The sequence below is a fragment of the Rhamphochromis sp. 'chilingali' genome, assembly GCF_963969265.1.
Source record: "Rhamphochromis sp. 'chilingali' genome assembly, chromosome: 7".
Taxonomy (NCBI): Eukaryota; Metazoa; Chordata; class Actinopteri; order Cichliformes; family Cichlidae; genus Rhamphochromis; species Rhamphochromis sp. 'chilingali'.
The window spans coordinates 9857037-10001215 of record NC_137934.1 but is presented as its reverse complement, the minus strand read 5'-3'; the positions used below and the strand labels follow the sequence as shown (position 1 = coordinate 10001215).

Sequence of the window (144179 nt, the reverse complement as noted above, 5' to 3'; positions counted from 1 at the left end):
GTCTCATTCCACTGCCAGCGTCAGCGCGGTGACGGGTCCGCCCAACCTTCCCTTCTCCCTGAAATCGATGTGTGAGACCCCTGCCAGTCATGCTGGAGTGTGCCTGCGAGAGACTTGGAGTGGATTTGGTCGGTGAAGCACAGCCCTTTACTCAGGGGAGCGGGCAGGTGGAACAGCGTGGTGAAGCCAGCTGTCTCCCCACTGATTACAGCAGCCAACACGCGGAGTTGGAGAACTCGTGGATTCGAGGTGGATCAGACTGGAAAGCAGCTCAAGCTCCACTTTATTTGATTAGCGGTTTATTGATGGTCTACAGATAAAGAAACTATCAGTTACAACAATCTGGGACTTTTAGAGGTTTTCTTGTATTCGAACGTGTTCCTGCTAATTCATATTTCACACACAAGTAATGTTTGCAAATGTCTGCTCCCACAAAAGTATGCTATTTCGCAGTTTTCCCAAGGTAGAGATTAGAGAAAATTAAGTACTTAACTAAACCAAATGGACAACTCAGCCCCTGTGCAAACGACAAATGAAGCCACAGGAATCATAAAACTAACACACAGTCATAACCCTCGTCAGGGTGAAAAACTGCAGCCCAGATATCGTTTGCCTAAAACACAAAAGTGCTTTTCTCTTGTTCTCTTGTTCTCTTGAATCTCCTAAAAGGATGATTTCCTATAGCTCCTCCTTGCCAGCTGCATGAATAGGCAATGTGCGGCTACACCGAATTCTTTTATTTGACAGCAGTTATAAGTTTGGCCCCAGTATTGAGTTGGGAGGTAGACTTTATTAATTTCATGGATTTGGAAATGAGCCGCAGTGATAAGGCTATCACTCTCTTATCTGGGGATGGTGGGGGCGTAATTAAGCTGATAGCCGGCGATGATGAGGAAGTAGTGTGAAAAAAAAGCAGCCTTGGGGATATGAGGGCGGAATCTTCAGGGCTCGTTTACCAGAGGGATGATTAGATTGGCATTTAATTGCCACCTTTTCTATTTTTAGGGCGAGAAGCGCCTCCATTTCCCCCCCTTTTCTTTGTGGTCAAGGTCAGATTAAAGAATGTTCGATTGTCAGATACGCTGAGGTTAAGTCAAAGTGTTATGTGGCAGGTTAGACTGAGGAGGGTGAATGTGCCCAGCTCCCCTGCCTGCATGGATATATATGGGAGATTGGGGTCAGGAGTAGGTGGACTGCAGTGTAATAGCACAAGACAGAGCGTTTGCTTGAAATGGCTAAGTTTCATTTCTTGAACTTTACCAAGAGCCTGAAACTCTGGTAATTGTTTTGCAGCCACAATCCAGGCTTACCAATCAGTTTTTATTGATTCCTCATGTCACTGTCTCGCTGCGACAAAAAATCCCAACTCCAAACCTGGACATCTCGTGGATCTTCTGAATCCTATTTCATGGCCAATAAGTGTCAGAAGACTATTCCTTAGGCAGGCGACTGGGATTTAAAAACACAAAACCCAAATGAAATGCACTTAATATTAGTTGGAATCAGAGCTTGAAGAATGAATATGTAAAACTGCTGGCTAATCATAAGGGTAATCGTCAGAGAGACAGACGAAGAGCCCAGAGGCTAGCAAAAGTGGTTGCAATGGATGGATCTGATGCCAAGTCTGAAATCACAACTGGAAGCTGGGGGTCTTCACTAGACTGGTGATCTGCCAGGCAGACACTTGGTTAAATTAGACAACACATGCTTGAGCTCAAAAGAGCAGTCAAATGTTGGTATTTGCATTTCTGCTAATTCCATATTTCCAGCTGTTTTTCAACTGGATTGATCCATGAAAAGAACTTAAATGTCTATCTCGTGGTAGATCACTGTAACTCTGAATTAATTTTGCCTGTCCAAGACATTATGAAGACGGTTCTGATGGTAGGTGGGCATACAGCATGTCAGGCTTTCATGTAGATGGCTTGAGTTTGGTCTTGCTACATTTACACTCTTTTATTAACTGTATATGCATCGTTTTCAAGTCATTCATTTGAGTAACGTACACATAACCACAATCAATAACATAAAGTAAGAATTTTAGAGTCGTTGGATGAATTATTATAATTTTTTCCCCAGGATTTATTCCTAACAGAAAAGAAATGTCTTACAGTAAGCTTGAGTTTCACTGTTTTTGTGGTAAGCTTTCTATTATTTTTCCTTCCCACTGCAATTGAGGACTATTTTCAGCTGTGGATTGACACAGACTCTGGAGCAGAAGTACTGAAAGCAGCAGGATGTTGTGCGAACTAAGTAAACTGAAATTACAGTGCCCTTGCTCCTTATAATAAAGGAACATGTCATCCAGTGCAATGATGCGACTTATGGTTGGAGTTTTAAGAGTTTATTTTTAATAGGATAATAACTGAGCTCTACGGTATGGAAGATTAGGCTCTCTCTGACTACGCTTAATTAGCGGGATAAATTTATTGTTGGTCTTTCCATGGGATTTGTTGACAATAAGAAAAAAACCCAGACATTTTAAATGTCGTGAACCAACATTGCTGGAGCATGATTTGTGCTTTGGTTGTGATGCAGCTCTGCAAGAGGACAAAACAAACTCCTTCAGGTAATTTCTCCAGGAATGTCCTGGGAGTAAACTTTGATAGGGTGACTTTAAATAACCTGTCCACTAGGATATGATTGCACAATGTGAAGCAAAGCTAAAAACTAATGAAGACCTTTGTGTAAGACAGATGTAAGACTATTTCTTTGGTGCCCCGTGACACCCATGATACCTTCCAGTGTAAACATCCCAGCCTGCTGAAAGGGGCCGCATATCGGCAGAGCCTGCCTGTAAACCCATAATCCCCGCTCCTCCGACAGACGCGGGAGAATAGAGTGTTATCACCCTGGTTGACACACTCCTGTGTTTTCTCCCAGCATTCTCCGGGGTTTATCACTCCTGCATTTCATTCCATTATCCCAAGTACACCGAGGCTGTCCTCGGAGCGCAGGGAACGAGACAACTTGTCAGGGTCGCGGAACAAAGAGGGAGCATGTCGAGCGGCGGATTAGACTCGGAGAAGTAGCGAGGGGCTTCAGGGGGAGGAAATCAAGGAAAAAAGGGGATGCAGGAAGAGAGGAAAGGGAGTGGAGGGAGAGAAGGGAAACAGAAAGGTAGAACTCTTTCTTCCAAAGCTGTAACATTGATTTCCCCCTCTGGTACCTGTTTCCTTTATTTACCTGATGCAAGTTTTGCTGTGAATTAACGAAACCTCCTTTGTTCTTATTCCAAGACACTTTATTATAGAAAACCCTGTGAGGAAAAGTGGCATTTCTTTTTCTTCTGTTGTTTGTAGTGAATACTGCCAGTTCTTTTTATGACATTGTAAAAGAGAAACAGTGATTGAGTTGTTTTTTTTTTTTTACTTTAGTTGGAGCTCATTAATCTTTGGTTTTTTACAAGGCAAACAAAGTCCAATTAATGAACTGTTGATTGACTAGCAATTTTTGTTTAGCTCTATATTTTCTTTAATGGTACAAATTCATAAAGTCGGGCCTTTTCAGCTCTTACAAAGACTATAACAACAGCGTGTTTGAGATTTCTTTTAATGTTGAGCCTGTGATTTGACTTTAAAGAATAAGATTTGGGTTCTTGCTTCTATTTTGTTTCCTTTTCATGTGCTTTTTCATAAACTGTTACAAATATAATCATTGTTTTCTATCTCTGTCTTTGTATGTCTAATGACGTGTTTGATGAATTCAAAAATCGAGAGCTTTCACAGCAGGTTAAACTTTACCATCTGCATGTAATACACACAGGTGACACATCAGCCCACAATACATCCAAAAAGCTATAAGGCGCAAACAAGTGCGCACGGCAACCCCCAGATCCCACACTTCATTACGCGTCCAGCCATCCCTGACTGGAGTAAATCGATGCAGGATAATAGCCACCACCCTCACCCCTCCATCACTTCATCTCCCCCTCTTTCTCCCCCTCCACTATGCCTCCACCCTTCCACCCTTTCCTCCCACCTTGCCGTTTCTCCATGTTCTCCTTCTATTTTTCTCCCATCTTTTCACCCTTTCAATAGTCCAACTCGATACCCTCACTCCATCCCCGTCCTCCACCAGCCTCTCGCTAACTACAGCTCTGCCGCTCTTTTCCCTCCATCCATCCATCCCCGCTTTTCTCCCCATCTAACCCGTCTGTTTTCATCACTGCCGTGCATCATTCCTCTTATCAGCCGCGGTGCCTGTAATACCGCTGTCGTATATAACATGTCTGTTGTGATCACTGACAGCTTGGCCATGCAGCATCAACAGTAACGGGGATAATAAGCTCATTTTGCATGCGTTTCTGTGTCACTTCTGTCTGTCTGGGCTGCTTCCCATAATTTAGGTGTGCTGCATCTCTGGGGAAGGAGGCGTTATTAGTCTGCTGAGGATTGTCTGGGGTGTTTAAAAATTCCATTTCGTTAAGGGTGTCGGTTATCATGCAAGTAGAGAACCTGCCGCTGTTACACTTCGTAATGGCTGCGTTACTTTCATTTAACTAGCCAAATTGATAATGGCTGCCGGCGGAGAGGCATGAAAGCCAAAGTTTTTGCAATTCTTCAAACTAGCTTTGGAAAATATTTATTGTGGTTAATGGCCCACTGCAGGCTTGTTGCATACAATTAAAGGTGCAATCCATTATTGCTAAAAAACAATAAAATGGCCTGTCACGCTTCCTTTATTCACATTCATGAGGCCGGGAAACATTTGAAGTTTGCCCCTGTTGTCGAAATACAATCTGCAAACTGTAAATACTCAGGAGGGAAGAAATTATGTTGAATTAAAAAAAAAAAAAAACATGCCTAGCAACTTTGCAGCAGATGTGGTGATGCTACATTTAATAACTTGTGAACTAAAATCTTAAGCTTTCTTTTAATGTGACAGCAGCGTTACATATGCATCATACATGAAACAGAGAGCGCTCGCTTCATGCCATCCACAGCAGGAAAAGCAACAACTTCACAAAAACACTGAATAATTGATAATTAGGCTTTAAACAAGGACACGAGATGTGATTTTCAAGATATTCTGGTTGCAAAACAATGAGAGTGGATTGAAAAAGGAAAAGAAAAAGACATAAAATATTCAGGGGAACTGTGATAAAGTGAGGCTGGAGCAACAGGAGGAAGACAGCTCTCTGAGGAAAATCGGAGATCAAAGACCCCGAACCTCCCCTGCAATATTTCACACGATCGGGCTGCAAACACATTCCTGTGGCCTGAATCAAAAATCACTGCTGACTGAATATAGCACAATACGGAATAGATAATTCCGCACAACAAGCGCACGTTTGCAAATGTTGGCGAACCTGAAAGCAAATGTCAGTGTTGCATTATTAACGACTTTTGCTTTGTGATAATTATGTGGGTGGAATTTAGATTATTGAATGAGCGAGCGAACATATGTGTGCCCAAGAGGTGTTTCTCCAGTTTCATGTAGTTGTACTGTTGGCATCATTTTGACTTTGTAAAAAAAGATTTTAATAAAGCTGAAAATGATATTTTAAACATAGATGACGCACAAAGAATAGCTTGGTTAATTACTCAGAGAAAGACTAGGAGGCCAGGAGATGAGAAAAAGCCCTCGGGCAGGATCATCTTTAGGCTGGAAACACAGACATTTTGACTTGTCATACTATGGAACAGCACAGGTGTTGCTGACAATAATGATGGCTCAATTCTATTTGAGCTTTCTAGTAACTCACAACAGTGTGTGACAATGAGGGAGCACCCACATCTTTATCATGACTCACAGCAGACATTTTTAGCAGTTTATGGAAAAAGCGCAGGGGTAATAGATAAAATGTATTTTGCCTAGTAGACTGCATTGCTCACTTAAAGCAGTGAGTTATTCTAAACTTGTTTCACCTGTACTTTCTTGCTGCTGCTGAGGACAAAATGTATGCCAAGTAAAGTCTGATAACAGAAAAATGAAATCTAAAGTAACTAAAATATTAAGTCACAAAAACCAAAATCACACTGCTCAAGAAATTGGTTTTCTTCTTTGTCGGTTTTGACAAATTGCCAACATTTGGAGGCGTTGGTGGATATGTTTAATGAATATCTAATATTGTATCACACGCTGGCAGTTTCGCCATCAAGAGAACTGTGCGCTCGTCTGGACACCTGCTGCAGCCATAAAGTAGATCTCACCGTAAGATGCCGAATCTGAAGCTAACGAGGTATCCTCTACAGGTGAGACGTGAGACGAAGTTCACCTGTGGGAATTCCTGCTACAGCTGCTCTGTGAGTTCCCCTCACTGCAGCCAGTGCATCCTCAGGCTAAACAAAGAGAGCGATAAATCTAAAATGGAAGGCTCAGCTCAGCTTGCCAGGCTTTGGGGGATCCACCCAGTTATAAACTATTGTTTGCTCCTTTTAATTAATTAATAAAGAAGACATCCACAAGAAGACATCAAATCTGAAGTTAATGAAGATTCCCCTGTAGGTGAGATGTGCCACTTCCTCAGCCAGCCAGCCAACTTACCTGTGGGAGTTTCTCCACAAGCCCCATTACCACAGCTGCTATATCCGCTGGCCAAACAAGGAGATTTTAAAATAGCTCAGGTAGCCAGGCCATTGGAGCGTCCAGCAATAAAACCTGCCAAACTGAGGCACTTTCTCAGCCAGCAGGCTTTGGGGCAGCAGAGTCTCCCCATACATTTGTTCCTTTCTTTTTTTTTTTTTTCATTAATATACTTTTGGATTTCAGTGCTCTTGCAAAATTTTGATTTACCGCCACATTTCTAACTCCTCAAACTTTGGTGATAGGCTCCAGGCGTCAGACCGCACCTTTAGGAAAGCAGATATTAATGACTGATACTTTAAGCAGCAAAAATGCATTGCTTGCAACTTCAATCTAATTTCAAGTCATGCAAAACATTATAGCCTGTAGACTCTTAACCTTCCACATAAGGAAATAATAAGTAAAATTTATGCACAACGGCCCTGAGACTGCCACTCTTACTTGGTCTCTGCGTCTCTACCTCTAGTTTTACCTCTCTAAAGCTCGCCTCATTCCCTCTAATGAAGGCGTCTTCTCCATCTACATCACTGCCTTGCCTCAACTTTTGTGCAGCCACTTCTTTGGCTTGCTCTGAGTTGAAGCAGCTCTCCGCTGTGGCTGAGAACAAAACACTGGGATGTGATATGAAAGGCAGAAGAGTCCTCAGTGTCCACAGAGGAAGAAGCAGACTCAAACACATTCACTTTCTGATTTATTTCTGCAGATTCCTTTTAAAATTGTTCCCACACCTTATTTAAAGCAAAACCTGCATTTTTTTTTTATCAACTCATATTTCGACTTATCTAAAAACTTTCACCATGTGCCTCGTTTTGTGCAATCTCATCCATTATAGCAAACTAGAAAGAACACAGAGGGCAGGGGAACAAGAGAATAGTGTTCCAGCACTCACCAGTGCATTGAAAAAGACAAAGTTTTTCCTCTGTGCTTTCCTCACTATCTAAATACTGAATCTTGGCAACCAACCTAAAACCACACACAAGTGTTCCTGAGCAAACTTCGGCTCAGAAGCTTCAACTCCATGCACTGAACTCAAGTTCCTGACTCTCGACATCTTCAACTTTCTACTGTTAAACAGAAAAAGCTCTCTGTTTAATCCAGTCTCCCAGCAAAACTATCTATTATTCATGTTTGCGGACATGAATAGCGCTGTTTTTTCCTTTTCTTTTCTTTGTGTATGTGTGTGTCAGTCAGCATGTTTCTGTAACTGATAGGAAGTATGCATTTCGTTGTTTCTGCAGAGATATGCTCTGCAAGTTAACAAGTATTCCATAACCAAACCAGTCTTTTGACACAAAAGAAAACAAATGAAAAAAGCTATTCAGGCATTTTTAAAGCCTAAAAGTGTAACTGAGTACTTTCTAATGACAAGCATCTTGCAATAACACAAATGGAATGTATGTAGCGCTCTAACTGTGGTCTCTTGTGTGAGCAGCACACTGCGTTGCCAACATCCTGCAGACTTTTTTGCCTCTTAAAAGTGGAATATATGTATTTTGTTTACATGGACACCACAGAATGGAAAATTTGTATCCACAAATATAAATCAGTGGATTAAAAGTTGTGACTATTTTACAAACTGCTGTGCCACTTTGTTGAATTGAACTGAACAGCTAGCAGATCACTAGACCTCACTCAACAAGAATGAAAAATATTTGATTTTATTGATGTAAGGTTAAAACCTGAAGGTCATGAAGGTCAGTAGATGTGCTACTAAATGGCCTATGTGGACAGCAGGTTTTAATGACTGATGACCAAGGAATGGCATGTGGTGTGAATATGGCACAGACAAAAATGCATAAGAGTCCATGGGAAGGTGGAATGTAAATAGCCCTGCAGAACCCTTGTCCGGTGTTCTCTTTTATAGCTAAACCTCCTCAGCTCCACCCATTAAATCCCGCAGCAGGTGGACATGCACCACCACTGCATACCAGATTATTCTAAGTCCAATATTTATTTTACTTCTGTCTTTGGTGTTTTCCAGCTCCTGAGGGAAATACTGACTCCTTTGAAGCTGTGATCCACAGCAAGGCTGTGTCTGTGTTTTGGTGCTTAGAAAGGTGGAGCGCATTTGGATTTTAGAATTTTTTGTTGTTGTTGAGAAAAACAGTTGAAAGTGGTGAGAAAGAATAAATAGCTGGGCAGCTACACAAGCTGACAAAGAGCCAAAGAGAGCTCCGTTTTCACAGGAGACTCTTAAGTACAGTCATTGCTGTTATAACATTCTGTATCCACATGTTCATTAATACACTGTCAATCATAACAATGTTCTTCTTACTGGATTTTATTGAGACAGATCTGCCAATGATGATGACAAATGTCTGGTGCATGTTGTAAAGATATTTCTTATATCTCTGTGAATGAAAGCATATATAAATTTTATGCATTTTCTACAGAATTCCTTGTATGTATATGTTATAAGCTACAACTGGAGCACTGTGTAACATTCAACAGGTTAAAATAAAATTTTAATGGATTCTGTTCGGAAAAAACAAGATAAGAAACACGAGACTTCATTGTCATTGTGTCACTGCTCAAAGCATCTCAATGAAATGAATGCTGAAGAAAAAAAGCTGCTAAATAATTCAATTCAATACAATTTTTCTTTATATGGCACAAAATCACAACCACAATCGCCTCAAGGCACTTTATATTGTAAGGTAAAGACCATCCGATAATACAGAGAAAACCCCAACAAACAGACAACCCCCGACTGAACAAGCTCTTGGCGACAGTGGGAAAGAAAAACTTCCTTTTAACAGGAAGAAACCTGGAGGGAGATGGAGATATATATAATATAAATACAAATACTATATTCTTAAATACTGTGATTTATCAAACAAGTTACGAAAAATACACACATTCAGTTTACTTTCACTTGTTTCAGACTATCAGTAAATGTCCTTCCTTTACCCTTTGTGCATTTTCATGTGTCTGCTTTTATCCAAGCAATTTAACTTGGAACATGCATGTATTAGTTGTTTTATTGTGTAGCTTGAGTGTATGTTGATTTCCAATCCTCTGCTGCAGTTTCACTTTCTAAATCTAAATCTAATTCCACAAATTTAGCTTATCGTGTTAACTGACCTGAACATGGTATACACGACTTATAATTTACGATGCCCTTTCTCAAACGGCCCTTTGCATCATATTTTTAGTAGGTGTTTTATGGCGGTATAGTGAGCGAAATATGTTGATGTGATTTTACAAAACTTCTCAGCTGGATATCTTTAAAAGATGCTTTCCACTGAGAGTGAATTCATGCCTCAGCTCTTCAAAGGACATGAAAGCATCAGTGTTTGGATGAAACAGATCTTGAATCGTTTAAGCTCTTTAGAGGCCCAAGGATTAAATGTAGCATCTGTTCTTTCTGGTTAAAATAAAAAAAAGGTTACTCATTACTGGAGAAAGAGATTTTAACCATACCTGTCTTCTGGTTTAAACACATAGGAAGAAGTAAAATAGAGCCAAGTAAATCCTAATGCCACTATAGACACTTGTTTTCTTGTCAAAATAGGCCTCCCCAATAACGACTGATTTGATTATGATCCTTGTGCTAAGCCACACTTACTTAAAATGAAAATTCAGCTATTTTAAGTACCAGCAGTTGCATATTTACCTCATTCCCTTAGGAAATGTGTGCATGATCTTAAACCTGAGAAACAGCTCAGGAGGATCTCTGTGTGCTTTTGCTTATTCTACGCAACAAGCCAAGCCATGCACATGTGTCAGATCAGCAGTATGGTTTCTGGCAGTCTGAAAAGTCCATTAATTTTCTGCAATCAAGATCATGGATCTTTTCATTGCTTATCAAGAGCAGACATCTTCTTGGATGGAAAAAGTTGTCCCCGTTGGTGGATTATTGAGCAACATTTCCCATCAGCTCATCATGTGATGAGCAGCGCACATGTATTACCTCATTTATTGCCTGGAGTCTGCAGCAACAATGCCTTATACAACTACCAGTTATCAGCTACCTCAAATCAGCCAGCGCATTGTACCAAATGTGAGCACTATTAGCCGTCTGCAGGAGAAGGTTACAGCGGATGTTGGTACAGAACAGCAGCCAGATAAAGTCGAGCAAATCTGGACAAATTGAACCCACAGCAACCTGAAGATAAAATTGTAAATTTTCGAAAATGACAGCATAATGAAGCTTTAAAATGCCCACCTAAAAGAAAGATCATTATATATATATATGGCCTTCTTGTTAACTCTGAATGAAAAAACAAAAACTATCTAGGACTCTTCAGAAGTGTAACAGCCTTTAGGGCAGCAAAAATAATACAACTATAAATGTCAATAAAAATCCAGTCCTTAAAGCACAAACTCATCCCAGAGCTTAAAATGAACTTCAAACTTTTGTGGAGTGTGCCTGCAGCGTACTGAAAATCAAATATTCATTATCTCACCATAAGAGAAACCTATGGATCAGTCACACTGATGCTAACAAGGGGGATATGAAGTAGATGTAACAGACGGATGGCGAAGCACAGTAAACACTGCGGCAGCAGCTGCTCTCTGCAGTACAACCATTAAGAGGAGGCGACACTCCTAGGAGGAGGCACGTAATGAATGTGCATTGGTGGCGCGCCTCAACATCTGTGCACCCCAAAGCCCCGCCATGCCTTCATCTACTCGTCTCTGACTCCATTTCGTTGTTTTAAACCACACCCTGCTTGTCTGTTTGTTCAATTTTCATCTTTATTCTGTTTGCTCTTAACTGCATTTTCCTGTGCGAAAGTGGCAGCGACAAGGGAAAGGTGGATGTGTTAAAAGGTAAGAGACATAGTGACACAGAGAGAGAGAGAGACCGGGGAATGGAAGGAGAGAGAGGAAACAGGAAGAGCATCCCCATCCCCCCAAAGCCCTCCACCCCTCCTTACAACTTTTCTTTGGGGGCTTCTTATAAACCAACCATCTATCTCCATTATGCCCCCGAAATTGCTATTTGTCGCTTTGCGGGGAAGAAATAATCAATATGTCTTGTGGGGGCAGCGAGCGCATTAGAGGAAGCAAATTGATGTCTCTCGCCCCAGCGCTCCTCACCCAGCACACTGCACCACAGCTAATGGGAAGCCTCGCTGGCTGGCAGACAGGGAGCCACTGTGTGTGTGTGTGTGTGTGTGTGTGTGTGTGTGTGTCAGTGCACATGAGTGAATGAATGAGCGAGTGGTCAGGCAATGGGGAATTTGTTCATGCAAAGTGAATGCCAGTGTTGTGGCTGTGTGTTTGTGCATCTGTGTGCGTGTGTGTGCGTGGGCAAGTATGGCTGCATCCTGTCTCTGTGTGCATGTGTGTGTGTCCTCTCTGTTTGTGTGTGGCCACTGCCGACAGAGCCTTATCTCTCCCAGCCATCCGGTTTTAGGTCTTTGGGCTGTCAGAGGCAGATAGCCCTGTCACTACCGCAGCATCCCCTTTCCCCGAGAGCCTTGAAGGCTTCCTATACCGACTGACACTTCCAGAAAATCCCCACCTGATAAGTGCATTGCAGACGGACGTGACTTGCCCAGTAGTCTATCTCCTCTGCCTGGCTTTTATTTCATTACACTTCTCTATCGTTCTCGATCACAGGCCAAAGAAAGTAAATGTCCTTTTCTCGATTTCAAAAAGACACCCCACCCCCCTCTCCCAAGGTTTCAGCTAAAAGTGCAAATTGTTCAATGTGCTCCGTTAATCTTGCCCATCATCAATATGATCTAATTTAGAAGTTTTGTGCAATGCAGAAGCTTCATTTTTTGCTTTATGTCATATTGTTGCATTATGCTTGAATACCTAGAGTTTTATTTGATCAGATGGCTGTATCACCTTATTTGAGTTTTGTTTCATTTGAATTTTCCTCTTTAGAGAAGGTATAAAGACAAGGTCACTGTTAGACTGAGGGATTTCCCTGGGATCTGCAGAAATCCCTACAGAAACTCGCTCTCATGCTAAAATAGTTTTATTTTTATTAGTGTTATATTTAAAACAAAAACAAATGAATGCATGTTTTTTTTCCTTCCAGTCTTTAATATTCTGCACCTCAACAATGGATTAAAAAGAAAAAGAAATCCAGAAACAAGGAAAAGAAAAAGAAAATGAAAGATCAGATCAATAAGATTTAGAGCAACAACATGATTAATGCACAGAATCTAACCGCTAGTAATGTAATCTGTATATAAAGTTAATAAAGATTTCCAGTTTGTTGCTGGGCACTGTAAACTGTTTGACTACGATCTGCGTTGCAAGTCTCTCTAGTTTATTGACTCAGTCTATCTAACCATACGATCTTTCCAGTAGTAGTTTTTGGAGCATTCTATCATATTATGCAGTCTTCTTTGGCCAGGCTGGAATTGCACATCTGCAAATTTCCAATTTACCAAGAACCACAAGGGCAATAATACCAACTAGCACTCATTAGCTCCAAGTCCGATCCTGGAGAAGTTTTTCCTTCTCATCGTATCGGTTTGTGTCTGAGCGGGTAAGAGATAACACTGCGAGAGGTCTAAGCTTGACACGTGTCCCTGCCTGTTCATCAGAGGTCTGCAGTAAATGCAAAGCCGACAACATGGAGGCAGCAACAGAATAACATTGCTGTCACTGCATTATAATATGAGGAATGAATATGTAAATAGTGTGACTGACACTACAAAACTAGAATAAATTCATCTTTCTGTCACTCTCACGAACACACATGCAAAATCAATCTCTGGCTGTGTCACTGGAGTGCTCAGATGTCTGTGCGTCTCATCTCAGGCGCAGGATGGGGGGCGTCACAACAGGATTCTCGATTATCCATTCATTCGCTGCAGAGGGCATTAGGGGCCTGTCAGTCCTCATTTAGCCAAGGCTGCACTTGCACAGTGCTGGAACCGTGAAACATATTTGGCATTGCTACTTTTAGCACAAAACCCATGTGTCACTTTCATAAACCAGAGTATTTTGACTTTGACATGGACTGGATAGATAGAGCCAGATAATGCATTAAAAGTACAAATGCATCAACATTGTGAGTGTGTGCATGTCTCTCAAGACTTTTTCTGTTATATTTGTGTTTGTAATCCTTAGTTCTTCTCACTTCTGCTATTTTTCCCTCCAATTTTCTGCACCTAATTAGTTAATCACTCCACCCAGTCCTCTGCTGTATCCTTCTGTCACTTACCAGGGCTTGTGGTAACTCGTGTTCTAATTTCTTGTTTGCATTTGTTGTGTTTTCTTTTCTTTCTTTCTTTTCTTTTGCCGAGCCCCTTTGCTGGTTTGTTGGCATCGTTGACTGCCTACCCGTGCATGACCTCGGCCTGGATTAAAGATTTGAATTTTAAACGTTTACATCCGCCTTCTGTGTCCTGCTTTTGGATTTGCTTTCCTTCTTCACCAGCGCTACTTGCAACACTATTGCACTCAGCCCTAAGCGTAAATCTTTTAAAACAACTACAAAAAAACCTGGGAAAAAACCTTTAAACACAAGGAAATATAGCATTTGTTGGACTATTTTCAGTCTCACACACATTACACTACAGTATTTACAGCCTCAGAACTGACTTTAAATAAAACATGTTCATTATAATGAAGGAACATGTCTCCAAGTGTCACAACAGTGTGATTTATTAATGGTGTTTTATTAGTGTGTACACTACAGTGAAACTCTTTGGCACAGTGGAGTAAGATAGGGCTGTTTAGTTTAGTTCATTTGGTGGCACATTTTAACAAGCAAATATGAAATTACTTTTGCTGCCATTAGTCGAAATGATTGACTGGAGTGTATTTTTTGCCACCATTAGCTCAGTGACATCTAGCATCTTTCTTTGTTGCAACATTTTGGTTCTAACCGAATGCTTTTTGTGCTGTGTGCTCAGTGCACTTCCCAGACATCACCTGTCAGTCACACAGTGCCTCCACTACTGCGGTGTTTTCCTTTGTATTTTCCTTTGATGAACTTTCGGGTGTGAAATGTGTTGCTCTCCTCGCTTTGCTCCAGGTGCTCCAGTTTTCTCCTCACAGTCCAAACACATGCGGGTTGGCTTAATTACACACTCTAAAGCCTGCGAGTGTGAAAAGGCTTTTTTTCTTCCTCTTTTCCACAGGGGTTGCACAGGTGTTTCTAATAATATTAAAGGTGGTTTCATTCTTTTTAACTTTGTCATGACAGTACATCCAGGTACACAGTAACAGATCCCCGATTTTAAAGCAATATATATATTATATATATACCTGCTTTCAACTGTGCATTTGCTTTATGCATGAATAGATGCATCATGGTTCCAGGGTCAACGGGCACATGAACAGTGACAAATGTTTTAAAGTCTGCAGTTTTCTCATGTGTGTGAGCACAACAACAGCAGCGCTGTTATAAAAAACCTCCAGTTATAAAAGGGTAATACGTCCGCTTATTGCTCGGTAACAATGTGGTAATAGTGGGGTAACAAGGCAGAAAGAGGAAGATAATAATATGGACATATTAAGTTATTACTACTTAATTCCAAAATAGTCAAATAATAACATTCTGTGGTTGAGCTAATTTTTTAAGCTAGAAGAAAGACACTATTGCCAAGAAATAAAACATATTAAATACAAACATTGCTTAAATACATTGAGTTAAAGCTTCACTCTTGGTTATATATCCTAATAATTTCACAATATTATTTTCTTATTTCAAGATGAATTGCCCTCCCACTAACAGTTAAGCAAAGATGTCATTAATAGGCTGATTAGAGTAGTGTTGAAAACCAACGATTATCATTAATGTGAAATCGGACTCATTTTCGGGGAACGTTTTCTTTATTAGCCAAAGGCAGCTACTGTAAACTTAAGTACCATGTGGTCAGGAGACACCTTATTTGTGCAAAAACACAATTTTATGCCTGCCAAACTGTATTATGAAAGAGCTAGAGAACTCTTCCCCAAGACCACTTTAAAAAAAGTTGGAAGAAAGTTTGGTCTTAGAAGCAAAAATACAAAGAAAAGACTGGGAGCTCAGGACTTTTGCACAATACTGTATTCTCCTGATATGTTAAGCTAGTATTTCTTTATTATCATGAAACTACCAGTGCTTTAGAGTCAATACGTAAAAATTTTAAATCACCAGATGTTACTATTTTAGTGCTTACAGATTATCATACTGTTACCTGTATATTACTATGCTATTACTAATTGGTTTTGTTTCATAGGCAAAAAATAATCAGGACATATAATCAAGTCTGAAATAAAGTTTTACTGAAGTGAATTAACCACATTTGAGCTTCAGTATGCTTCATTTTTTCTAGCTTACAAAATAAACTCACAAAATATTAGCTGGTTATTACTTGTATATTTGTTACCTTCTCGTTTCCACCTTATTACATCACCATTTCTGCATTAATATCGAGCTGTAACAGAAAGTGCGACCAAAAAAAATGGACAGAGTCTGAGACAGTTTTGTTTGTGCTTGGTGGAAGATGTTGGAAACAGTGGGAACGGTGCCAATGGTGTGTTTTGCTTCACTAGTCATTGGATGCATCTGTTTTGTCAATCACAAGTCTACTGTTGCCAGTCTAAAGCCAATCCCCAATCCCAGTCCACGAGGGCCGGTGTCCCTGCAGGTTTTAGATCTCACCTTGGGTCAACACACCTAAATCACATGACTAGTTCATTACCAGGCCTCTGGAGTACTTCAAGACATGTTGAGAAGGTAATTTATCCATTTAAATCAGCTGTGATGGATCAAGGACACATCTAAAACCTGCAGGGACACCGGCCCTCGTGGACTGGGATTGGGGACCCCTGGTCTAAAGAGTTGCCATTTTGCTGTTTATATCTAGAAGTTTTGTATGGTGTTTTTTTTTTTTTTTTTTGGAATAAGCTCTTTAATGGAGTCCTCTAGGAGTACATGTTGTACACTGGTAAGTATGTGATCAATTCTGTTCACAACAGAGCCACTTGTCTATGAAGAAGCATGGTTAAAAAGCAAGTATATGTCCTTCCTAATGGCCTTTAGTGGAAACCGCATCGACTTGTTTGTGTACACATGTCTGTCCTATGAGAGACTGATAAGTTATCTAATACTATATATTTTTTGCCCTGTGAGAGCCCTGTGTGTTCCCGCGCAACAGTACAACGTTGAGATAATTTAATGATACTGTAGACGAAGCTTTGATAATTTTGCGTGGGTGGATTTGAGTGTGTTTGTGTGGAACTTGTTTCTTCCATTTAGGGCATGTTTTATTGGATGCTGTTTCCATATCTCTCTCCCCTAATTTCCTGTCATCTCTCCGCTGACTGCCATTTAATAAGGGCACATAATACAGCCGCGAAAAACACAAAATCTAAATTACTTAGGAGTCATCACTCATTTTTCAATGCAACATTGCGCTGCAACTAGTGGGCACAAACTCTTTCAATCACTTATGCATTTTTTATTTTTTGGGGAGGTGGAGATGGAAAAACCAAGGGTTTAAAAAATGTTGCCTGCATAATGTGTCAAGTCAGGTGCAAATGTACAAGAGGAAAAACATGAACGCCACCATTGTGTTGTAGGTCATGCATCCCTGGATCTGGATGCTTAATGCATGCTTCAAGAGACTATTTTCTGTGCTTGCTTTTAGTAAACTTTTGAAATTGATTTATGCAAAAATAACTCTTGGGATTGATGCAGTAAACTCCTGTTATTTATCCAAATATAGTGCTCTGTGTGACTCATCTCTGCAACAGGTGACAAGGGCAAAGAGAGCGTGACCTGTAAAATAATTATAGCTATATTAATTGTGAAATAAACTTCAATTATGCTTTAAGTGTGTCATCGTGTTTCGTTTTACCAGTTTGCAATGAAACCTTTCAGCTATTCTGTGCACAGGTGAAGAAAAACCTGCCTATTGTTCCGAATTTCTCCATCTCGCTGTAAAACTCTCAGCAGTGCCTCCCACAATGTAACACTACTGTGTCAGAAAAATAATTCCACTTCCAGCTGCATGTGACAAACAGAACAATTGCGCGGCGCCGCAGGTTAATTCACCGCTTTGATGGATGCTGAATCAAGGCTGTCGCTGCGAGCACAGAAGAAACCATGGCAATTAGGAAAGCCCTGTGTGTGAGAGTTGGCTGCTGCATGCACCGCTGGGCATAAATGAGTCTAGCAGCCCGGGCAACGTAGGCAGGGCTTTAACACAACACCACAGACACGCCTAAGACTCCCATTGTGCCTCTCGCTAATCCATTTCCATCCTAACAAGCTGCTGCCTTCGAACCCAGCCATCCAACCGCAAGCCTGTCCACCGTCTGCTGGGCTTGGTTCAGCGCCAGTATTCTGACTTTCAGCAGCCATTTTAAGCTCTCTTTGGCAACACTCGCCCTCCTCTGTGTTGAGACAAAGCTGCTTTTGCATTGAAGTGCTGTTACTGTACACGTTTGAATGTATGTGAGAAAAGGGGCTGTTGTTACCGTGTGTGTGTGTGTGTGTGTATTAATCTGTTTTTAACCTTTGCATGAAAATTGAAATCCTGGCTTCTGAAAGACGAAATCAGATTTATCCTCATGAAATGTACATCTTGAGATCGGCTGCTGTTGGAGAGACTAGAACTGGAAAGACAGCAAGGAGACACTATTATCTACTGACAATACACAGCTGTCCTCTGAATCACCCTGAAGTTTTATTATTTGGGGTGCATGTTGATTGCTTCTGCAACCAGGAGGCATTCGCAGTGTGAACGGAGCTCAAGAGACAGTTTCTTTTTTTTTTCACTGACAGAGGAATAAACAGAAGGGAAAAATGTGCCTTTAGTTCTTTGCTAATAAAGCAGCTTAGACACTGCCGAGAAATCAACAGTGCATTTTCTCTATTGAGCTGAAAATTGTAGAGGCACTTGAACAGCACTATTTATCGTCCCCGCAGCCGACATGGTTTCCTCAGGTGAAAGAGCTGAGTAGCCGACAAACAAACGAAATTAATAAGAGCATCCAAGCCCTTCCTTCGTCTGGCTTTAAATAACGCAAATCTCTGAAGAAATGAAAAACAAGTTTCCCCTCTCCCCCTCTCTCTCAGTTTAGCAGCATTAGCAACTTTCTGAACAAAATCTGCTTTTGCCTGAACGCACCTCTTATCCCACCTGTTTTCAAAGTGACAAACGTCCCTGTGAACATGATTACCGACACACACCCACACCGAGACAGTGGGTGTGATGAGATAAAATGATATAGGAGATAATACGGGGTGATTTCACAGGCGTGCAGGGGCGGGCAGCTTCCTGTGAGTCAGCTCCATGAGGTATAAATCCAAAGTCTTAGAAGCAAAAAGTTTTGTTGGTGTGTTTTTCTTTCTCGGGGCTGTTTCCCAGAGATGTTGTGTGCCTTACTAGGCATCTAATAAACTAAATTTAAACAAGATAAGAACTCCTTGTGTTGCGGTAATACACATTCTCTTGCATTATAACAGCAAGAGGATGGGTAAAGATTTAAAAGCACAATATAGCTATTATGTGTATGCTACACCCAAAAATATGAACGTGAAGATTTCCCAGTAGTCATGACAATGATATGTTAGCTCCTTTTAAAAATGCTTGTAAAGTCTAGAGATGGTCCTAAAACAGCAAGATGTTAGCATGTTACATAAACAGGGGTAAGTGCAATCTTTGGGGACTATATTGATGAGCATATTTGGTGCTTAAGTGGATATGATGACCAGAAGGATGGTATTATTTAAAGCAGTTATCACAAAGGGTGAACCTTCACACTTTGTCATTATAAAAATGTTCATTTAAAATTTTGTCATTAAGTTTGAAATGTATATAAAACATCAGCTCATCCATTTTCTTATATGCTTATGTAACTTAATGGGAGAATGGAGCCTATCAGAGCTGTAGGGTGAAAGGTGGGCAGATTAAATATTTACATGTTTAAAAACTGATCAGAGGTAATTAAACAAAGCTTGGGATATTAATTACATATTATTCTTTGCTAACTCGATCTATTTTTGATCCAGAGCACATCTTACATTTTGTCACTGATGGGGAAAGTCAAAAATGAGCTGTGCCTGTCAGCTGGCAAGAAGAAGCTGTTAATAAGGAATCAACCAAAGCAAGTAAAACATGGGAGGAGATCAGAAAATTTTCCATTTCAAAATGATTTGCAATACTTTTGTTGTACACATGACTATAGAAGTATTTAATATAAAGAGTAATAAATGTCAGTATAAAAGTCAATGATATAAAGTTGCAAATGTTATCTCCTCCCCCTCCAGTGGCAGGCATCAGTTCAAACTGATGGGTGAGTGTGTAATTTTCAGTGTAATAGTAAAAAAGCCACCAGTGGCTTCAGATTTTTTACACTGAATGCCTTTCCCGACACAACCCCCCAAGGGAATTGTCCCTTTCTTGGAATTTTCACTTATTAAACAAACGTATGGCCCACTATGCTATGAAGCCACAAATTTCAGTGTAACAATATGTAGTGTAAATGTCTGTATATCTGCTTAGGTACAGATGGCTGTTGTAGTGTTTTAGCTAGAATAACTACACAATTACATTCTATCTGTGTTTAATAATTTCAAATACATTGTTTGCTTCTGCACCACTGTATCAATATAAGCACAAAAGCCTCGAGGCTGAAAATTAAGGGCCATTTGATTGCATTTTGGGTTGCACTTCATCAAAATGTGACTTTGCTGTAAGTAAAAATATAATAAATGAAAAATTAGCTGATAAAAAGGAAGCAGGGTGGGGGTTTAAATTGCATTTTTTTTTTGGTTGTACTCATTTCTCAGTGCAGTTGTATCCAAATTAACTCAAAACTATAACTTCCAGAAAATGGAACATGAATAAATTCATTAAGGATTCACTGAGTAGGCACACAGCTGATCAGTGTAAGCTGCTGGGAAGCCGTTAGGTGTTTGCTGGTTTAAAGTCCCCTTTATCATGATTGGGTGTAATGTTCCTTTTCTAGCTGAAAATTCCCCTTTAATTTTGTTCTGTTCCACAAAATAAAGCATTAATATGTATTTGTGTCCTGAAACAATTGCATGAACTAATAAAAATGCTATCAGAGGATTAATGTGATTTCTGCAGCATATTTGTTGCCTGAAATTCCACAGCTGCCTGTGTGTCTCTGAGCCCCTCGGTGTCAGCCTGCTTAAAGTAACTGCTTCTTGGCACAAAGGCAGACACAGTGAATATGAACAGAATAAACTCCAGACAATAATAAGGCAGCACATCAATAACTACTAGGCTGGGCTTAGCAGGGGGGCTTATTGGTTTAATTCTCAAAATACACCAAGATGGGAGAGTATGTAAGAACAAACAACTGAAGGGGTTTTTTATGTGTGTGAGGGTGTGCTCGAAATCCAATCCACCATATTTTTCAACACGTACAGCCGGCCTAGTGCAAATATTAGCACCACATCTATTGGGAAGCAATCTGGCTGTCACCATATTGTTGGGTGGGTGTTTTTTTTCTGTGCAGAAGAGTTTGCAAACAGCTGAACAGACACTAAATATTGCCTCAGTTGTTTTGCAGCTCCAGGAGAGGTTGTACTGGTAATGAGCAGTAAGTTCAATGGCTTCCATCCTTACCGCCGCAGTGCCTCAGCTGGCTTGTGCAGTGTACTGGAACAATAGCATTGCTTGTGTGCTGTTTCACTTGACTGTCATTTTGTTTACAATGTTATAACATGAGCAGAACAGCGTATGGGATGGCATGGCAGAGTTATCCCATTACTTCTGTGTGGCAGCTAGTTGCCTTTTGTGTTGGATTTTTAATTATAATTTAAATTGGACTATTAGGGCGATCGTGGCTCAAGAGTTGGGAGTTCGCCTTGTAATCGGAAGGTTGCCGGTTCGAGCCCCAGCTTGGACAGTCTCGGTCGTTGTGTCCTTGGGCAAGACACTTCACCCGTTGCCTACTGGTGGTGGTCAGAGGGCCCGGTGGCGCCAGTGTTCGGCAGCCTCGCCTCTGTCAGTGCGCCCCAGGGTGGCTGTGGCTACAATGTAGCTTGCCATCATCAGTGTGTGATTGTGTGTGTGAATGGGTGGATGACTGGATATGTAAAGCGCTTTGGGGTCCTTAGGGACTAGTAAAGCGCTATATAAATACAGGCCATTTACCATTATCGCTTCAACATGGTTTACGTTGAGCAAACAAATAGTATTATTCAGAACACTTGCGTTCAGTGTTAGCTTAGCTTCAAAACTTGGAAATGTTTACTGGTAGAAATGAAAAGGAAAAAATGAGGTTGTTCTTTGCAATTATGTTGCTAATGGAAAAAAAAATTACAGTTTAGATTGTCTCATCTTGCATTATTATTGCCTGCAATTAAGTATTACATTATAATATTACTATGCACGTAACGGTGGAAGCTATAAAACCGACTGGAAATACAAAGTTATTGAGCAGACATCAATATAAAGACAGTTTAATAAATTAAACCTGTGTTCACGTAACCATCAACCATTCATTTCAGTTTAATTCTGTTTATATAGCGCCATATCACAACAACAGTTGGCTCAAGGAGCTTTAGTTTAAACCATCAGTTTCTTTGATACTGATAATTGGTCCCCAGTGGATGTTCCATGCTCTGGTTGCCTAGGTAATCCTCTGATGTATTTACTATCCTGCCATATGTCAGTCATTAGTATCATGCACCGACATTGATAATCACTTCAAAATGAGACAAGTTTATCTCGTGATCTTCCCACTTTAGAGTTGCCAATGGTCTTTTCACTAGTAGTTGCTTGAAAATGCCAAATGGCTTGAACCATTTGCTAAGAAGCTTAAGAAAGAAAATTGTGAAATTTCCCACTTTAGCTAGGTTGGTGGTCATTTTTTGTGTTGGTCTGAATGAGCTTGGATTTATGGTCTTAAAGCAAAAAGGACCTAGGTTCTAAACCAGGCTGGGGTTTTGAACCTCCCAGTGTTCATCCTAAAATGCATGGGTTAGGCTAGGTGATCCCAGTTTGGCTAGGATTTGGAGAGGATCAGTTAACTTGTTCACTTCTTAAATTTTATATCTGTTGCTACTGGTGACTGTCATGAATAGGGATGGGTATCGTTTAGGTTTTATCCGATACCGGTGCCAAATCGGTACTTTTGAAACGGTGCTGGTGCTCAAACCGGTGCGTAAAGAATGGAAAACACAAAATTGGTCCAAAAACCTCTCATGTTCAGCTGGTTTTTTGTAAAAAGATAACAATGTTAGCCTTTTCTGCAGCTATGGGGCATATATGGTATCACTCTTGGCTGGAAGCAGTGCTTAATCAATGGAAAAAACACAAACTTTGTCCAAAACCTCTCATGTTTAGCTGTTTTCCACTTTTTCTTTGGTCATTTTAGCCTTTTTGGCCAGGGTGAAGGGAGTATCTGCCATCAAACAAGAAGACAGCCGCATGTAGCTATGATGATGTTTGCTAGTTCACCTTACATGCATTAATGTAATAACGTGGTTAGCCTACTCAACGTAAATTACACACAAACAACATTAAGCTACTCACGCAGAGAAGAATGGCTGCTGCTGCATCATCATCCTCATCATTTCTGCTACACTGGCAGGGCTAGGGGCCAGGACTCTCCTCTTCGGGGTTTTTGGGGGATATTGCTAACTCCGGGTCAGATAACAGGCAACCCACGCACAGTAGATGCGCTCGGTGTGAGGTCTCGCAGCAAGCTATCATACGGCGCATTTCTGGGCTTTAAAAAAAAAAAACCGCTATGCGTCGCCAGGTGTTTCATCAGATTTGAGGTGTTACCTCCTTTAACAGTATCACAGTATCAGCTTAAAGCACTTGTTGCAGGCTGCTGAGTTTGCATATTTTGCTGTGAAGTACAGCCAGACTTTTGACCGCTTCGCCTTGGGCATTTTTAATCTGTAGCTCTGCTCTAAAAGAACGTACGTACCTGGCCCCGCCTACTATCCTCGGAAACGTAAAATTATTGGCTAGAAGTGTATCACAGCTCAGGAAAAAAAAGCACCGAAATAAAGCACCGAAATGTGCGCTGCTTTTCGGTCTGGTTACTACCGTTTATGTCAGAACCGGTGCCATCATGGCACCGGACACGGTACCCATCCCTAGTCATGAAAGGGAAAGGTTTTGTTCCTAAGAGTCCAAAAAAAAAAAACAAAAACGTTTTGGTCGAAATGCATTTAAGTTTTTTAGAATAATCATGACCACTCCATACTTGAAAACTGACAGAAAGTAAGTGAATAAATTAAAATAAAACAGAGTTATTTGATGATTTAGTCTATGTAGTTGAATTGCTGAATGTTAAGGCTGTTATTTGTCCTCTAATTAGCTGTGCTTTGGCATCCAACAACTACATGGCTCTTTATCAACATTAGTGAATGTCCATCAGCTAGTCGCAAACTGATTGCTAGTTACTTCTAAATATGTAGTGTTAAAACCAAAACAGCAGTGAAGCCAGAAAACCAAAAGTGCACAGGTGAAAAGCTGGGTAATAACCAGTTGACGATACATGATGCCTTGAATCGCCCAATGATCTATTGTTGCATTGTATTGTTATATTGTATACAAACATAAACTATTTCCGCTCTTAAGATAAGGTATCTGTGCACACGCTGATGTCTTCATGCATTGAAGCATTAGCATGTCACACACACATACAAACACATGCAGAAACATCTAAGAAGCTGTCTCTGTATTGTTGCCCTCTTGAACGGATGACTTTCCTTCTGTGATAATGTGAAGGCTCTATCTTAGGCGGGAGCGCTGACGACTATTAGATCTATAAATCATGTTAGCTGAGGGGTTGGGGGGGGATGAGTGTGAGAGGGGTGCGCAGTGAGAGCTCAGGGTCGTAAATCTCATTACCTGAGACTGCTGCCGACCCCCCCGCCGCCTCACCCTGTCCTCAATCTCTCCCATTATCAGCTGACCTTGACCGCCAACGCAGACACTTGCACTCAATCAGAGCTGCAGAGAGAGAAAGAGCGAGAATGTGTGTGTGTGTTTACCTGACATATTTCTGCCTGGTGTTTGGAGCTCCACCCAACTCAAATGAGGTGCTGGGATTTTTCAAATTAAAATATCACTTTATTCTTGCGCCTGTCATCTTGCCATCGGCTTGTTTTTATCTAGACTGTCTGTCAGTGCTTCTTAAAGGTGAACGCCCACATTTCACTTTACAATGCCTGCATGTTATTGACAACACCTTTAAAACCAAAGAAAATTATTATTTTTTAAATGCAGAAACAACGTACATGTTGAACTTGAGCTGATGAATTTACTCATTGGTCAAATAGCTTCAATATCTCAGGAGAATAGGAGTGAACCTTACATTATAAATCAGATCTGTTTTATTTCTATAGTGATTAAACAGATTGCTTTGGTCCTTACTTCTGGTTAGCTGAGTCACTTTTGAAGCTGCTGTAAAACGGCCAATAAATGCACACCTGTAAGCACATCATGGCTCATTTGAAATCTACGAATCTAATGTTGGAACACAGACCTGTGGCTATGTAACACTCGCGCTTTAACGACTACCCATCTGTCAGATATGTGGAGCAGATTATGAGAGGTTTCTTGGAACACAAACATCTCAGGCGATTGGATTTTTATGTGTTGCCAACTGCTGTTAGAGAGGAAAAACAATTCTTATTGAATTACCTGTGTGATTCTACAGATAGCACTCTGGCTCAATCTGCTATTTTGGTTTAGTCTGAATACTATTAAAATTTAATTGTTCACCATAATGGCTCCCTCATGACTCTGTCAGTCCTTGGATTTGTTCTCTTAACACAGCAATAAAGTTGTCATTTGTATAGTTTTTTTGCTTTGTTTGTTTGACAAACATATCTCTACACTAATTGGACAGACAACTTGTTAAATACATTGCAAAAAAACTGCAATAACCTATGCTGCTGGCATCAGGAAGGGCAGGGTGGTTAGCACCCTCATTACAAAGCAATGGTTCAAATCCACTGACTGGCCTTCCTTTTAAAGTTTGAATATTCTCTTGAGGTGATTGGTGATTCTAAAATGTCCATAGATGTGATTGTGTGTGAGTCTGTCTCTCTGTGTTATGGGTCCATTATATTTGCCGGATTGGACGTGTTGCGAGCAAACACTGGTCCAAATCAGCGCCGGTATAGGAAGAGAAGAAGTCAAAGCTGAAGGCAAAGAAACTGCTTTTCAAACTGTTGCAACATCTCCCTCTGTATAATCTGATATAAACTGGCAGTAAGAACTGACACAGTCACATACTCATGCCTTTAACCTGGTGGAGGTTTGACCTGCACGAAGGGCCAAAACGACACAAAAGCACAGCTCGCATCACGTGTTTGCTGACGTCATATTTGCTGTTCATGACAGTGAGACGAGACCGCTCCTGGCTCTCATCCTAAGACAGCCCACAAGGGCCAATATGAATTGGCTAAATGGAATTAAATGGATGGACGTTTGCAGCCAAATACCTGAAAAATCAAAGATATTCTTATAATCTTTAACTCTGCTTTGTGCTAAAGTGTTAAGACTGCCTGTCAAATACTCTATTAGCATGCCAGCACTGTTCTTGTAAGTATATTAGCTGATGCAAGCCAAAGACTCTTAGTCATGTTGCATTTATTTATGGCATTAAAGTTTATTTATCAAGATAAAAACAGTGATATCAACAGGTCAGTTAATATATTGCAAAGGCATAACACAATACCTGCGCCATTTCCTATATTCTACCAGTTGTCAGCTTTATTCTTATGCATTCTTCTTGTGTAATGCACTTCCATAATGCTCCAGACTCCAAAATAATTTGATTTTTAAGTGAAGAAAGGGAATGAGAGAGGAAACCACATTCACAGAAATGATATAATTACATGATTTGTGCTTTGCGAGCTGCGTGGTGCTGTTGTGTCTCGGTTTATTACTGTTGTTTATAAAGGCAATCACTGGGTTGAACTTAGCTATTTTCTGCTCTGCGCAATGCCAAGTAACTCTTGACTCCTCTATAACGACAGACCTCAGTGTCTTTTTGAAGCTTAAGTAAAGTTCAAACTTCATGTACTTGTTGACAGAAGTTGGAGCTGCAATCAACACAGATGCAGCAAGAATAGATGGATGCAGCGGGGGCACAGCGGCCAACATTCACAGCTCGTTCTAGCGGAGTTTCCTTTTGGCAGCTGCAACTACATAAACTTGGCAAAACTTTGAGAAACAATGTTAAAGTCCTGTCCAGGTCACATAGGGTGAAATGTCTTTTTGTTGTGTAAATCAAGCCTCTGGCAGTGCCCTTGGTTCCTCTGCTGGCTGGCTGCGATCTCCTACTAAGCTCTGACTAACAGCACCAGTGAAACAGACATAATGAATGTTAGACTTCCAAACAGAGTCTGGCGCTGCATGCAGTCTCCATATTTCTCTGAATTTGTCTTTTCTATTGCTTTCCGTCTTTTCTTAATGTTTTTCTTTCTTTCTCTCTCTCTCTCAAAAGTAAAAATGCATATTGCAGCCATTAAAAAAATCATTCCACATAATTACATCTGTCACTTCAAGAACGTGGCAGTATGCCGTTATGTAATCAACATTGGTCTTGGAAAAAAAAAAAAACCCCAGAAATGATTTGACTGCTGACAGAAAAATCGTTTAATTAGAATTAATGATATTAAAGGCAGCCTTGTGTAGAAGTGGTAATAATTCTGTCTGCTGCCTCCTCCTTACATCATTTCTTCAACTTTTCTGCAATGCATCTTAATGGGTTTTCATGCCTGGAGCGGAATCAAGGCCAGAGCGGGAATGTGCTGCATTGTGGTATGTCTGGCTGGTTCAATAATAACTCATATGACAACACTCTCAGCTATCACACAACCCCCAAACTGTCACCGTTCCACCACTGCGCCTTTGGGTAGACGAGTTCACCCTGAATAATTTCACCACAGAAGCAGTGAGCGAGTTCACCCAGAGGAAGCTCCTGAAAAGTACATCATGTTTACCCCAAGGCACGATTCATGGGATGCTGACAGCTTCAGTCATGTTTGATAGCTGACGACGTGCACAGCACTAATCACTTGTAAATCCAGATATGTCACTCTATAATAGAGGACATGACCTGGGGCATCAGAGTCTAACACTAATAAGGAAGTGGATCCTGAAGTCATCACTCTCCTGCGACAGGACAGTTTGAGTACAGCTGACGGACATATACAGGTTTTATTTTTGACAATATGTTCTCACATTAGGGTGGAACTACAACTCCCACAAACAGATGCAAACGTCTTTGTGGCTCTATAGTGTTATGGATAACTGGGACTGACATTTTCCAAAATTTCAACCAGGCTGCTTACCATAAACTGTATATAAAAGATTGACATGGCTATTCTTAGCCCTTTTTTTAAAAGTTTTTTTTAATCCTGAATTGATTGTATTTGCCTTGAAGCAGGACCAGGACATAATAGAGAGATTATATCTGGCTTGGGAATACCTTGGTGTGCCCCTAGATGAGCTGCAGGAGGTGGCTGGGGAGAGGTGGGGCGCCTCTGCTTAAGCTGCAGAAAGGATGAAACTGACCCTTTATGGACATGTGCTAGAAAGGCTAATCTAGCAAATGAAATTTACACATGTAACGGCTCTTGAGTGCTAAGTAATACAAACAAATACTATAATTTCAGTCAAAAAGCATGAAAAATCTTTTTTTTTTTAATTTTCAAAAGATTAAATTTTCAAAAAATTGCAATACAATTCGCTGCCGTGCAGCCTAGCGGACTATGTTGTCACCCATCTTTTTCCTCCTCAGCTGCTCCCAATATTTCAGAACTCTATGCCTCAATATTTTTTGATTGAGGGCCTTTAACAAAAAATTCCCCCCACATAAAGTTGTTGTGTCATCATGACCATACATGGTTGTAAACATGATCATGGACTACTCAAGTTGTGCCTTTTAATATAGGAGTCATTGGGGATTGACCTACTCTTGGGAGTCAGCCTCAAGTGGCCAGTTGATGAACTGCAGTTTTTGGCTGCCCCTTGGCTAATTTTTCAGACTAATTTTCCTGCTTGGTCAGGTTTAATAAAACCGAAAATTACAACCTCCAAAAATTTGCAGATGTACTTTTGCTTGTTTGTCACTCTCTTTGCTTCCATAGCAACTAAATCCTGCCATTATACTCCTTGCAGTTCATAGCTACGTTTGTAGTTGCTTCTTTTACACTTTAAACCACCGTGTGTGGGATTTAAATTCTGCTTTCTGTAGCTTGCTTTATGAAATGTGAAATTTTTGAGAACATTAGTAAACTGTAGTTGTTCAGCACAGTGAATCGAATGCACAAAATCATTACAGATCTAATCAATGGCTTTTGAAAGTTGCTGTCAGCTCAGCTGTGATTCAGAGCATTTCGAACAATCACCAAGCCGATGACTCATTTGTAAGTGCTATTTTATGTACAGAGCTTGTAAGTACTGAGGTACCTCTGAATGTGATTTGCAATTTTAGAGTGATGCAATGGTTATGAGGAGGTGGGGGCTGGTTTACTATCTGTGGAGGGCCCACTCCTGAAGACCTTCTATGACTCTGTGGTGGCTTCTGCTATCTTTTATGGTGTGGTCTGCTGGGGCGGCAGCATCTCTGCTGGGGACAGGAAGAGACTGAACAGGGTGATCCGAAGGGCCAGCTCTGTTCTAGGATGCCCTCTGGACCCAGTGGAGGTGGTGAGTGACAGGAGAATGGCGGCTAAGCTGTCATCCCTGTTGGACAACGTCTCCCACCCCATGCAGCAGACTGTGACAGCACTGAGCAGCTCCTTCAGTGGGAGACTGCGGCACCCACGGTGTGGGACGGAGAGATTTCGCAGGTCTTTCCTCCCCACTGCTGTCAGACTCCACAACAAAGACTTTAACTGAACAAACACACACATCCACACATGTGCAATAACACTAAGTGCAATAATCCTTTCTGGCATCGTTGTATTTTTACTCAGTTGTATATAGTATTCGTATTCTATTTTTATCTTATTGTATATTTTTATTCTATTTTATTCTACTGTATATAGTATATTATTTTATTCTATTCTGTACAGCTGTGTACTGTATTTATTCTTATTGTATTCTAATTTTTGCGTCATAACTTTTGCACTGTCCACTTCCTGCTGTGACAAAACAAATTTCCCACGTGTGGGACTAATAAAGGTTATCTTATCTTATCTTATCTTATCTTACTTTCTCTGCACATATAGCAAACTCTGCTGTGATGGACTCTTAGGGGCACCTGAGGGTATTACATTGCAGCTTTGTTTTTCCTGTATCTGCTTCATCAGAGAATAGCGGGGCTCATTAGCGTGTGGCCCCTGTAGGGTCCTGAGGCCCCAGAACCCACCCAGCCAACCTCCAGCAGCCCCTTGGGCCCTGAGCCACAAACACAACAAATCATTGAAACAAAAACGCGTGCTAGCATCCCTGATGCCCGAATCTTTACACTTCAAAAACACAATTATGCTAATGCCAGGAATCATTTGCCATTCCAACTCTGATTTAATGCGGCCTTTTAGTACGGGAAGCTAATTAGAGGCTTTAATTAACATGTGCGACACAAACTGGAGAGAAGTGTGAAGGAGCCTGTCGATCACGGAGGAGCACAGTGAGAGCGATGAAACAGGGAGAGTGAGGAAGGGAAGTCTGAAAGCTATGCAAATGAGGCGAGGACGCACCGCAGGGAGGCGCGGATCTCTGCCGCTACAACGGTTTCTGTAAATATCACCGTGACCCGTAGACGGAGTGGAGTCATCTCATTAACACAGATTGGAAGGTGTTACCAGAGCTCAGCCCACGAGGGTCAGCGCTGATACGTCGCAACCTGAGCTTAGTGAGGGCACGATCATTAAAAATGTGACAAAACACAGCATTTAAGGCTGTGTCGGTAATGCGGATATTTTGCTCCACTTGCATCATCCTTTCCCGCGTAACTACCTCAGGGAGGATGAGCTCGCCGCACAGCTGGACATTCAGACATTCACTAGTGGCATACTCAGCGTCGAAAGCTGCATATATTCTATAATGCACACAATGACTGCACTGACCATCTTCATACCGGCAGCATGCAGGTTTCTGCAAATTAAACAGCAGCATATGGGTGCAGGAGTCATCTCATTAACACAGACTGGAAGGTGAACTCTGCATAACGCAGTGTTTTTGTTGCATCTTAAGCTCCAGATATCATCATCATCATCATTATTGGGAGATACAAACAGATACCGAAAGTAATCACCTCGGCTTTCTACACCGGTGCAGCTCCCCCCTGAAAATAGAAGATTGAATCTGAAAATAGAAAAAGTCAAGGAAATGTAGCTATTAACGTGTGTGCTTTCCACTTAGATTCACACCCTCACAAAGTTCTGCTGCACAGCCAGTGCACTTTAGAAAGCAATATAAAGATATTTCAGGACTTATTTCATTTCTCATTTTACTGCTTAAACTACCCTTTAAAGTTTAAAGTGGTTCTTTCTTAGAGTTTCATTAAAACACATTAGGCTGTCTTTTCATGCTTTCTAAAAGCGACAATAGTTCTTGCTAACTCTGTTTTCTCCTGATAAGTAGTTTATTGCTTGGCAAAGACTTCAGCACCATTGCCTTTGCAATACTTTCAATACCTTATAATAGTGTTTCATTATGCAGGGCAGCCACTGAGTCATTTCATTTACTTAATTTGATCATGTAACTTCTCATTTATTTATTTATGCCAGAGTTGGTTTGGTATGGGCACCTATGCATGGATTGTTTTATATATTCCGAGAAAATGTGCACTTTGCAAAAGGTATATGTCGTAGGAAGTAATCATTATTCTTACAGACTTTGTGTCTCTGCAGGCTGAATTCACTTTGTTCTCAGGGATAGACCTGATAATGGCTTCAGTGCAGTATGGGCACAACATGTTTTCCTTATGGAAGTGACTGCTGCAGGCGAAGGATATGGATAAATGGCGCAGCTTCTCTGATGGTTACACGTGTTTAACTTTAAAATTCATAGAAAGAAGAGTCCAGCTAACTCAAAGACAAGAATAGTTCGAGTATTGATCTCTGAGACTCGTCTTTTTCACTTATTTGATGTGTTTTTGCCCTGACGCCATGCAGACGTCTGTAAATGGCAAATGCATGATTGATTTTTAAATTTTAATCATGTTTCTGTTCCAGTAGATTACATGGAGGTGAATCAATGTAATAAAAATGTCAGATCCCTTCTGGTATAAAACACTATAAATATTCTGAGGGATTACTTGACTTATCATCCAGGCATTGCTCACACTTCACAATGTCTGATGTTAACTTCGTACTACCATCCATCATTTCAAGGATCCTTGTTATTAGGAGACAGCAAGAACAGTGAGACTCACCTGTGTGTTCAGGACGATCAGTCTTTTCAGGTTCAGTCACAAACTCTCTTAGTACATCGTGTACGCTTGACCTGCAAAAAAAATTGCAAGAAAATTCAACACCAAGCACACACTATTCTCATTTTCGTCAAACTAAATTATTATTTTTTTTTGGGTAGAAGCTTTTAGCCCGGAGGTTGAAATCTTTGCAAGGCTGGTGTTTCTGTTTAATAATTTTTAGGAAACAGTCTTCAGAGTTTAAGCAAACATGACAGGAAATCTTTAGGTAGACAGTGAGTTAGGCTTTTGCTACGTTTCTTCTGCGCCTATACAGTGTATGCAGTTCATCTTGGCTAATGAGGTGATTATATGCTTTGAACTAAAATATGAACTACACATAAACATCTTCTGGCAAAGAATGGCAAATTGCACAAATTCAAATAGTGTAACATTTTAACAAAAGCAGCTCTAAAGAGTGTTTTTATGACAACAAAGAATCAAATCATCCTATCTTGGTTTGCATTTTGGTTGAAGCAGGTAGCCGTTTGCATTGAACAGCTCCACTAAACCTGGTGTGCATTATTTACAGCAAGAAAACACAAAAGATTAACCTGCATGTACACTCTATATTTAGTTTCTTGGGAAACTAGTTTTGTATTACTCACAGTGCAAAATAATCCTTCTTTATCTTATCTTGGTGCACTGGGTGTCTGACATGATCATCTATGCAGAAGATCGATCTATCTATCTATCTGCTGACCACATGAGCATCCATCAGTACCCCACATATGTACAGTATGTAAGAAAATAAGTATAATGGCTTTAGCTTAAACAACAATATTTTTCACAGAAATTGGTGAAGACCAAGTAATGCCAAAAGAGGGACTTCTGGGTTTACAATAGTCATGTGGCCTGAAAAAAAATAAAAAATACTGCCACATTCTGCTACATTTTGACAGTTTCTTCTTTAGTTCTCCGATGAAGGCGCACATTAAAGATTAAAAGTCAAAGTCTGAAAGGCCACATTTGCAACATTTTTGCCGTGTTCTGTTAACAAAATCAACAGATCACCTTACTTGCAGGTCCTAGAAAATGCATGAATAATTACTGATGTTTCCTTGCTTGCTTGTCACTTGTCATTTGATGCCACGCTGAAGCACTTGGACACACATCTGCAATGTGTCAAACAAGGTGCTCTTGTTGAAACGGCGCCTGAATTACCAATGCAGCAGGGAAACATTCATATGCACTTCGCTTTCAAGGTCAGTGACTGTTAAGTGGTTCTACAATATGTTCTTTACTAATTTAATACAGCAGAAACTTATTTCCTCCGAGGACATCAAGAGGAGGCACAAGTGCTGAAAGTGCTTAAGAAGAGTTCAAACTGAGTGTGCGCAAAAAAAAAAAAAAAAAAAAAAAAAAAAAAATCAAGCATAATCACATTTAGTAGAATTACAATTACTATAAATGCAATTTTGGAGTAATTTCACATTATAAATCATCTGAGAGTGTTTAAAAAGCTTTTCCAGGATTAGGATTTTCTCTTTTATTAAGATTGATCTGTTGGGCACTTTTTCAACTCCATATTTTTTATTCTTGAACTCTACTAGAGTGGACTTACATGGAGGGTAGTTCCAAATTTTTTAACTGTGCCTTGGCACAGTTCCTGAACAAGGCTGCTTTGGCTCCTTTCCCTTTGTGGCCTCCCCCTCATTTAACCAAATTTCTTCTAATTGTCTGACTGGTTTGAACAGCAGGTGGGTGGGGCAGTGAAAGCTACGTGCCTGAGATGACCATATAAGGCAGGGGTGGGGAACACCAGGCCTCAACGCCCAGTGTCCTGCAGGTTTTAGATATCACCCTGGGTCAACACACCTGAATCAGATGATTAGTTCGTTACCAGGACTCTGGAGATCTTCAAGACATGTCGAGGAGTTCATTTAGCCATTTAAATCAGCTATGTTGGATCTTTGATATCCACAGGTAAAAAACATCTATAAAACTTGAACATTAAGATCAGCTTTTGGCTCAAATGGACTACTAGTGCATGCGGTGATTTCATAATTTAAAACATTTGCCCTGTTTAATGAGAGCATCCACCACTGAACCGGTGTATATGTGACAGATAATAAAGAAAAGTATGATAGATCCCCTTTAAAAACACATTAACTCATAAAATTCCACAATTATAGCACATTTAAAGTGTTTACATCTTTAATGATTCCACCAAGAAATTCCAAGAGTGATCTCCTCTGTAAACCTCTGTTTTAGGCCTGTTATCTGTTTTTTAAACAGTTATTTTTAGGCCAACCCGACCACATACAGCAATAAAATGGATACAGTTGCAGTTCTTTCAGTATCTCTTTAATTAACAGAGTCAAACATTTGCTGGTTTATTTATGGAAAATCTTTTCCACAGAATATTTTTAGGCTTCAGTAAATTTCAGTAGACTCAAATTTATTCTGCGCTTATAGACATTTTCAGAAAAGGTGATGAAAATAAGTGCTGCAGACCTTTAAAACTATTTCAAATTTGAAACCATCCAACAGCGCAACACCATTTGCATCTGTCCAGAAAGAGCAATAAACTCTGCAAATTCTCTTTCTGAGGTAAACAGCATTTCATATTGCTCATAAAGAAATCAATGGATGGAGCTGGGAAAAAAACCCAAAATGGTAGTGTTGCTCAGGTTGGCATCAGAGGGGCTTTTATAGTGAACTTGATTAAAAGAAAATTGCTTTCAAGTGCTCTCAGCAGGCTGGAGGTTGAGTGGGTGTGCTCTTGTGTGCAGCGACGGTGGTGTTTCACAAACTAGGCTCGCAGGGGGAGGAAACAAGATGAAGAAACACTCTGAAACTGCCCGAGGACAAAGAATATGGAAGCACTGGTGACATGGTGGCGCAATATTACTTCTATTATCAGTTTAAGTGCGTTGTCATTTACATGACTCGTCCATGGCCATCGAGATTGAATTCATTTTTCTGTAATGTAGGGACTGTTGTGTTGATGTGCTTTTCTTCAGACACTTAAAACTCATTTTAAATTGCACTTTTGATTACGCTTTAGCATCTGCTACCATAAATCAAATACGCATTTAAATTGGTGCAAGCTTCTGTCAAATAACCAAAGTGTGGAAAAAAAAAATCACCTAATTGTAGATTTTATCTGGATAAGTGACAGGAGATCTGACAGGGAGAGGTGGAGGAATGGGCTTTTTAATTTTGGAATTTGTGTAATTTATTCCCTCTTGAATTCAAAATGACATCAGGAGATCAAATGCTGTCCCCGATTTCCATGAAACCTTCACCTAATTGGCTTTCAAAGAGTGAAAAGAGCGCTGGTGAATATTTTAACTACTTGGTTTTAAAGTAGTTTGACTTTGGTGAGAATACTATCGGAGATCCGTTGGTATACAATGTTATTTTTTAGGAGCACTGTTCATAAATTGAATTTGCATTTGATTGAACTTTGAAATTTTTCACCACAGCACTCATTGAAACATAATGTCATTCTCACCATGTACGAACTCCAGCAGGGGACATACCAAGAAAATAAAGATGTAGCCACAGCACAGAATCAATGAAGTCAGGGTGTTGCATCACCATGTCATTTTGTTTTAAGGCTTTCTTAGAGCATCATGAGCTTTGTTTACTTGCTTTACAGGTCAAATGGATCACAGAATCTGCACATAATGAGAATTATTCACAGTTTCACCCCTCTGCATCGGGTTCACTTTGATACACACTGTCTCAACATAACATTCATTGGCGCCTGAACATCATCTGATATGCATTAACATATGCACTGTAGCAGAGTAAACAGTGAATCCACAGGGGCTTTTTACTACAAATAGTTGTCTTAGTGAATAATTAATAGGTTTGCTTCTACAAACATGCTGTAAGTGCGTTCTTTCTTTTGACATTTGCATATTCATTAATTTTGTTGGTGTTTTCATTATTATATAGTTTAGAAACAGATTTAATGTAGAGAGTTTTTATGGTATCCTTGTTTTAAGTATCAAGTTTTAGTTTAGCAAAGCCGATGGTTATCTCTTATGTAAGCTACACATCAGTAGGAACCATCACCAAGGAACATTTGATGAAACTTAACTGTCATAAAAAACTCACAAAAACACTTTCTTTCAATTCTAAGGCCATATCAAGACATAATAAAACTCATCCAGTTCTCACCAGGTTTTATATTCAGTAAATACAAAATGATATAGTACACAATGTCAATATTTATTTACCAAAAACTTAGGGAAAATTCAGAAGCTGTTTAGGAAATATTAGGTATATCCTATGATTCAAAAGCTGGTAGAATCACCTTTAGCAGCAATAACTTATACTACAGAGCACTATCATTCCCAGTGCTTAACATACCAACAATTTGTCACGCCCCTAGGTGTCTCATAGTAAGGCAAAAAGTACCCTTCTACGCCCTTATGAAAGCTCTGGGTTATCAATTGAAACCAATAGAAAGCCACTCGTGGCATTAAGACACACCTAGAGCAGAGGCTCCAGCCCTAACCCTAACCTTAACTCTATCAAATAGTGTTTTCCAAAGCGATTCAAGATCTGAAAGTGAACAATTTTAAACGTACTTTGTTAGGTTGATTTTCATGTCACACATAAAACACATTTATAGCTCTCATGCCTCCGAACACGTAGCATACTGACGATTTGTCACATTCGTCAGTTTGTTACACGTTGGGATGAGAATGTATACTAACAGTAGTCTAACAGTATTTTGTGTTCTGTATAACCCTCTCACATCACTGGGCAGGACTTTTGTTGCTTCAGTTCACTGAGGTTAGCGGGCTATCATTAATGCACGGCTCTCTGGACCTTGACTGGGTCATTGCAGCACCTTGATTATTTACTTTTTCAGCGATTCTCTTGTAGATTTATTGCTGTCTTGTTGTATGAGCCAATTCAGACCAAGCTTTAGCTGTTGGCTAGATGGCGTCACATTTGAATCTTTAATAATTTACTTTGGAGACTTAAAATTGTTTGGAAATGGTCTTTTAACCCTTCCAATATTGGTTGCTTCTTGCAGATACATTGCTGATGTCTTTACCTCCGTGGTGTTGTGTTACACAGACCTGAATGCTCTCAGATCTTCTGCTTTTATAGAGCTGCTCACACAGTGATGATGTTGTTGAAGATTGATTAGTGGCACCTGGCTGATACTTAGCTTCCTAAGGTAAGAGTGAACTTAATTTTTCAGATACTATTTCAGATACCTATTTTGTAGTACATCTAAGGTTGTATTTACATAGTTTTAAGACCAAAAACCAGTAATAATTTTTGATAATGTGCTGATGAATAATTCCTGACAATTGAAACGTGTTGTGTATGTTCTTTTTTTTTCACCAGGTTTTACATTATCCACACAAAATGAATTAACAAAGTACATTAAAACTTAAAGCTAGGATGAATGTAAACTCCTCAGAGATCTTAAAATTGAGCAATAAACGAAGATTAAAACTTTAACATTAAAAGGTATATTAACAGTTAAAAAATGTTTTTTAAATGAGTTTTGTTGAATTTATCCTAAAAATATCAGGCTATAGCATGAAACTGTTTAGCTTAGCTGAGTTTAGTATAAAGTCTAACACAGTAGGCAGCAACATTTTTTATCTTGTAGTAACAAAAGCTGTTTAATAGCACCTCTAAAGGTCATTAAACAACATGATGCCAATTGTTTGTCCAATACAGTCTTGAAATTATTTCCTGAAATCTTGACCAGATGCCTGAAAAATAGTCCCAGCCCAAAGATTTCGGGATACCCATTTCATTTGAGTATCAATTTAAAAAAATCGTTGTTTTAAATAGCATTTTAATAATTTTTTTTCTTTAATTTGAATATTTAAAACAACAAAAAATAGTAATACATTAAATCTAAATTATTGCTTTGGGAGGAAAATGGAGAAATAAATAAATATTAAATACATACATAAAACGCTGTCATTGTAGCTTGTTTGCCAATCGTTGACTGAAAATATCCAGAGCTTCTTAAATTGGTGAGGTTATAGCTGGCTGCCGGCAGAGCCGGCCAGTGCAACCCCCTCTGGCTTCTGCTCCGTGGCTTCTGGGTGACCCCTCGTCTGGGGCTCTCCTCAGCTCTTCCCAGGAGGGTGGCACGGATGCCCCTCCGGTGGGCCTCCTTGGGCTCTCGCACTCTGGGGCCTCTGGATGTCTGGGGCCTGGATCTCCTCCATGCCTGCTTCATGCCCTGGGGCACAGGGCTATGGCTCCCTACACCCTCTAGCAGACCGTTACATGGGGAAAACTTTTGAATACAAGCGCGCTGATCCACACAGGTGTGCACACGGGTGTTCACTGTCCATAGACATAAACTACACCTTTCTTGGCTGCTACCTCAAAGCACATTGTGTGCTGTCGGTCCTGCGTGCTGCACCACAACATTCAATATTTAGCATTTACTGCTGCTACACTTAGCTAGATTAATGTGATGGTGTTGTGTTTATTATGTTGCTCTCTTTTTTTTTGCTTGTTTTCTCTTCTTTTTCTCTCAACAGGTGATCCAGGAGGTTTTTTTTCTTTCTCTTTCTCTTTTTAAGTGCCCTTTCTCACTGTCCCTCTTCCCCTCTGTTTTTCTTTTCCTTCATCTTTCTTTCTCCCTTTCCTTTCCCCTAGTCATGTCTGTCCCGTCTGTAACAACTGAAAATAAAATAAAATAAATAATAACAACAAAGGTCGATCGAATGGACCAATACGGCAAGGCCGTGATGATCCACTTGGTAAAGTAAATCCATTGGGTATCCTTGTTGGCCTTCAGACAACAATTCTGACGGCTAAAGAACCAAATGGGACAGGCAAAAAAAAACCCTTTTTTAAAAACTGGTGGGGTTAAAAGCAGAATTGCTTTGCCCAGACATAACAATCAGACAGCAGACTAAAGGATAAGATTAAACATAGAGGTACTGGTAAAACCAAACAATATCAAAAATATCTGCAAAATGCATGAAAGCAATCAAAAAAAAACAAAAACAAGATGATTAGTAAAGTACATGTTAAGTGTTAAAGTGCTAAGACTATCAAGGACCACCATTAAACCTCTTAAATATGTAAATTAGCAGCAGAGGAAGGTTCTTCTCTCTATAAAATCTCCCTTAACCACTAACATCAATGGTCAAAATGTCTAAAAGCAGTTTTTGCCACATACCTTTTACATAAGTACTGGTACTAGGCGTGGTATTGCACATAGTAAAGCTTTCCTAAGATATGAACCTCATATGAAGACGTAACGTTTATAAGTTTTAGAGGTGCCTGAAAACATTCAGGCTAGCTACTGCTAGTTTCCAGTGTGTACTATATGCTAAGGAATGCTAATTGACTAACTGCAACCCGAATGTGCAAAATGTATCTACAAATTCAATCAATAATCTTTAACCAGAAAGTGTTTGTGTAGCTGGATTTGTAGTGAGCTTGGGGTGGTGGTGTGGTTAGTACTGTTGGCTTGCAGCTCGGGCCTTTGTGTCCTCCTACAGCAATGAAACGCTTGTTAGGTTAACTGGTGATTCAGTGGTCGGTAGGTGTGTATGTGAGAGTGTTTGCTCCTTCTGCCTCTGTTGGCCTTGTGATGGACTGGCGCTCTGTCCAAGGCGTACCCTGCCTCCTTCCCTATTACAGCTGGGATTGGCTCCAGTGACCCTAAGTTAAATAAACAGTTAACAGATGATCTGAAATTGACCAGTAAACAGTTTGGCAGACAGCTGTGACGTGGCAATCATAAACAGTAACTCAATTATTTTTGTAAGCCCTCACCCTAAGCGGGCAATAATTTTTAAAAATATAATGTTATTCTAACTTATTGTTACACGTCACATTAGCCTTCTGTAATATTAAATACACATAAATGGGTAAACACTAAAAACAAATAAAGAAGTTAAAAAAGAAATAAACAGCAAAGCTTTTTTACTTTTTTTTATCTGATTTCTGTCCACTTATTGCCATTAATGTATGCTATCTAATGCCAATGTAATTTTCCTATTTATTTATTCCTTCACTCCAAGCACTGTCTCCAGTGCTGCAAATCTACTCTTGCTTTGCTTGTTTGTTTGTTTGTTTGTTGGTTTTCTTTGCAGCCTAACATGATTTCTATCGAGGCTTGCTGCTGCTGGTGGTGATAAGAGTTGCTTTCCAGCCGTTTTAGCCACCGTTAGCAGTTCAGATAATGGGAATAACTGTCCTTCGCATATCTGCCTTTTCATCGGCATTTCTTATTCTGTTCTCTTGTTGGAGTGGACATCACACGGACATTACATCATCATGTTATTACACAAAAGTCTGCTCCATACAAAACCATTGTGCATAATACATTAATGTTTTTGACATAACATCATAGCAAATGTTTCTTATGCAATCTGCTGAAAGCAATAGGTATATCTGGAAGGCTGCAAACCATTTTAGTGGTTAAATTAGAACTCTTAACACTACTTGTTCTTGCTTTAAACTATTTTTTATTGTATATAAGTTTGGGGCTATTTGAGTCTGAAAGCAGATCAAATAGTTTGCCCCTAGCAGTCTATTGAAGTTTTAACAGACTGAGGAAAATATCTTTAAAAGGTCCAGTCTATAAAGCATTCTAATTTTATCACCCAAAACATCTGTAGTCCTTCTTTTTACTTTGCAGCTCACATTTTGGACCAAAACTGTGCGAGATTCAGCTGACAGGAGCTCGTAATGACTTGGCATTCGACAGAACATGTAGCCCACAGACAGACAGAGACAAGACAGAACACTTCAGTGACCACGCTCAGATGGGTGAAATCCCCCGGTCCGACAAACTCATCCCACACGATCGATAGCTGCTGTGACAACAGCCCTTCCCGTCACAGGCTGGAGAACAAGCTGTTGTGAAGGTCTGAGAATGGGAGATAGGCCCCGGAGGGGAGAGTTGATTTACGACCCCAAGTCAAGATGGAAGCACAGTCGCCCACATACTGTAGACGGCCTTCCTGCTACATCACTCTCCCGCTCCCTGCCTGACTGCCTGCCTGCCTGCCTCTTTACTTGTCCTCCTTCCAGTGTCTATTTGCCTGCCTGCTGACAGCAGGAATGGTCTGAAGTGACATACCGGCAAGAAAAACATTTCATTGTGTTCTTTACCTTCACCTGGATTTAGTGGATGGCGAAAATCCTAAATGTCACCTTTGGCTTGTTTTAGTTATTTATTTTTTTATAAACTTAGCCAGAGAGGGGGCGGGGGAAGATGTTCAGAAGGAGAATGCTGGAGAAGGACCTAATTTTAAAATGCCATGTAGCCATCGATCAGCAGGAGAAACAAAGGAATGACACTCAGGAGGTGCTGCTAGACAAATAACCACCCTGCAGTAAGAAACATGGAGGGAACATGTCACCTGCAGGCAGTGGTACACTGCACAACACAGTGGCATGTGTTGAAGCAACAGCTTTGCACAGGCAGAATGCTTTGGTCCACCACTCCAGCTACTTAGAGATGGATTTTTCATGTTATCTCAAGTAAAGAAAGCCAAAGGAGACTTTTTGGATTCGGTTTTAGATTATATATCTCGCTTGAGTTTTAAATATGTATAACATCACTGATTTTTCTGGTGATATATTAGCAGTTCTTAGATTTGGTTGTTTCTATCGTGGGAGTTGTTGTAGGAGTTTAATGTTCTGCTCATTGAAATTCAAGTTAAAGTATTGACGGCTTTAGCAACACGAGCGTTTTACCCATTCTAGGGGAGGTTTGTCGTCAACCTCTTCAGCAGTCGTCCACCTATTCTAGCATGGTTTAAACCCCAAAGCATTTCCGATGTACATTTGGACCCCCCACTCGCTCCCCCACCCTCTTCTTGTTTTGTTTTTTTTTTCTTTAAAAAAAAAAAAACACTTTTCTGGATGCTGTTGAGCAAGGGAAGATACCCTGCCTCCCTCTCTCTCCCTCCTGAGCGGTATCAATATTCATGGGTCTGCCGGGTGCGTTTGTGCGATGGCTTTCTCATTAGCCTTTGATCCCCTTGCGCGAGGCCTGCCGGAGCGTTGCGGCGCCAACAACAGAGCAGCGTTTGAAGTGTAGAGAGAACAGCTGCTTGCATTGATCTCCATATACTTTCTTTGCCATCCACAAGCACGTCCACACATATGCAGATGCTGCCCACGGGCACATGAATACATGCATCTACTGTAGGACTACACTTGCAAGAGCGCGGATAGATGGAGCTGACAGCAATCGATAAGAAAATCAATCGTGAAAGTTGATAAGCCTTTTAAGCTCAGCGTCTTTGAGTTTTAACAGTCAACACAAACCGAGTTATCACCTTGGGTTGTGGAAACTTTAATGCCCATTTTTCAATATTTTATTTCCCACTGTTTAGACCAAAAGATTAATAGATTAAGTCAGAAAGAAATTACCAAGTTATAAACATGAGCAAATTAAAATTTTATTTATTTAGTGGGAAACGCTCCTATTTAAGGCTTATCAACAGGTATTATGCAATGCACACTCTATCTTCTCATAGAGGACAAAAGTGTTATTTTAAAACTGAGCTGACATGACGCAGAGAACATTATGATGCTCATTGAAAATTAATAATGAGGTACTTCTTCTAACAAAATAGGGATTCTAAGCCGCTAAATTATACAGCAAGCTGGAGCAAAGCAGCACAAAGCTTGGGGAATAGCTCTTATTTGCTACTGCGAGGCTGGGTAAATTATGATGATTACAGAATTATTTGCTAAAGCCAGGAATGCTTTGTTGGGAAAAAAGAAATGTACACACACAAATAATCAACTGGGGCTCTATTTTAAAGCATAATCCACCTTCTGGCTGTGAAATAGCATCAGCATTTTGCAGCCGAAAATAAATGACATCATCCCACATTAAGCCCTTTAGCACAATTTCTGCCATATCACAATGTCAAAAACACAGGCTCATGTCACAGGCTGTGTGGTCCATGATGAATCTTCAAACTACCACCCACCCCTCTTTTTTTGTTGTTTGACTTCTTTTTTGTTCCCTTTTGTTCATTAATGTGAAAACATGTTCTCCTGTACAGCCAGGAAGGACAAGGTCCAGCTACTATGACATCATAACATCTGCACAAAGACAATCCCTGCGCTATTGCACTCAATAACTCTCCCCTCTCCTCTGGTATCCGCTGCATAAAAAGCACAGTAAAAGATTAAGACTGGGAGCTCGTCTGGGCTATTGCTCCACTGGGAACGGGTCAGCAGATCAATACAGCCAATGTGTCTGATAACATTAGACCACCCTTAATGGCACTAATGAAGAGAGAGTTAGGTCAGGGAAAGAGTTACAGCAAAGATGGGTTCATTAGATACGATGTAGTTTTGCCACTTTGGGGTTTTTTTTTTTGCACTTTGAATTTTGTTGTTACTTTTTAGCACAAATCAAACATGGCATTATATTAATTAAGTGTGAAAAATGATCAGCGTGACTCTTTTAAACCAATAAAGATTAACGCCTATCAAAAGAATAGCATTTAAAGCAAGCTTCACAAGAAATAGAGCCAACAAGCCTTTCCCCCCAGTTTTTGCTCAGTTGTGTGCCAGTAGAAAGAAGAAAAGATGAAAGCAGACGCACCATCAGAGTCAAGTTTCTAAACTAACCAACTCTTGTCGGTGTCCTTTGTGACAATAGGTCACAGTGTGCCGAGAAGGACTCTGATTGAAGGGAGTGTTATCAGTGTTCAAATGTCAAGAGAAACTACATCTCAGCAGACTCGCCTCTGACATTATAATAAATCACACCCCATTGTGCTCCATGTAGTCTCACTCACACACAGGCACACACATAGACACATATAAAGAGAGAGAGAGCAACCTGCTGCTGAAAAAGCCTTGTACTTGGCAGGATCTCTGCACACACACACACACACACTACTTAACATCACCAGCGCCTGACTGCTGCTGCTGGCTCACAGTTTTGATAAAGATGAAAGGAGGTGATGCACAAAAGGAGGCAGTGAGAGGCAACGTACCTCACAACGGATGTCTCGGTTTTAACTTCAGGAGCTGCAGGAGACGCGCCGGTGAGGCGGGACTGTCGACTTCTCTCTGTCTTCTCCCTCTCTGTCTTCTCTGGGATGGAGGCTCAGGAGGAGAGCTGCTCCTTCGCTGCCTCCTCCCTGCCTCTGGCTCACTCTGCTACTGTCTCAACCCCTCTCACTATCATACCTCCCCTCCCTCCCGCCCATGCGGCTGCCCCCACCCCATCCTTTTCCCCCTCCTCTTTCAACTCCTCCCCTTTTCTAACCTGCTCCTTTCTGTCTTTCCTTTCTCCTACACCACCCTCAAACTCAAGGGTGACAAAAGAAATCAAGGCTTTTATCATTACTTTCAGCTTTGCTGCAAAGTATGTTGCCTTGGAACTGAAATTGCATCCAAAACTCATCGGCTAAGGTGAGTTTTCTGTACTCCAAGGTTAAGAAAATCCAATTTCTGAAACTCATGAGGCTGATTTTAACAATCTGATTATTTAAGAACGGACTAATGCTTAAAACTAACTAATAAAAATGTTTTTTAAAAAGGCACTATGGTTCCCCTGAATCAAACTTTACACAATTTTAAAAAACTATCCAGTCAATCAAATATATTTAATTTGCAGTATTCACCAAAGAAAGGATAGATTTCAGGAACAACATTTTTCATTCATTTTCTGCCCATCAACATATCTTTTAATCAATTCAACTCCATATTTTATTGATGCTCCAGTGTAACATTGGTGAATGACTTTATCATTTATTGATCGGTATCTTTTTAATAAGGGAAATCAATCCCAGAAGAGACAGGGGAGGATTAAAAATTGGTTGAGGGGATATTTAAGGATTCGAGAATGTCTGACTGTGAAGAGAAACTGCTAAAGTAGTGGACTGAAATAAGAAAGGTTGGTACTTATTGCACAAAGAATTAAAAAAATCCAACAAAGATTTGCATCTGGATTTTCCACATCAAAAATACAAAGAATCATTTGCTCCCTGCTTTTTATTTGAATATCTGCATCTGAAGACCACTCCTGGATTCCTCAGCACCGACCAGTTCTTAGTCTTTTTTGTCTCCTTTTCCCCTCTCTCACATCGACAGCCCTTCGCTGCCTCGGCCCCTGTTTCCATAGTGACACTTTCCCCGACTCTGGCTCGACATAATCAAGTGAACGGGATGGGGGTGGAGGTGGGGGCTGGGGGTGAGAGAGGGAACTGTGAGCAGGGTGCGGGCATGAGAGGTTGAAGTAATGGCCAAGATGAAAAAGATTGGAAAAAAGAACATCCCCAAAAAACTGGCAAATAGCGAGAGAGATAAAGGAGCAAATAATGAATTAAGAGAATGTCAATAAAGAGAGTTTGTCAATGGCAAACAGTGTCTTTGCCTCGAGTCCATCTCCGCCTGATGTTGGGTTCTGATCAGGTGCTTTGCAAAGCCTTGGCATATGGCTAAAATAATTATCATGCTCATCAAACATCTAGATGGCCACTTGTTCTCTGTCACAATGCTCCCACCAGAGCAGAAATGAATTATGGGAGGGTTGATCCATCTGAATTTTAATGGGAGAGGTGCTCAGCAGGGGTTTACCGCATGATGCCAGGGAGAGATAGTGTGAACCCACTTGAATGTCAGAATAAAATTATGTACACCATGCAGACTAAATGTGAGAAAACTAAACTAGAGTTTTAGCCATGCTATCGATGTAGTATAGCAGGGCTAACTCGTGGCACATCAATATTTTTGCTGGCTTTTTTGGACATTTGTGTCGCTGTAACGACAAATCTGGTTTGGTTATCCACTAACTTTTCCCGTTGCTCAAAAATGAAGTTAACATTTCTGGTTTGCAGTGAAATGTGTCAGCAAGATGGACTGCCATGAAATGTTGTGCAGACTGGACGAAAATATCCAAGTTTCTACTGGATCACAGACTTAATATAAATATAGATGCTGAGTCACTACTTTCTGTGACTGTGCAAAAGTTAAGGGAGAATTTTGTAGAAACAGGTCATACTTTTCTCGGTCATTTGCAACTGGAGCATTGGTGAAGTAAGCCCATTAGGGCTGCCATGATGACTGGTGTTTTTAGGCCTCTAGTCAAAAATGCTGCCCCTTGTCACCTCTGAATTTTTCAACTGGGCATGACAAGCCTCTGATTGAGTAGACTGTATGCTCATACGGGGACCAGGCCCTAAAGTGTACCCTGATGCTATTGACTTTTTTCTCTAAATGGGACCATTATTTACAAAATAGACTTAACTCTGTTTAAAATAAATTTCTGGCTCTCACTGGGTGAAATCAGGTGCTGTAGGCCTGGCTGGGGCTTTCTCAGTCATTTTCCCAGTCACCGTCATCAAACTAGCGACCACTCACAACTGGTCAGGGAATATATATTCATCCTCATGGTTGTGATAGTTGTGGGCTCATCTCTAGGCCTTATTCACTTAATCCTATATTGTCACCATGGTTGTCACACATCCACAATGGGGGACAAGTTAACATTACATAGTTAGTCTGCAAAACCTCAGCAGACATCTACATCATTCCAATCAGAGCTTTTTAGGCGAACCAGGAATCACCCCCTGCTGGCCAATACAAAGAATGCACATTTAAGTCACTTGCACATTGCCTGCAAATTTCTGGAGACTGGATGGTGTAGAAAGGTGTACGTTAATGTTTAACTGTGCTTTATGTTTTAGATTGTAAAACAAATGCAGCCACTGTCACTTTGCGTTTTGAAGCCTTAATGTTCGTGTTTCTAGTGCCTCCCATTTTGGTTTTGTGGAGCCAGAAGTGACCTTACATGGAAAAAAGAGTGGCAGGATAATTTATCAGCTAGCGCTAACAGGCATGGTCAGCAAGCTGCATTCATGAACTCCATGAGGACCAAAGCCAGAGACACATATATGCTAATTAGTCCTCGGTAACAGACCAGTAAAATACAAGAAAGAGAAAAAAAAATCAGACTGCTTAGATGGGCTGTACCACTCAGGTGTTACTTTCAGAAGGACCAGCACCTCAAACGCTGAGGAGTTTAATGACTCCAGCTGCCTGTTTCAGGACACCTGTCAATCAGAGGGCCACACTCTTAACTATATTATCCAAATGGATGAGTTAATTAAAAAAAAAGAATTTGTAATTAAAGTTGTTTTTTGTTTTTTTTACCATGCTGTAAACACATTTTTTTTTATAAGTAATGTTAAAACTGTTAAAACTGGACTTCACTGGAATAACAGTGCTTTTAGATTCAGCTTTAAGTGGCCACTGTAAGATCCGCAATTTTTGCCAGTTCCACATCATTTTTTACCCTGGATGTTGCAGCTTGGCCCCAACTGCTAATATAAAAGGGGAGTAGTTTATTACCTATCAGTAATAAAACAGAGACGCATCCTTATTAAAACACACAGCTTCCACTGTCTTCTTTACTGTGATTCTGCTCATTGCAGGGACAAATGCTTAACAAATCTGTGCAAATAGCACAAATACACAAGTATATGTGTGCTATAATTACTATTGTTTACTTTACAAACATCAGTGAATGTCCCCAAGAGGGATAAGAGAAGATTGTGTCGCTGCAGATTGTCATTTTGCAGGATTAATAACAATTGAAAGGGATTACTGTCAACTGCCATCCTTCCTGTGTGATCAAGGAGCAGAAGCAATATGGCTTGTGAATCTTCTAATTCTCTATCGATCCCCGAGCTGCTGTGTTAATGCCTGCCTCCCCCCACGACGAAGGTCAGGTGGCAGGGTCAGCCACTCATGGACCCAGAACAGATTTAGAGCTGTGATTAAAAGGACACTTCTGCTGGCAGGATGCTAAGGGTCACGGAGATCAAAGGTGAAACTTTATAGCTTACATGATGCTTTTTTTTTTTACAGCACAGTTTTTCTGCTGCTGTTTTCCTCAAGGGAAACCAGCACTTTGAACACAAAAAGAAAATAAATTACACTTTATTACTGGTTTGAAAAGCAGAGCTGGTTATTATGCTACCACTTTGGAGCATATCGTCCTTTAACAAACAGCCAACCAGAAATTTAAAAAAAAAGAAGAGAAAACCCCCTTTTTTTCTCACCCTTTTGTAAAAATAAATTACATGTTTATCCACACTTTCATTTAGAAAGCATAACTGTGAGTGTGTCGGCAGAAAAAACAAAAGGGAAAATATCTGGGGTATGTTGGTAATATCTTGCTTGTTGACAATTACCTCATAGGGTATAGATAATATTAGCTAATGTTAAGCCAGATACCTGAATTCACAACCATTTATAACAAGTCTTTGTTTCATTACTGTTTGGATTATTATCAAGAATCTTTATGACGATATAATGAAAACAATACGTTTTTCCTTTAAAACAAACTCTTTGTTATTAAGCATATTCAAAGTTCCCTTGAGAGTAGAGGGCTTAAGCATTTGTTGATAGCATATTTATTTTAAGAATAAGTAGTTTATGATCTGAGGGTGCTATATACGTTCACTGACCACTTAATCAGGTATGCCTGTTAACTGCTTGTTAACACAAATATCTAATTAGCCAATCATATGGCAGCAGCTCGGTGGAAATACATATGTAGACATGTTCCACATGGCGATTGTGGCTCAAGAGTTGGGAGTTCGCCTTGTAATCAGAAGGTTGCCGGTTTGAGCCCCAGCTTGGACAGTCTCGGTCGTTGTGTCCTTGGGTAAGACACTTCACCTGTTGCCTACTGGTGGTGGCGCCAGTGTCCGGCAGCCTCGCCTCTGTCAGTGCGCCCCAGGGTGGCTGTGGCTACAATGTAGCTTGCCATCACCAGTGTGTGAATGTGTGTGTGAATGGGTGGATGACTGGATATGTAAAGCGCTTTGGGGTCCTTAGGGACTAGTAAAGCGCTATACAAATACAGGCCATTTACCAGGCCATTTTACTGAAGTTCTAAAGCATCCGAATGGGGAAGATAGGTGATTCAAGTCACTTTGAATGTTCTGTTCCACTCCTTTATAACGAAGAACAGGAAACTGAGGCAACATCAAAATTTGGAAAAATGTTGCTTTATTTGGATGGTAAGGTCAGAATTTGGCATGAACAACATAAAAGCATGACTCCATCTTGCTTTGTATCAGTTGTTCAGTGGTAGTAGTGAGTAGCTCCCCCTTCTGTCCATGAAGCCAGGTAACACACACCAATTAGTTAAACTGCAGGAATGTCTTAAAGACATAAAGACCTGGATGGCCGCTAACTTTCTGCTTCTTAATTCAGATAAAACTGAGGTTATTGTACTCGGCCCTGAAAATCTTAGAAATATGGTATCTAACCAGATTCTTACTCTAGATGGCATTACCTTGGCCTCCAGTAACGCTGTGAGGAACCTTGGAGTCATTTTTGACCAAGACATGTCCTTCAATGCACATATTAAACAAGTATGTGAGACTGCTTTCTTCCATTTGCGCAACATCTCTAAAATTAGAAATATCCTGTCTCAGAGTGACGCTGAAAAACTAGATCATGCATTTATTACTTCTAGGCTGGACGACTGTAATTCATTATTATCAGGAAGTCCTAAAAACTCCCTGAAAAGCCTTCAGCTAATCCAAAATGCTGCAGCAAGAGTACTAACAGGGACTAGAATGAGAGAGCATATTTCTCCCGTTTTGGCTTCCCTTCATTGGCTTCCTGTTAAATCTATAATTGAATTCAAAATCCTGCTCCTCACATACAAGGTGTTAAATAATCAGGCCCCATCTTATCTTAATGACCTTGTAGTACCATATCACCCTATTAGAGCACTTTGCTCTCGCACTGCAGGCCTACTTGTTGTTCCTAGAGTATTTAAAAGTAGAATGGGAGGCAGAGCCTTCAGTTTTCAGGCCCCTCCTCTGTGGAACCAGCTTCCAGTTTGGATTCAGGAGACAGACACTAGCTCTACTTTCAAGATTAGGCTTAAAACTTTCCTCTTTGCTAAAGCATATATTTAGGGCTGGACCAGGTGACCCTGAATCCTCCCTTAGTTATGCTGCAATAGACGTTGGCTGCCGGAGGATTTCCATGATGCATTGAGTTTTTCCTTTCCAGCCACCTTTCTCACTCACTATGTGTTAATAGACCTCTCTGCATTTAATCATATCTGTTATTAACCTCTGTCTCTCTTCCACAGCATGTTTTTATCCTGTTTTCCTTCTCTCACCCCAACCGGTCGTAGCAGATGGCCCCGCCCCTCCCTGAGTCTGGTTCTGCCAGAGGTTTTCTTCCTGTTAAAAGGGAGTTTTTCCTTCCCACTGTCGCCAAAGTGCTTGCTCATAGGGGGTCATATGATTGTTGGGTTTTTCTCTGTATCTATTATTGTACGATCTACTGTACAATATAAAGCACCTTGTGGCGACTGCTGTTGTGATGTGGCGCTATATAAATAAAACTGAATTGAATTGGCGCACTAGTCTGGGGGAGATTTTCTTGGTACAGTGGAGCCATTAGTACCAAATGAGCATGCCATAGCCCACCTGGGTATTGGCCATCCCTTTATAACCACAGTGTACCCATATTCTGATGGCTGTTTCCAAAAGAATAACTCACCATGTCAAAAAGCTCAGATCATTTCACACTGGTGTCTTGAACATGGCAGTGAGTTCGCTGTACTCAAATTGCTTCCAGTCGAGATCTCAATCCAACAGAGCACCTTTGGGAGGCGGTGGGACAGGAAATTCACATTATAGTTGCTGCCACCAAATCTGCATCAAGTGTTTGATGCTGTCATGTCAATATGGACCAAAATCTCAGAGGAATGTTTCCAACACCTTGTTAAATCTATGACATGAAGAATTAAGGCAGCTCTCAAGGTACTAGGGGTCCAGCCTGTTAGTAACAAGGTGTAAATAAGAATGTGGCTACTGAATGTATCAGATATGTTTGGTTTCTTTTAAATCAGGACACTTTTTATTTTAATGGCTGGTGGAGAAAGTTCAAAAACATGTAACACAAAGTTAGAGTTTGATTTCTATTAATTGGCAGCAACGTTTTAATAATGTATTTGGTATATATATATATATATATATATATATATATATATATATATATATATATATATATATATATATATATATATATATATATATATATATATATACATATATGTGTGTGTGTGTGTGTGTGTGTGTGTGTGTGTGTGTGTGTGTGTGCTCTATACCAAAAAGGCTGAGACGGAGCTGAAAATGAAGTGTTTATGTAAATGTTTAGGCCTCCCTATTGGAGCTAAATGCCCATTCAGTCTTACTTCGGCTGTCTTGTTGTTGTCACCTTTACATATTTGTAAAAAGAAAATTGCAAACCCACTTACTGTGAAAAAAAAATTATCTGTTGGGCTTTCCCCTAACGACCATGTTGGCAACATCCGTATCATCTAATTTGGTGATACCTCTGCCTCTAAGAGTGCTACCTGGCCAAGCACAAAGTTGTCGGAAAGATTTATGTCTCTCTAACTCTAAATTCCAATCTCAGCCTGTTAGTTATCCCCGGCTTTAGTTTAGTTGGCAGAATGATTGACAGCCAGCTGATTGGGGAGCTGCGGATTTCTGTGCCCTCAAGTCAGATTCTGGGGGGATTCAACCAATTACCGCTCAAGGGCATCAAGACAAGGTGCAGAGGGTTGACGCCAGTGCAGGTTCTACTCTAACCTCTAATGGCGTTTGTGCACGCCAGAGGGTACAGCAGGATGCAGAGAAATGTAGCAGCAGATATTACGGTAACACAATGAGACCTGGCAGGTTATGTTTCTTGTAATTGGAAGAAAGAAATTGTTTCAAGGTTTCTTTCCCAGGCTTTAGAAACAAAGAGGCAAGAGGTGAACGATGAGCATGTGTCATTGTTGTTTAATATACAGTGTGCACTGTATCTGCTGGAAGCAAGCAATGAGCAAATGCATGCAAATTTGCAAATTCTTAATCATTTCCTTGTAATTTCAGTGTAAATTGTCCAGGGGGTACCCCGCCTTTCTTCCTCATCCAACCTTGAATTGGATAAGCAGAGAAAGATGGATGGATGGTTGGAATATGGGCATAGAGCCGTTTTCAGTTGCTTTTTGGTTGGATTTAGGTTTAATGTGGTTTGGTTTAGCAAAATCTCTTGGTTTAAACTGAAATGCATCCTTTCCCACCAACAACTTTAAACATGCAAAAAGCTTCACTTTCTTTTTCTTTATCACCAGGGTGACACTCCATTATACCCACCCACTCCAACCAACTCATCCTAATATATGCTCCTGAAAAGGAGGCACCAGTTTTATATGCCATTTTTTGCACAACTGCAAGAGATCACCAGTATCACTATTGCACATACACTGTGCAATGACTTAAAGACTCTTAATATGCAAGCAATTAATTGGAGGTTAGGTAGCTGAGTAGTCACTGTCCCCAACATCCAAGTAAAGTTCTTTGAAGGAAACTTGATTGGGAAAGTTCAAAAGAATCTCAGATATTGCATTACTAATATGTCAGTATGGGAATTTTATAGCAAAATATAAAGACTGTCCTCACTCAGCTAAAATGTTAAATCCCATCTTTAGGAAATTTATGAATCTGTTATAAAAAGCTACAGCAAAACAGTATAAATATAGAGCATCTATATTATATTAACACCTCTGGAGCAACTATTTAATGGCAGTGTGGACTTCTATGTTCTATTAAAAGGTGTAACTCAGCTTGTGCCAACTTGAGTTATTAGAGCATCTGTCTTTACACCCAGTTAGTACATTTGGCTTTCATGCTGGAGATTTACAATTAAGAATTAACTGCAACAGAAAAGTAAAAAAAAAAAAACATAAATAAAATCAATAAAAATAGTTTTACGAAGGATTCACGTTGATTTAAAGCGACCACAGTAACAAAATGTCACTGAATATGTGACAGAGACTGAAAATGTTCATTCTTTGATATCATCGCGTATTAGAGATGCCGTGGTCTGCTGCTGCATAGGGTGTGTGCACACATGTGTGTGAAAAATGGAGCACAGAGGGAGAGCAGACACCAACTTGTAAATGATGTCTTTCATCTCTTGACTTCAGATGTGGCTGTCATCCACTTCCATTATACGGCAGGATGAAGTGGGACACACACGACAGACTGTAAGACTGGAGTGTGAGAACAAAGGAAGCTGAGACGTGTGTGCATATGTACACACACACACACCTTCTTGGTTTGGTTATGCGCGTCATAATCACAGATACTGGAAGGAATTCTTCTTCTTACTTGAACTTGCAATAGAAGATTTCAGAGCAGATAATCTCAGGGATGTCTAGGTGTGGAAAATGAATGAGCAATACTCTCAACACCCTCGGCAAACACCACTGTGGTGCCCTTGAGGAAGCCACTTAAACCCCAAATCGCTCCAGTGGAGCTGCTCTTTGGCCAGCAGCAGCAGACTGTGGCTGCACTGAGTGAATGTCTGCATGAAGTTGAAGAAGGCTGAAAAGGAGCCAGCGAAAACCCTCCTAGGATATATGTATATATATATATATATATATATATATATATATATATATATATATATATATATATATATATATTTTATAAGGAATCTCAATTGGGGCATTACTCAGAAATGGCAATTCATTCAAGGCAAAGCCACAAGGTGTAAAATAAAAGTCCCTCTGGGAAATTAAAGTCTGATAAAACAGGACATTCCCATATTACAGTAATACAGCCATCTGTGTTCACCTTAGGTATCCCGGATCTCTGGGAAATTCCTTTCACTCTGTGCTATCTGAATATTTTCAGCGGTGGCTTGGACAGCTGTCAGCAGGAACCACCTGGAAACTAGTGTCTTGAAAATCCAATTTACAAGAAAATTTCCATTTGACTGAGTAAATGGCTGCTCTACAGGTGGAAAAATACAGCACAGTATATCCAAATACAACATTTAACATTGAGTTTTTCCTTTCCAGTCACCTTTCTCACTCACTATGTGTTAATAGACCTCTCTGCATTGAATCATATCTGTTATTAATCTCTGTCTCTCTTCCACAGCATGTCTTTATCCTGTCTTCCTTCTCTCACCACAACCGGTCGCAGCAGATGCCCCCCCCCCCCCCCCCCCCCGAGCCTGGTTCCGCTGGAGGTTTCTTCCTGTTAAAAGGAAGTTTTTCCTTCTCACTGTCACCAAAGTGCTTGCTCATAGGGGGTCATATAATCGTTGGGTTTTTCTCTGTATCTATTATTGTACGATCTACTATACAATATAAAGCACCTTGAGGCGACTGCTGTTGTGATTTGGTGCTATATAAATACAATTGAATTGAATTGAATTGAATTGAACAAATGTAATAAGTGCTCAGAGCGCATGCTGGCAATGTCTTTGATACTTTACCAAGCGTGTGAACTCCTATAATAACAGTCTGACATTTCTCTTCTGATATGTCAGGTCATTGTAGAGATATGTTCCCAAAGACACACATATAATACCTAAAATCAGCACACACAAAAAAAACAAAAGTGCAAGAATGACATTGAAAAGCTGACATATTTCCATAATTTTGAAATATGCTTTTCGATTAGAAATGATTCAAATTAAGTAAAGAATTAAAAATGTATCCACATAAGAGAGATTACTTATATAAATAAAAAGAACAGGAAGGAACTTCAGTTAGTTATTAATAATTTCAAATACTTATATTAGCAAAACAATATATTCAAATTCGTAAATTAAAGAATTAGTGACATTAGAGCTCACCTATAGTACCTTGGTCAAAGTCCAGCAAATCTGTCATGGATAGTATTGGTTAATAATAATACTAAGCTTCATGAAGCTTATAATAATAAGCTTCATGATATACTACACTACCTCTTGGTTAACACATTGTCATGGCATAAAAAGTTTCTGGTTTGATTAACATGCTTTGGATGGTTCATGGGTGTAGAAACTACTAGTTGTCTCAAAATAACCAAGATATAACAGATCTGGGTTTAGAAGTACTTTAGAAATGCCTTAAAGCCCCTTAATCCAATAATTCAATGGATAATAAGTTGATAGATTCATCTCTTTTACTCTTTTTCTTTAGGAACAGATGAGCGTCCGGTGATCTAATGTGACATTCCGACTAGTTATTTTTTTAAATGGATGAGAAGTTTTGGTGGGGGGGGGGGGGGGGGGGGCTTTTTCTGGGTGTTTGTTCAGCTTTGTTTGATAAAAGAAAAATCCTATTTCCTAAGGCAGTCTCTTATTCTGGTTTAATCTGAGCTGAAAACACAATTAGATAAACCAAAATACTTACAATTTACAGAGCATCAGGGCGACAGTGTTAAATAAGTTTCGTAGACATGAGCTTGAGGAAAGAGACAGAGGAGAAGGGGGGCTGCAAAACTGATCTTAATGAGAGCTGCAGAAGAGGATAAGCAGCACTCTTCACCTTACATACCAAGACCCTGGCTGCTGAGACGGCTTCATTAAGCCCACCAGACTATGGACTGTCACTCTTGAAAACGGCCAAGGCGGCTAAAGGAATGGGAAACAACAACACAGTAATAACGTTGACATTTACAATAGGCGTTGGATATCATATCCAATTTCTCCCTGCACACCCTTAATTCCTTTTTAATTGCTTTTCCGTGTTGGTTCCGGGATAAGGCTGTCTCTCTTCATTTGTGAAAGTTGAGAGATGGGGACAGTGGTGTGTATATGAACAGCTGATGATGGTGTGGTGGCGTGCATGTGTGTGCAGTAGTGGGTGAGGGGCTGGGGTATCAGATGCTAAAGCGGGGCTGTTGCAGAGAAAGCTGAGATAATTGCGAGCGGTTTCAAACAAATCAAATACTGTTTAAAAGAGTTTTGATTTAACGCTCCAAATCTAACTCTGTAAAAACGTAAGAATTAAACGATTATCATACAGTCTGCATGATTAATTATCAGGCAGCATGCTACTGAACACTCATCCTTAAAGGATGAATTATGGTGCTAAGGAGAACCAAGAGCCAAATACTTCTTATATTCATAGTATACTCCCAGAACAGAGCCCACAGGACCGTTAATAACCTGCATAAATCAATATAATTTGACCAGAAAGTAAGTCTGGATCTAGCAGTGAATTTAAAGTGGTTGAACCCTGCACTTCAAGGAATAGTTCAACATTTTGGGAAACGTGCATTTTCGATTCATACAGCAGGCTCCATGCCACTTTCGTGTTTGTACATTATGAAGCTGGAAGCAGTGGACAGTTAGCTCATATCCACAAACACTGGAGGGAGACAGCTAGCCTGGCTCTGCCCGAGCCAAGTGGAGCAAAGTGTTTGTCAACCAGCAGCTCCACGACTCAACAATAAAACCAGCTTATTTTATGTGTCAAAAATAAATAAATACATAAAGCAAACCAACAAATTAAAAAAAATAAATAAAAATGATGTAGTTTTTTGTGTGATTATCATTTGAAAGTGCGTCTGGCTTTGTCTAGTATGTAAATCTAAACAAGGTGTTATTTACGGTGCTTATGGGAGAGGTTTAAATCTTCTGTTTCAGCAACAAATGCATTTCCCCCCAAAACCTATAATAATAATAATAATAATAATGTTTTTTTAAAAAAAAAAAAATCATTCTAATAATTTGGCGGACATAGTGTAGTGTTATAACAAAGTTCCATAAAACCACAACTTGTTTTTGACAAGAGAAACACAGGTTAACTGTTAGCAGTGAACTTCTTCTTGTACATCCTCACATTTTCTGCACACATATCCGATTTTTCCACCAAAGTTAGGTACCCAATTCCACCAAAAAGTGCCTGCAAAGCTCCAGCAAAGGATTGAAACCATCAAAATTTGGAAGTGCATTTTCCCTTGGACAAAACCTAACAGGAAGCATAGTATGAACAAAGCGTCCGTTTTACTTTATGTTCTTTTAAACACTGAACAGTAAACAACATCAATCAAGCATCAGGTCCATCACGCTGCTGAGTGACTGACGGCACAGCCCACTGCACCACATAACTTGGCAACCCTGGAGTTACTTTTATCCAGCAGAGTGTGTGGTGGTTAATCAAAGCCCATAATTTCCATAATTCATGGATGCCCATCTGTTTGCCACCTACTCCCATGCCCAGTGCAGAATAAACAAATTCAGGAGCGGGGCCAGGGGGCTATTTAATGACAGCATCAGCCGTGGCTTGTGCAAATATCCACACATACACACACGGCAGGGAACGCGCGCTCGCCACGCGCACACGCAGCATAGCCTAATCAATCTTCCGGCATGAACTATAATTTATTCTCAACACAACTGTTCAATCTATCTAAGGTGTGATATCTGCATTGTAATTTACAAAGTGAGGTTAAATAATTAGGCTTCACCAGACTACCACTCATCCCATTCACACTGTGCCTTTACAACGTTCTCTCGCAACCGATCTCCGCCCAGACGATTTCTCACAGAAGTCTTGTCATAGTTCGTCACTGTGCAGAGTTTCTTCTGATAAAACACTTGATGTTATTGCAACCCTGTGGAGAGCTCTGCTTTTGAATCCAGAGAGCTCAAGATAGAGAAATACGTCGATGTGGGAGGAGGATTTGTTGTGTGATTTAGAGATAAATACCCCTCTAAGCTGACATGTTAGTGGTAATAAAGCCTAAATCTGACTATATCTGACTATAACTGACTGGGATGATTCAACTTTTCTTATTTTACAACATTTTGTAGAGTGTAATCAGTTTTTTATATTCACTGAGTAGCACTAATAACAAGGTAACATAACATACAAACAGTGGTGTTGTTAGGATAAAACAATGCACCTATTTATATGCTCACTGGCCAGTTTATTAGGTACACCTTCCTAGTACTTAGCAAGGTGTAACCTTTGATCAACTGTACTGCAGCTTAACTCAAGATTCATCCGACCAGGAAATGTTTTTCCAGTCTTCTGTTCACCAATTTTGCCAACCCACTGTGGTCTTCTGCTACCTTGGCCCATCTGCTTCAAGGTGTCATGTGTTATGCATTAAGAGATGCTCTTCTGCATACCTTGATTGTAAGGAACAGTTATTTGAGTTGCTGTTGCCTTCTTGTCAGGTCTAGCATCAACAAAACATCTTATTTCATTGTTATCAGACCATTACCTTCTTTGTAAACCTGAGATGTTGTTGTTTCTGCAGTTTCTGAAATACTTAGATCAGCCTGTGTGGCACCAACAACTGTGCCACATTCAAAGTCACTTAAATCACCTTATTTTCCCCCATTCTCATGCTCATGTTGAACTTCAGGAGGTCTTCTTAACCATGTCTACATGTCTAAATGCACACTGAGCCATGATGTTTGCTGATTACATATTTGCATTAAGAAGCAGTTTAGCGGGTATAGCTAATGCTGTGGCCGGTGAGTGTATGTTTGAGGTATATAGGTTGCAAAATTAAGTCATCTTTGATAATCCCTTTAAATGAAGTGTAGGTTTCCGTTAGCACTTACCTTGCACAAAATGTTTACACTGGAGTTTGTGAGCTGCAATCTAAACTCTAATCCCATTTTCTCCTCAAGCGTCCATTAAAAATCACTCACACTAAACATGTTCTAAAAATAGTTTTAACTGAAGAAGATGGTCGTGTTTTAATGGCTGGAGGCTTAGCTGGTGCCTGCGTGCTCAGGGCTGCTGTCATTTACTTATGAGATTTATTCCCTAATGATATATACAGTATGGCACAGTAAAAATAGCAAACTGGTGAATGTAATGATGGTACCTGATAAACAATAGGAGACAAGTGGGGTTTAGAAGTAATCAGGTCAGATAAAGTTAACAGCATTTAAGGCTACAAATCTTCAAGTATCTTCTGGTGTGAGAAGGTCACCAATGTAATCAGAGCCCCTCTGACCCAGCTGTTGAGCTCCATTTGAAGTATTAAAGTTATATTACAGTGGTGAGAGCGGGAGAAAGGACTTCTGCTAAAAACACCTGGTGCAATAACCCAAGTTTGCTAACTTTGTAAAGTATCAAAAGTATGCCTCCAAAGTTGAAAACAACCCTTTGAAATTGGGTCCTTTTGGAGAAACTTTTATTCCAGTCGATCTCAACTCTCTGTCTCCAAAACGAAGCCTGCTGGCCGGAAAGCTCAGAATGATTCTGACAGTTACTCGATTTGCGGAGTGAAAAATAAGGAGACTACTGCGGCTGTGCTTCCTACAATTCAGAAACATATTAAAAATTAAGTTGTTTTTATCCTTCACAGATTTAGAGAAGGTCATCGCGCTTGTATCTTATCTTGTTTAACTGCACGAGTTGCCCACGCATCTGCAGCTTGGTCAGGAGGACTTTTTTTCTGCTGGAAAACTGAGTGCTAAATATTCAGAAGTAGACCTGGCACACACAAATGTAAATGTACCATTCCTCAGATGAAAAGTCACTTTGTTTTTGCTTTTTTCATTTATTTTTAAGCTCATACTACCAGGATTGGGAATGTTGGTTGCAATTTAAACTTTTGGGAATGATGCTAGCAGCACACATTTCTTCTCTCTTAAGTAATCTCTGTCCATCAAATACTGAATTGCCACCTAGGCAGTTGCCCCAGGATGCTACTTCAGCCTCCAACCCCCCCACGTTTGCGTGTCACTTGGGTTTCAGTAATTGACCAGTTGCTAAATCCCTCCCCACATGGCTACAACAGCTGTCGTGTAACTATTAGATTTCTTCACATGGTGAAGCTGTGTTCACTGTATGGAGCCTTGTTTTGTTTTAACAAAGAATACAGTAAAAGTTTAAAAAATGATTACATTTCCTCTTTTTTCTGCGCTAAAATTCACCTTCAGCAGTTAAAATAGTAAGCTAACAAGCTTGCTAGCTTAGCAATAAAAATGCAATTACATGTGTCATTTTATATGATCTATCATTTAAAAGAAGCCAGTTGGAAATAATAAAAATCTACCAGAAAAACCATTCAAACAAATTCTTGGCAGTAACATGAGCTATATTGATATATTAGCCAATAAACATGTTTGCTTATTGCATTTCTTCTATTGGTCACATGCAACAAAAGATGCAGAAGTGCTTTTTGAGCTTTCTCAGACCGGAGTCCAAGTACCAAATTTGTTTTTTGCAGACCATTGTGTTTCTAAGACGTGGCCTCCACCAGTTTTGATTGGCTATAATGGACAAAATATTGTAAACATTAAAAGTACAATAAATAGTTTACTCCTGCGAGCCTTGGTCTATTTTTTTTCTCAAGATTGGTGAAAATTGTGCCACCTGTGAACTGGATCCTAATAATATACCATCCTATAGTGCTGTAATCTCATTGTGATCCAAGTAACACGATAACATACCATCCTATAGTGCTATAATCTCATTGTGGTCCAAGTAACACAATGACCCATCATCTTTCAAAAACATTTTTTTCCCTGTCCACTTCCACATTCTCTGGCAGAATGTGAAATTTCCAGCTTTTTCTCGTCAAAAATGAAAGAAAAAAATGGAGAAAAGTTAGCACAATAGTAGCACGGCATAGAAGTTTATTGATTTCTGGCATCTTGTTACAGTAGATAATAATTTCTTTATATATTTTACATTGTTCTCGATAGTTTTTATTTCTTCCATAAATAGTGGCTTAACAGTGACCCAAAGACTAAAACAGAATCAGTTCTAGTTCTGACAAAAATATTGTTAATGATTTCATAGTTAAAGAATACAAAACCATAACATTTTGAATATACAATTTGTCATGATGTTAGCCAAGCACAGTCCATCCAACAGTGTTTTGTAAATGCTTTAAGATGCGTTTCAAAAGCACGATTGCACTGCAAAATCATCGGCTTGAACGAAACCCCGGATTATGCCTCTTATTCTTGCCTCGTCTGGTGTATGTCTCCATAATACATGAGATACAAATTGCACTATATTCCATGTGAATCACCAGGCAACAGAAACACTTCACTTTGAGTACATCTCTTACTTTGGGGATGTGTGTTGTGTCGTATCTAGGACCCCGTGCTACACGTTATACTTGTCAAACAGCTGTTGAAGTCCCCGAGAGACCAAACAACCACTTTAACTTGTCAAATGGCTCGAGACATCGTGAACGGCGTTTATCCATAATTACTTTCAGTCCATTCTTGTCTGGGTAATTCTGTGTATCCCTGAGCCACAACATTTTTTTTTTAAATAGCTTTCAAAACCTCTTGATGGCTGTTTCCATAATGGCTCCATCATCTCATTTGTATATGCACTTTTGATGGCATAATAGACACCAATTATTGGCAATGTCTCTAAACATGAAAACAAGGAAAAGAAAAAAAGAGCAATGCAGGTAAACGTATTGCCATCTCTCTTTTACATTCGTGAATGTTATTGTTTGTTTGTTTTTTGCCAAAGTTAAATGAAAAGGCATGAAAACGCCATTTTTTGACTAAGCTCATTCGTCATCTACGAGGCAGAAGGGACAGTGCAAACCAAAACCAAAATGAGTCACGGCTTGCTGGGAAACCAGTGAAACCAGTCGCACATTATTGCATGCACACGCTGCCTATTGAGCTACAGCATTATAATCTAACATCTTAAGCACTCTGCATTTATCTGACTTCAATCTACTTTAGAAACAGTCCGTAGATTGATGTGATATGTAGAAATGTACAGTTTTTGTTCTCTTTATAAGGCATGCCATTGTGATTCCTTTCTCAGCAGGTCACAGCATCTGTGTCACAGCTGGAGTTGCTGATAATGCTGCAATCCTCTGTAAGTGTCCCCGGACAGTTTCAGAAGGCCACGGGTCGCCTTTGCACAGCAAAGCAAACAGTCAAGCGAGGCTCTTCACACCGGAGGGAGGGTTTCACTTTATTATACACCTGCAGCTTCTTCACATGGGTTCAAATAATAGTCGATAAGATTTGGAGCCTGCGAAATGAAGTTAGCTACACAGAGAACACAGCGAGGGAAATTCAGGTTTGTAAATGAGTGGAAAAGATTTGTTGTCGCCCAAATTAAATCAGCTCGAAAAACAGAGGGAACGTGCTTCTTCTGAAGACAGGATTCAAAGCATTAAACTGCGAGTGATATTCTCGGCTCTGAAACTTTAGTTATATTTGCCCACACAAGTGGGAAATTTTGGCTCCCATCTTTGGTCTGGGGGACAAAAAACACACACACACCAAAAAAAAACAAAAACAAAAACAAAAAAAAACAGGGCCAATATTGATTTTTTATTTAACATCTGCAATTTTTTGCAGTTTTCTGAGCCCATACTGAGGATCCACAAGCAGTTTGGGTTTCTCCAATTCAGCTGGCAAAGGTTCATACTAACATCTTCTATCTCAGACTTCTAATACTGTCTTTTGTGATATAAATGTCGTCTTTCTGCGTGAAAGAGCTGACCGTAAAATATAAAATATGTATGGTGTGCAGCGCAGCCACCATTTGAATGAAGCTGGTATTTTTATTAAGCACAAGCTGCACATACACAAAAAAATACATTCATTTAACCATCTGTTGTGTGACACTAACTTTGGTTCATAGAAGACATCTTAAGTTTGTTAGAAATCATAGGATGGTGTGTTGATATGTGTGCGTGTGTGTTCCTGAACACAGTACACAGTGAAACATATCAAACACTCTCACCTTAACACAATTAAAGCTAAAGTGCAGAGGCTTTGTTACAACAACAACAACAACAGGCATACAGTAAGTGACTCCTAAACACGCACTAATCAGATGACTTAAAGAGCCTTTCGCCTACCTGAATAAAATATGTTTTGCTGCCACCTGGTGGTCACAGTGATAAATTATTTGAGCCTGGATTTACACCCAAGTGTGGAACTTTGTTTGCACCGCCGTTTTTTTGTTTGTTTTTTAAATTCTTTTGTTTTTTGCACAAGTCATCTGTAAGGAAAAAAAAATCTGGTTCTTATCTCAAAACTGTAACATGCTTAAACTTCTTAGAAAATAACTGAGATAAAAAGCTGAAATTCTGACTTACAGATGACAAAAAAACCCTTTTTTCAGTGGCAGAAAAAAGCTTCCATACTAAAGACATTTTCATTATGAGAAAAACAACAGATGCATGCCTACTGCACAACACATAATACTTAAATTGGACCACATTACAGCCACCATGTTCTACTTAAAATATCACTTCATTGGCCTCTTTAGTCGCCCTCTTTTAACTCTGACATACATTTTATGAGAAATGTTTTCAATCGCCGTCTAAACATACACACGAAGAAAACTCACTAGTTAATTAAAACAAAAAGAAAAGTTCAAACTCTTTTAGAAAAAAAAGACTAACCCCACATGGAGTTGTACTGACATCAGTTACCGTGACAAGGAGTCACCTGAATTGGAGCATTTTATCAAATTCACACTGCGCACAGTACTCAGTAGCTACCTTGAGTTCTGTTTCAATATTACATTTACTAACATCTAGTTTTAAGGCAATCAGATATGGCTATGCTTATAGCACAGGAGTCACTGTTTGTGCATGCTCATGCATCTGTCTCTTTTTTTGGATGGAGACGAGTACGCGTGTCAAACTACTGCACTGTGAAATTCTCTCATGATTTACTGCACGTGTTATAGTTTTTTTGCCGGGAATCGCTTGACTAATAAATGATTGTGTATTCAGAGTGTGTCCGGAAGTGCTAAAAAACCCCAAACAAACAAAAATAAAAACACAGTAGCTGGTATGTAGAGAAAAATGGTGCTGTTGCACTTATCCTTACTCACTCATGGGAGCTCAGACTGTGCATTAAACGGCAGATGATGACATCAGTTTAAGTTTAAGTTCAATTCTAGTGAAGAGGAGGCAGTGCAGTTTTCTTGTCACACTCTTTTTTCTTTTTTTTTTTTTTGGCAAAAACCCTCCATATTGAAGTGCCACTCTGACACTCTGTTGCCTTGTAAGAAAAACATCTATTTGTGGAGTCATTTCTTTGCTTTTCTGTGTGTGGAAATAGTTTCAGTAGCATAAAGCTGCCTTGCTGCCGCCACAAAAGAATATGCCTCCTGGACATTTAGGGTCAAACGTAGATGCCTTCAGGGTTGAGGGTGGACGAGACGGCGCTCTGAAGGGCACGAAGGTCACTGGGTAAGAGACGGGAGGAGCCGAGTCGTTTCAGGGAACCGCACTCCGTCTCTGCAGCACACAAAAAAAGAGATGGTCATTTAGCTGTGAGGGGTATGAACATCACTGATATATGATTCTGATCTGACATCCCACAAGTGATTAAGTATCAAATGAGAAAAAAAACAAACTATGTTACAGCAACCCAGAAAGAGGAAGATGCAAGGAAAGAAGACGACGATGCTAAGGAGCAGCCAAAATAAATAAAGAAGACAAAGAGAATGGAGAAAGTTTTTTTATGTAAAAAATGATGTGATTAAAATAAAAACAGAGGATTTTTCTTTGGCTTTATATTGAGAATTCCATTGCTGGTCCATGTAATGGGGCAGTCCTGCCTCACGTAGTCTAACAGGTCATTCTCAGTATGACCATAAGGTGGCACTGTGTCCATACACATCTAAAAGCAATACAGTATGTAGAATGCCTCAGCTGCAATCAGCATTTACAGTAAACTAAATGCTTTCAAGAAGGTGGTGATCTTGTAGAGTTTCTGTCAGTGTGTACGTGTATTTATACCGCTGCTGATGTCTTCTGATGGTTCAGCCGGCAGCACAGTGACCTTGGTACCAGTCTGCTGAATGAACTGCTGTAGGTTGACCTGTCGAAGCTCTTTTGTCAGCTGCTCCAGCTCCTGCTCTTTCTCCTATAAAGGAAAAAAAACACCAGGATAATAAAATGAACTGTATGCCTAGTCTGATAAAAGTACTGCACATGAACAAATCCACAGCTTACCAAAGCTTTCGAGTGCAGGAAGTTACTCTAATGGAGGTGAATTTATTAGGTCAAAATGAAAAAAAGATTGATGTTCTGCTCAGGATCTCTCCAGAGTCATAGTGTAGTTGAGCCAGCCAAAGAAAAGTATCAGCTCACAGATGATTACACAACTGCAGGCAGGGGATTGCGTACTTATTCAGGCCCCTCTCTAATCAGGCAAAGAATGCTGCTAATTCCCTCCCTCCCATTCCCTTCTCGTTACCTCACGCTTCCCACATCTTACTGGACTTCACCCTACTTCATACTAGGATGCATGCAGGCAAAGATCCATCGCACATTGCTGCGAGCCAGAGATAAGGCTTTGCTTCACTGCCCACAACTTAATGAGCTTAGATTTCTATGGTTCCACCTGTGTGCTGAGGACTAAATTTTTAAACCAGCGTCAGCGGAGCCAAAGTTTTCCGACTTCTTAATAAGATTTTTTAAAACACTTTCTTGAAATCTGAATTCTTCAGCCTCTTCCAAAGTTAATGGGAACACAATATTTTAAGCAAAATGCCAGGATGGGCCTCTAAAATAAACAACTAAACAGTTGAGCTGACCTGTAATCTCTTGCCTGACTGGCTGAGCGAGCGTTCCAATGCCCTGCAGCTGTTCTCCAGCCGTGCTGTTTGTTGGCTCTGCATTTCCAACTCTGCCCTCACTTTCTCCAGCTGGGCTTGTACCTGAAAGCCAGAGTGGAAGGGAAGTCAGGAAGCCAGCGCTCATCGCAATTTTCCAGGAGAAATATGCAAAAGAAACTCAACCATGTAGGAAGACTTTTTCATGCTTTGACATGTTTTGAACTTGAATAAAAAGTTTTTTAGCTCTGCAAAACTATTCATCCAAGTTTAGAACACATGTGTCGGTTTAACAAAACATTTTTCTCAACACAACTTTATTTAAATAGCATCAAAACACAGCAGCAGTTGCCTCAATGTGCTTTATATTGTAAGGTAAAGACAATAATACAGGACAACGATATGGTGTGGAAGAAAGACCGATTAATAAAAACTAATGACTAAATGCAAAGTGGTGTATTAAAACATAGTAAGTGACAAAGGTGACCGAAGAAGAAACGCTCAGTGCATCATGGGAATCCCCCAGCAGGCTAGACTAACTGCACCATAAGTAAGAGAGGATTCAGGGTCACCTGATCCAACCCTATATGCTTTATCAAAAAGTTTCAGAGTAACATTTGAGAGTGAAGTGCTCTGTTGGAGTGATACGGTACTATCAGGTCATTAAGATAAGATAGGGCCTGATTATTCAAGACCTGTATGTGAGGAGCAGGGTTTTAAATTCGATTCTGGATTTAACTGGGAGCCAGTAAAGGGGAGCCAATATAGGAGAAATATGCTCTCTCTTTCTAGTCCCCGCGTCAGTACTCTTGCTGAAGCATTTTTCGATCAGCTGAAGACTTTTCAGAGAGTTTTTAAGACATCCTGATAATAAAATAATCCAGCCTAGAAGTAATAAATGCATGAACTAGTTTTGAAGGAAATATCCTGGTAAAAAACCACAGCATGAGTCCTCACAGTGTTACTGGAGGCCAGGGTAATGCCATCCACAGTAAGTATCTGTTTATGAGATCGGTAGAATGTCCCAAATGTTAATTTTTCAATGACTGCACCTCTTCCTCATTGACCCTTTGTTTCAGCTCAGCCTCCTGCTGCAGTCGCTCCTGCTCCACACCTGCCTCCATGCTCTGGAAAGTAAATAAAAATCTCATTTTTCCCAGCTTCCTTCTTCAGTTAAAGCAGCGTGTTTGTGTTTTACTGACATTTATAGATAAGAGGTTTAACTCGTAAAACCATCAAAACAGGATCTGGTGAAATCAGGCAGCTCGTGATGCTAAGTTCACCTGTATGCGAGCTAGATACTCCGAAAGCTTGGCTTCACAGTCGCGTACGCGGCCCTGCAGCTCGGCTAGCTGTTGCCGCAGCTGCCACTCGTTCTCCTGCTCTATCTGCAACTCGTTCTGCCAGAATTCCTCCTCCTCCATCTCGGCGTCATTCCTCCTCACCTGCTGCTCTAAAAGCAGCAGCTCTTCCTCCAGGTTTCCTTCCTGTAAGGCATGGGATTAAAATATGATGTAGGGATGTAAAAATAAAGATATTGGAAGACATGAAAGTTTAGGGTGCAGACGATCTGAAGATCAGCACATATGCAAAGTTTCTCTCAGTGACTGCACTGGCAGCTGTGGTTTTACTCACATCGCTGGCCTCGCCTGTGGCCTCCTCCCAGTCTCGCAGCTCAGCCTCGCAGCCCAGCAGGCGGCTTTCCAGGGCCTGGAGTTTGTTTCTCTGCAGCTGCACCAGTCGGCTCAGCTCTCTGGCCGGACTCCCAGGTACAGATGCTATTCCACCTCCTCCAACTCTGCTGAGGTTTAAACTCACACCGCGCTGCTGGAACTGTTTGACTAGATGCACAGACAAAAAGGGAAGACTAAGATTAAAAGAAGGAAACTGAACCATTGAAGCTAGCAAAGAAATGACTGGTAAGATCATGGCTAATATTTCAGCTATACACACCATCAGTATCTCTGCTTTTTCCAAATATTTCCCGCAGACCCTTGGTGCTTCCTGTGAAGGTCAAAGATTTGCGTTTGGGTTCCTTTCGTTTGAGCGACCTGTCTGTCCCCGATGGACGGAGCTTGGCCAGAGGTGGAAGGCTCTGGCGGTATAGACCTCGTTCTGGGACACGAGCCAGCCCTTCAGAGGTTGGCCGCTCGCTGACAGACGGGCCGGTCCGCTGGAGGATGAGCTGCACGTCACTGGCATACTGGCCCCACTTGTTCAGGGACACTACAGGGTTTTCATTTGGAGCCAGGTGGCGCTCTGTCTCCCGCCATTTCTCGATCAAAGTGTATCTGCCCGTCCGTCCTGGGACAAAACAAGAAGTAGTTGAAAGGTCCTGACATTTTATGACAGCTTTTCACAATCAGTGGAAGGGAATCCTACATGAAGGGTTTGTTTTTCTGGGCTCTTTTCATTGCAATGGACGGGGTTCTGCTGGAAGAAGGAGATGTGATGTTAATTTACCCCTCCTTCCCTTGATGTTCAACAGGTTTCAGTTGAAACAACCTTTATATGGTGCAAGCATTTAAAAAGTTTTCAATTTGTGGGTGAAAATTAAGTTTTACTTGCAAAGTATGTATAATGCATAATACTGGAAGTTTGCCCCACTCTTCTTTAATTTGAGTCAGTTCTGTCAGAGGCTGGGTGTGTGACCCAGTGCTTTCAGTTGGTTTTGATCACTTTTGTTATATTTTGAAGATCATGTGGAGTTTTGGATTATTATTAATTGGCTGTGAATTGTAGTCTGTTTCACCCTGGCCTTCTGTTCTAGTTGTTATGTATTTCCTGTCTGCGTGTTTCATGTTGTCAAGTCTGTGTTGTCTACGTCTCACCATGTTTCCTGTTTTATTTTGAAAGTCTTGTGTTTCTTTGTTCGATGCATTTAGTTTAAATCTTCTCCTGTGACGTCGTTATTTTCATTTGTGTCAGCTGTTTCCATATGTGTTTCCGCTTCCCCTGATCACCTCCTGTGTGTATTTAGTCTGTGCGTTTCACTCAGTCGTGGTTAGGTAGACTGTTTACCCTCCCACCATGTCAGTTCCTCGTCCGGCATGAGTCAGCTCAGGTCGTGTTCATGCCTCATGTTCTTGCTTCTTCATAGTTTTCTGCACGTTCCTGCTCTGAATCATATTTATGTTAGTTATGACAGTTTTGTCATAGTTATCATTTTTCAGTTTTCCCAGTGTAGGTTTTAGTTTACGCCCTTTATTCTTTATCCATGTTCAACCAGCCTGTAATAAACTGCTCGCTTTTTGTTTAAAACTTCAGTTCCTCTCTTCAGTGTCTGCTTTTGGGTCTTCTTCCTCTCTTCTCATGGTCTGACAGTGCAAACCACGACAAGTTCAATGATGTTTGCAGGCATTTGTTTATGCACCGCTCTCTTAAGGTCGTGCTACAGCATTTCAGTCACCTTGAGATCTGGACTTTGACAGGCTTTGATTCTTTTCTTTTTCAGTCATTCTGTTTTAAATTAGCAACAGATTTTGCCGCAGATTTGCTGCTACGCTCAATATCATTGTCCTGAGGTATGACCCAGCCCAAGCTTTAGCTGTTGAATAGATGTCCTCACATTTCTCTAGAGTATTTTGATATACAGATGAGTTCACGCTCGAGTTGGTGATCTCATACACTTGATATGAGGTGTTTGGGTTTTCTCCAAACATGGAGCTGTGTATTATGGCCAAATATCTCCATTTTAGTCTCATCTGTCTAAGGGACAGAAGTTAAAAGTTACAGAAGTGGTTTTCTCTCGGCAGCCCTCCCAAACAAGCCTAGTTTGTTCTGTAACTTTCTAATTGTGCTGTCATGAATATTTCACATGCTAACCAAGGCCTGTGGAGTCTGAGATGTAGCTCTTAGGTTCTCGCAGCCTCTCTAAAAAAAATTGCATGGTCTGACCTTGGGGTGAATATCCTGGGATGTCCACTCCTGAGAACATTAGCATTATCCAAACGCATACCTTTATGCTCAGACCATCAAATTGCCAAATCTTATGCTTTTAAATAAGTGCTCACACTTGCGATTAATCCGTTAATCAAGTGAATTTGATTAGTAGCACCTGGCTACTACTTGCTTAACTCTTGTGGAACCAATACAACTTTTCCACAAGACTATAAGAAAGTTTGGTGCAAACTTTCTTTTTGACATGACCACACTAGCTGTGATGTCCCCAAACTAACTTGTTTAAAGATGATAAAAAAAGAAATAAAATGTTGTCTAGTCTTTCTGGAAATGTAAGTGAACATCAGTTTTCATGTTGACAATTTCTTTTCTGAAGTAAAAACAATCACAGTGTTAACACATTCAAATCTGGGTTCACATTACTTTAGAGGGAAAACTATTCACTTAAATTCCACAGTGAGTGATAAAGAGAGTCATTTATCTGTGCTCTCTTTAAATCTTTTACCAGATCACAGTTTTGCCTTTGTCCGTGTCATCCCTCAGCTTTAAACATTTGCTGAGTAACATCAACAAGGGCTGAGAATGATTCAGCTCACAGATATCCATTAAACACCCTTCTGTATCTGGTTGTGCACCCTGAGATGTTTCAAAAATCACATTGCATGCTGTCAGAGTAAACACCCCGTGGAACCTGTGAAAAAAATCAATCCAGCCTTGTTAAAATGATCAAAATAAAGTTCAATGTGTTTTTGCAAAAAACGACAGACGAAACAATGACAAAAGGCTTTTTCACAGCTCTCCCACAGGCTGCACCACTGGCAGATATAAAGGACTTTACCACGGTGTCTAATGCAGTGGGAAAATTCAAGTCAACAAACAGCGTTTGTGTTAGCCAAAGAACGGGGTTCAGTGGTTCAGGGCCTTTTGTGTGTGTCTCCTGTATTTGTATCTGTACACATAAAGATAAGAGAAAACACTGCCAACTGCACAGCCAACCCCCTTCTTCCACAGTAAGGGTCCTTATAAAAAGAGCTGCATTCATCACTACAGCCATTCAGACTTCAAAGCAGCTTGGCCAGGACAAAAGGCACAGCGAGCACAAAGGACCGTGCCATAACTCTTCCTCTGCTGTCACTGTGAAAGACCCCCACATTTTAACTCTAACCACTGGGGCTACTGAAAAATCAAATATTGAATGTGTTCCTCTAAAAAATGTGTACACATGACTAAATGTCATGATGCCAGTCTTAAATTCACAAATGCAAACGAAGAGGCTGAGCCTGAACTTATTTCTATCAACTGTCAACAAAGGAAAGACTGCAGTATGACTCATCGTGTTTCACAGAGTCCCGTTATGGTGAAAATCTATTTGTGCCCTCTAGTCACTTTTCATTTTCAAGCCACTTATTTCCTCAAGTGTCTGCATGTATGTGGCCTGCCAAATACTGGATGCAACCCACATAACAGAACATCCCAGAATTGATTTATGCAGGACAAAATATAATTTGCACTGCTTTTCCTGGACTTAAGCAGTAAGCAATATTATTTTACTTTCTAGAGACACAGGAAGTAACATAATGTTTCTAAGCATTTGCTACCTGTGAACAGGTTATGTTGTAGTGAGTAATTTGTAGCTTACCAATGGCTTGTGCCAAAGCGATGACCACTTCCTGGCATGTGGTGAACTCCGTGACCCCGCACACAATGCGCTGCACTCCGTCCACCCACACTTTTAGCTCCATGGCCTTCATTCCTCCACACCACAGGGAGCCGCTAGAGATTCTTTATTTTGCATCCTGGAGAGCGAAAAAATAAAAAGTTCGGTAAAATAAATCATGTTTAACTGTTAAGCATCACTTAACCACTATTCACTCCTACACAAGACCCTTAAAGGTTCGATTATAAATATTTTTAGTGGTGGATCCAACCTGATATTACACGCAAAGTGTGTAATAGACAAACTTTGCTTCTCTTAGGTGTGAAATGGACGTGCATGCTTAAGTTGCAGTATATAAGCCAACACTACTGACCAAGGAAAGTATGAAGTACATTCCAGGCTCTTTCTATGCCAGGTAAGATGACGTTTCTTTAAAAGTTTGACTGTTTTAATGTTTCCTTTAAATAAATAAGTGTATGTGTGTGTGTGTAGGACTATTGTACAGCTTCACCTTATTAACTAGAGATAGTTTATCTGAATTTCAGGAGCAGGACCACACCCCAAACACTCCTCTTCCAGTTATACGTCTATAAATAACTACTTGTGCCACACACACACACACACACACACACACACACACACACACACACACACACACACACACACACACACACACACACGTTCTGTTGACTCTTCTATGGAGGCATAAGTGGTCAAGAGATCGAATTATACTTATACAGACAAGCCAACCTTTTTCACACGATCAACTAAGATGGAAGCAAATCCCATCTTTGGCTTCAGCTAATGTGGCTAATTTAAAAACCTTTCACTTCTTTTCATTCCACTTTTCAAAATGCCTTTTCTGCTTCCACAATCTGTTGTCACTGCTAATCAGTGTTGGGACTAACGCGTTATTAAGTAACGCGTTACAGTAACTACGTTATTATTGTGGTAACGAGCACAGTAACTAGTTATTATGCCAAAACCAGGAACGCGTTACTTGTTACTGGGATTTAAATAGGCTCGTTATTCGTTACTTCGTGTGGTGGCTATCGCGGAGCTTCCACAGATTCAATAACATTAGCAAGTGGTGGAGGCCAGCAGGTGGATGAAGGAAAAGGGAGGCAAGAGGAGAGACCCGAAGCGGCCGCTGGTCCGAGAGTGTCAGGTGAACTGAACTTCAGGTAAGAAGTTATGACCTGCAGTCCATCTGGGTCAGATAAGAACCAAGTTTAGGTGGAGTTTATTTTCATTGTGCTGACTTTTTCGTACTGCGTGCTAGCTAGCATGACGGAGTTTCTATACAGCTGGGTGGGTGCTATGTTACTGATGTTGAACTTTATTTTGTTCATAAGGTTAATTATTAGAGTTGCCAACCGTCCCGTAAAAAACGGAATCATCTCGTATTCAGAGAAAATATTACGTGTTTCGTATTGAGGTGAAAAGGAACAGTTTGTCCCGGACTTCAGCTACAATGAAAAAGACACAAAGCTGGAGTTACTCTGTGTCTTTGCTGCACAGCTGCCTCTTCTTCTCTCATCCTCTTACCCTCCCTCTCCTGTTTCTACTTCAATCATGAAACTGATCAATGATCAGCTGATCGGCTTTTCTCTCTTGTTTATTTATTGCCCACTTTGCGCCAGAAAGAGGAAACCAGCGGATGTCGCGGTAAACAACATTAGCACTTTTAAGCTTGATCAGCTGTTGTTAGAATTTATTTAATATTAATTTCTAGTATCAGCTTATGTTTGCTGGAGCCACAGCTGCAAAAAAGCTGCTGGTCATGATATCGGTTTGGTTATGTGGTGAGAGGGAAACATGAAGATGAAACCAGGAGATGTCCTTACTGAATCATCAGAGCTGTGATGGAGAAACAGGTTTACCTTTTAGGTGACATGAATGAGTTGAAGGGAAGTTATGAACTGTTTCTGAGAGACAAATAACACCAGGATCCTTTTCCAAGTAGCTGACAGCTGGTAACTGTGCAGGGGCGGGTCTAGCAAAGTGTTGCCAGGGGTCCATGTAGGGCATTAACAGGGAAAGGGGGGCACAAGGAAATACTTTCTTATTCTCATTTAAAATGTCTCACTTTTAAAAAAATAATTATCTGAGTCTTACAACAAACGATTGATAGATTGATAGATATATACCATCAGAACAGTGTACATCACTGTCACAACAGTGTTTATTTTCATTCAAAGTCTTTATGATTTTTCCTGTAATGGTGGGCCGGTCTCTAGTCAAAATGCCCGGGACGATTTTTTTGTCCCAGTCCAGCTCTGAATGCAGCTCATCTGCAGTCTGGTGTTACCTACATCTTCCTATTCAGAAGGCAGAATTTCCGAGTTCTGAGTACAATCGAAAGCACCACGACTGCAGTTTTTGTGTTGGATGTAAAAAGCAGGCTAGGATAGAATCAGGCGTGGGATTTCTCCCGTGGAAATGTGCAGATTATTTTTTCCTTTCTATTGGTAGGTGGCACAGTGCACTTGTGGCAAGTAAGCAAGCTAGAAGACTGGCAAACTTGCTGGGTATCCAGTTACGGAAGCAACACATTAACAAGAGAATTCTGAGTTAAACCAAACTTACTTTCCCTAGTAACTAGTTACTCTGAAAGTAACGAGTAACTTGAAGTAACTGAGTTACTTTTGATAGAAGTAACTAGTAATGTAACTAAGTTACTAATTTAAAGGAACTTACCCAACACTGCTGCTAATTATGTATGAATAAATCCATTCTGTTACTGGGAGTATGTCTGTGAAGGTTCTCAGTCATCCAGGTCATCATAGTCTAAGGAGCTTGGGAAGAAAAGCGTCTGGTCTTCTTTTCAAGCAACTTAAAGAAGTCCAGATGCTTTTCTTTCCAAGCTCCTTAGACTGTTACTGGGAGGCTTTCTGTGGGGATCTGACAGGCCTGGAAGAGCCTGGAAGAGGCCTTCCCCAAACTGCAGCTTCTGGTCTAAAGCTACAACTTAATTTAAGGGCTAAAAATCTAACATAAAAAAAACCCCTGTAATAACTCAAGGCCTCTTATGAGTTATCTGCACCAGTCAGCTACCCATATTAAGAATTTGGAAATTCAGACACCAAAAGCCAATTTTCTACAGCTGGGATAACTCAGACATGGACCCATGTAGGTGCACTATCCAAACCTTAGGCTATTCTTCGTATACATGGGCCAGACTGTCACAGATGTTCCAGCAAATTGAGCAGTAACTGCACTGAATTGGGATGGGAAAGTGACCAACACATCTTCAGCTGTGCAGAACGCAGCACTTGACCAGACCGTAAGTGAATGTCCTGCCATGCCAACAAAAAGGATTCATGCCCTAAAAATGGAAAATCTCAACAGCTAGTTTTGACTTGTCACAAATACCTGAAACACTGGAGCATAGATAAGTTGTTGGGTTGTCAGGGCTTGGAGAAATATTACAGACTACACACAGAAACAGCGATGCCCTCCTCAGTCACTTCAGCATCCCTGAGGCGTACACCAAATGTGAGTTATACAGCAGCGCTGTGAGAAACAACACCATGCTGCAATTGTAAATGATGCACAGGCTGCAGGTATTCAGACATACACAAGGCAGTAGCAAAAGTCTTCTGCTTGATATTCATATCAGGCTGGAAAAAGTACAGCTTGAAATATGCAGATGCCACCAGAGTGACAGTTATGACACAGGTGTGCAACCCACACTGCACGGTGCCAGCCACTCACACCAAATGGAGTGTCAAGCACGAGATGGAAGCTTAAAAAGCCACCCTTTGAAGCACAGCTCCCATCACAGAAATCTACAAGTTGAACAGTGTGGGGGTTTTTTAATAATAAACATCAGCTCAGAATTCTGAGCCGCTAATGATGGAGTAGCATGTGATTTCTTTCCTTTTAAATACAGAACACGTAGCATCCAGACGTCTTTGGAAACAAAAAAACAAAAAAGTATTTCTGCTTTCAGTTGTGCAATGATGCTCTTGAAGTGCATCATTGAATGATACATTGTCTCCACACATAAGGATAATTATATATAACCTGTTATGCAGAGATGGATGTAGCCATACAGATGTGTAAGAGAGCCAGAGCCAGAGATTTCTGGCTCTCTTCCACAGCATGTCTCTCATCCTGTCTTCCTTCTCTCACCCCAACCGGTCACAGCAGATGGCTGCCCCTCCCTGAGCCTGGTTCAGGGAGGGGGTTCAAGGGAGTTTTTTCTTTCCACTGTCGCCAAAGTGCTTGCTCAAAGGGGGTCATATGATTGTTGGGTTTTTCTCTGAATGTATTATTGTAGGGTCTACCCTACAATATAAAGTGCCTCGAGGCGACTGTTGTTATGATTTGGCGCTATATAAATAAACTTGAATTGAATTGAATGTGTAAAACCCCCCAAAAAACTACACTCTTAAAGGCAAGTTCCCGAGATCTGCAACATGCATTTGGTTGAGTTTACAGAGGTTGCACACTGAGTGAGAAGTGGGGTCATTTTCTCAAACTCCTGTACAGTTTGACTTCTTTTTTTCTTACCTCCTGCTGACAGAAATAATGCAGTTTTCAGGCACTTCTGCATTGGCTTCACTTTTCAAAACCTTCAGGCTTTGTCTGTTTTTTATATAATGTCTATAATTTTAACGGTCTCTCAGGTTATTGATTGACAGAGCCGGCGAATAACTTCAGTTAAATGGCTCTACCAGCTGAATATAATGGAGCGCATAGCAGCTAAAGAGATCTCCCAACATTCATTACATGTACTCTATCAGGTGAACACAACAGTGATTCAGAAGTGGTGCTAATTCTGGAGCTGCACCACCTTTGAGCATTTAACAAATGTGACTAACATTTCTTCTGCAGCAGGTAGATTCAGGTGGAACAACATGATATTATGACCAAATTATCCAGTCAACTTAATCACCCTTGTTTTAGTTAAGTGTTTCCTAAATGGGTTAAGGGCCACTAAAGAGCTAAAACCTGATGCTCCCAACAACAACACACAACACTAGTTCTCTGTAAGAGATTTCATGTAACGCTGCTGGTGAAATGTTGTACCATCAAATGCCTGTGGTAATGTAATTGTGTTGTGATCGAACTCTTCCGATATATTTTTCATTTCCTGGTGTTCAGTGCAGAAAAGCTTACAGGCACACAGAATGAGAGTCATTTCAAACTGCTGACACAAGCGCCTCAGCAGCGAGGCAGTCATTATGGCCCTTGCAAGCCTGAGCAACAGAGCAGTGAAAGAGCAGGTGGCTAATACTCAGTCTTGCAACCATACTGGGCAGCATTGCTCCCTGTCTCCTGACTGGGCCATCAGCTCAGCTCTGATCCTTGACTTGCCTATCGCTTGAGGCGATAACAATTTAAGCACCTTGCATCTTCGTCACAGCTGGAATGGGAATCCCATCTCTCCTCCAATTTAACTACTGCCCCCCCCCCTGGAGGCCTTTTTCTACAGAGACCGCATTATGCTGCACACTCCTCTGCGCTGAAGGCATCTGTTATGGGCAAGGTGTGCATTTGGAGTGAAACTGGGCGATTTGTTAAACGAGACAGTATGCATTCGAATTGAGATAGATCCAGCAAATGAGATTATTCTCAAAGGAGCTCAGCGGCTTGGGGAATAGAAAGGAGACAATAAGAAAACAAAGAGGCACAGTGAAGGTGAAAGAGTAGGGGTGCAGATGAATAAACAAAACCAAGCAGGATAAAATTAAAAGGAAAAGGTTGGATCGTTTGAAGAAGGAGTGCAAACCCTTTTGAGATGAATACCTTGCGTTCTCCTGAACAGGTCAACTGTTCTGAACTGGATTGACTGCAAAGAGTGTGCTGCACCATTAGCCTACTTGTGTTTGCTTTGGTCACCTGGAGATTAAAACAGTCGTAAGACGCCGACTTGTCTGCAAACACTCAGCATTTACTCTCCGAGATATAGTAAAACTTGAAAAAGTGTGATGCAAAGCAAAAATAGTTTGGAATGGATAATATGGCCTTAACTCTACTGAAAATTTGTGGACTACACTTAAAATGCAGCTCCATCCCAGGAAACCAACCAACTTAAATGAATTCTACTAATTCTGCCAAGAAGAGTTGTCAAATATCCGATCAGAATTATACCAGAAGCTTGTTGATTGCTACAAAAAGCATCTGGTTGAGGTTCAACATGTTGATGGACATTTAACCAGATATGACTGGGGATGTATGTACATATTTGAACCTGCATTGATTACAGAAAATGAAAAATAAACTTGTGCACCCAATTATTGTTTTTAAAGTCATTAAAGATGCATGCTGCACAATTAATTCACTGTGGAAAAACATTAAAAAAATTTGAATTTAGACATTTGATCACACCTGTATCTTTAATACAAGGTTTAAGACAGAAGCCAGGTGAGGCTGAAATGTTGTCACTGAATTTTTATTATGATGAGTAACATCCACTGAAGTTTAACCCACATATGTGGTAATCTTTCGCACACTTTTATGATACTCTGCTCACACTAATGTGCATACTCACACTTTCTATGAGCACTTCTATGTGAGACATTTGGATTTCATTTACTCCACTGTGATGCATTTATTATAAATATATCAAAACAGAGCAGGGGGTTAACGTTGAGACGGTCGACTTTCTCGTGAGGCTTTACTTTGCAATGCTCATATTGAAAGTGAAGGAGTTATTTTGGGGCAGTTAACACTTGATAAATGTATTTTTATGTAAATGTAAAGATGGGAAATGTTGACATAAAACTGGCACAGCAGTGAGTGGTTGCAGCACCTTTTCAGCACTGCAACATGTTTTCCACTAAACTAGCAGTTATGTTCAATTAGAAGATGATTTGCATAAACACTTTAAGGCCACATGTGCAGACAGAGTTGTGAAAAATATCAAATAAGATATCAAACAGCCTAAAAAATATTAGATTCAAACTGACCTCGCTAACATGGTTCCTGGGTTTTTTTTCCTTTTGATGAATTTTCATTCCTTTACTCATAGAGCTCTTACGGTTCCCTTGACACAAACAGCATATGCTGATAGATGTTTGCTTTTATCAGGAGCGACACACAGGACCACAGGAGCAGGCGGCTGTGCAGAAGCAGATGTTCAGATCATTTTTAGTCAAAACTTTATGCCCTATAGTTTTGATCCAAAAACAATCAAATTGCAACAACTTAGATGCTCCAAGTAGGTCAAACTCATTTTACATGCATACTTTTTGATCTTAAGTGGGACAGACCAGTGAAGCATGAAAAATGTGTCCAACTTGTGACGGTGGACACTTTCCACCCAAATCACATGCAAAAAACTTTATTTTACTGTTTCTACATTTTGCACAGGCTCACAGTGCTGGATATTTTTCCACATGGACAGTTAATAAAGAATCAATCAGGGAACCAATAAAGAATTAAACCGTATGACCAGAATCAATAATAGCATTGGTGTCAGTATACTCTCATTAGTCTCTATCCTAAATCACCATCATTCAGTTCTGAGCTGAACTTAACAGGTTATTGAAGGTCTAAACTGGAAACCTGAAGGTCAGAACAACAAACTGTCGACAGAGTCAATAACTAATTGAATTCTCTGCTCAACTGCTCCAACAACATGGCCTGTGAAGCCCGTCACCTTGTGCAAAGTAGCTTTGATTTTCTTTTCCTCCTTGCTGATAAGTTCCACCAATTCCTCCAGAGACTTACCTCAGCCACACCGATCACTTTCTCTCTCTCGCTCTCTCCTTTTTTACAGCTATTGCTATTACTGCTCTGAATTTGCATCATGCAATTTCCCTTTCCTCCCTGGTTATGACTTTAATCTAAATCACATTTACTTTGATGATCCCGCTGCCAGCGTGTGAATTAATAAATCATACAGGCGGGTATAAACTAATTAGTATGCGGCGACACTGGTTTCTATTTTGATTCGGCTTCATTGTAAATGTATACTTCCATATTTAGATGTGTTCAGTGAGCCACAAGTCCGCACAGTCATAGTTTCTAGAAAAGGAAGTGCAGGTGCAGGATATTCTTCTTGTGTTAGTCATTTAAAAAAAGACTCAGTGATTCACATTCCAACTTTATGCAGTAATCCATACACAAAAATCCCTCCCACCACTCCAAACCACCACTAAGTACACACAGATTTGACAGGAAATCTCTTTGACGTCACAATTTTTGTCACACACACACACACACACACACACACACACACACACACACACATACACACACAACAGGGCATAACAACAGCCTGGACCAGAGCAGGTTTTGAAATCAGATAAATAAAACCTCAGATGAACTCCAGATGTGACATTACACTGTGTCATTGTTTAACACAAACTAAGCTAAAATGCAGTAGCAGTGTGTGAAACAGTAAGTACACTCTTACCGTTTCAATAGGAATTAAAAGGATAAGTAACAGCCAGGAGTTGGTAATCAAATGTGCTTGATTAAGGAGTCATCAACAAGTATGAGCACCTCTATCAAAGCAGGAGTTTTGGCAGTTTACAGGCCTGGAGCATTCAGGTGTGCGTTAACACAAAGCCAAGGAGGAAAGGCATCAGCTGTGATCTCTCAGAAGTGATTGTTGCTCAGTCTGGGAAAGGTTATAAGGCCATTTCCCCCCAAAATTAAGTCCATCATTCCACAGTGAGAAAGATTATTCACAAGCAGAAAATATTCAAGACAACTGCCTATCTTTCCCAGAATTGATATCCCACCAAATCACCCCTAACGGTGAAGGCTAAGAGCTACATCTCAGATTCCTCAGTTAACATGTTAAATGTTTACGTTCATGACAGTCAAAATTAGAAAAAGGACTCAACACGGATGACTTGTTTGGAAGAGAAAGACTCTTCTCTCTAAAAAGAACATGGTAGCATGGCTTAGGTTTACAAAGTGGCATCTAAACAAACCACAAGACTTCTGGAACAATATCCTGTAGACCAGCGGTCCCCAACCTTTTTTGCGCCACTGACCGGTTTATGTCCAACAATATTTTCACGGACTGGCCTTTAAGGTGTCGTGGATAAATACAACAAAATAAAACCAGTATCGGTACCAAAAAGAAAAAGAAGATTTATTCATAACACACGGGAAAAGACCTAGGGAAAGAGAGTTAACGATAAAAAAAAAATTATGCTAAAAACCGATCAGAACCATGAAAACCATAAATTTCACACCCGGTACCAAACGACTCACAGACCGGTACCGGTCCATGGCCCGGGGGTTGGGGACCGCTGCTATATACAGAAGAGATGTCCACGTTTGGAGAACGAGACACTAACAACTCATACCCACGGTCAAGCATGGTGGATGATGGCTGATAATTTGGGTGTGTTTTGCAGCCACAGGACCTGGGCACCTTGCAGTCATTGAGTTGACCATGAATGCCAAAGTATTCAAGGGTCTAATGTGAGGCCATCTGGGCGACAGCACAGCAACAAATCTACAACAGCATAGCTAAGAAGGAATCAAGGTGTTGCAATGCCCAGATCTGAGCCTTATTGAAATGGACCTTAAGAGATTCGTGCATTAGTCACTGTTGTAAAGAAGAGTGGAGCAAAATTCCTCCACAATGATGTGAGCGACTGATAAAGTGAATCAGAAAACGATTACTTCAAGTTAGTGCTAAACCTGCTTCCACAAGCTACTGAATGACGGTGTGCACTTAGTTCTTCCACACACTCGTCATGCATTTATTCCATTCATCCATCTTCTTCCGCTTATCCGGGGCTGGGGTCGCGGGGGCAGAGCCTAAGCACAGAAGCCCAGACCTCCATCTTCTCAGCCACCTCCTCCAGCTTGTCCGGGGGAACATGAAGGCATTCCCAGTCCAGCCAAGAGATATAATCTCTCCAGCGTGTCCTGGGTTTGCATTTATTTATTTATTTGTAATGATGTCCCAGTATGTAAAACCTTTGAACTGAAAAACTGTGTCTGTATACTGTTAGAGTTGTGGCTGATCACATTCTACTGTTGGCTCAGAGAAATCCAAAATATGGTTTCTTTCTTTTTTTTATGCATTCTTGGCAAATTGATTTAGCATTTAACTACCATGGAATTTATTTATTTGACCTGTTTTATGACTAAACACTGAAATAACTGTGCTTTTATTTAGATCTATTTCTGATGCTACATATAATATGCTTTCTACTTGAGTTTCTAATGGTTTTTTTTTTATCTTAAACAGTTGTATTACTGGAGCTTGCTGTGTTTGCATTCATGTATATTTTCCTTCAACGAGCAGAAAAACACGTTGCATAAGAGACAGAATAAACAAATATAAACAACACAATGATCCGAAGGGAGATCGAACCACGAAGACAGAACATGCTCGATATAGGAGATGTTATACTCATGCGAGTCATAATCTCAGAAAATGCTTGAAAAGATTGAAAACGACTGATGTGGGAAGGAAAGGCTGCAGCTATCAGTACAAATCCTTGCTGTCAGACAACTTCTGCCACAGCCATTTGGTTTCAGACATGAAAAATATTGTGTTGTCTGGGCTGTGAACCGTTGAGCTAAACTTAGTTATGACTCCAGTCTAACTCCCCTGAAGTTTCATTCTCAGGATGCCAGAGGAAGGCAGAGTTAGGGAGGGGACGCAGCGCGAGAAGTCCAGGCTTCTTATTTATATTTCCTCAAACATGGATAGCAGCTCATGAGAGGGATCAGCACAAAAATGAAGCTAAAAGCTCCTTTAATAAGCCGTGGATGAGCATTGAAGGAACAGACTGAGAAATGTTAACTAAAAGCTTTTCATTTCACACCGACTTAAAGGTGGAATTTAAATCCAATATGCAAACCTAATAGTTAATCTCCAAAAGTTGATTCTGTTTATCTGGACGTAGCGTTTTGTGGGAGAAACGTTTCGTCACTCATCCAAGTGACTTCTTCAGTCTCGATAATAGTTAATAGTTAATAGTTCATTTCCTGCCTTGGTCAGCTCTGTGCCATCTCAGCCTCTTGCTAAATTACAGTTTAATAGACTCAATGCCAATCTTGTTGCTGTGTGTACCCTCAAACATCTGATTAAACAGACACATTTGCTTTGAAAAATCAAAACTCGATCATATTTTTTTTTTTAAAAACACGACTGTCAGTCAAAAATCTAATTACTAATGGAGACATGGCACTCAGTAGATGAGACTTATAGCAGTTCAAAAAACAGACGATGCCAATTTTTTTATACGCAACAAGAAGGTTGTGGAAGCTGGAGGGGATCCACTGAAAAACAACAAGTGGCGCACAAACAAAAGAGCACGCTGTAATGTGCATGCGTGAGTCCACATGGCCAGCAGCATGACTGGATGCAAACAATCCCTCACCATGGTGACGCAGCTCAGGCTTTGTCCCGACCTTACACAGCTGACCGGAGTGATTGGAGGGTACGGTCTGGGAAAGTAGACCACACAATCGGCAACAATTAAGAAGCAGTCCGTGCTTTCCTGTCACTTCCTCTTTGTTTCCTTTGAATGTGGGCTGCGAGAAAACATGAAGGTGTGCTCTGCAGTGGGGGTTCTTGTTGGAGATGTAGTGGAGTTTTGCTGGAACATCTCAGAGTTGGCCTTATGGTGGATATTGTCTAGTTTTAGCTGGAGCGGTCATGCCAAACAGATAAACTCTATCCTCTATGTTAAGAGGTCAATGGCCTGCATACAATTTAAAAACTTACTCCTAATAAAAATGTCCAGGCTCTATGAGCTTGCTAAAAATCACTGGATAAAAGAAATCTTCTGCTGAGAGTTTTTACTTCACAATTGTGTAAGCTGCCTAAAATGATCCACAATGACTCCCAAACTAGTTGTGAGACTACAATAGTAGCTCACAGACACATAGCTTTAGCTCAGATTTTAGCTGTGTTAGTTAGCTCATTCAAAGCTCAACGTCAGAAGGTTACTAATGTTCAGATGATCAACCCTCTGGCACCTAAAACTTCCCTACTAATATCTTGCCACAGTTGTAAAGACTAAAGCCTGCAGCCGTCATACAGTGACCCACATTTGCATCCAATTTAGCAATTTAGAATGAACAATTAAGCTAATGTGCATGTCTTTGGATTGTTGGAGAAAACCCACGCAATCACGGGTAGAACATGCAAACTTCATGCAAGAAATGTACCAGCCAACCATATTCAAACCCAAGATCTTCTCGCTTTGAACAACAGGAAGGCTAAAATGCTAACGTCAGCAGGTAATCCAAATATAAACCCTAAATGAAATTACATTTCGACCTCTGTGCTCACACAAGATGTCACTGTTCTTGATGGAACATCCTGGAGGTTCACAGGCCCTTCAATACAGCAATAAACTCATGACTCTGCTTTTAAGTTGGCACACAGCCTTCATATTATACACCAATTTCCCACTCCCCCTGCCTGTTTCTCTTTACTTATATACTAATATAATGTAATGCTTTTAAGAGTCCATGAGAACACAGCGGTCCTCCTAAAACTGATAATGCATATTGCAATCTATAAATGAAACCTCCACCTTCTAGCCTCCTGTGCAGCATTAAGCTGCACAGGAGGCTTGATGTGGAGATTACCTCCACATCAATTTTGTCAGCTGAAGACAGTGAGATGGCTGCATATTCAGCAAAAGCTTGCATAAGCTGAGTGAAAAGCTTGAGAACAGCTTTGCAATCAGATACTATCAATCATCTATTGTGTCATAAACAGTGTAAGAGTTCCCTGTTATTAAGCAAGCAGTGGTATTCACACGAATGCAACATGCAGTCCTTTGTGGGTAACAATTTAAAGGCAGCTGCAGGTTTTTGTCACAACTGCTGGTGTCATGGGTAACAAAGCAGTGTACTCACATTCACACTTCAGCTGTATCACTGGATGTTATTATTTTTTACTGTTACAGGAAAAAAAAAAATCACTATGTTGAAGCAGAGTGACCAAAGTGCCCTCTTGCAGTTTCAAAAGTTAAAACTAATCAGCTTGCTGAAGACAATAAGCCTTTAACCCGGTAAGACCTGCAGCTTAACTGACCGCAAGGTGCTGGGAGGGGGAGTCTGCTGAAAGATAAACTGGACTGGATTTACACTGCAAAGTCTGTTACGAGTCTTCCCACTTGGGTAGCATGGTTCTGACATCTCAGGCAAATGCAGACACAGTGTGAATGAATATCAATAATGCAAAAATATTGGTGCTTAGCTGGCATGGGAACTTGTGTGAACGGGGAGATTTTTTTTGGTCAGGATCTCTTTGTCTTATGATGGTAAACTGAATCCGTGGACAAAATTGTAGCTTTTAAGTAGATGTGGGCAGATTGATCCAAATATTGAAAGTATCCATACCAATGCTGGTATTGGTATTGGATCTATACTGTTTACATTGCAGGTCTTCAAAAAAGAAAAGAAAAAACTGTTTCAAAATACATGAAAAGCTGAAAGGTGTGTTTTGCTAACTAAGTATAGTGGAAAGTAAAAGTCACAGTCATTTAGTAATCATTAAAATGTATTCATTTTGTAAACTGATGATGATTGATCTTATAAATCACGAACCACTACTCTTCCCTATAAGCTGCCTTTATAGGCTAAAAGTATTGTATCAGTATAAATACTCTGTATCTGATCATACCAAAAGTTGCAATATGGCACTACTTTTTAGAAATAATGACAGGAATTTTTAAAAATAATTACTGACACACTGAAAAAGGCTCAAGATTCACTGATAATGAAGATATCTGTAACAGTTTCTCAAAAGGTTTAACCGTTACCAATATATCAGGAAACAACAGTTTAGTAGCAGAGTATACTTCTCAGAGCAAAGTATTCCTACTACAAACAGTTTACCCTTGCGTCCGCCACACGTGTGCTTCAAGGACTTCTTCCTGTGTGCTGTAGCTGCATGACTCAGTTGAAGGAACTTGATTAAAAAACCACTGCTGAGTACGCGCTTACAGCCAAACTCTATAAATTGCATTGCAGGGCTCAGCAGACAGATCCCACTCACGCACTGACCACTAACTCACTTCCTGGATGGCTCATGGATCTGGTATTTTGTGTCAGGAACACTGACCGAGGATGTGGGTTAGATTTCTTTGAAAGGGAGGACGAGAAGGGCGTGAATAAATCTGTCAAATAAAGTTACGCAACTGCAGTTGATCGGTCATTTTAGTCTCTCTTCTGCGTTTGTCCTCCTCACAGGCTTTAACACAAAACTGCCAACAGTGAACTTATTAGCCCATAACAGTCTACAAGCTTGTCTAAAGGACAGCAGCTTTTAAATGTTGGCGTGACTGACGCATTCACTGCGTTCAATCCAGTGCAACAAACACGACAACATACCTCTTTCCAGCCGCAGCTCACTGTGTCTTAGACGATTAAGAACTCTCTTGTTCTGTAGCCACCGAATATCTCTCTGGGATAAAATCCAGTACTTTCTTCGTCATGGTATGCGGGCCACTTGAGGGAGATCCCTGTTTATTCTGTGCCGATCGGCGCCTGCATCACAGTTAACGGTGTGCGCGCATCCCCGCCTCTTCTAGAAACCGAGTGGATGTAAACACGAGTCCGTCCAGTCATCGGACATCCTACAAGGGGGCTTGTAGGCTTGCTATCAGTGAAGGAGACCTCACGTGTAAATCACGATCGGAACAGAACTAGGACACCGCAAGGCATGACGGACCGGTTAAAGCTGCACCGCACTGGCGACGCAAATGGACCGAGACCCGCGCAGTTACACGGAGGGTTCTGATGGAAATAACAGGCTTTGCACGTGTTTATAGTGCTGAACAAACCCTTAGCGTTACACATCTGCAGCATATGTTTACATGAAGCCCCGTATTTGCATGACAGCAGCTTGTAAAGCCCAAAACAGACTAAAAATGCCTTAATCAAAATAAAAAGTGGAGTGACTTTACCTTCTACAATGCCATTTAGTAAAGAAAAAATAAATAATAACATAAAATGACACTGAAATATATTTGACAATACACTGAAGAGCAACATGTGCTAGTACAACTATGTAGTTTTAATCCTTGGTCCCCTCCAGCAGTACTTGAAGCCTTAAAACAGTCTGCTTTTAATGCCTGCGTGCCTGCCTGTGATAAAAAAAAAAAAAAAAACTGATTGTCTTACATTGAAATGTAATGTAGGCTTTCCTGCAGAGCAGAGATCAAGATCGAGAGCCAGGTTTTAGTGCACTTATTAAATTAAATTCTATTGGACAAGCACAAGGTACAGTTTTTTGTGTAGGTTTGGTTAATGTATGCCTATAATAATAATAATAATAATGGATACTTTATTGATCCCCATGGGGAAATTACTTGTTTTTCTCTGCATTTGACCCATTCACTCAGTGAAGCAGTGGGCAGCCCACTAAGCAGGCGCCCGGGGAGCAGTGTGTAGGGACGGTACCTTGCTCAGGGGTACCTCAGGGTAGCCGTTAAGTGGATTCGAACCGCCGACCTTCCGATCATGGGGCGACCACTTTACCTACTGAGCTATCCCTGCCCCTACATACATATTGACCTTGAACACTGACCTTGATATACCAGGTGCACTGCTCCTGCTTTAGTTGGAACAATTTTCAGAGGCTCAAATGTTCAAGATTAAAAACCACTAAACCAGTACGGCTGTTATGTTTAGCTCCCCATGCAAGTCTTGCCTTTGCTTATCTTTGACGTATAATTGATCTCCACCGTGCCAAAACAACAACCTGCATGTCATCTCAGGGAAGAAGCTGGAGTCACAGCAAGACTAGTAAGTAAGGTGTGTGAAGGTCAAAGGTTGTGTTTGTGTACGCCAAATAAAGTAGGTGGGTGCACAATGGCATGAACTACAGTTCAGACCTTATCTGCCAACACTTTTCCTTCAAGAGCAGGAAAAGTGTATTGCATACATTAGCCTGGGTGACAGATTTATGGTGCACAATGAGCGTTAGAAAATAAGCAGAATGCTCCCAGCCTTTTGGCTTGGACACTGTGGGCAATTCCACTGAAAACAGTCGTTTGGTCTGTGGTTTGGAGATCCGGCTCTCATGACCAGTAAAAATCCTCAGTATGAAGTTCACATCAGCTTGACACTGAAGTCTGTACAAGTTTGACATCCTTCCCTTTCAAATACTTGAATGGGAGTTTGGCCATATTTAAATCATGTACAATTTTGCTTCTTTTAAGCAGAACTCCTGATAAAACAAACAGCTTTTTAAATCTCAAACTCTGCACATGCACATTGAATGTTATGTGTGTGCAAAAATGCACGTGCAGGGGGCTTAACAAAAATGTTTGAGTATCTTAAGAAGAATCAACCTCCTTAATGTATCGTTCCCATAATTGTATTAATGTTCTAAACATAACTGATTTGAAGTACGTCACTACTGAAATTAACTTATTAAATTAAAAAAAGAAACATAATTTCAAAGCACATATTTAAACTATACTTTTATTTAATTGCCAAATAAATGATTGACTTACATATTTTAATCAGTTTAGAGGCTGTCCCACATTGTCAGATGATCTGGAATGACTATCTCAAATATCATGTTGCAAATGTCACACATGTATGTAAAAGTAGAAAGGAGGCAGAGCCTACAGGCCCCTCTTCTGTGGGGCCAGCTTCCAGTTTGTCAAAAAAGACAAGTTTTAGGCACGATGGTAAAGGCAGAGAGGGTATCTGTCTCCCCAGTCCAAAGCATATAGTTTGGGATATGCTCCCCCTCCCTCAGCCGGTTTCTGCTGGAGCTTGCTTCCTATTAACAGGGAGTTTTTCCCTTCCCACATGTCGCCAAAGCACTCGCTCATAGGTGGTGGTGATGGTGATTAGGGACAGGTGTAATATGACTGTTGGGGCTGTCTCTGTTTTCTGTGGATAATTGTATGGCTGTACTTTACAACAGAAAGCACCTTCAGGCAACTGTTGTTGTGATTTGCCTCTTTATACACAACACAAGCGCCAGTCTTTCGGCTCACAATGCACAAACTACAGGCGCAACATTAGAGACAAAGTTCTGGTTGCTCATGACCCATGACTCCTTTACTCAAGTGTGCTGTGCGTGGCTGTGGAGGAGCTCTGTAAGCTGTGGAACGGGAAAAAAATCCAGTGAAAAGTCCCACATTTATGCATCCCTTCTCAGTTTTCAGTGGGCCAGACTGGAATCTGTGATGGGCCTGTTCTGGCCCCTGGGTCTGATGTTTGACTCTCTGGTCTAACTTGTCATGAATGCGGCAGAGTTCGTTACGCTGCCTTCCCACTGTTGTCAGAAGAACGTCAACTCTCTGCATTTGCTTTTTGTTGTTGTTTTTGTTGTTATGTTTTTGTTTCCTTTGCCTTCTCTTTGCAAACTGTGTGTCTAAGTGTGTGTAAGTGTGTGAGAGAGAGATCAGTGGTTACAATAGGTATTCCCTCACAGGTCACCGTGGCTTTGGAATTACGGCAGACTGGGGCACATTGAAGTAGAACATGGCAGACAGCTAACAAGAGGACTGAGCTTTCAGATTGGTTGTTGGTGATTTTAGTCAAAGGAAGGCAAATACAGTCAGAGCTCAGGAAAACATGGCCATGCTGATTCCGATACTTTGGGAGGTCATTTCAGTCCACGCAATCCCATATTCACCTGCAAGGGGAGGAAAGCCCGTAAGGCGCACGGATGGGATAGGGTTGGGTCTCCCAGGCTCCCCCTGCATTTGTGTGTGTGTGTGTGTGTGTGTGTGTGTGTGTGTGTGTGTGTGTGTGTGTGTGTGTGTGTGTGTGTGTGTGTGTGTGTGTGTGTATTTGCACAGGGATGGACACATTGCATTCACAGGGTAGACATCCAGCAGACGGCTTAAATGACTTAAATGACTGAGCCCTGGTACCACTGGAAACCCCTGCACACGCAAACGGCACCAGCGGTGTGATGGCAGCGAGAGCATTCAGACGTGTGCCACAGGCAGATGCTGGCAAGCTCATGATGAACCTGATTGGTGGGGGTCTTTGTCCATTTCCCCTGGCTGAACACGCTGCTTTTTGAGAACTTTTATTCACACTGAATCCTCAATGGCAGCTCATTGCCAGACCCAAATACAGCCAGTCCCCATTCGGGCAAAGAAGACTTCAGCGTCACATCTCAGTCCGGTCTCTGTGAATGCAGCGTACACATGCTGAGCTGTTTAGAGAATCCTACAGGAGACGGGCGAAGACTTCAGCGTCAACGTCTGAGTGTCAAAGCATGACGTGGCAATGAGGAGCGCGAAGCAGTTCCTGAGCCTCCGACGCTTACTTATTTGTTTGATACTCGTGTGAAACGGTCACAATTTCCACACTCTGCCACACGTTCAGCACATATTTGTGCATGACATTTGCCAACGTCTCTTTGTGTCTGCTTCCTGTAAACAGGCCGAGTCCAGCTGACACTGCTTTCCTGATTAGCTGCTGCACTGAGACCAAGCCCGCGGCCACGGCTCTCCGAAGCAAGGAGAAAAAAAAAGAAGAAGGATGCTCTACAGAATCCAGTCGATGCCTCATTTGTGTGGTTTGTGACACCCAGTTTTGTGGGATTGCGTGCACTGAAATGACCTTCCAAAGTATTGCAAGTGTCCTGCATGGCCGTGTATTCCCGAGTTCCTACACTGAAATTTCCAGTCCTTTGATAAAATTCACAAACAACCAATCTGACATTCACATGCTCTCCCCCCACAACTTATCCTGTTTAAAAAAGGCAATACTTTGAGTACAGTTGAATTAAACTACTTTTTCCGTTTGCTGAAGCCCATTTATAAGAGCACTGATTGTTCTTAACCTCTTAGGACCTGACGTCCACATATGTAGACAACACATTTTGGGTTGTCTTGACCAAAATGCTAAATTTTGCTCTACAAGAGCCTGATTTCCACTTATGAGGACATTATACTGCCACTGTTCTCTAGAAATTTAAAATGAATGTCTTCATTTGTGGATCTCTTTTTTCCACAAAACAAAAATCATGTATAAAAATATCTGGTAATTCTTAGTTTTTACACTCATCAGGTCCCAATCAGCTCAAATAGCAAAGAGAAATTAAAAATGCATGCCATGAAAGAGTTCGGGTCTTAGGAGGTTAATGTTGGAGTAATAGTGCTTCTACTGGAGTAGAATACTTTTGTCTTTCCACCTCTGCTGTTCAGATTAAATGTCCTGAGGCCAAAGGTGATTGAGTGACTGACAGCACGTGAACGACAACAACAGCAAATACACTTCAGGTCAGCAACCACGCAAAGCGCTGAAGCCAAACGCAGATCTTGCGGTGACAGTTCCGATTGAGGCTCCAATTGACTTGAGACGATTCGAATGCCAGAAAGCCATCGGAAGATGTTCACGAGCGTTGACACAACAACAGCCGATGGAGTCCTTTGAGAAAGGTCCAAGTGAGAGTCAGGTGGGCAGAAGTAAGGACTCTGCAGGGCTGCATGGACTCATCTTAGAAGACTGTTTCTGCTCACTCAGTGCAAAACTTGCAGTTGCAAAAAGCGGCCATTGAGAAGAATGGAATAGAATAGAATAGAATAGCCCTTTACTGTCCTTGTGCAAGCACAGCAACATTACGGATGGTGCAGGAGTAAAATACAAAGAGTAAGACAGCAGGAATAAATAACAAACAGTATTGATTCAAGGGGACTACTTTCTACTGGAACGTAAATGCATGTGTGTTTTAGCAATGCTATAATGCACAGCAGATGGACTCACTGAAGGTTTGTAGACAAATGTAGAAGATATACCACCAAATGAGTTCTGTTTTCCTTTCAGTATGCACCCTATCAACAGAATTAAAATAATGCAAAAAGGGCATTTATATCACATACATGCTCCTTGAAATGTTAAATAATTGAAGCATTAAGTGTTATTTTTCCCCCTTGTCCTGTCCATGCAGCAACTTGTTTCATTTACAGAACATTTTCTTTTGAACACTTTGTATGTGTCCTTATTTAAAAATTCTACTGAGCACTCAAGCATTCATGTCTCACAGTGTTAATCATGACAGCTGCCTGTTGTGCTGATCAGGCAGAAACACAAATGACCTTCAATATAGTGTAATTTAATTGTGGTTCTGCTGTTGATGGTCCCAACTGGAAGAAAAGCAGTTTTTTTCTTTTTTTGCTCTTCTTCCTACATAATCTGTATTTCCCATTCATTTTCTCCACTGTTGTAGGTCTGTATATCCATTTAGAGCCAAACTCTGCAATTAATCCCCAACACGAGCTTCAGCTGTAGCAGTGATTTGTGATTTGTTTTCTTCCAGGCAGTGGTGTCGAGATTTGACAGATGCTTTCAAGATTTAAAGCCCATCTTCAAACACCATGCAGGGTACAGCCAGAGTGCCACTGATAGAGTCATAGCTCTGATTTAGACGCAAACTGGGCTTAGTTAATTAGAGAGTTGGAGCATCCCCTGGCATGAATTTGTTATGAAGAAAAAGGATTTGAGTTAGATTCTGGATAGAGATGTTTAAGCCCAAAACACCCTGTTTCCATGAGGAAAACACGTGTTGATGCAATAATTTCTTCTAAGTAGCTTGTTTCAGATCGGATATAAACAAAGGGGGTGCAGCAAGTCTCAAATATAAATTGGATTGTTTTGAATGTAATCATGTAAAGCTACTACAGTAAAGTCCACGAATAAAAGCATGGAGGGGGACATGAGGACAGTGGACTCACCCACACACAAGTTCTCGTTTCTCTTCAGCACTCTGACAAATTCTTGAAATTTCTTTCTGGCACAACCAGCTACTTTCTCCAACAGCATCCCCTTCATCAGACCACTGCCGCTGACCTTCTGTCCTTCCCTATATCTGTGAGGGAGCGCTTTGTTTGCAATCAGGCCAAGAAGCCAGCTCCTGACCCCTCTGCTGTCAGGCCTACATACCAAAATCCAACTCTTTTTCTCAAACTCTTCAGCATGCCTTCTTCTAACCAGCCTTCTGTGTACCAGCCACAACACAACCTCCTTGACCCCAATCAGTTAGGAGTCAAGCAAGCACTCGCACTTGCTGAATTTCAAAAGCGCTCCACTCTTCTCGCACTGCCTCCCTTTTCCTGGTCTTCATCCTTGTTGACCTGTCTGCTGTGTGTGGCTCAGCCAGCCACCAATTACTTCTTGTTGCAGTGACATGTGCATGAAAGCAGACCTTGAGGTTTGAAGACTTAAAAGAATATGGTCTCTCTCTACCTGGCTGACTCCTTCTATCGGGTTGGGCTCCCTCAAGTGCTCAGTCCTCAGCTCTCCCTCCTGCCCTCACAGGAGTAGTGAGCTGATCTTTTCTTCTTAGGTAAAAATTTCATATTATGTCTCAGAGTGGAAACGTTTAAACTGACATGTCTGTGAAGGTTCTCAGTCATCCTCTCAGTTTAAACTGACAGATTATACTAGGCCCAGGTTTTTCACATGCAGAGGTGTTTGCACACAAATATATAAAAGCAGCACAAGAGTGACCAAAAACCAGTCACAGGGGCCACGGCATATCAGAAAATTCTACGAGATATAAATACCACTGCACGTGTAAAAGTGGCTGAATGTTCAATGAGTAATAATGATTGTGACCGTACCTGCTGCCTCCATAAAAATGCATTTGGATACGTGGCTGTCCTGTAACAATAAGTCTGCCACTATTTGGACGTTACGGTTTGTATCTGGAGTGGAAATGAGATTTACATAGGATTTAAAGTGACTTTTTAAATCTTAAATTAGGAGTCTGCATAGTTTCAATATGTCCCCATAATTCACTATTATCATTCACCTTTAAAGACTGACATACACACACGTTCACCTTTTTTCTTTGTGTAATTTGAACAAAGCTTACGCACAAAGCTTGCATTCTGGTGGAATCAACAAAGTCACAGATGTAGTTTTTCCCCCTGTTGGCCTCTGCATCTAAAATCTCACATTTTAAGAACATTTTTTGCTCAAGCACCTCTGATTTTCATGAAAATTGTTATTGTTATGCCTTTTTTGTTATATTTTATCTATATCTACTGATTCATTTTCATATTAAGAAAAGCCAGTGAAAATTTCAGGCTTTTATCTTTAATAGTTTTTGAAATATTCACATTAAAACATTTTCTCAGCAAAAAAAGATGCTGGAAGTGAGTTGACAGACCATTAAAAAAGGCATTCTGAAAAGTATTTGATAAAAGGAGCCAAAATTTCACAACTGCCACATATATATCCACATCTTATACCTTAAAATGTTTAGGCAAACTGGAGATGGTTAAGCAGAAGATCCACATTGATTTGAGATTGCATATATTTGAAATCAACTCAGGGATATCTTAGAGTAGATTTTGCTTTGGGCTTTATACCTTGGGCCTTGAAGATGATGCAAATGCACCAGTTATACTTAGGTTAGTTGACGAGTTCAACTAAACGGATTTTATTAGTAACTGGATAAATTATCCTCCCCCCACAGGAAAAACTGTGATGGGTAAATCTGCAGCTTTACAGCTAAGACCACATTTTCTACATCACACTTTTTTTTTTTTTTTTATTCCTAGCTTCAATTCAGGTGAGCTGGTGTCTGCACAGACTTGAGAAGCTCTGCTTTGTCTGAGACGTGTCTTTGTCCCACTTTTATAAGATCTCTCTGTTCTGCCTCAAGACAAGTGTGTGCACACACAACACACCCTTTCAGCCTAAGAACAAGTGCCCATGTGTTCAAGCAGGATGAAGATCTTCAAAAGCTAAGCACAGCTGCAGGTTATACCACCTAATGAGCAGGTAGTGCCTCCAGCATAGCTTGTTAACAATAGCTGCCTCTAAAACCAACACGAGTTAAGTTTTTGATGAATTACTCCTTTTATACCAGTCGAAACAGGATAAGCTGTCGCTCAACAGTCAGGTATCATTTAAAATTTAACAGACCAATTATGATCTAAACTAAATTTTACTGTAAACGTGATTAGACATGCCTCGGAAGATCCGATGTAACTTTAGTGGTTTCTTAATAAAGGTTACAATTATAGATTTAATTCATAGTTTACTCAAGGGGTCAAAGCATAAACTATATGTTGAAAGCAAGATCAGCTCAGGTTTCTCATGCTGCTTTGGACATGTGAATTTTTTAAGCTCTGTTGCATCATCTAGCTGTTATTGACGTTTTTCACAGAAGCTGTTTTAACATAAATTAGCAGGCAAACACAGGTGTTACTAATTACAATAATATCTGTTTATGCACAGAGCGTTCATTAATGTGTTTAGCAACACCTGTGTTTACCTGGTATTTGTCAAAACAGCTTCTGTGGAAAACGTCAATAACGGGTAGATTATGCAGAACAGAACTTATAAAATTCACATGTGCATTTACAGAAGATACTTGCTAATCACCTGAACTACATCAATAAAGCAGCCATTAAAACAAAGATTTCCTTTCAGATCAAGAGCAATGACTCCGAACACTTAGGCCATTTATTACTCCACTCCTAAGAGATAACGAGACATAAACAATGTGTGCATATAAAGAAGAAATAATCACTAGAACACCTTTGCATTCACTCATTCCAAATGTAGCATGTCAGATAATTGTTTTGATGCTAAATTCTGCAGTTACACCCAACAACCTTTGCTACACCTTTTAAGCCAGGGTGTAAGGACTATCCAAACGAAAGACGCTAACATTGATTTCATTTTGTATTTTAAGATCAAAGTCAAACCAGTTTAAATCATGTCAAGGTCATGTTTTGACTTATCTAAAAATTTCAACTGATCTCAGAATTCTGAGTTGAACTTTTGAGACTACTTAGTAAGTCAAAATTTAGATATCAACTCTAAATTTCTCATTATTATATCAACATTTTTAGATAGGCAACTTGGAATTTTGAGTTATTATATAAGAATATTTAGATATTAGCCCCCCAAAAAACAAACGCCAAGCAAAATCAGTATCAGTAACAAGCTTTCATACAACTTCAGCCTAGGTTAAAAACAAAGGACTTCCTTCAGACTTAAAGCAGTGATTCAGTTTGGCAGCTAGGGTTGCCAACCGTCCCTTAAAATACGGAATCGTCCCGTATTTAGAAACAAAAGTACACATCCCGTATTGAGCTAATAAGGGACGCACTTTGTCCCGTAATACAGTGAGAATCAAAAGTAGTCTATAAATGTTTATGGAATTAACGCTTTGTTTGAAAACATAATTCCCAGCCCCTCTCCTGCTTTGTGACCAATGAGCTGACAGCACACTTATGACAATTCGAGTATGACAATTCAGATTACCGCTCATCTCATTGGTCGAGGAAAGGTCGCTTACGGAGAAAATACCGGAAGACAACAGATGACCACAACAAGAAGCATGGCCAACAGGGGAACAAACGCCGTCACTGCGGTGCAAGTCTCGGACGACAGTACACCTAAAGCTGGGCAGACACTGTGCGATTTTTTCAGTCGCGTTATTCAGCTCCTGCTCAAACTGCACGATTGACTCGCAGGGGTTAGAAGTTCGTAGGTCACGATGCAGGTCTCACACTATACCGCCCGATGCTCTGATGCGACCTGAGTGCTCACACTGTGCCTCCATAACATGAAGGTTATAACAGAAAATCTGTCGCTCGCTCTCTGTCTCTCACTCACACAGACACACCACCACCATCAACTTTGCTAAATTGCTAATGAAAAACATGATCAGGCAGCTGTGATTTAGCAGCGATGTAGATCCAACTATTTTCACGGTTGTTGTGGTCGTGATAATTTTGTGAGGCCACATCGAAAAGGCTCGGGTGAGCTTTTCAAAGTTCTACAAGTTGTGCCTCCATCGCTTGTGTCCAGATCACACGCTGCACAGCCGTGCTGCTCCGTCTTTTTCACGGCGTTTACGTGTTTGCGCGCGAGCAGTGTGAGCGGCTCACGAGCGATTGATGATCGGGAGCTGGTCGTGAGGTGTTAATCACTTCTCGTTACCCCACGTATACTACACGAGGCACGATGAAGGCCAAAATCGGTCCGATCACTCAAAAATCGGCTCAAAATGGGCCTAAAACCGCACAGTGTGAGCCCAGCATTAGAGCAGCAATGTTTGTTCCCCTCAGAGAAAGGGAAGAATGGGAAAAGGAAAACACCTGGCTGGAAAAAGTTAATATGGGCATGTGCAGTGAATATCAGCGCTATGTGGCCAGAAGTGTGATAATATAATTTATTTTGTGTAATAAACGACTGCAAGGATAGATGATTACAACAAATAGATGACTAATACATAAAAGTAATACATAGATGAATAATGATGATGAGTTATGATGCGTAATCATGGGAACAAGCGGGTTTACAAACAGGAGCAGCTGATTAGCATTAGAAAAGCTGAAATAATACCTCAGCTGAAGCCAATTGTACTAAATGCACTAAATGTGCACTGTTACAAGAATATTTTTCTTTCTATTGTTTTCTATTATTTTAAGTTAAGCAGGACAGAGTTCTTTTAAAGAAAGATTTACTTATATTCTCAAAAGTTAAGCATGACAGGCTTCTGTTTAAGAAAGAGACCTGTTTTACTGTGTTAATGTTGTCATTTTGAGCTAAAAATAAATGGCTAAATGATCATTTGTTTCACATGTGTTCATATCACAAAGAATACACATCTACTTAAATCAAATTCAAGTCAAAGGGTTAAAAAAAATAATTTCACACACAAAAAAAGAGCTAGAAAATTCACCACACTGGGAAGGGTGAAGACAACTGGGTCGCCCGGCCCTGGCCACGAGGTGTCCCTTATTTATTTTTCAGGGAGTTGGCAACCCTATTGGCAGCTAACGTAACATTTTCATTTCTCTCAAAATGTTACCTTACTTCTGAGTAAGTTAATTTTCTTAAATATTAGGCCTATTACCTAATTCGAAAGTTTCTGTTATTAAGTCTAAAATTTGAGATGCTAAAGAGTGAGAAGGAAAAATAGTGGCAAATGTAGCATGCTAATGCCATCAACTGAAGGTGTTAGCATGCTTACGATGCTATTCTTGGTATGAAAAGAGCCTGAAGACTTAAAGCTTAATTTTCACTATATCTTATTGGGCAGTAAACACTGCATCATTTTCGTGCTTTTCATTGCCAAGTGAGGTTGTAGCAAATAAGCTGCTAATCTAAAACATCTAGCATACTCAGCATTTACTATAACACTGCCTTTCTTGCTGTGTACTTTATTCCAGACATTATTAAAAGATCTGAGGGGTAAAGAAATTTCTAGTTTCAGTAAAGCATGAACTTCTGGTTTATTCACGCCAGTGGATAGGAGTTTCCCCTGGCTGCTGACATCCCTGACAATAGCCTCAGTGTAAAGCAAAAGCTGGCCTCTCTTGTGCCTGTTTACCACTGCTGCAGCTCTGTGAATAAATCCTTTCTTTCTCTGTGTATTAAACATGTTCAGTTGAGATGTGTCAGTGTGGCCCACTTCCCTGCTCTACTCCAGCAGCAAACAAACCTCATGTTTCTTGGCACCTGTTCCTGTTGGTTATTTAGACATATTATTTCTCTGCTGGTCTATAAATAACATGGGCTTCTTGTATTATCCATCATTATGACATCATTTTTGAGTCTGCTCACCATTAGCTAAGTCATGAGGAAGATGTAAGAAACTAGATCATTTCTCAAAAGCGCATAAGCTGTGAACAGACAAGGAAGCTATTGTTGAAAGGATCTGGATCTTACTTAGCTTTTTCAACTCCTGTTAAAACCAGGGCTTGGAAATTGTGGTATTTGTCACCAAAACAGTTCAAAGAGCTGGTGAATTAGGGGTGATTAGCAAAAAGAGACGATAGTATTGAAATGTATTTAATATGAGAGCTAATCCATTTTAAAACGTGCATGATGACGAATTTTATATTTATTAAAAGACAAAGTCAACTTGAGTACAGTGTTTGAGCTTTAGCCACGTAACTAAAGCTTTTATGGTACACCACTGCCCCCTGGAGGATAACAGCCTGACTTCATTTTCATGCCCTAAAAATGGGCTTCTAGCTCTGAAATTAGCATATTGCTATTTGACAAGTAGACTCATTAAATTATTAAGTATGTTTTGAGGTGATGGATTTTCTGTCTTATGTTACATGTTACCAACAAGCTTGGATCATAAGATATGCTCTTTAAATCTGGTCTCTGCTTAAGATATGTAGAACGTGTACAAAACCTCAGCACTGAACAAGAAAAATACATTCATATTAGTCCTCAAAGCAGCCTTCTGGCATATCGTGCTACATTATATCTTATGCACTTGCAGAAGCACACTATGTGTCTTTTCTTTGCTGTGTCCAGGGTGGTTTTGTAGATGTAGACGGAACCGTTGTCACTGAGCTTTAATTGCTTTGTGGGTTATTGTTAATTAGATTTTAAAAAATGTAACCACCGCCTGAAATCACGTGGGGCTTTGATAGATTTCCCAGTGAATCCCTAAAGGAATTTTGCTCTCAAATATAGTCTGAATAAGATCACCATTTCTCTGAAAAAATGGTTTGACAGGGTTTTCTTACCTCTGAGTTTTAACTCTCTCTCTCCTCTATATTTAACGCACCATCTCCTTCTTCTCATTTCTGACCTGTTTCATAAGGCAGAATATTGAGAACTGAATGATGTGCAAAAGCTGTGCACGTACCCCCTGCAGTTTTGACCTTAAAATCCTTGTCCGGGAGGGCTGATGTTGATTGGCACTCAACCTCCCAACTCCTCCCCCTTTTAGCTGTACCGCAGTGCAGCTCGTGCTGGCAGGCAAGGTTACCGCTGCTTCACCGAGAGGGCTGACAAATGAACATAGAAGGCAAACATCTGAGTATTTCCTCCCACTAGCACTTGCCCCATCTTGCACAATTTATTAGCGAATGATGGAGCGGACCATTTACTGTGGTGCTAATCTTCCTTTGTTTACTGTCTGCAGTTTTCTCATAGGGAAATGAAAGCTTAGGGAATACATAGCAGACTGTGGTCATTTGTCATTCTGTAATGCAAAGCTATAGTGAGTCATATAAATATTGTATGAGCTGTAATATTCTGATATGTTCTTAAATAAATGAGGGAGACAACGAGTAGTAGATTTGATATATTTCTGGTGACAACTCAAACTAGTTTTCTTTTCTTTTTGTACATAACAGTTTAAAAGTGGCCCAAACAATCTTATAAACTAATACTGGAAAATCAAAACTATGTCAGTGTGTGTTGTAATATATCTACCAAGCTACATGCACAATTTCTAACACAGCATAATGTAGAAACTACTATAGAACAATCTGCAAAGCAAATTCAAGGCATTTCTTTGTGACCAGTTTCTGACCGTACTCTAAAACACATTCATAAGAAGTTGGTCTCTCATTTTAGCTCTAAAATAACCACATATCAGCTCCATAAATTGGTATCAGAATTCTTTATGATGTACACCTTGCTAGTACCAGGTTGGAACCCCTTTTGCCTTCAGAGATGCCCGTGCAGGACAGCATGTGCAAATTGTAGCCTCAGTTTCCTATTCTTAGGTGACGGATGCGGCCTCCTGGTGCAGGTCGAAGCAGTCTATCCGTTCTCCTCAGACATCAACAAGGCATTTTCACATAGAGAACAGGTTAACAATCATTTGAGCCACGGTAATGAGTCTTTGAGCGCATTCTGTATTCTTTAATGTACAGCTTCATTTGGTTTGTCTTAAAAAAAGAACTTCTTCATTTTAAAGATTTCATTTGTCTTACAACATCGACTATTATAAACTGACAAGCTGCCGTTATAGAAAGGAGGGGGAAAAAAACCCATACAACATAAACAGAAAGAAATACTTCAAATTTCAATAGGTGTCTTATGATTAGTGTAATTTCTGCTATAAAAAACATTCTACATTCATCTGTCATTTTTATCATAAGGCACTATAACAATGATATGCTACACAAGGATTATTAACAACTAAAAGGTGCTTTAAAGGTCACAAAAAGTGTGGTACAGTTCTTCATGAATCAGCAGGTTTACCTCTTTTTAAATAAAACATCTCATTCATTTTGTGGTATCAGAAACATACATTTGAGAACATGAATCCAACTAATGCAAACATTAGGGCAAATAGCTGGAGAGAGATTTCCAAATATATAACAAACAACCAAAAAAAGTCTATCCTTTTTAAAAAAAAAGAGTTTCAGTGTTGTTTCCAATGTTTGGTTGTAGCATGACAAAAAACCCCAACAAAACAAAAACAACAGCAATAAAAAAAAAAAAACCAAACAGTCGCTACATACAGATGAGATGAGATTTATGAATCCACGGCTGAGTTTCATCAGGAGCTCAAAGCTCTTTTTGTCCTTGCATTGACGAAATCGTATTTCTTGAACCCCCGCTGTTGAAAAAGTGTAGGTTAGCGTGCTGTATTTCAGACGTTCAAAAAACATAATGTATGTCTTCTCGCTGCACCGAACTAAAAACTTAAATATCAAAAAGTTATTTAACGAACTGAATGATGCAAATGTGCAGTTTAGTGCTGTGGAATACTACAAATTTTGATATCGATCTGATACTAATAAATATAGGGGCAGTATTGCCGATATCAATACAGACAGCGATACTTTTAATCTATAATGGTGGCTTATATAAGAGAGAGCAGTGCGGCATGAGTTATGAGATGAGTCATGACCAATTTGCCAATTCTGAACACACTAAAAATACTACTTTTCTCAATAATTAGTTAATAGAAACATTTCAGCATGTTCAAGCTAGTGCATGTCTGACCTATATTTTTCACTTGGCTACGTACTTAACATAGAAACAAAGTATCAGTCCTGTCATGCTAGTATTGATCTGATACCAATATCAGCTTTGGTATCGATACTATGGATATTTAGATCAATCCTCTGAAAGACACAGCTGAATAATGTAACATGCAGCAATGTATCAATAACTAGCAGCTCAGTTCTTTGTTTAAATTAAACAACTTAAAGAGGAAAAGAAGCCATTTCAACCCTCTAAGCCTAAAACACATTTTTTAAGTGCTGAGACAGCAACTTAAAGTGCTCATAATGAAGTGTAAAGACATGAAGAAAATCATGTGCAACATGATATGATAGGATGCGATGTGTGCAGGAACTCACTTTCTTGAGGGTCTCATGGACTTCATTGTTTTTCCATATTTCGTGCAGCAGAAGGCACGCTGCCTTTTGCATACGACTGGGTCTGTAACGAGGAGAAGGAAAAGGTAAAAATAATACATGCTGTTTTTCTGAACCGTGAGTACTTTTACTTTTTATGCTTATGGTGAACTTTGGATTGACTCCAAAAGTGAAGCAATCCTCATAGATTCCTTTGCTAAAATTACACAATTTATATATTATATTATTGAATTATATTTTGGCCTCTGTACTTAACTTCCACCTTCATAACAACTAACCTTCACAACCATGCCTGTTTGGATTTTGTCAAGACTCTAAAATAAATCGAGGGGCAGCATTAATTGCTTCCTGTCTTCTTGGCATCACTTCAGACAAAATTGAATGTGCTTGTTGTGTGTGTGCCCCTTTTCCACGCTTTTTAAAAACTTCCAGTTGCATGAATTCTGGGCTTTACCTTTTCCCGCTAGTACGATTCTAGCATTTGTTAGTATGTTAATTAGGCATGTGGAATGTGGCATGCACCCATACAACCTACGAAAGCAGTTCCCTCATAACTTTGCGCTAGCCTGTTCATAACTTTGCATGGCTATAGCATTTATTCACATCAGTTTTTTAATTATTCACTTTTATCTGAAGTACCGAGACTCTGAAGAAGTTACTTTATGTTATTGCTACTTAAAGGAACTAAATACAATGGATTAGGTAAATAATGACATAAAAATAAACTAAACAAAATAATGGCACATATATCATTATCTTGCATTGAACATACAACTTCTCATGTCTTGTATCTGAGTGGTTTAGTAATGTAACTAACCCTTTGTCTGTCTTGCTGATGTTGATGATCTTTGGGATGCCGCGGTTTTCGATTATTGCGTCGGCATTCTTCGCATCACTCAGGCACAGGTAAGTCAGGATTTCACATAAAGAAATCGTCACCTCACTAGTCTGGTTGACGTCGGTGCTGTCAAAGGGCAGCATTTTCACCATCTCTGACAACACCTGGTTTGCTTTAGGAGTAAAACAAGTCATGTAAAAGAGCCGTTCAAAAGTGCGGTTTGTGGTCGTGGTGGAACGATAATGGGAAAAGCTTAGAGGAGACATCAAAAGTTACCAATGGCAGGACGAAGTTGATCGTAGCGTGAGATGTTTTTGATTAGAGATACAGCAGGTATCTTTAGATTACTACTTTCACCGTTTAAAATTTCCTTAATCTTCTCAAGACCATTTTCCCGCTGAACAATGATAACGGCGATGCCTCTGTTTATCTGCAGACCACAGAAAAAACATTTTAAATATGTCTTACATGTATGACTTTAAAATACATATACATGTAAATATAAATGTGCTAAACAATACTAATGCATAATGATCAGGTGGCCAAAACAAAAGCTGTTAAATCTGTTAAGCTGTCAAACAGTATTCCAGATTAATCTACCCTTCATTTGACTCATACATACATCTAATAAAGTGCCAGAGATACAGTAGACACACTTGCCTCTTTTCTGCTTACACATCGAACCTATAATTAGATTAAGAGCTGAAGTCCTTCCCATCTTACCTCGTGTTTTCCAGCTGTGATGTTCTGCAGAGCACCAATGGCAGCCTCCTTGATGGTGTCATTTGTACTGCAGGCCATCAGTGATATGTACATCCGCACAGTGATCGTGTCCCACAGCCACTCTATGCCATGGGGGTTGGGGTTGGGCTCGGGCTCCAGCAGGGGGTGCTGATGCACTGCATACTGAGAAGAAGGAGTTTACGAGACAGACTCCAGGTATGTGGGTCCAGTCGGTTCAAATTTACAACAAGAGGTGGCTAACCGTGTTAGCAATTGATTTTATTCAGTATGGACATCTAAAGACTGGTGGTGCATCCATTTTTCCACATTTTCATATTGGAAGTTTAACTTCCTGGCAACAGTTTTAGTGCAAAAGACATACTTATACAGCTTTAGGAAACCAAATCCACGCATCCAGATTTCATTCTTGTAGGAGGCAGAATAACAATCACTGTTAGAGCATCATATTGAAGCCCATAGTTTTCAAAAACTATGCAGTCAGTAGTTACAACTTCTCATTACAGCAAATACCTAACCAACCAGTCACATGGCAGCAACCCTGTATATTTAGGCATATAGACATAGTTTAAATGATGTGCTGAAGTTCAAATTGAGCTTAGGAATGAAAAAATAGATGATTTAAATGTCTTTGAATGAGCACAGTTGTAGCTGCCAAACTGGGCTGGTCTGACTACTTCAGCAATTACTGATCTTCTAGGATTTTCCCACACAACCATGGTTTACAGAGAATGGACCAAAATAGAAAAAAAATATCCAGTGAGCGGCAGTTCTCGAGGCTAAAATGCCTTGTTGAGCCAGGACTTGTTGATCTCAGAGGAGAATGGACAGACTGCTTCCAGCTGATGGAAAGGCAAAAGTAATTTTTTTTTGTAAATTTTAAATAACCGCTCATTACATCTTAGGGTGCAGAAGAGCATCTCTGAAAACGCAGCATGTTGAATCTGTTGGCTGCAGAAGCCCACACTCCTGTCAGATAGGAACAGGAAACTAAAACTACATTTCACATAGGCTCATTAAGATTGGACAACAAAAGCCTGGAATAATGTTGTCTGGTCTGATGAGTCTGAATTCAACTCAGATTATAGTGTAAGAAATTGGCGCAAGAAACATCTACACTCTCTTGTATAAAAGGTTCAGGCTGCTGGTGGTGAATGTTTCCTGACACACCTCAGATCTCTTAGTAACAACTGAGCATTTTTTAAATGCCAACATAGACAAAAGGTTAAAGAGGCTTAGTGTTATTTAAGATAACACTAAGTGTTTCCTTAAATAAGGACCAGACACATGTTTTGATTTAGTAATTTTTTATCTGATGAGCAGCCATTAACCCAGTTATTTCCACATTAATGTAGGATTCAGAGCACATAAAAGCTGCCTGAGAGTTCAGAGGTCTTATAAAGACTTCTATAACTGTGTAACTGCTACTCATAAGCTGGACCTTGTATGGCATTTTTACTCTGACTTATTTTGTTTTTGCTTTGTTCTGATGTTAAATGTGATTTTGTACCACTAACAGCATGTCTTCGTGGCCAGGTTTCCCTTGGAAAAGAGATGTTAATCTCAAGGGACTTCCTAACTAAATAAAGGCTCATTAAAAAATGTCAGCAAATATCAACAAGAATTTAACTGATAGCTCAGGATGTGTGTGTTTTAAGCCGCTTTAGCTTGTCTACCAGATGTAAAATTGCAATCCACCTCCTCACCACTTCCCCCTTTAATGCTGCATTTGACTTCATTAATGTCATGTCCATTGTCACTGATGACTGCTTTGTTGCTACACACATGCAACTGCACGGAGGTGTCAGACCAGAACCGTAGCATCAAATAAAATTACTGCAGATGGAAAAAACAATCATCTTTTGAGAATTGTGCTTCTGATTGTCATGCTATGTAGAGCTATGGCTAACTTACATAGATAATAGCATAACAGCAGCAACACTGGCGCACCTGGTAAAGCAGTAATGTATAATGCATGATTTGTTTGGATGTTTCTCACCACCAATATAATACAAGAGAAAGCTAAATGAGCATGTTCTAGTAAAGATGATTAAAGATGTTCTCTCACACTCGGATATTAAACCATAAGAACGTCTTTTGTGTTGTCAGGGTCCATTAATGTGTAAAGAGATTACCTCTGTGATCTTTGCACTGCGATAAGAAAAACAGCCCAAAGTCTTTGGCTGCGAATCCAAGTCTTGGCGAGACTCTGTGAGAACCTGGTCGTTTTTCTTCAGAAGCTCTGACTCAATCTGATAAGACAGGTTGTGCAGGATACAGACGCAGTTCTCCGTGCTCTTCAGAGTAGATTGAGATGTAGATGAAGAAAGAAAGTAAAAATTGTCTGGCAAACAATTTAATAACATATGGGGACACAACAGAAACATAGAAGGGAATTCTAAGAATTCAGGCAAAGTTTACATCTGTTTGAAAGTTGTGGAGCTGAAGTCCTTCCCAAGAGAGCATCCGGCAGTGACAGGAAGTACCGGCCATGAAGATAGAAGACAACGTTCCTTTAAACTGTGTTAAAAGTCATTGTGGTTTTGATTTGACGTGTGTATACATTCTGTCTGTGACGTATGAAGGGGCGTCGTTAATTCAAACCCTGATGCTATAAAAATCTGTGTATGCTTTGATTAAGTCGAAGATTAATTCCTGTCTGCATACAGAATGGTCTTCCCACGCGTGTATTCATTAAAATCAATTGTTTGACCAAGATCATCTGGACCTGGTTGTTTGTACTCTCCTTCCTCAATTATGTGAACCTTAACAAAGTACAAGTAAAAATCATTTGTGAACATGTAACAAAAGTGTTGTAAATCAAAGCAGTTTGCCGTGACGCAGACACAGTGAGGACAAATGTTTTCACTTCACCTTGTCATCCATCTTACGGTTAGCTACGGTTCCCCGGATGTAGTAGATCAAAGAATCGATGAGATTGTCACAATTCCTCATTGCTTCCCTGACATATCGGCCTGCGGAACTCAGATTTCTAGAAACAAAAATGTGCCAATTAGATAAGCCCATTTTAATAAAGTCAAAAGTGCTATAAAATATTTTTCTGTCATCTACACAGTTGTGCAAATTAATGGTTGCACTATTTTGGACATCTTTCCGATGCCCGTGGCAATCACAGAAAAATTATATCACAGACTAGTAAGACTAGCCTGTTCTTATGCAGCCCAACAACAGAGGGAAATAAATATGAAAATTAACATTCAGAATCCCCACAAGAGGCTCTTTGTGCAGCCATGGGGAACTCCCTTATTTCATCCACTGGGTGCTCAAAAGGCTTTAGAACATGATAAGGAGAACTCGATAACACTGGGTCAGAGAGGACTGAATGATTTCAGTTCAGCAAAGCCGGGGAAAGAGAGAACTCGATGAATAATTGAGTCTTTCACTCTTTTCATCTGGCTATAGTTGCCAGGGGAGCAGTGGCTCTTATATCTCCTGCTTTGCAAACAGAGAGATGATGTGTGTCTAAATAAGTCCAAAGCAGAAGTACGAGGCATAATCTCAGACCCCAGTAGATAAACTGTGGTTTGACATAATCACATGATAGTAAAGAAACTGTATAAAAATGGATGGTAGTTACTCTCTTGCTTATTATAATTTTAGTGACTAGGCAGTTCCAGACACTTTCACAGAGCTGCTAGATGAACCCCAGATGTTTCTTAAATCAACCATCATATGGTTCTTCTGCCCTTTGCACGCTCCTTCAAATTCTTGTACTGTTCACCTTTCTCCATCGGGGTCTCTACACATACCCCTCTAATCTACACCAATGAGAAAATTGACAATAGCATTAGTTCAGGTAGACCAGAGAGCCAAGCCTAGTGTCCTATCCTGGTAGATCAGCAGTCTACTTTGTCTGATGGATCAGCTGATACTCTTTGTTTAGGTTGCTTTTGCATCTTCAGTCATTTCCATCCCACATTGTAAACAAACAGTAAAAAACAGAAAATGTGCTGGTAATTTTCTGCTAATGCATTACCTATTTTGCTTGTTTGTTTCGCACAGAAATTAATTTTCATATATGGTGAAATGGAAAAAACACTGCATAATGGAAAAAACCACAACAACCTCTTCCAACCACCAGTTTCTGACTTAGTCACTGTCATCTTAGTTGTCACTGATACCCAGGGTCAGTGCCAAAGCTTATAGAGCAGATGGAGAAATAACTTTTATCTGAAGACATTTGGCTCAGTTTACTTTTAGATTTCATGAAGATTGAAGCCAAAAGTACATTGATACTGTTAAATGAGCACAGGTACCCTTGCACTCACATATGCTATATACAAAAGACAATATATATATATATATATATATATATATATATATATATATATATATATATATATATATATATATATATGCAATAGCTTACTGGCAATGTGAGAGTTTAGCCAGATCCAAAAAAAAGCTGGAAAGCATTTTAAAAACACAATGTAACTATGGGCAGATCTAACAAACACAAGCCCCTGGGGTTACTAAACAATACTACACCAGGTTTTCCATTTATGCCGATCCATCTGGAGGCCCCAGATCAAATCTATGTCACACAGTACATAGACTGGTTTCGGTCATTATGCAAATGGAGGAGTTTAAATTACATCGTATATATAAGATTGGGGAAACCTGCAGTCAGCTGAGATTGAAGAAGTCACTTGGATGAGTGACAAAACGTTTCTCCCACAAAACGCTTCGTCCAGATGAACAGAATCGACTTTTGGAGGGTCACACAGTATAAATCCCTGGAGTTTGAGGATGTAGGTGATAAATTCAGAAGCAGAAGAACTTTTTGTCCTTCAGAAATTAAATGCTATGATCCCAAACAATATCTTCTGATCTGCTGAAATCTTCGACCTCTTCTGTTTATAATCAGCAGATTAAGTGACACCTACAGTAGTTTTTGGTTTATCCCAATGAAAAACATCCCAGCAAGTACAGTTTTTTCGCAGCTAACAAAAGAGAACCTACCGCAGGCAGCCGGTGGCATTGATGAAAGTTTCATCATCCACTAGCAGTTCATCTTTCGGATTCTCGCCTTCAAAAATGCCAGAACTGGGAACAAGAACGGAGCGGCTGAGAGTGGATAAGGCATGATGTGGAAAAGCCTCCTTCAACATGTCATGAGAGGAGAGGTTCCACAAAAGACCTGTGGGAGAGATTGAGATTTAGTTTTTTGCAAGGAGATAAATCACAAAAATATAAATAAGCTAGTGCTGCATTGCATATATGAGTCTCAGAGCATGATTTCATATGTATCAAAGGCAATGTTTATTTAAAGCGAGCAAAACCAGTTTTGACGAGAGCTTGAAATTTGCAAACCTAATCAGATTAAAATTAGGACATGTAGTGTGTTTAAACACAAACTAACCCGTAAGATGCCGCCTGGTCTCCTTATCGCGGCTGCTATTCAGTACAGTAGGAATCAAAGACAAGCCTGCGTTTTCCTTAACATTAAGCTTATTTCTATCGTTCTCATAAACAGCATTACGCAGCGCCCCGGCAGTGGCACGCTGCACTTCTTCGCTGTCATTGTTAAGTAGAAACATGAGCTTCTCAATCCCGTTCACATGGCAAATCTGGAGAAAATAGAGAAAGCAAGAATGGACCAACGATTGACGAATTCATGTATCAGGATTTATAATCGCTCTGCATCCTTAACACATAAAATACCTGTGATTAAACATACCTTGCCTCTAGCAATGGCACTCTTGAAACATTGATTTTGTATGAAACTGGTTGCACAGATCAGTTTTTCCTCTTCATTCTGGGTCAAAAGCTGCACAGCCTTCTCCATTGTCATCCTCGGAGACTTGCTTACTGACATCCTGTGTGAAAATCCACAAATGTTTCAAAATGTAGATTATCAATACAGGATCATATTGAAATAATGAATGTACAGAACAAAGGTCTTACAGTTTTGTGACATTCTGCACGTGCATCTGCTTAATGGGTAACTGCGTTGCTGCCCGCCTGCCAGCATCCGTCTCCACACTGCTGACAGAGGGCGGGTATGAGTTCACTCTAAGGGATTTATAGTGGCCCCTTTCCCTCTTCTGTTTTAGCCCGAACATGCTATCCTTAGGCTGGATAGAACTAAACACGGTGTCACCATTTCTTCTCTGCATTTTTTCTGTGAAAGTTGGTTTCACAGTACTTTGTCTGTAAGTCCACTTAGAACCATATTCTCCATTTTTCCGAAATGCAGCATTTGCAGGTACAGATTGCAATCCTAAGGTCTGTCTAAACGTCCTTTGCTGGACGTTCCCTCGTGCAGGTGTGTATGCACATCTCTGTGTGCTATGAGGTAAATCTGAAAAAACATGGTGGTGAAAGGAAGCTGACTTTGCCAAGTGAGTGCCAACTTTGGGTGAATGACTTGATACAGAGGGGGTGGGCATCCCAGAATAAGTACTGCATTTAAAGTGCCTATGAGGTTGCTCTGGGCTTGACTGAGGGGACACTTCCAGCCTCCTGGATGGTTTGCGGTCATGGTCGCCAGAGAAGGAGTGACTGGAGAAGGACGATCTATTTACCTGTGAGAAGGAAAAACAAAAACAGCTTTAATGCACTGGCCTGGTTACCCTGCTCTTTCACTGTATGGGACTTTGTACTTCCATTTATATACTTGGATGTCATTATAGTCAGAAATACACAGCACAGCAACTACTTGTGCAAAAGGTCATTATGATGTCTTGGTAACCCCACCCCAATGCTTTATCACTGTGCACGAGTGAACAGAACAAACTTCAGCACAAAGAAATACTGATGCGGTTTAAAATATATGACTTATTCCTTTAATGCGTTATTGTCAGAAACAGCTCCATATAAGATAAGATAACTCTTTATTGTCATTGCACTAAAAAAGAGTTATCTTATCTTATCTTATATGGAGCTGTTTCTGACAATAACGCATTAAAGGAATAAGTCATATATTTTAAACCGCATCAGTATTTCTTTGTGCTGAAGTTTGTTCTGTTCACTCGTGCACAGTGATAAAGCATTGGGGTGGGGTTACCAAGACATCATAATGACCTTTTGCACAAGTAGTTGCTGTGCTGTGTATTTCTGACTATAATGACATCCAAGTATATAAATGGAAGTACAAAGTCCCATACAGTGAAAGAGCAGGGTAACCAGGCCAGTGCACACAAGACTCACAAACTAGTACAAGTATAATCGAGACTTTACATTCAGAGTTCAGCTAGAAACTTACAGATCTGAAACAGAAATTTTAAAATTCCTCCACAAATCATGCCGTCCATCTGTGACATGACAATCAAACAATTCAACTGGTCTTCTTTTGCTAGTTTCCAAGTCTTTTTAATACCCTGAGCCATAATGCGGTTTATGTGACAAGTAATATGTTTTGATGTGCAGTTAATTAAACTAATAGTCTGTTCAGGAAGTCTGTGCTCCAGTTCTGGTGAGTAAAATGCTAATATTTTATTTGCATGACACTTAGCATTGGTGTGTAACGTAGCACTTGCTCTTGTTCAAATACACTCACTTTTGGCTCCAACAACCAAAGATGCCGATGGCTGTAACGCTTAATGCTTGTCAACAACTGGGCACGTCCATGTTTTTATACATAATCTATCCTTTTACCCTTCTTTTACTTTCTAAGGCAAAAAGAGCTTTTTATTTTTTCAGTATTAAATTGCTTTTTTTTCCCCTTCAAGCATCCACGCACATAAAGTAAACACTGTTGCATAACAGATAAGATACGAAAAGAATACAATGATTTATTATTCAACAGACTTGGGTTCTGTGAGCATGCATAAAGCAGCAGCAGGATACCACAGAGAACCATTTGCCTGTATTCAAATTATGGAGTACAATATTTAAAGTGCAGTACAGTATGAGGCCACAAGTTCAAGTAGTTTGTCCTTTTATAATCATTCTGTACAGGGACGACTAAAGCAAGCATGCTGAGCTGAATGCGCTTAATATCTGTGGAGGAATCTGCATACTTCAGATCTGTATTAGCTCTAAAAAAACAGAAGCGAGATGAATATTCTAGTGATCGATTAGGATGACAAATGTCCCCAAAATGTTTGGGTGCATGTGGCGGTGCATAAGAATAAATAAAGGAGAGTCTTACCTTCGTGTTCGTTAAAAGTCCATCTGCATCATTTAAGCTCGCTGTTTCATATTTCTGTGAACAGACACCACCTGAAACAAGTCAAAGAGGTTTGGTTAGTCCGTATGATAATTCCCGCCATGCCTGTTAGTGTTCTCATATCTGGATCGTGATTCCGACTCTGGTTTCCTCAGCTTTGAAAGGACAGTGCACACTCACGGTGCACAGCAGACATCTGTGCAACCTGCAAAATAAATGGCATCTAATTTAAAAAGAAGATGGAAGAGAGATGGCAAAGCAGTGAGATTAAATGGATCGGACATTAAATGCTATCTGTTAAATAATGTTTCATGACACATTAGGCACATTTGTATTATGTATCATTGAAAAAGTCCTTGAACTCTGAGCAGGTGTAACATCTGGTTTCCAGTTGGTGACTATCACAGCAGTAGAGCATGATTCACTTATCATTATCAGTGACCACTTGTGCCCTGTGCATGGGATTATTGTGATTCTGGGAGAGAAAATTCCTAGACATATTATTACAATGCAGCAGATATGTCAGCAGTACAGTGTACATTTTAGGACATCGTCAGGTCTCAGGAAAAAAGTCGTAAGGTATCAGGAAAAAAGTCGGGTCTCAGGTCTCAGACATTGAGACCCGACGTTTTTCCTGAGAACTGAGACCTTGCATTTTTTTTGTCTGAGACCTGACAACTTTTTTCCTGAGAACTGAGACCTAACATTTTTTTGTCTGATACCTGGCGACTTTTTTTTCCCGAGAACTGAGACCTGACAACTTTTTTCCTGAGACCTGACGATGTCCTAAAATGTACACCGTACAGCAGACTTATTATAGGTTTGTATTTTCTAATTAGTTTGGTTTTTGTTTTTAATTTGGTTTAGTTCAAGTTGGGATGGATTTTCTTGTTTAGTTTAGTTTTTAATTGTTGGAAAATGTTTAGTTTTAGTTGGGTTTTTTCGTTAAGTATTATAAGGGAACATTTTAAAAGCAGTTGACTCTCAGTCTTCTAGACATTCGGAGTAATAGTAACTTTGAAATAATAATGTGAAAATTCTGAGCATATTTTAATGATGAATAAATGTGTGAATTTTACCTTCCACAATACTTAGTTAAAATGCACACACAGACACACACTTTTCATGTATTTTGAAAGTTGTTTTTTGGAGAGCTGGAATGTCAATGTGCCTGTCTCTAAATCACTTTGGATAAACTTCTGTTGTTTAAATATTTTCTAGTCTATAAATAAAATAAACAAGACAGCAGACACAAAACAGTTCAGAGATTTTCCTTTTTTAAAAAAACAAACAAACATGTAATCCATCCATCTTTTTCTTCTTATCAAATTCAGGGTTGTGGTGGTGCTCACCCTGAACCCATCACCAGGCTATCACAGGGCGCATACACAGAGACAACCATTCAGTCACATTAACGCCTGCAGCAAATTTAGAATTGCCTGTTAACCTAACATGAATGTCTTTGGACCGTGGGAACACCTAACACAGCCACAGGGAGAACACACAAACTCGAGAAGAAAGGACTCGGCCGGCCGGTGAATCCAAACCCAGGACCTTTTTGCAGTGAGTTGACAGTGCATTATAACAACGAAATATTTTAGGGAGAAGAAGTCACAAAATAAATAATGCAAATAATAAAAAGTCTTGTAATCCCCTTTAATAGCACTCTGCAATCTGTAAAGACTTGAGGGGAAGCCAGTAAAAAAATTCTTTCATTTTTATTTACAGGGTAGTGTTGACTCATGTGGTTAACCATCCGTCTAAACACACCTAACAAACCTTTTAATAGTCAGTGATGCTTCATAAATTCAACCAAACCTGTCCAGATACAGGCAATATTACTTTTAATTTTTTATAGTTGTCAAAATTGAATAGAAGACCTCTTTATTTTTGGCTACCAATACTTAATAAATAAGGTCATCAGTGGATGACATAGTAAAATTAGGTTCTGGCAGTTATCACTTTTAGGGAACTGCAGAAACCTGTTAGACAAGAGGATTAACTAGGAAGTGTGCATTCCACTTACAGAAATGTCTGTGTTTACACTAACTAGACTTCTAGTAAGCTCCCCTTAATGCAGAGCACAGCCTCAGGACAGACAAAGCAGGGTCTGGCAAAGGAAAGGGGTTTCATAGTTTACTTTAGGGGTTTCCAGCTTGGACCCTTTTGAAAGGGTAACATAGCCACCAGGGTGGGAAAGGAGGAAAAACTCTGTACTTCTATTATTATTATTCATATTAATATTGTTTGTGGTTATTATTATTCAGTAAAACAGTTGATAGTTCACTAATCTACCTGTACATGTCCCTGACATCCTAAAGTTTAAATATTAGATTTGGAAAGTGGGAGGAAGTTATTTTTGCTACCACTCTCATTCACTTCATTCATTAGTACTACTTCATTAGCTTGGCTTACAGTGCACCCGGTTTCTCCCAAATGCGTCAAAGTATGATGTTGATTCGTTTTCAAAATGAACATTACCATTTGACTGAGTCTTTTTAGACTTCCTGGACATTGTGAGCTGAACCTGCCGGTGAACCCGCTGATTCCGGTCCTCATCGGGCTGCGTTGAGGATCGCAGATCGGCCGGCAAAGCCAGGCTGGTGTCATCCAGCACAGAGGAGTCGTGCGCAGGTAACGCCGACTTAAAAAACGGATCGTCCATTGTGAACAACAAATGAGAGCAAAAGAAAAAAAAAAACTCGCCAAGAGTCGAGAGGTCAGTTTTTCCTTTTAACCATATAGATAGGGATCCTGGAATAATAGTCGACGCTGCTTTGTTTCTCCCACTTTCCCTCAGCTAGGTACAGCCAGGAGGGCGGGGCTAAAGGCGCACCTGAGGTGTCAGGTGTCACCACGAGGACACGTCAGGTAACAATGTGTGAATGTAGCTGTGTGCTTTAATTATTTACTATTTATTTCCCTGCAGACTTTTTTTTTTTTAAAGTTTAACGGCCGTTTTGAAATTGTGAACTAAATTACTCAACACCAATCAACATTTTTAAAGATTCAGCTAACACTACTTGGGAAAACTGATATATTTGTCCAGCAAAAGTTTTGCCTATGTACACCACCATGATGGATTTTAAATCAGTCGATCAAGATGTGATTAAATGACTTTCAGCTTGAACTCAAGAATAAATGTCTGCATTAACTGTGCAGGAAGTGCAGTCATTTTCTTCAGACGTTCGGGAGTAATTCGAGAGACTCAGGTCAAGTGCGTCATATTTGACACCCTTTTGGGTGAGTTTTATATCTCTACATCATCAGTGTGATAAATTGCACTCTAAATTGCAAGGTTCAATAAACACTTGAAATAGCTGAATAAGCTACAAACACTTTTTTTAAACAAAAAATTGGATTTTCTGGCCATTATTTCATGGTTCAGACTTCACAAGGATAATTTTAAATATGGAGCTTTTTTAAATAGTTGGATGAAAATCCTTTGTCATCAATAACTGCCTGAAGTCTAGAATCGATCAGATCAGGTGACCAGGCCATAGAAGAGCATCCTACTTCTTTGCCTTGGCACAAAATTCCTCCTGCTTCTTCCATCAGCAAACACTAGTGGCCCACTTCTACTTTCATCCATGTCAGTGCCATCACACTGCTTTCACCATGTTTGACAGATAAGGTGTTATGCTATACTTTTCTCTTATTCTTTTTTTCTCCAAGATGGAAAAAATCCTGTCACCATCCACTTTTATTAGCTGAAAGCGCATAATAATCCTAATGAAGGCCATCTTCTCATGCACAGACATCTCTTTGGGTAACTTATTTAAAAAGCTTTAGAACACAAATTCGGTTTTGTACTTTTGTTAAAACTCTTGAATCAAATCAAATCAAATCAAATCACTTTTTATTGTCACATCACATGTGCAGGCACACTGGCACAGCACATGCGAGTGAAATTCTTGTGTGCGAGCCCCACAAGCAACAGAGATGTGCAAACACAACAACACAAACGAGCAAATTAATTTTGACGTATTTTTTACTCCTCTGTGATAGTGTAGAGAGTCAAAAAACACAACAAAACTAACTGTTAGTACGGTGGGGACTTTGTCAGCAGATCTGTGTGATCTGCACTGCGCTGTTGGGTTCAAAGGAAACTGCTGATGGATACGAGGAACTGGGTCCAGCAGGTATGCCCTTCCAGACAAAGGAGCCGGCGTTTGATTTTCACAAGTTGTAAATTACGGCTACTAAAAAAACTTTTACAGCCTTGACTTTGATCAGTGAGAGCTCCGTCACAATCATAAAAAGCCTGAGATTTTATTCTGTGTGAGGCTGACTCGATTCTCAGAGACATTAGCCTGTATTCAGCTGTGTTAAACCTTATGGTAAAGCTGCACTCAAGGCTCAGGTACTTTGATAAAATGTGGATTTGCTGTACTCTCCAGACTGAGGGGCTCTGTAATAGTCACGCCATCGTGAAACTTTTGCTAAAGGTAATTTTTCAGCTCCTGTCACTGTGAAAACTGTCCTACTCTAGTATATCAGCTAGCAAACACACATACATACATATATAAACACAAACACTATGGCTTAATTTGACAAATAATTCTTACATATAAAAACATTTAAAAAACAGTATATGCTGCAATCAGTTAAATAAATCCTCAACAACTGTTGAAATAAGATTTTTCCTCTTTAATGCACTCTTCTCCAAAGGTCTTTCCTCTCCAATTCTTTAACCCACTTTCACATGAAACATTGCTGTGCATATTAAGATAAACAATAACAAATCTTTAGTTTGCCTTGTTTACAGTAAGACCAATCACAGATCAGCAAAGATCCGAGCATCCAACAGCATCTCAACAAGCGGAGGGAGATGTGACTGGGAGCTGTAGAACATCAGGATTAATGGATTCAAGTTGGGCTCACGTTCAGATTGTGGTCTGACTCAGTCGCATGTGTTCAACTTCAAAACGGCGCGAGGTAAAGAATCACCGCCTCATGAGAATCTGAACAATGTAGGGTGCAGTTTGGATTTAGAAAGAGATTTTTCACATTATAAAACAATCATATTCTGAAATAAAACAAAGATTTTAATCAAACAGTGTTTGAGATGTTTTTTTCCACCCTCTCGCTCTACGATATAGACGATTAAAACACTAACATCAAGTTCTTTTACCTCCCATAAGGATACAAACTGTTTTCCTTTAATTTCCTTAATGCAGAGCACAGCCTCAGGACAGACAAAGCAGGGTCTGGCAAAGGAAAGGGGTTTCATAGTTTACTTTAGGGGTTTCCAGCTTGGACCCTTTTGAAAGGGTAACATAGCCACCAGGGTGGGAAAGGAGGAAAAACTCTGTACTTCTATTATTATTATTCATATTAATATTGTTTGTGGTTATTATTATTCAGTAAAACAGTTGATAGTTCACTAATCTACCTGTACATGTCCCTGACATCCTAAAGTTTAAATATTAGATTTGGAAAGTGGGAGGAAGTTATTTTTGCTACCACTCTCATTCACTTCATTCATTAGTACTACTTCATTAGCTTGGCTTACAGTGCACCCGGTTTCTCCCAAATGCGTCAAAGTATGATGCTGATTCGTTTTCAAAATGAACATTACCATTTGACTGAGTCTTTTTAGACTTCCTGGACATTGTGAGCTGAACCTGCCGGTGAACCCGCTGATTCCGGTCCTCATCGGGCTGCGTTGAGGATCGCAGATCGGCCGGCAAAGCCAGGCTGGTGTCATCCAGCACCGAGGAGTCGTGCGCAGGTAACGCCGACTTAAAAAACGGATCGTCCATTGTGAACAACAAATGAGAGCAAAAGAAAAAAAAAAACTCGCCAAGAGTCGAGAGGTCAGTTTTTCCTTTTAACCATATAGATAGGGATCCTGGAATAATAGTCGACGCTGCTTTGTTTCTCCCACTTTCCCTCAGCTAGGTACAGCCAGGAGGGCGGGGCTAAAGGCGTACCTGAGGTGTCAGGTGTCACCACGAGGACACGTCAGGTAACAATGTGTGAATGTAGCTGTGTGCTTTAATTATTTACTATTTATTTCCCTGCAGACTTTTTTTTTTTTTAAAGTTTAACGGCCGTTTTGAAATTGTGAACTAAATTACTCAACACCAATCAACATTTTTAAAGATTCAGCTAACACTACTTGGGAAAACTGATATATTTGTCCAGCAAAAGTTTTGCCTATGTACACCACCATGATGGATTTTAAATCAGTCGATCAAGATGTGATTATATGACTTTCAGCTTGAACTCAAGAATAAATGTCTGCATTAACTGTGCAGGAAGTGCAGTCATTTTCTTCAGACGTTCGGGAGTAATTCGAGAGACTCAGGTCAAGTGCGTCATATTTGACACCCTTTTGGGTGAGTTTTATATCTCTACATCATCAGTGTGATAAATTGCACTCTAAATTGCAAGGTTCAATAAACACTTGAAATAGCTGAATAAGCTACAAACACTTTTTTTAAACAAAAAATTGGATTTTCTGGCCATTATTTCATGGTTCAGACTTCACAAGGATAATTTTAAATATGGAGCTTTTTTAAATAGTTGGATGAAAATCCTTTGTCATCAATAACTGCCTGAAGTCTAGAATCGATCAGATCAGGTGACCAGGCCATAGAAGAGCATCCTACTTCTTTGCCTTGGCACAAAATTCCTCCTGCTTCTTCCATCAGCAAACACTAGTGGCCCACTTCTACTTTCATCCATGTCAGTGCCATCACACTGCTTTCACCATGTTTGACAGATAAGGTGTTATGCTATACTTTTCTCTTATTCTTTTTTTCTCCAAGATGGAAAAAATCCTGTCACCATCCACTTTTATTAGCTGAAAGCGCATAATAATCCTAATGAAGGCCATCTTCTCATGCACAGACATCTCTTTGGGTAACTTATTTAAAAAGCTTTAGAACACAAATTCGGTTTTGTACTTTTGTTAAAACTCTTGAATTAATTTTGACGTATTTTTTACTCCTCTGTGATAGTGTAGAGAGTCAAAAAACACAACAAAACTGTTAGTATAGTGGGGACTTTGTCAGCAGATCTGTGTGATCTGCACTGCGCTGTTGTGTTCAAAGGAAACTGCTGATGGATACGAGGAACTGGGTCCAGCAGGTATGCCCTTCCAGACAAAGGAGCCGGCGTTTGATTTTCGCAAGTTGTAAATTACGACTACTAAAAAAACTTTTACAGCCTTGACTTTGATCAGTGAGAGCTCCGTCACAATCATAAAAAGCCTGAGATTTTATTCTGTGTGAGGCTGACTCGATTCTCAGAGACATTAGCCTGTATTCAGCTGTGTTAAACCTTATGGTAAAGCTGCACTCAAGGCTCAGGTACTTTGATAAAATGTGGATTTGCTGTACTCTCCAGACTGAGGGGCTCTGTAATAGTCACTCCATCGTGAAACTTTTGCTAAAGGTAATTTTTCAGCTCCTGTCACTGTGAAAACTGTCCTACTCTAGTATATCAGCTAGCAAACACACATACATACATATATAAACACAAACACTATGGCTTAATTTGACAAATAATTCTTACATATAAAAACATTTAAAAAACAGTATATGCTGCAATCAGTTAAATAAATCCTCAACAACTGTTGAAATAAGATTTTTCCTCTTTAATGCACTCTTCTCCAAAGGTCTTTCCTCTCCAATTCTTTAACCCACTTTCACATGAAACATTGCTGTGCATATTAAGATAAACAATAACAAATCTTTAGTTTGCCTTGTTTACAAGTAAGACCAATCACAGATCAGCAAAGATCCGAGCATCCAACAGCATCTCAACAAGCGGAGGGAGATGTGACTGGGAGCTGTAGAACATCAGGATTAATGGATTCAAGTTGGGCTCACGTTCAGATTGTGGTCTGACTCAGTCGCATGTGTTCAACTTCAAAACGGCGCGAGGTAAAGAATCACCGCCTCATGAGAATCTGAACAATGTAGGGTGCAGTTTGGATTTAGAAAGAGATTTTTCACATTATAAAACAATCATATTCTGAAATAAAACAAAGATTTTAATCAAACAGTGTTTGAGATGTTTTTTTCCACCCTCTCGCTCTACGATATAGACGATTAAAACACTAACATCAAGTTCTTTTACCTCCCATAAGGATACAAACTGTTTTCCTTTAATTTGGCACATATTTCTGTCCAGACACACATAGAAACAGGCCGAGACTGTACGCGAGCTGAACCGCTGTATTATTTTACGATACTGCAGATAAGGTTTTGTGAAAGAGCAGCATCTACTGGGAAGATAAAGTGAGACGTGGCATGAAATCTGAAGATATGACTGAACTCCTACAAAAGAATGAGAAATGCCTGGATTGTACCACCGTTTTCATTTCCAAATGCATTCATCTGATCTTTGATGTTCGCACCAGCCCTCTGCATGTCCCATACATCTGCATTAAAAAATAATAATAATAAAAATAAATCCTTGTTTACTCTGGGTCAATACTCGTGTGACGTCTGTGTCTGTTAAAAAGGCTTTCATCTTAAAGTTTCAGATTATCATCCATATAATCTCATTCTCTGCTGTCAGTCATTTTAATACAACTATTACATGATGCACCCCCCTCCATCACCTCAACACAAACACCAGCCGACCTTCACATCCTAAACCTGTGGCACGTCACTATGTTGTGATACAAATACCCTGTAGTGTGCGTACTCAGTGGGGGGGTCAGGGAGAGTTCCTACAGGTCTTTTTCTGCCATTTGTACATTGTTAAAAAAAATATATAAAACATTAAAGAGAGAAATTACAGCTTCATTTCGGTTAAAAACACATTGTCAGCGGTTCTCCTCAAAGCTATTTACAAATCGGCGTGTGGTAACTAGTCGTCATTCAGCCGTCAAAGCAGGAGAGAGTGGGAGTCTGTTTTCAGGGAGGAAACGTGACATTTAAAAGCTGGGGTGAGCCACTTTTCTTTGGCTTTTGAAAAGGAAGATGGATTTCTTTTTTTGTGTGTGTGTGTGTGTGTGTGTGTGTGTGTGTGTGTGTGTGTGTGTGTGTGTGTGTGTGTGTGTGTGTGTGTGTGTGTGTGTGTGTGTGTGTGTGTGTGTGTGTGTATATATATAATTTTTTTTAGGCCAAAGGTTGTGTTGGAAATGGTAAGAATTATCAAAGATTAAAAATGCACTGTTTCTTTCTTTGAATCAAACTGTCACTGGATCATTTTACCTTTGCTTTGCATCGCTTAACTCACTGATCCAGTAGATATTCCCCCCTCCCCCGGCAGCATTGAATAAACCAAGACATTAACAGATCAACAGGGAAAAAAACAGAAAAAAAAAAGTCATTGTCAAGTCATTTGATGCATTAATTGCAGCCCTATGCAAACACAGGACAAAGCAATCATAGTTTATGTGGAAATGTAATTAGTGGACAGATTCTTCAAACAGCACCACGAGACAAGAGAGAGAAAACTGCTGCTGGTTAAAGGAAAAGCAGACAATCATTCAATTGTTTTCATTCAGCATAAATCACAGCAATGCACTTCCCTCCCTCCAAGCATCTCAAGTTGAGCCCGGCCACACGACCCCAGCAAGGTCGTAATTTGCACTTCTGAATACTTTTCAGTGGGGAAACACTGAGCACTGATAAAAGGGTATGTGGTCATAAACTGACATCAGAGCAGTGTTTGATCAGTCAAGGTTGGCTGACACTCAACTTCGCAGACACTGGCTCATGTTTAACTATAAACACAGCAGTGCTATCATTCTGTGACATGACCATGGCGATCATCATATCCAGTTTAGGCTCACTGAGGTAGAAACTTTTTTTGTTTTGTTTTGTTTTGTTTTACAGGTTAATGGTTAACTGAAATACTCCAGTACCTTCACTCCAGCTGCATTTGTTAACACCAACATCCAAGTTTAAGTGAAAATACTAATTTAGATCAATTAACTGTATTTTGTCATTAGTTAATGGTTAACATGGTGGAAAGGAAATCACGCTTTTACATTAAAATGCAACGTGTCCGTCTCTTACCAATTAACACTGTCGACTACGCTTTATTAGAATTCACGCAGCATATTCGTTCAAATAAAACGACATAAAAAGGACCATCAGTGAAACAAAACAACCCCAATACCACATTCATACAAAGTTTCTGTAAGGCATTCCTTCACGAGGTCACTCGTACCAGCAGAGTCTGCAGCTTCTTCGTCCCAAACTTCAGCTCCTCATTCTGACGTTTGCCAGCAAAAGAAAAGTGTTCGATTTAGCCACAATCACAGTTTCTCTGCCAGAGTGTTCCCAGCTTCTCCTGCTCAGTCTTTAACACGGCTCTGGCAATGGCTTTGGTCTGTCCTGCAGCTAAGATTAGAAACTATACATACAAGAAGAGCCACAACTCTGAAAAAGTCTTTAGATTCATGCACGAGACTGTACAGACTTTAGGTGAACTGTCTCAGCTAGACAGGACAGGAGGTTGAGTTGCAGTCCTATCTGCAGGAGGAGCCCAGCACGCTGCCCGTCGAGGGTGTGGTGGGTGTAGCGCTGTAATGGGGGTAGTTGTCGTTTGATGAGGGGCTCGGGAGGATGGAGTTTCCATTGGTGGGAGAGCAGCTGAGCTGGAGCCTCCGCAGGTACTCGGCGTGAACGGGTTTGTGGCTCTGCAGCACTTTGATGGCTTCTTCCACGGTGAACCACTCCCGCTTACGACCTGCAGAGGGAGACAGAGAACTGAAGATCAGGTTTTCTTAATCACCAGCAAAGTGCACTGTCACACAAACTGTAACTTTTGTGCAGAACAAGCCACGTAACCCCTTCTTTCCCTTTTCCACAAGCTGATTTGACTTCATATCAAAAGACAAAGTGGACTGTGAGCTTTAATAGCTTCTGCAGGTTACCCCATTTTCACTTGTTAGAAGGAAAAAAAAAAAAAAAAAAAAAAAAAAAAAAAAAAAAAAACAGTGACACTGGATTGAAACATTTCACAGAATGTCACAATGAGGCAAACAACTTGCATTCTTAATAAGATGCATTAAAGTAGGGTGAAGATACAGTATCCATCTATAGTATCTTGAAACTCAAATATATATATATATATATATATACCTGAAAACCTTCAAATATGCATGTACAGACCAAACTGACATATGCTATAAAGGTTTTCAGAGTTCAAAGCAAGAACAGAGGGGATACATTAGGCTTTGGATTACACAGACTGGATACTGACGTCCGCCGCACTGACAGCTGTAATATACTGCAGCTAAGTACCACTGCAGTAATGATCAGTGGCCTAGATTTATAGGCACCTGTTGTAACTGCCAGTGTGGTTTCTGTGCAGTACTCTAGTCTTCACATAAATAAAAAATACAGAGTATGGTGTAAGCAGCAGCACTCAAAACCGCAAGTATTGATGCTTAAGGGGAGGACATGAAGCAAAACTTTACCTATGTTGACAGAGTCTTCCCAGTCCTCGAGGGTTTCCGTCACAGTCAACACGTACACGTACGTTCGGTGCTTACGATCTTGGTTTTGCTTTAAGGATCAGAGACAGATGTATATTTAATTACAATGCAGCGATGCAATAAATCATGCAATTCACACCTACATTTATTTGCCAATTTTAAAGTAAAAAAAAATTGCAGATTTTATACAATTTGCACATTTTGTCCTGTCCTGTGAAAAGCTTACCTCAAATACACCAAGCAAGCGTCCTAGTTTGCCCTTCACACCGGCCTGAGGAAAAGATAAAGGAGAAAAGAAAATCATTCATTTCTACTGGCTGTAGTGTTTGGGAAGCACAGAGTATACTTCTTTGTTGGAAGGCTCAAGTAGCTATGGCCTCTGTAGAAGATCAGTCACAGAGATGAATAGAAAGTGAAAACAACAGAAAAGCAGCGTTCTGCATCAACACAGTGGGAACTGTGTCGCGTTTCAACATTCAGGACAGTCCAACAGATAACTGCCCACAAATAAAGAATACATATATCAGGACTGAACAAATTAAACCCCTATGACAGTTTTTGCAGAAACTAGTAGCAAAGCTACGAGCTACAGAGTTAAAGGTCGACATATAACATCAATATAAAAGATTTCACTGTCATTTATACTGTACTGGGTCATCACCTGGGTAAGAATACAATAATAAAAAGAAACTTGCTTGAATTCTGCAGATTGTTATTACAGTAATATGAGAGAGTCCCTTTCATAACAGTCATTTTATTAATTCAGATGTACTGTGTTCTGTTCACAGGCCTCAAATTACTGTTAAGACATATGTCATCTGCTCAAGTGTCAGTCTGCCCCACTGATGTGTCCTGAGGGAAAGGCTACAGGGTTTGTGAATGCACAGGAATCTAGTGAAGGGCCAAGTTTAGACCACTGACGTTGCTGAGAACACAAGGTTCTCAACCAGGGGGAACTCTGAAATACCATCAGGCTCCTCATTCACCCAGCTGCCGACACTGTACCCCTTCAAAAACCTCTCACCCTTACCTATAGACTTCAAACCTATTTCACTTTATAGACTTCAAACTTGACTTATATACGGTAACATTAAAACAAAGTCAGGGCACAGATTTATTTACCTCCTCAAACACTTCTCGCACTGCTGCGCCACATGGCTCCTCCTCTGGCTCCATCCCTCCTCCGGGGACGATCCACTGGTCTGGATGCCGACTGCTGCTGACCAGCAGAACCTGTCAAAGAAAAAGAAAAACTTTAGGAAATGCAGACTGAGTTATTATTTTTACCTTAAACCCCAATAAACCAAAGGAGTTAAAGCACGCAGGAGCATACAGAGTTTCAGTGGCCTATATTGCAACTTGAGGACATGAACCATGACCCTTGGGACTCAAAACATAAAAAAAAAAAAAAGACTGATGGTTGGAGTTGGCTTAGCGTCGCTCACAAGATGCCAAAGACAGGATTACACTCACTCGCAGAACTGAACGCAGACAGCTGTGGACTGTAGAGAGACACAGGTGGTCTTATTTCACTACTTTCTGATCTCTTTAAGAGGATCCATGCACATTTAATGCTCTTAGTGGAGTGACTCCATGCTCCATGGTGCATGCTTTTTTCTTACGAATGCGAAACACCAGATTTAAGACCACGAGACAACACAAACCAAGGCTCGGGAGCTACAAGCTAGTTCATAGATGGGATGATTGCTTTGTACCAAATTAATCAATCCAGTGTGGACTGATCCATTGTGGCCGCCATTTAAATAAGGGACCAGGTGAAAGTACTTTCAGTGTAGTCCATATCCCCTTGACTTTATACAAAAGGGGTTTTTTTTTGTCACACAGACAAATTGAGTTGCATAAAGATGCTACACACATTTAGATAAATATATATTTCTTTGAGCAAATAATCCAGTTTTTACTCCTTTATTTACTCTTTTTTTTTTTTCCCCCCACCACTTCATGTGGATGCCCATTCTTGAAAATACTCAACCCTAATTAATACCAGTGTCCATGTGGTCCCGACACAACATGAACTCAGCGGACAATGCTTGTAAACTCAGCTGGGGGCCCCTAAAATTCTGCCAGTGCTCCCGAGCGCCCCGCTGGGGTTTGAATTACACGACAGTTGCAGTGTCCACTGATACGTACAGATCAGATGTGCCTGTGTGTGCGGTTTGCGGCAGTATCCACATAGCAATCGAAAGAAACACGAAAACAGCTGCTATGAGCATTATCGCATTTAGCATGAAGCTGTGTCATCATCATTAACACATACAGCCAACAAGTGTGTTTAAAAAAAATAAACAAAGCAGGATTCTGTCACAGTCTGATGGTTCATTTAAGCGTGATTCTAGCACATTTTAGCATTTTTCCTTTTTCTGTCATAATCCAGCATCGACAAACAAGCGGGGGCGCCGGTCAGGGCAAAGGGGCCACACAGTGAACGTCCATGAATTAGTGTGAGAAATCTGTGAGCATGTGCATGTGCAACAGATGGTGAACAACGCAACCTAACTGACTTCATATGCAGTAATCTGTGAGAGAAGTCAGCCTGTCGCTTAATCCCACCTCAGCTTTCGTATGGCTTCCCTTACGTTCTCTAATGGGATTGTGGCCGCGGCTACACGAGGCTTTCTGAGGCTCTTCTAAATTGCCTGGGCTGAAGACCAGACTGTCTGACTGATACGGCACATGACTGGAGCCCTATATATCAGTTGCCGGCTGGTGTCTTGCTCACATGCCTGACTCAACCACCTGCTTATTCCCGGATTGCAGGTTAGGGTGGGGGTGATGGGGAACCGATGTTAAGTGCATGCGTGCAAAGATTTCCCTAGTGATGATGTTAAGAAGAAGCATCACACAATAGATGTTTATGTTATGTGACAGGTGTACAGCTTACATAATGGACTGTAAATGACGCGTTAAAAGAAGAGGCATTTACACAAATAGTACAAGCAGCACTGGTGCAGGGCATGCCGTTCTCTCAGGAGGGTGCAAACTATAAGAAATGTGCAAAGCTGAACCTGGTAACCTGCCTCGGTAAGCTCCCTCAACAACAGGAGGGCTTTTGCCAGTGAGATCTTTTATTTTGTTTGTCAGTGTGCAGCAGTGATTTTATTTTTCCTCCTTTACAAATGTGAATGTCACCTGCCAGAAGTCATTACTGTGCCATGAGGTTCCACGCAGGCTCACCGACTTGGCGACTTCACGGGTGTGCCAAATGGTCCTCACGTCTTAACAATGCGTGTGTGCTGAACTGCAGCCGGCGAGGATTAAGGGGAGATCGCTAAGCAGTGAGTGCGCGATGTATACAAAACACGGTGTTTCCGGGGCAGCAACAACGAAGCTCATTTTAGCGTTTAGTTGTAGTTGTTGAAGAGGAAATATTATTCATCCACCCTAAGAAAAGAGGGGTTGGGTCAATTTTGGAATGTAGAGACTGGAATCTACATTTTACAAACCATCTTTAATTAAAGAGGTTTGCTTCTTCACACTGCTCCATATTTCATACAGAAGTGCAGCAGTAGGGCACAATTTCACCTGTCCAATGCCAAATATGGACCTGCAACCTCTTTAGGCCATTCACCTACATTCAAGAATTTAGAGAATTTCCCAAACACAAGTCCTTTTGATCACAATAAAAAGAAACCATGTTACATGTTGTAAAAGAACTGCCAAAATATGTCCATTTCCTTTATATAATTATCATTATTACACTTTTATTTGAACCGTTTGTTCATTTATTTTCAGTAACTTGAACAGTCACGTGAACTGGTATTCCCGTTATCAACTAAAAAAATAATAATAATAATTATAGTATAGATTAACTAAGCTCCGCCTTCTGAGCTGTATAGCAACCCACCGAACAAAAAGACCAGTTAGTACAAAAACAGCACACAAGCTACAATTTAAAGAGGCCAAAAAAAACCCAAAAACAAAATAACTCACACCTGGATGGCAGGTCAACAGTCAGCTGATGGTGAACTCTGAGCACTGAAAACCCACTTATGTTCAGAAAGAAGGTCGGGCTAGAGGAGAGGCCTCTGGGCAGAGTTATTACAGTTCCTCCAATTTGATTTTTTTGTAATTATAAAAAATAACAAGCAAACTAGACCGATTTTTCCAGGGTTAAGAAGTCAAAAACAGGCAGGGTATTTTAAGCCATCAAATGACTATATAAATAAACTTTACTTACTTAAAATGGGTCTTTAGGGGCAGAATAAGCACGTAACCAAGATTGGTCAACATACAGTTCAAGCAGGGAGTCTTTCTTACCTTAGTTAACAGAAGCTGTTATTTTGCATAACATAAAAAACTGGAAGACTAAGACTGAAAACATTTCCTTCATGTTTGTATTTTATTATAGTTTTTTCCACCAATATGTATTTTTACTAACCTTTCCTTACACTGTTTACATTATTTGGTTTACATATATGTTTACTCTCTAGCCATAAAAAAAGAAGAGAAAAATTGCCTTGGGGGAGGGACTGTTTACTGCTTTTTTTCCTCCTTTGACAACGTAAGAAATCATAAAAGCATATTCCAAGTTTTAATTCTTTTATAGGAGAAGGAAGATTGACAAACCTCCCTAAAGGTGGCAGGGCAACATTATTGATAATTGATGTACCACATGCATGTTAGTATCAAAAAGAAAGTATTGTTTGGTAAATATATGCCAATGGTGACACTACAAACAACAACTACAAAACCCTTGTGAAACCTTACAGTGTAATCTGGCGTGCATCTACCTGGAAATGTAAATAAATGAAAATGGAACAAATGGAACTATTGTGACTGGCCTGTTCAAGCCTATACATTTCCATTTGCTTTTTCGCCACAGTCTTTGATCAATGAGATACGATTTTCCGCCCTAGCATGAGGAATAATAATCAAGCTTCGATATAAGGACTCACATATGAGGGACATCGCCAAACCAAAATCACTGAAATGGATGTGAGAGAATTTACAAAGAGGCAAAACATGAGGGACAAATACGTTAGGGAAGGGAAAAAAAAAAAAAAAAAGAGAGAGAAAGAAACAGAAAAGTCCTAGGATTTTATTTGTTTCTATCGTGGCTGGCATCACATATAAAACAGTGGGATATGACCACAAGGTAATTAACGCCATGCACAAGCATGAATGGTTATATAGCTTACGACATAACCCCTACAAAGATTCACCACAGAAATCCAAATCAGCCATAAGACATGAACTGTTTGGGCACTTTGTAACTTTTTGCATGGTGGATGCAAATTTAGCAGCAACTTGCTCAGAGGTTTTACCATGTACATATAACACTGCATGTTTACCAGTGGCATACCACTTAGACAGGGTGTGTGTCTATAAGCCTCCTCTGGATAGCGAAATACACAATGAAATACACATGAGTCATCTTTAAAGACTTCAATGTAAAGACGTGTATGCTGTAGAGCCCAGAAGTCACTGATTACACAACCTCTCTGAACACTAGTTAACTTCATGAATAGGCAAAAGATTTTCAGAACCACTATTAGTTAAAAACAGAGTCGGTCTTCTGGCATGGCCTCAAAACGGAGACAGCAGGGAGGAATATTCTGGAGGACATAAACACCTCCTCCCCATGGGGAACTGCCTGTAGCTGTCAAATAAAGAAGGCTCAACATGCCAGGCAGGCAACTGGAGGACAGAATGATGTAAAGTCACAGACACCAAAGAAGAGGAGCGCAGGAGACATGATTGATGGTGCTGAGAAATTAATATAGTGGCTGCATTATACGACAACTAATTAGAGTCATAAACAAGCAACTTCGGAGGAAAACAGCACAAAATGCAAATGCAGAGAACACATGCGACTTCATTCTTGATGTTAAGATGTAGCGTCTTCTCAAACTGGTAACCGGCCACCACCATTTCCATGATGACAGCATTTGTTACTTGCTGGGATACTTTCAATATCAAACCATGGGGTAAAATCTGAGAAACACAGAGGTTACTGCTAAAACTGTTATCCTGATAACACTTATGGCATTAAAATTCACTGTGTTAAAAGCCTCTGACGGCAACTGCTAGATTTGACATGGGGGTGGTGGCTTTCAAGCAAGAATACCATGTGACATCATCACCTTATAAAACTGCTTTGCATTTATATGGAATCATAGTTTGTGACACTCAGGTGAATGCAAGAATATATTCTTCAGTCTAAAGCGTTGATACTACTCCATTGCGCACACCTTTGAGTAGCTGTAGCTCAGGGCCAAACAGCCAAGTAGTTATTCCTGTTATATTTCTGAGATGTTAGCTTAAACTTCACCACCTGGGACGCACTGTAATGTAAATTATCTGCAAACAAGTCAGCGCGGTCATGGAGAGCCCCCAAAACTGACCGAAGAGACCCTGGTGCTAACCATGAGATAATGGTAGGTCACTGGAACCCAAGAACTGAATTCTGGCTTAGACAAAAGGGTCGACAGAGCAGGTAGCTCCCCTTGTTTGATTCGCCACCAGTTTTACTTCCCGACACAACCCCTGAAGAGATTTTTGTCTGCGTCTGGAAACAAACAAGTGACCCTTCGCTCACCGAGTGAATGTGTTAAACACTAAACCACTGGAAGCACATTAAGAAGGTAGACAACTAAATTAGCAAATCTGAGCAACTGTAGCTCTAGTAGTTGAAGATTTTATGGCCCAGCTAGAAAGTATTGTACAGGCCTTTCTGTTAGACCAACAGCGGCAGACAAAAGGCTGAAGAAGGAGGGAGGACCAAAGCAAAGCAAAACAATGAAAATTTCAGGCTGGAAAGCCAAAATGAACTGAAGGTGACTGTAAAATAGCCATATTGCAGCTTTGAGGCAGCATGGACATTACATAATTCAGTGAGCACACAATTTGATTGAATTATACCAAGCAACGACCACTGGGGAAAATAGTGCTGAAATTCTTTTACTATGATGCATCACATTAACCACATATGTTAGCACACTAACATATGTGGCTTTCCTATTACTGACATGTTTAGACTTAAAGTAGACACACATAAAAACACTGGCTCTTTTTGCTTGATTATTCGTTGTGACAACTTAGCACTGTGGTGATGAAATGTAATTCCACCAGCTCAACCAACTTGTCTGTCTCTTTGAATTGTCAGCTTCCCATTTTTCACTGTTCGAAGTTAAACTATTGCTATCACAGAGTCTCTGGCCTTATGGGCCCTGCTTTCTCCTTTCCCTTCCAAAACAAAAACAGCTGAGCAGATCTAGAGCTCCTGTTCCACCAGAGTTAGGTATCCAATGTGTACATGTCTATATGTAGTAGGGCTGGGCGATATGACCCAAAATTCATATCTCGATATTTTTTAGCTGGATGGCGATATAAGATATATCTCGATATATTTTTTTAAAGCCATAAAGTAAGAACAAGAAGAGAGTTCTTAGTCAAAGCTGTGTCCCAGATGTCACACAGGCACTTTTATTAACATAGAGCAGATGTACATAAAATTTACTCAAAAATAAATTATGAGCATTTATTAAATAATAATGCTCCATAAATAAAAGAAAACAATGTTGTTTTTGTGCATAACAAAAAGCTCACAATTGTGCAGTCAAAATGTAAACTAAAAGACGCTGAGCATAGTAACAAAGACAGATTTCACAGCTGCTCTGTTCCCAACTTGTACTGCGTGACTGACAGCCTGGAGTTTGAAATCCGCTTCGCAACCACGTCTCTTAACAGGTGCCATTTATGGTCCTTATACACAGTAGGGTAATATTACGTTGAAGCACAGTACGTATCACTCCGCGAGGCTCAGCCGTAATGCTCCGACAATCCATCAAGCGGTGCAGCTCCGTAGCTTACCAAAGTCGTACTAAAACATTTTTTGACAGATTGCTGAGCGCCGTGTTCCACATAAAATCGGTTCGCGGCCATCAAGCACAACCAGAATTCATACATAAGGCGCGCTGTCAACTTTTGAGAAAATGAAAGGATTTTAGTCCGTGCAGCACCTCTGGGCTGCATGGCGTTAGCGTGGTTAGCTCGTTAGCGTGGTTAGCTAGCTAACACATTGACGCCGTCCAGCCCCACGCACGGGGCGATGCGCAGTAACTCGTTAACGGAGATTTGCCGTGTCCATCTTGTCGCTTCCTGCAGGTGAAGCGATGGGGGAGGAGGGGGAGTTGTGTTCAGTGAAAGAGAGGCGAGGCCGAGTAACGTTGCGTAGAGACGGAAGTGGACGAAAGAGAGGCAAACTTGCGGCTCCACAAGTATAATTATAACGTAACATAGACTATATCGATATAAAGGATATTGTCAGATCTTATATCTCGTATAAAAATATATCGATATTTTTTAAAAACTCGATATATCGCCCAGCTCTAATATGTAGTGTATATGTGTCACTACAAAGCTTACACTTCATGTGAATCGTCTTCAAAAATCACCATTAGTGCCAACCCAGTTACAGTAAGAGCATCACATCAGTTCTCTTACTTAAAGCTGAGTCATGTTTGTGGTTGCAAACCCAGACATGCTTGTTAAAGTCCTGAGGGTAGTAGTCACCTACATCCTTCTGTTGTCACAATATTACAGTACACTAATGCAAGTAAAAATGGCCAAACCAAAACAATTCTAAAGAAAGCAAAACTGCATCTCTGCACAGTATCTCTATTTCTTTTATGGCTACGCATTTAAAAACAAAAAAAATCTTACATAACAACAGCATACCACGTCCACATGTGCAAACAAGCAGATATACTGTTTGCATGCTTGTAAAATTCCTGATATGGTGTGTTTAACAGCCAAACACTGGAGAGCCTAGGCAGAGCTCTTAGTGGCTGTCTAGTGACAGCAGACAGTGATGTCTTTACTGCACATTGTGTAACACTTTGTTTATGCCAGGCCAAAAAACGGCTAAATATAGTCAAGCCAGAATATGCAGGGGACAGCCTTGACTTTTGTCACTTACTGGTGAAACATTCATGCACGTAAACCAGTTAACCAGACCAGTTAGCAGACAGAGACATTATATAAGGTCCATTTTTACAGCTTTTGATAATTAGGGGGGGGGTTGAAGTTACAAAAAAATATTGCAAAAAAGGGGGAGGAAACAGTCACCCCACAAAATAAAAAAATAAAATAGAAAACTATGGTAGTTTAAAATCTGGCGGACGTCTCACTAAAGCCCTGCCTTAGGTTACCTTAAATCTCCTTTGAGGTGGGTCTAAAGCACTGCCCATCAGAGCCTGTCACATCCATTCATTATTTACATGTGATGGTCCCTTTAAATCCTAATCAACAGTATTGCTACGCAGCAGCCCGCCCAAGGCCGGCGGGATGCAGCATAACCGTGAATGAAGCTGCTCGGTCATGGACGTTTACATTATTGTCATATTAAAATGACCTTACATCTGATAAATATATTTAGCAGTATACCTGTGGCATATATTGTTACCCCCCCCGCTCAGCCCACGCCACTGTTAAACCCTCTACTAAAGGAAACGTACAAGTGAGCGCCTCGCCCCCCTTCTGCTCGTTGCTTCAAGCTAGCGAAAAGCTAACGGGAAGTTACTTTCAAAATAAGAGCCCCGCCTTACTTGAGAGGGCAGTTTCACATTGCGCTGCTGCCCGTGTGTTTTATTTTGAAACAAACGTACTATTAGTCTTATGATGCTAGGTGAAGGTGGCTCGACAGCACCGCTTTTCCCCCCTTTTCTCTACGTGCTCCTCAAACTAGCCTAAACTGGATGGCCCAAGGCACATCAGCAGCACGCAAACACAAACCAAAAAGACAGTGGCTTTGCCAGCAAACACGTAACTACACCTAGTAGGCAACACCATAAATCAAAGCCCGTGTGTCTTATTACGGATCGTTGTGCGTTTTGAAAAAGAGCATCCCTGTGCACTTTGAATGGCTGCTAGATGCAGATTGATTAGGCCACAAAGTCACAGCACACAAACGCTGCATATTGTTGATAAGATGCAGGAAAACAGCGTCACACTGGGATAACCTTTCTTACCTCTTCTTCGCGTTCATTCTTGAAACACAGACAAGCCGCTCTCTTCTTGAAACCGTCGCCATCGTATGTCCTGGTCTGGTTTGGTTTGAGCTTCATCATTGATTTGGAAATGTGCCTCCTTGAGTAAGAACCGGCAAAAAAAAAAGCAAAATAAAAGAAGAAAAAAAGGTGGAGGGGGTGTCCAATTAGTCAACAGCACAGCCGCCGCATTGTACTGCTCTATGCACCCGATGGGCAGATCAGGAACGGAGGATGTATGAAAGATCTCGTCAGACAATCCTGGATTTAAGCTTGTCCTTGTGAAAATAAGCACAAATCAGAGCCTCTGATGTGTAAGTCAAGCCCCCAGATGCTACCTGCGATCTCCAGTCGGCAGTATGTGCGCGCAGTCCCGCAGGTTGAGAGCTTATGTAGAGTGCAGCCTACACAGCACAGCCCTCCTCTGGATCCATTTGCGTATGGCCGCTGACTCAGTACAATGAACAAGCAGCCCGGAGTTTCGGAAATACAGATCACTCCTCTGAGGAGGGGATGAGCTAATTGGATGGGTTTGTGTAAAGTGGGCGGGGCTAGGCGTCTACTAAAACATAGATTGATACGTAAGTTTATTATTTTGTTTCCAGTAGTACAAGAGGGAGCTTTTTATCAAACATCCAGTGTGTGGTTCCTGATAAGAATTTTAGCAGGTCCTGGGGATCATTTTGTTGCAGTGAAAAAGAAAAAAATCATGCTGATTAGGACTGCCCCATATCCTAATCCAACAAAAACAAATCTTGACCAGGCACAGGTATATCTACATATTTTCTGGCACCTTCCACAGACGTTTCGTTTTTTTCTTTCTTAAAGCCCAACACAGACACAAATGCAGATGACATGACCTCAGTGTCCGCAGTAGCTACAGCCTTGATGTTGGTGTGGCGGAACTTCAAAAGGAACGGGGGGGAGAGAGACAAATCTGTCAGAAGACAAGATAACAATATTTATGCTCTGGTGGCAGTTTTACAGTCCATCGCAGACATAAGGTAAACAGTATTATATACTCAGACTCGTGTGCGAATGAGAACCGAGGAGGAAGTAAAACTACTGTTTAAAATCTAACTGAATTAATGGATGACTTGTCCTTGACAGAATCTAATTCTAATAAAGTGAAATGACATTTTTGATCTTTTGAAGTATGATATTTTGATAGAGGACATTACTGATTTCTGGCCTTTACATTTTCCTGGTATTGTTCACTGACTCGCTGATTTCTGATCTGGGATATAAAAGACAGACTGAAAGTTTAAAAGACCATCTTTTAAGGAAACACTCAAATTGTGAAATCCCAGTTTTAAATCCCCCAGATATGTGCTAATCATATTAGTACCAGACCCACCAGACCTGGAGCTCTCCTTGAATTATCATGGCTCGGCTGAGCAATACCACCTCTCAGATCCCACAAAGAGAATGGATTTACAAAGCATTTTCCATGATATAGTCAGCTGTGTCAGTTTTATTGAATTGGATTTTATGGGTTTTCTTTTACAGGTTCCACCTTTTGTACATCCACATGTAAGAAGTAGACATTCTGTCTACTTCTATGTGCCTTACACAGTCTTCTTGCTGTAGTAAGTTGTTTTTCTAGTTCAAATGAACCAGCTGCTTAAAAACCTCTTAGATTTCTGCTTTTTGACAAAAGTGTGCACACGATCACGTACAACACATTCTGTCCAGTGTTGGGAAATCACTGAGATACTCCCTGCTTTCACTGACTTTATGTCATTACAGAGGTCATATTCTGAGTGTGTTATTCCCACTCAGCAGGAAAACAAACATGTAGGTATCAGAAGTATTTTTCTGAGTTACTTCTGAAAACTAGAATTAGGCATCTTGATGTTGCAACTGTTTTTTTGTCAGAGGTTGTGACAACAAACTCCTGACCTGTTCTTCCTGGGAAGACTATCAAATAGCAGTTGCTCTCGTGTACCTGTGGGAAGTGCTAAGTTATCAGCTAAGTAAATGTAGTCATTGTTTAAATGATGTCTTTTAAACTCACTCCAGATAATCAACTTGCAGTCTAATGGTGACAGAGTAGAGCACGTGTGCTGATGGCACACATTAACTGAGTGGGAGCCTGGCCTCGGTTTACCTTTGACCTGCAGGCCAGCATGCTGTACGCCTGCAAATAACAACATCAAAAGCAAAGTCAGCTCCGGAAGATAAAAATCCATAAATTAATGAAATTGATCAAAGGGGAACCGGCACTGTGATATCCGACTTGTTTGTGAAGATTTGTGGAGATAGTCAAGTGAATCTTTATTCTGTCTTTAAAGTTTCAGGAGATAAATGCTGGCAAAATGAAATTGTGTATCATAGATCCCTTTGACTCTCAGTTTTCTGGCAGTTAGGCCTTTGTGTAGTCATTAGGTCAAATACTTTGGCATTAAAGGAAATGCTACTTTAGCTTTCACGTGGCTTGCCATTCAAGATTTCCTTCACTCCTGTACTTTCCCTCAAGATGTAACTTATGGATGCAATGCCAAAACACTGGCCTCATACATTCTTGTATCCCTCAGGTTGCACTTTGAGAAGCATTTTATTTGTTAGAAACAGTTGGAGAAGGCTTAAGTTCTGCATCCACTAAGATTGCAAACAGGCTAAATACTACTTCTGATGAACACTTTTATATTTAGCTTTTTAGGTTTGTCCATGGACGTCCTGATGTAGAATGATGTAGTAGAACGTGAGGCAGAGCTCTGAGATATCAGACCTCCAGACTGGATTCAGGAGACATACACTCTCTCTACTTCTGCACTCACATATTTTCACTTCCCATGTGTTTATAAACTACTACTGCATCACATTAAGATGTACCTCCTCTCTCTTATAATGTGTGTCAGAGGGTTCTTCCTGTTAAAAGTGAGTTCTTTCTTCTCACTATTGTCCAGCGCTCTCCTCATAGGGGACGGTGCGATTTTTGGGGTTTTCTCTCAAATATGGTATGGCCTTAACCTTACAATATACAATCCCAATTTTTTTTAAAGTTAAAATGCTATATGAAAGTGTCAATAAAATCTCTTAAACTCATATTCTATTCACAACAAAAGATAACAAATCTTTACACTGAGAAAATGTAATGTAATGCTCAACTTTCCTGGCAGGCAGGTTAGTTCAGCACACAGACTCTTCTACTAAGCAATGCTGTTGAAATACAGGGATAGACACAGTGTGCTGTTTAATATTGTCTTTCTGAAATATACAAGGTCTTCCCTCAACAAGATGTCGCTGGAAGGGAATATATGTTGCTCTAATACTTGCGCACACCTTTCAGCATTGATGGTGCCTTTCCAGATGTGTAAGCTGCATCCTCCATAGACAATAATGCACCCCCTTTTCATTGGAGATGAAGGTCTTTGAATTGAATGCTTAAAACGAGCCAAATGGTCCTCTGGAGGATGTGGCATCCATGTTTTCCAAATAATGTCCAATTTCAAATTATCTGACCACAGAACAATTTTCCTCTTTAACTCAGTCGATTCTAAACTAGCTTTGGCCCACAGAAGTTTCTGAATCATGCTCACATGTGGCTTCTTCTTTGCATGACGGAGTTCCAATCTGCACATGTGGATGGCACGGCATTGTATTATGTACTTTAGATAATGAGATATTCAAAGTCGTTACAATTTTGTTCACAGTCTTCAGTGACCTTTGTCAAGAATCTCCGCCTCTCTAAGATGCTCTTTTTTGATACCCAGTCATGTTTCTGAGCTGTTTCAAATTAACCTAATTAGCTGCAAAATGTTCCTTCAGCTGTTTTGTTTTAGTACCACTTGCTTTTATAGCCTTTTGTTGCCCCAGCTTAACTTTCTTGAAACATGTTGCTGCCATCAAATTCAAAATGAGCTAATATTTTTCATGACATAGTCAAATGTTTCAGGTTGAATAGTTAATATGTTTTCTGTGTTCTATTGTGAATCATTGCATTATATTTATATTTTTGACTTTTTGGAGGGAGTAAAGCAACTTGAGGTGATAGTTGGGAAATGGTGCAGCATAACCACTATTCAGTTTCTTTCAGTTTGCTGATTTACAGAAAATCATTGGGTGTAGTTTTGAGATTGTGCAGAACTAACTGATGAGCTCACTAGTGTCATGAGACTGATACTCAGTGAAACAGGCTAATCGTGATGATCCCAGTGACCCCTTTTCACACGTTTTCCCCCATGAAATTGGGAGGGGTGTGGGGACAGAGAACTCTTGACTCCCCCTTCCATTTAACCTAGAAACTTCTGTGTGGAAAAAAAAACAGGTAAACCCCAGTCATATTATCATTCAAATCACTGTTGTCATCAGTTGCTTCAGATGTAAATACAGCATCAAATGCAGGTCATCGTGTTACTGCAAGTCAGACAGCATCATCATCTTGTTTTAGCAATGGTTTCCTGGCTTTGCACTGATCTGATCTCCTAGACCATAATTGCAGAGCAATTCCAACATAACCTATAAATAATTTAAAAGATAATCATTTATTTGCAATATGCTATTTAAAGTAATGGCTACAAAGGGGAAAAGCATTGTAGGGAGTGTGTATATTTCTTCAAATAGTCCAGATAACTGCATATCCAATGGCTTAAGTGGTCATCTTAAGTTTACAAATGACTACAGAGTTTCTGCAGGTTGTCATTTGTATCCATACCATCAGGGTAAAGGAGATGTGCTAGAAAATTTATGTATTTATAGACTCTTGATGTCATTTGCATGATATATTATAAGTGATTTATAATGGGCTAAAATTAGAAACAGACCAGCTGAACCAAATCTTGCTCCTTAATATAACAACAGATGTTATCATCCTGATGGCATCGGTGGAAAATAAATCTTTCTGTCATCATATACTTAAAGTGGTTTATCATCGCCGTCTTGCATAGCAAAGGAGGGTAATTAAGAGGTCCCCATTTAGCCGAGGTGTGAGGGGAATATACGGATCCGGTTTCTTCTGGCTCATGCTGAGACAGATGGATGGACACAGAACTGACTGTCTTCACTTTATCAGGAGAGTCTGCCACAACATGCACACATGGATACACGTGTCACTTTTTTTAATACAAAGAAATAGTGTATACATGTTGCTACATCTATAGATGCACACACATACACCCACGCTCTCACACACGGAGTCCAATCTGCCTCTTCATTTGCCTGTGATCCGCTAAGTGTTAGCAGCCAACTGTGATTATGCCTATAAAATCCTGAGCTGATTAGCTCACCCATAAGTCTCTTCTTTGACCTCAGCGCTGAGCCTTCAGTCATGAGCCATCTGAGGGACTGGCTACTGGCCAGATAGCACAATCCTGAAAGGATCTCTGATATAAAAGATGGAGATGTCCTCATCCAGATAAAGACAATGAGACATCATTTATCCCTTTCCTAAGTTTAGCTCATGGATAATCGTCATGCTGCAGCTATCAGGATAATTTTAGGTCCAGCCATCTGTTTTCCCATAAGGTCTCCATTATCGAACACTTAAATGAGTTTTTTGCAACACATCCTTCCCTGAAATACAGTCATTATTACAAGCAAATATGCAACAATAGTTTTCAGGTACTGAGCGTGAAGTGAACGTTTAATGAGATGAAACTCATCTGATAAACTCCTGCTGGCTGGCCAAGGCTGACAAGATGGATGTGTGCTGCTGTCAGCTGTTGAATATAAGCCTGTGCAAAGGTAGATCTATGCTGTATCTTCACCAAGGCAGAAACCGAGAACTTGAATCTGACTCAAGTTGGAGGGCTGCCACTCCCAGGAGTGACTCCTTAAAACTTGAAATTTCTGACTTCCGACTTATTTAGGAACGCACCAAAAGCATTGATTTAAATCCAACTGAGATGCTTTGGCACAACCTTAAACAAGTCAATAATACTTAAACCTCCCTTGGCTAATATTAATATCTGTTTCATGATCTAACCATCTAAGGTTGACAAATATGTAAAAAAAGAGAAATCAGAAAAGGGTCGAATACTTTTTCACAGGCCTGTAAATGTCAACAACCACAGATATTGACATGATTGGCTGAACTGTGTGAAAATGTCTGATATGGTGAAGTGTATGCTAATGAGGTGGTAACTCTTCAAAGTGTCTTCCTCTTACAGAGCCTCAGGATTATTCTCTGCTTGTGATTGCTCACTATGTTGTCAATGAGCCTGTTCTTAAAAAGTCGTTTAAGAACAGTAAATGTGTGAAGAAACAGTACTTCACACATTGTGGCCAACCCGTTTCACAGTTCAGTCATACAGCTAGCTCTTTGGTATGTAACGAGCACAAACATCTACTCCATTGTTGTGGGACAGAGAGTTTGCTGTAGAAGCAGTAATGGGTGTTTACAACAATTATGCAAAAGAAATTCACAGGTCAGCCAAGGTAAAAGTCCCTCTACTCCCACCCCACCTTCAGCACACACACACACACACACACACACACTCGCACCCATAAATAAACATCTTTGTCTCCAGAGTAGTTTAGTACCTCTAGCATTACCTGACAAGTAGCTATTATGTGAACAGAGTCACACAGGCAGCTGGAGGTTTGCTATTCTCTGAGAGAAGTCTGTCTATGTACTGTGCTTATAAAGGGGTAACATAAGTTTCTCTAGATGTAAGTGTATGTATATGTGCCTTGGGTGAAAGAAAGAAATCTCAATTCCAGATCAGAGAATTTCAAAAACTTTTGATGACTAAGTGGAAAAGAGGAGCACACACGAGCCCTTTTTTATGATTCGTAATCTGTCCTTTCAGAGAATAGTGGTTTTTGTTGGGAATGTCACTTTTGTTTATGTCTACATAAACAAAGGAGATGTATAATATGTAATATATAATCTCTCCAGGGTACACTGGAGAGATTATATATTTCATTTCACCTGGAAATGCCTGGAATAACCCGTTAAACCCGCTGTCGCCATGAACCAACTTTAGATAAGAAGAAGCTGATGGATGTGTATGGCGATTGAAACCCAGCTGTATGAGTTTTAGCTTTAGTCTGATTCAGCATCATGTCAAGAAGCCAAGAGTTAAAGACGAGTACACTCTCTGTCTTGTTCTGTGGTTCCATGTTATTGTATGACAGGAAGTCTGGATGAATGAAAAGTGCCCTTGTGCATTCTTTTATTGTTATTTGAGGGCCACCACTGGCCCGTGGGACACAGTTTGAGAACCCATCTTTTAGATTAAACTGAGTGGAAACATAAAGGTGCATTGTTGGTAATGCAGCAGAATTTTAAAGGTTTAAGGCTTTGTTGACAGTACACTGATAAACTGTTTGCAGTAAAAGCCAAATCCACATTACCAGGATTCAGAAAAAGTAGAGATATCTTCCAGGGCACAATGAAGCTTTAAAAGCAACACCTGTCATTAAAAGTATGAAGCTGATATGGCATATGTATAATAAAACACAGCAAAGAAGACACAGTACAACACTAGCATTTATTAGGAGTTATAATTTGAGCCAGTGTATAAAAAACATTCCCCAAATGTACATTTTTATCTCCCTCTTTCGTCTCTACTAGCTTCTTAAGAATTTGCCTGACTTCCACTGGGTTATTTAGCTATTCAACTAACTTGATCCATCTTATCCTTATCGGATGGTGGTGGGTTGGCAGTGTTTTCTGGCCAAAGACTTATGCAATTGGAAATTTAACAAAGGAGAGTTAGCATTGTGTAAGTGTGCAACTTTATAGCTTTAAAGTCTTTTTGGAATGTGGTCTCTTTGCAATCTTCACCCAAAAATCACATCAACATCTTTCCTCCAGTCTATACAACAGGATAAATACAGGTCTCAAAGCCAAGGATGGAAGAATGACTTGCTTGTGAAGGCTGAAGGGCACAATGGGGACTTGTGGCTGCATATTCGAACCTGTCATTATGCTAGCAGGGGATAAAGCAGACTCAGTGAGAGTAAACATCACTTATGATGAATTGCTCAGAAAGACACAGAGAGATCTTGCCAGAAGATTAATCTGAAAAGGAATTATATATTAGGCATAGTAATTTACACAATGTGTAAATAGTTTTTCATGCTCTAGAGCATCACATTGAAGATTCATGAAGAATAAATACTTCACAATGATGTTATCTCACTACGTTAAACTGTTGAGGCTACCTGTGACCAAGTGTTTCTCTAACAATAATGCCTCTGTCTCCTCGAGGTAGAGCAAAAACACAGACACTCTATAATCATGTGAAGATTAGGCTTTAAAGGGGCATAAACAAACCCAGACAGTGACAGCTTGCCCAAATGTGGGAAAGTCGACTGAAACAAAACCCCACAGCCACGATGACACAAAGCCTGACAAAAAGAAGCAATCCACCCAAACAGCTCAAAATGCGTCTGGGAGGAGGGCATATGGCGGTAACTGACAGCAGGGAAGAGAAAGCCAAAGTTACTCATGACCCTTAGGAGTCATGTGAGTCAGTAACTTGAGCAAACTAAGTGCATCATGTTTCAAAAAGTTGGATATTTGAGAACGCGTCGACCTTGTGTTTGTTTGTTTTTTACAACGTGAGCAAACACCAGTTTATTGCTTTAACCCACTTAATCCCACTGGTCACAAAAAGGACCTGTAAAAAACCATTAAGCCATTAGAAGTTTCAAAGAATGTTTCTGAATTATGCATCAATACATTTTAAACAGGTACTGAAATACAAAAGTGTTTCAGTTAAATTTATGCAGCGTCACATGTTCAGCAGAACTTCTCACATGACTGGAGCTGGTTTTTCTCTGGTTAAACCATGAGAATAAGGTACAGCAAAGCGCCCAGATGAAAGGTTATTAAAGTATGTCAATATAAACATGTGGCCATTTGTTTTGGTACACATCAGGCGTCCAGTATTAACGTCTATAGATGTTCAGTTCTTCACCTTTGTACATCTCATCAGCAATAATAGCGACCGCACTCATGATGCAGTGTATCTGTGTACATACATACTCATACAGAGGTATGGTTCTTGTGCTTGCCATCATAATCACTGTCCTCAGTGACTGCGATGGCTGTGGTTCAGATATGGAGCATGAAGGGGACGTATGCATGTTGACATCCAGGTTGTTGAACTGCTGCAAACAGATCGTGATAGGAACAACATTGTCAGTGGTGATGATGCCCCCCTTCTCCCCCATACATCCCTCCCCTCCCCATGGCTAATAATGAAAAGATGTAAGCCTCTACCTACCAGCCAGAAGCACAGCTGCAGGTGGTCCCTAAAATATATCTAACTCCACCACTTTGGGAAGCGACCCCTGAGTGGGCATTTCACTCAGACCAGGAGGAGCTAATAGTCACCTCAGGCACTTCACACGTGACTGCAAACCAGGTGAGATCCTAAAACCTCTGAACCCAACACCTTCCACGCCTTGGTTACACCTAGAAATTCTGTCCATAAAAACTATGAATAAAATCAGTGACAAAGAGCAGCCCTAGTAGAGGCCAACACCCACCAAGAATTAGTCTGTTTTATGACTGGCACTACAGAGACGGGATAACTGGAACGGATAAAAACTGTCACGAAACCATGATTCCTTCAAAGGTTTACTGATGGCACATAATCTGGATATTCTTATGTTTGGGAAAAATTCTGGATTAAATAGGTTACAGGCTGCTGGGGAAAACAAAACACTGACACACAGTAGGAAGTTTAAAAGGATTTGTGGAATTTTTAATGGATAATGTATGTTGAATTTTCATTAAAGTAACTGAACAAGTAAAAAAACAAAGCCTGTGTTCTCACGTGTATAATAAGATGTAATAAGTGGTTTTAAAGAGGAAAAACATAAGCAGACAGGAGGTTTTCCGCAGAGAACATCAACAGGAAAAGTAGGTGGTCTGTATTGTCATTGTATGATCCAATGTTTTGCATTTAAAGTGCTCTATTAAAACCCTATGATAAGTCATGATGAGCTAGGAATGTGATCTGTCAGGCCTTGCTTTGTAAGTTGCGGAAGTTAAGTTGGTGAATGTGGTATCATCTTCTTTTGTTTTATTCATCTCCTGACAGGCTGGGCTGAGAAAACAGCCAGGCCTGTCAGAACATGTGTTCTGAACATGCCAGTGTCATCAAAAGCCATGATATTGTTCATCCATATGCAAAACAGAACATCCAGACTGACGGTATGCCATGAAAATTCTTTGTCTATTATTTGCACATTATCTCATCGGTCCTTTCTGTCATAAATGAATATTTAATATTCACTTAAGCTTTTGTAGTATTTTGCCTCATTTTGGAGTCTTTTTTCTGTGAAATCTCCGCACCATTCAGGTCTTTTCTTTTTATCATGACCACATGTTCCCAGAGATCCTGGGCATCCAAAGCATGTGTATTATTTGATTAACCTCACATCCTTAAAATTCAGTTAGTCAGTTTATAAATTTCATTTTATGCTTTCCCCCACTCCAAAATGTTTAGGCACAATTGTGAGCAACCCAGAACCTAATGCATTTTGTCTGGTGATAAAATTAGTAAATATCATCACAGACTCACTACAGTGAGAGTTAGAAGCAATTAAATGTCTCAGATATGCAAAAATGATCATCAATGTATTTTAACCTCTGCAGAATTCATGTAACCATGAGGTCTTTGCTCAAATCAAATCAAACATAATCCAAATCATATCATAAAGCAAATTTAGAGTGAAAAGAAGCATATCCCCAACACTAATCTTAAAATAAATACAGCAGTATAGATACAAGGAATCAAAGTTGCTCCACACTCCACATGACAAGCCCCTGGCCAATGGCCAGCTTCTTCTATCTTGACTTGAGATACAAGAGATTTCTGATCCAGCAGTTACAGTACAGTACATTGCACCATGACCTGACAAATATTCACACTGCAGCAAAATCCTCCCTCTGTAGACGTATTCTTTTTATGTCTCAGCACCCATCCAGCGTCTTCCCCTTATCCCTTCCCCGAGGCGCGGTGCTGTTTTATGAATGAGCTGTTATGCAAGAAAAAGTGACCTGAATACAGACAGACAAAGAGGAGGGAGGGGGAGAGGAAGGGAAGGGAAGGAGGACTAAAAGTGCTGAGTGGCTGCATTTCAGGTGACATCACTCTGTTACAAAGAGAAAATACCAAATCATATGATTCATTACGGCTGTAATTGTTAGTACTATTCGGGCATTGTTATAAGTACGTGTTTCACCGGCTGGCATAATCCTGCTAAAACTGGAGATTTGCAGATGATTGTCATAATGTATAAGGTATAATCATCACAGTGACCTGATAAAGACCAGCACAGATTTCTGTGGTTATCACTGGATTTCTGCCAGGATGCAGTGACACCGGGCTTGGGCCCATGCATCTATTAGTAAGAGGGCAGCAGTTGCTCTTAAAATACAGTTTTTCATTGTAAATCCAAATGAGTGAGAACATGATTTTTTTTTTTTTTTATCTTGAGAAGATAAAGATTTGTCTGTGAAAATGTGGAAATAGATGAGAAGTCGAAGCATCCTTTTTCTGAACCGCTTATCCAGTTCAGGGTCATGAAGTTGCAGGGGCCCATTGAGTTTTCAGAAGGCAAAAGGTGAAGCGCACCCAGGCCATGTTATCAGTCTATCGCAGAACTAAGATGAAACGCTTTGTTCCAAAATCTTCCAAAATGAATATTTGTTTGCAACAACTTAGATCCCTGTGGATCTTAGGATTACCAAGATGACAATAAAGCTTCCAGCTTCAGGTGCATAGACACATATCAAAAAACATCCTGCATGGCAGCAGCTTCACCAAAGCTGACAAAAAAAGTGTGTCTTAGAAACAGCACAGGGTATTATTGGCACAGAAATGCCATCACAAGTGCGTCCTCAAAGCACTCTCTGCATGATGAGGACAGAGGACATCATAAAAGACATTCCACACCCTGGACACCATCTGTTTGAGCTCCAGGTCAATCCTCACATGCACAACCAGGCCGGAGAAAAAAAACCTCCAAATTCTGCAGCATGATTGAACTCTGAGTCTCCTCTATCTGACACGCTTATGTTTTGCTATCACTGAAGTGTGTCCAACTTTTACTATTTGACATGCTTATGTGTACAATGTGATCCCAGCTCAAATACACTACTAGATACTTTTCTACATCCTGAAGAGCTTAGTTGCATTCCTCTTTTTCAATAGCTGTATTTATACTTTTAAAAAACACTTGATTTGATTTATATCTCTGTATCATTGGTCTCTTTCTTGCCATGTCGTGTTCCTGACTTATTTATTTATTGAAATATGCACTAAAAGTGAGGATGACACAACTGGCTCTTGAATCGTAGTAAATGGACACCTGCTTTTTCTAACTTCAGTGCGTTTGCACTCGCTGTGTTATCTTCCACCTTATGGCACAACTTATCTCTGATGATTGCGAGAGTTCTGGGTTGAGTC

The 144179-nt window shown here is 40.2% G+C and overlaps 3 protein-coding genes and 1 long non-coding RNA gene across 6 annotated transcripts in view; all 4 read right to left on the bottom strand.

The window, feature by feature from the left end:
* LOC308399160 overlaps positions 1–43898 on the bottom strand; it is a 60896-nt gene extending 16998 nt beyond the window's left edge. The window contains exons 1-2 of the long non-coding RNA XR_013972081.1: positions 43755–43898; positions 31780–31850 (exon numbers count right to left, since the gene is read on the bottom strand). This is a non-coding gene — a long non-coding RNA (uncharacterized lncRNA). The remainder of the gene's footprint in view (positions 1–31779; positions 31851–43754) is intronic.
* Positions 43899–61859: 17961 nt separating this feature from the next.
* Positions 61860–85272, bottom strand: rassf8b (Ras association domain family member 8b). Of its 3 annotated transcripts, none has more exons than XM_080886512.1 (9): positions 84966–85268; positions 70662–70818; positions 67076–67426; positions 66758–66963; positions 66406–66609; positions 66175–66249; positions 65105–65227; positions 64305–64431; positions 61860–63800 (listed from the first exon to the last, which is right to left on the bottom strand). In XM_080886512.1, the coding sequence occupies exons 2-9, from the start codon at positions 70771–70773 to the stop codon at positions 63685–63687; spliced, it is 1314 nt and encodes a 437-aa protein (XP_080742638.1). In that variant the 5' UTR covers positions 70774–70818; positions 84966–85268; the 3' UTR covers positions 61860–63684. The 3 variants fall into 3 exon arrangements, with proteins under 3 accessions (XP_080742638.1, XP_080742639.1, XP_080742640.1); XM_080886513.1 differs by lacking the exon at positions 84966–85268 and adding an exon at positions 77600–77710; XM_080886514.1 differs by lacking the exon at positions 66175–66249 and having other exon boundaries at positions 84966–85272.
* A 13359-nt stretch (positions 85273–98631) lies between these two features.
* Positions 98632–113228, bottom strand: pkp2 (plakophilin 2). Its single transcript, XM_080887718.1, has 13 exons — positions 112864–113228; positions 110365–110435; positions 108177–108796; positions 107950–108088; positions 107632–107839; positions 107232–107409; positions 105123–105240; positions 104384–104545; positions 102231–102413; positions 101784–101937; positions 101487–101679; positions 100652–100733; positions 98632–99903 (listed from the first exon to the last, which is right to left on the bottom strand). Exons 1-13 carry the CDS (start codon positions 113045–113047, stop codon positions 99844–99846), a joined length of 2352 nt encoding a protein of 783 aa, XP_080743844.1. The 5' UTR covers positions 113048–113228; the 3' UTR covers positions 98632–99843.
* Positions 113229–119940: 6712 nt separating this feature from the next.
* On the bottom strand, positions 119941–132283 carry nudt4b (nudix (nucleoside diphosphate linked moiety X)-type motif 4b). The gene is made up of 5 exons (XM_080886936.1): positions 131788–132283; positions 122918–123028; positions 122022–122066; positions 121778–121865; positions 119941–121044 (listed from the first exon to the last, which is right to left on the bottom strand). Exons 1-5 carry the CDS (start codon positions 131884–131886, stop codon positions 120824–120826), a joined length of 564 nt encoding a protein of 187 aa, XP_080743062.1. The 5' UTR covers positions 131887–132283; the 3' UTR covers positions 119941–120823.
* Positions 132284–144179: the final 11896 nt, after the last annotated feature.

Bases quoted from the DNA above. Each gene is read 5' to 3' on its own strand.
- rassf8b (XM_080886512.1), bottom strand. From the start codon at position 70,773: ATGAAGGCCATGGAGCTAAAAGTGTGGGTGGACGGAGTGCAGCGCATT. The intron at 67,427-70,661 runs GTAAGCTACAAA...GTTTTGTCCCAG, and splicing joins CGCTTTGGCACAAGCCATTG to GACGGACGGGCAGATACACT. The intron at 64,432-65,104 runs GTCAGCTCAACT...TTTCCTTTATAG, and splicing joins AGTCAGGCAAGAGATTACAG to GAGAAAGAGCAGGAGCTGGA.
- pkp2 (XM_080887718.1), bottom strand. From the start codon at position 113,047: ATGGACGATCCGTTTTTTAAGTCGGCGTTACCTGCGCACGACTCCTCT. The intron at 110,436-112,863 runs GTAATGTTCATT...GACTTGTTTCAG, and splicing joins TAAAAAGACTCAGTCAAATG to GTGGTGTCTGTTCACAGAAA. The intron at 99,904-100,651 runs GTGAGTTCCTGC...CTTTTTCAACAG, and splicing joins TCCATGAGACCCTCAAGAAA to CGGGGGTTCAAGAAATACGA.
- nudt4b (XM_080886936.1), bottom strand. From the start codon at position 131,886: ATGATGAAGCTCAAACCAAACCAGACCAGGACATACGATGGCGACGGT. The intron at 122,067-122,917 runs GTAAATAAATCT...TCTTTTCCTCAG, and splicing joins TGCGAGAAGTGTTTGAGGAG to GCCGGTGTGAAGGGCAAACT. The intron at 121,866-122,021 runs GTAAGCTTTTCA...TGATCCTTAAAG, and splicing joins GCTTGCTTGGTGTATTTGAG to CAAAACCAAGATCGTAAGCA.